This window comes from Paramormyrops kingsleyae, chromosome 11, assembly GCF_048594095.1.
Source record: "Paramormyrops kingsleyae isolate MSU_618 chromosome 11, PKINGS_0.4, whole genome shotgun sequence".
NCBI lineage: Eukaryota > Metazoa > Chordata > Actinopteri > Osteoglossiformes > Mormyridae > Paramormyrops > Paramormyrops kingsleyae.
This window is the reverse complement of record NC_132807.1, coordinates 11,255,994-11,400,172: the sequence shown is the minus strand read 5'-3', so window position 1 is coordinate 11,400,172 and position 144,179 is coordinate 11,255,994. Positions and strand designations below refer to the sequence as shown.

At 39.6% G+C, this 144,179-nt stretch overlaps 5 protein-coding genes and 4 long non-coding RNA genes across 11 annotated transcripts; 5 read left to right on the top strand and 4 right to left on the bottom strand.

Moving 5' to 3' along the window:
* Nucleotides 1-148: 148 nt before the first annotated feature.
* LOC111841325 (achaete-scute homolog 1b-like) lies at nucleotides 149-1,641 on the top strand. Its single transcript, XM_023807001.1, has 2 exons — nucleotides 149-954; nucleotides 1,091-1,641. The coding sequence occupies exon 1, from the start codon at nucleotides 348-350 to the stop codon at nucleotides 948-950; it is 603 nt and encodes a 200-aa protein (XP_023662769.1). The 5' UTR covers nucleotides 149-347; the 3' UTR covers nucleotides 951-954; nucleotides 1,091-1,641.
* Nucleotides 1,642-44,422: 42,781 nt separating this feature from the next.
* On the bottom strand, nucleotides 44,423-47,835 carry LOC140593438 (uncharacterized). Its single transcript, XR_011993785.1, has 3 exons — nucleotides 47,269-47,835; nucleotides 45,510-46,916; nucleotides 44,423-45,393 (listed from the first exon to the last, which is right to left on the bottom strand). It is a non-coding gene; the product is annotated as an uncharacterized lncRNA (long non-coding RNA).
* A 7,749-nt stretch (nucleotides 47,836-55,584) lies between these two features.
* Nucleotides 55,585-59,297, bottom strand: LOC140593437 (uncharacterized). Its single transcript, XR_011993784.1, has 3 exons — nucleotides 58,992-59,297; nucleotides 57,680-58,740; nucleotides 55,585-57,316 (listed from the first exon to the last, which is right to left on the bottom strand). It is a non-coding gene; the product is annotated as an uncharacterized lncRNA (long non-coding RNA).
* Nucleotides 59,298-81,613: 22,316 nt separating this feature from the next.
* LOC111841501 (excitatory amino acid transporter 2-like) lies at nucleotides 81,614-96,201 on the top strand. 2 transcript variants are annotated; one of them, XM_023807294.2, is made up of 11 exons: nucleotides 81,616-81,934; nucleotides 86,611-86,750; nucleotides 86,984-87,136; nucleotides 87,476-87,726; nucleotides 87,850-88,009; nucleotides 88,247-88,373; nucleotides 89,757-89,990; nucleotides 90,667-90,861; nucleotides 91,066-91,200; nucleotides 91,391-91,619; nucleotides 93,108-96,201. In XM_023807294.2, the coding sequence occupies exons 2-11, from the start codon at nucleotides 86,621-86,623 to the stop codon at nucleotides 93,129-93,131; spliced, it is 1,638 nt and encodes a 545-aa protein (XP_023663062.1). In that variant the 5' UTR covers nucleotides 81,616-81,934; nucleotides 86,611-86,620; the 3' UTR covers nucleotides 93,132-96,201. The 2 variants fall into 2 exon arrangements, with proteins under 2 accessions (XP_023663052.1, XP_023663062.1); XM_023807284.1 differs by lacking the exon at nucleotides 93,108-96,201 and having other exon boundaries at nucleotides 81,614-81,934; nucleotides 91,391-91,767.
* A 4,404-nt stretch (nucleotides 96,202-100,605) lies between these two features.
* On the bottom strand, nucleotides 100,606-101,684 carry LOC111841355 (uncharacterized). The gene is made up of 2 exons (XR_011993783.1): nucleotides 101,260-101,684; nucleotides 100,606-100,886 (listed from the first exon to the last, which is right to left on the bottom strand). It is a non-coding gene; the product is annotated as an uncharacterized lncRNA (long non-coding RNA).
* Nucleotides 101,685-103,106: 1,422 nt separating this feature from the next.
* On the bottom strand, nucleotides 103,107-106,434 carry apip (APAF1 interacting protein). 2 transcript variants are annotated; one of them, XM_023807034.2, is made up of 7 exons: nucleotides 106,182-106,434; nucleotides 105,759-105,859; nucleotides 105,296-105,344; nucleotides 104,799-104,916; nucleotides 104,566-104,701; nucleotides 104,278-104,445; nucleotides 103,107-103,589 (listed from the first exon to the last, which is right to left on the bottom strand). In XM_023807034.2, exons 1-7 carry the CDS (start codon nucleotides 106,236-106,238, stop codon nucleotides 103,490-103,492), a joined length of 729 nt encoding a protein of 242 aa, XP_023662802.1. In that variant the 5' UTR covers nucleotides 106,239-106,434; the 3' UTR covers nucleotides 103,107-103,489. The 2 variants fall into 2 exon arrangements, with proteins under 2 accessions (XP_023662802.1, XP_023662809.1); XM_023807041.2 differs by lacking the exon at nucleotides 106,182-106,434 and having other exon boundaries at nucleotides 104,799-104,912; nucleotides 105,759-105,844.
* Nucleotides 106,435-112,833: 6,399 nt separating this feature from the next.
* LOC111840301 (CD44 antigen) lies at nucleotides 112,834-122,828 on the top strand. The gene is made up of 5 exons (XM_023804964.1): nucleotides 112,834-113,204; nucleotides 116,339-116,504; nucleotides 120,778-120,917; nucleotides 121,252-121,338; nucleotides 122,566-122,828. Exons 1-5 carry the CDS (start codon nucleotides 113,087-113,089, stop codon nucleotides 122,826-122,828), a joined length of 774 nt encoding a protein of 257 aa, XP_023660732.1. The 5' UTR covers nucleotides 112,834-113,086.
* A 345-nt stretch (nucleotides 122,829-123,173) lies between these two features.
* On the top strand, nucleotides 123,174-124,798 carry LOC140593387 (uncharacterized). The gene is made up of 2 exons (XR_011993685.1): nucleotides 123,174-123,254; nucleotides 123,398-124,798. It is a non-coding gene; the product is annotated as an uncharacterized lncRNA (long non-coding RNA).
* A 17,143-nt stretch (nucleotides 124,799-141,941) lies between these two features.
* Nucleotides 141,942-143,702, top strand: LOC111840573 (nicotinamide N-methyltransferase-like). The gene is made up of 3 exons (XM_023805542.2): nucleotides 141,942-142,390; nucleotides 142,477-142,684; nucleotides 143,031-143,702. The coding sequence occupies exons 1-3, from the start codon at nucleotides 142,213-142,215 to the stop codon at nucleotides 143,452-143,454; spliced, it is 810 nt and encodes a 269-aa protein (XP_023661310.1). The 5' UTR covers nucleotides 141,942-142,212; the 3' UTR covers nucleotides 143,455-143,702.
* The last annotated feature ends 477 nt before the right edge of the window (nucleotides 143,703-144,179 follow it).

Here is a 144,179-nt window from a genome sequence, read left to right as displayed (position 1 = left end):
GCGCGTGGCCCAGCCGCTGCGAAGTTTCTGCATTGTTTGCATTGTTTATTATTAAGCGAACAGAGCCACGCGCCTGGCTCACGAAACCAATGAACTGAAGAGGCACACAGCGGGGCGGGGACTTTTAGAAAAGCTTGCTGTTCGAAAGGGGTGGGCTGTGGGACGCGTATAGAAAAGAGGAGTGCGGCTAAAGGCTGTCACACATCCCCTAGTGGGGTTGATACTATACAAATCTCGAATCTCACTTCTTTCTCTGGAGCAGGAACACGTCCAAACCGAAAGAAACGAAGGCAAAGCACTGTGTCTGTGCAACTATTATATTTAAGTAATTTAGATTTTAAAAAGAGATGGCAAGCACTACTGTCACAACAGCACAGATAATACATAGTGTATATTCTTTTGGACTTGGGCAACACTGCGCCAAAATCGCATTGCAATCCTCGGAAGAAACGTGCAGCGTCACCAACACTGGGGTCCATCAAAGCAAAAGCAAAGTGCTGAAAAGACAGCGTTCTAGTACGCCCGAGCTCCTCAGGTGCAAACGGAGGCTCAGCTTCAACGGACTGGGATACGACATCCCTCAACAGCAGCCGATGGCCGTGGCGCGGCGCAACGAGCGGGAGAGGAACCGGGTCAAACAGGTCAACATAGGCTTCCAGACCTTGCGCCAGCACGTGCCCAACGGGGCGACTAACAAGAAGATGAGCAAAGTGGAAACACTGAGGTCAGCTGTGGAGTATATCCGTGCGCTCCAGCAGCTCCTGGACGAACACGACGCGGTGTCAGCGGCTTTCCACTGCGGGGTGCCGTCTCCTACTCATTCGAACAGCTGTTCCGCTGAACCAGAATCGCCTCACTCCACTTATTCCTCAGACGAAGCAGGCTATGAGACTCTAAGCTACGAGGAGCAGGAGTTGTTAAATTTTACTACCTGGTTTGACAGATACTGATCAGGTAAATACCAATTAATAATCAGTCACACGTGCATTTGAATTTGCAAATGCAAGCGGGATATTTTACAAATGTATTAATGGATAAATTCGTTCATAATATGCAGAATCTAATCATAATGCAATTTTGCCCATTTAAGCTTTTCCAAGTGCAAAAAGTTGTAGCAGGAGAATAAACGACCAGAGTACCTCATTTCACTATCACCAAGACTCAGAAGATAAGGTTTAACGGACGGCCACTCTTCATAGCGAATCTAAGTGCAATTAAGTCAATCTAATTAAAGGCCTAAGAATGTCGAATTTTTACACCAGATGAATTTTGGAGTCCCAGGACTTCCAGTGATGCTAGGACTTAAAAGACTGTATCCAGGTTTTGCAGAAAACAATGCCAACCTCTTACATTAGCCTATATTTTAAATCGATGTAATTTTTTATGTTTGTGTTTGTATTATACATCACACTGAACGACAAGAAAACTTATTTTTGTATATGAAAATCTCTGTATTATTGACACTGCCACTTTTGAATGTGTGTGAAGTAATGTTAATTGACAAGGGGGATTGTCTTCCATTAGAAGACTTAAACTTTAATACTCATGTTTGAGTTACTTTCATGGAAAGCAAAAGCTTTCTGTGAAGGATCGAAGGGTTTTAGGCTGGTTTTTAGGTTTGTTTTATTTTGTGCACTTGTGTTCCACCTATTGTTATTATACATATACTTTTTAGGATAAGCTTAATGTAAATACCATTATAAATAAAATGAATATATTTATACTATATTTTGTGTTGTATATGGTAATTGTTAATATCAAATTAATAGACTAAAATAGTCAAAATGTTTCTACCTCCATTACAGTTTGCTTCACATAAGAAGCCACTATAGGCCTGTCATCACCACACCTGGGTGTCAGCAGGCAAATTAAATGAATGAAAATGAATGAGTTAATGAACAAATGAATGAATAAAAACAGCATCAAGAAACACTCAAAAAAAATCTTTTTGCAATAAATTGTATTATATGCAGTTACACGTATTACAGAAGAAGAACAGAATGCCTTTTGGGATTAGCCAATGATAATATTGCCACATTAACACAGCTGCTTAATTTCCACACAGCTGTAGAAAAAATAAGTGATCATTCTTTATTTTGAAATAAATCTGCATTTTTAAATCCTGGTTTAATCCTGCTGGCAGAAGGCTGTGCTGAGCAGCAGGTTGCTTCCAGGTTCAAAATTTCTAAGACAGCAGCACACAAGAACAAAGTAAAGCAGGAGACACTGGGAACGAGCAGAAGCCAGTCAGGTAAAGGGCGGATGCTTTTTAAGTTTTAAAGTTTTTCATGAATCGTAGGATGACATTAAGTGACCTTCAAAAGGAATGGGAAACATTAAGTGCAGGTGTGAAGTGCACTGCTAGGACAGTTAGTATCAGGCTTCTAGAAGAAGGACTGAAGTCCCATAAAGCAAGGAATGAGAAACAGAGAAGAATCAAATGAAAGTGCAGATGTCCTGAACTATTAGAACTAAAAATATGTTTTTCTGTATGTGTTTTTGTGTGTGTTGGTGTATGTATATATATATATATATATATATATATATATATATATATATATATATATATATATATATATATATATATATATAGATTAAGATTCACCTAAAATGCTTCAGAAAGTGAGAAGACACAAATGAAAAGTGCAGATGTCTCGAACAGCTAAAAATGTGTTTTTTCCTAACGCTCTGTACACTTTGTACAAAGGGAGATTCATCAAGTTTAATGCCAGGCATTGTTTCCTGCCATTCTTTTCCTCTTTTGCCAATGGCATATAAGAATAGGGCAGGGTTTTTCAGTGGCTTCACAGGGTAGTAAAACATTTCATTGTAAAATTTGAGGGCAATGCAGCAGAATAAGTCAAAACTCTTGATTCAGATTGAAATAAATCTGAATTTAACCCATATCTAAGACTAACTTGTATCCCCAACTGGGATCCTGGGATTCCTCAAATAAGCAAATCAAATTGCTTAAAAGGAAACCTCAGCAAACCAGGTTGAGGACCATTGTAAGCCTCGTTTTCCATCATTATTCATATTATGAGGCTCCTTTTTGTTGAAAATAAATGCTGCTCACAAAACCCATTGAGGCAGAAGATAAAAGCTGAATTTCATCCAGTCTTTGACACAACAGATATAATTTGTCAGTTTAGAATTCATAACCTTGTATAAATTTACTTAAACTTTATTTTCTATTAGAAGTAGATATACTGATCAAAATATACTTTTAAAGAACATATGTGATTGATAATTTGTCAAGTAACTAACAAAATGAAACACATCAAGTTCTTACTTAAAACCCAGTCATACAAAGAATTTTTGACCCATAAATGTTATGTTACTATTCACATAAATAACACTCTTCAGTGTTATTTAAAATGTTATGATCAGATAGTCTATAACAGTTGGGGTCATCTCTGACATTGGTGCCACAGATTACAAGCTCTACATCTGAAGGTTATATGAGCAATGGTCCTATTTTTTTTAAAGCCCAAACAAAAGAACGCCTGTATGAGTAAGCAAATACAAGGTAGTACGCTGTATCCTGCATTGTTCTGAATTGATACTTTAGATTATATCACTTGAATATCAAGAGACAGATATTTGAAAATTATGTTTTTCTGTAACCATACTTTGGGCTTCAGCTTCAGGTATGTTTAAAATGTGTCGAACTAATCATGTGTTGACATGATTCCATTCAGGAATACCTGATGTGTTTTCCTAATATTTGAGGCAAAACACTGAATCACATAATACTATTGGTCAAAGAAGACTGGAATTCCTTGCTGAAAAATCCTTTATGCTTATGTTTATATCACATTCATGAGTCTGTATGGTTATTTGGCCATTGTGAGCACTTTAATTTTTAAGAGAAGTTCTTCTTGAATCTGATGAAATTTGGATTTATCTAGATAATTGACAAAAAATTTAAAGCTTGTCTTGTGAAATTCTCTCCTTAGCACAATATAGCCAAATACCCTAAACTATACCAGAAACAAAATGATGTCAAATAAGCACATTAGTTCTTTTTCCACATGTGAGTAATTTGTGTCTGCAATAACCTGAATGGTATATGTTTTGTAAAGTTCCCTATTATTATTATTATTATTTTGCTACTTCCAAACTTTTGGATACCTTTACATGTAGAAGGTATTTTTTTACAGTGGCAAAGTTAGCTGGTGCATAGATTGAGACCTGTAGACAGATAGAACCATTAGTACAGTGTTTTTCAACCTTGGGGTCGCGACCCCAATTTACGGTGCAGGACGATGTAATTGATAAAAAAAATACTGATAAAAAATATTTTTATTTTTATTCTTTTAAAAATTATGATTAAAACACCACATACAATTAGAGGTGGGTGATACATTGATTTTATCGATTAATCTGAATTTACAGTTCAGGACGATGTGTTTTTTGAAAATCGATTTTATTACTTATTTTACACGCGAGCACCAAAAGCGGAACTAATGCGACGCACCGTTCTCCACGGGTAAATTAGCGCGCGCACCCAAACACTGTAGCAAATTGACAAACAACATGGCAACGACAGGGCAAAAGCTGAGAAGGGTCCAGCTGCAGACGCCTGTAGAGTGGAGCTCCACCGGAAATACGTCACCTCCACAGGAAACACGTGGCCTCAACTCTATGTCACAGCGAATAAACCCTAACCCTAAACCTAACCGGAGCTCCACTTTACGTCCTTAAAGATCACGTGTTTCCTGTGGAGGTGATGTATTTCGGGTGGAGCTCCACTCTACAGGCGTCTGCAGCTAGACCCTCTTGCAAAAGCTGGAGCTTGTGCCCAAGAAAGGTGTTGCTACATCTGTAATATGGAATTCGTTCCGTTTTGCGCCGTCGGACACAGACCAAACAAGTCGTCATTGCAAAGTCTGTTTAACCCTAAAGTAAAAAAAACGAAAACAAAATAAAGTTAGAACTTGTTTTGAACCATTTTTTTGTCATCTGTAGTTTGATTTTGAGTAGGGGAGGGGAAAATTGATTACTTTGAAATAATCTGAGATTTAATTTTTAGGCTATATCGCCCAGCTCTACATACAAACTTAAACAACTATATTCTTTCACGTTCATAAATATCAATAAATATAAATGAGTTCAAATGTATTTGCAACACGGTATAACAAACATGATCAATATCTCTAGAAAAAAGTCTAGAAAAAAATGTATATTGGGTCACCAGAAATTTGTGATGTTAAAATGGGGTCACAGGCCAAAAAAGGTTGGGAACCGCTGCATTAATAGGATGGTTAATGTTCATGAATCAACTGACAGGCTTTTGCATTATGTAGGGGCACAGAATGTTCTATAAATGTATTATAAAGGCATCATGGAGGTGGAGTTAATGTAAAGCGTTACCAAAATTATTATACTGTTACAATTAATTGTTATAGCAAATTTCAATATGACTAGCATAAAAATCATCAGCATTAAGAGAATTAGCATTTATTTTTCTTGGACACAAACAAATTAACACTAATCTAGTGATCACTTTACCATATAGGTGCATAAGGTAAGAAAAAAATATCATGCTTTTAACAGAATGACACCCCAACCCAATGGGTGATGTTGTTGAAAAACATGAAGTTAAAAAATGAGGATGCCTTTGGGGTTTGTATATTTTTAATTACAGAAGTGGTGTAACTTTGTTTCTTTTTGAACATTTATCAATACAGTTCCACAGATAGAGTGTGCCCTTTGATGTTTCCACTGAACACAGCCTACTTTAACATATTTGTTCAAGGATTTTACCACATGCATATATATGTGCGTGTTTTTGTGCAAAACCCGTTTTTTTCTGTTCAGTTGATTCTCCTCCTAGAACAGGCCTATACAGGTAACCCAAACCCTTTTTCTGTGGCTATAAAAGAGATAATAGAAACTGAATCAACTCTAGGTCTGAGAAAACCATACCTTTTCTCAAAATTTCTCCTGCCTGAACATGCTCCAAAATAACCTGTTTGCTGTAATGCTCTACTATCTAGGACTGTAGATATTGTTTTGAAAGTTGTTATCGATACTTGGTGTTTTCAGAAAATGGAAATGTCTCCACTTTATTCAGTAATGTGTTTAACATTGTCACAATGTCCTGTCATCATATATCTGCACGTTTGTGTCTTGTTTTTTGTGTGGTTTGTGTGTTGATGTTTATATCTGACCTATATTACCGTAATTGTCCATTATCTGCCAAACACTATGGGTAATTAGTGTCAACAGAAAAGTTAAAATTCCTCTGAGTGTTAAGTATACCTACAGTTCTTAAATAGTAAATCTCAATTGTTAGAACACTATTCGTTTAATTGATTAAAAGTCATATTTAATATTCTTTGCAATAATTTATTCATATAGCCAACCAATTGTCAGCTATTGGTCAAAGAGGGCAGAGTCCAGTGCTCATCTCAGGAAGCACAGAGCACAAGGCTTGTGAACAATCTGGACAGGATGGTCGGCCACGTCAGGGCAGCAACATAATAGGCATTCAGACATCCCAGGCCATCTACTCACGTGACTTTAGCCTGCAGGAGGAAAATCACACAACAAAAGGAGACCTCTGAAAGTTCACACACACAGAGGGCTGGATTTTAATCCCTAAATCTGGAAGCAACCTTGCCATAAGGCAGCAGTGCTACTCAGTGAACCACCCATCACATACAAAAAAAATATTTGTTTTTCACTACTTTATATTTACTGTTTTATTTCAAGGTTCCATTTAAGATGTTTCTTTCTTTATGCATTGTTTGCACTTTGTACAGTGAAATGACATGGGGTTTGCACATACAATTTTCCATTATTCGCAGTAATATGAAATTTCAAATTTAGGAAAATATGCTCTGCTTTTTGCAAATCCCAGCCTCCTATTACATAACACTATTGTGTGTTGCTGGCCTCATATAATAAATTACCTCTCACTGATTTAACAGGCATTTTTAAGGTGGGATCACTTACCTGGGTTGGGACACAATCCCCCTAACACCCCTAAGGGCCAGCTGCGGCTGGCACCCTTCCATAAATATAATCAACAGAAGCAGACAATTTATACCTGAAATAAAGCATCATGATCTGCAGCAAGGGAATCACACAGTTAGGTGGTAGTATTAACTAACAGCTTCAACAGCTAGTGATGGCCTGTATATTTATCAATATTATGCTGCATCTGAATCAGTGTTAATTTTGACAGCAGATTTCAATTTAGTTTTAGTCATAGTCTTTTGACTAAAATGCAATTTTAGTTTTAGTCATATTTTAGTCATCTGTTTTGTTTTAGTTTTAGTCTAGTTTTAGTCGACTAAAAAGCATAAGATTTTAGTCGACTAAATCTACTGTAGATTTAGTTGACTAAAATATATTGGGTTTAATTTAAATGTAATTTAGTTAAACCGTGGTAATATACAAAATATTCTAACTTAAAATTAAATAAAGCCAAGTCTCATTAAATATGTGGAATATCGTCTTTCCATAAAAACCAAAAATTAGATATGCATTGTTTAGAACTTGCATATGACATTCTTCATTCTGTAAAGCAAAAGTGCAACTCCAAATTATTTAAAAGAAAAACTGTATTTGGCAGTAATGCCATTGCAAATACTGCATGACCTGAAAAAATTACCTTGCAGATGTCGCTTTAGATTTGTTGTATTTTTACCAGCGATTTCCGCTCCACACGGTTTACACAAGGTCTTGTTTGTCTTGACATCAAACGTGAAATTATTCCATATATCTTCTCTTCTTTTTCTCCCAGCCATTGCCATGTCATTTTAGTTTAAGCCAGACAGACACCCACCAATGTATGCAAGATGTACTGTCGCATCTCGCGTCGCAAGGTGAATCAGTATCATAATTTTCAAATGTGCGTGTGCGTCTCAACGCGCCACGCACCAAGATTAATTCTGATTGGATCATTTCCAAAAACGTCCCTCACTCACATTTTCGTCTCGTTTTTATTAGTTAACGAAAATGTCAATATATTTTTATTATAGTTTTCGTCATCATCACTTAATTTTTATTTAGTTATCGTCTCGTTTTCGTCAGTGAAAATTTGTCGTTGACGAAAATTATAACGAAAATATTTCGTCAACGAAATTATCACTGATCTGAATGCAGAATCAAATGCCTTCTGTATAGACGTGTCTACTGTTCTTCCAATCTATAGCATGGGATCACTTGAGGCTATTATCTTTTTGCTAATTAAGGTGCTACTGGGACACCTTTATAGGAAAGAATATGACATAAATATCTCAAGAGTGTTATAGCCTAATTCTCAATGAGTCAACTAAACTTCTTACCTTTTTAAAGAGGGCCTGAAGCAGAGATACAGCTATACAAAATTTACTTTACAAGACAATCAAACCAACATTTTGGGATTTAATTTATCATAAAAGAATTACTTGCCATTTACAGCTGATAAAAAGCCTGATATTTTTCCATGATTTAATTTCATTTAAGGAAAGAAATTTGATATGCATACTGCATTGAATTGAATTCCATCAATGTCTTTCACAATAGCTAGTCTGATTTACTCTCCTTTTTTTCCTTATCAAAATCTTTCATGTTTTTCTTTTTCTCTGCACCTGGATGAATGCCTTAGGAATCTTCTCTTTGTTCATTATATTGCTGTTTGCGGAGGGATAGATTCCATTTACTCATGGATGTAAAGTGCTGTCAAGCACAAACACAGTAAAATCTCAGCATGTACAGGTGAGCTAATGCCTGACGTGGCATTTTTCAAATCCAATGGCTAAAATGAGACGACAAGTCTTTGCTTATTATTTATGCCTTTGTTTCCCCTGCCTGTGATTATTGGATTTAAATGGATGATTCAGGTTATACCAGAATTCCATTTTGTTCTCACAATGACAGTATGAGCTGGGTGCTCTCCAAGATCTGCTTCCAGCTTTTTGAGCAACTGCCTTTGGTTAGTACCCCCCACCCCCACCATTTAACCTTAAATTGCAGTCTATTATGGGGGCAGTGGGAAATAGTGGAGGACTAAGAGTCATGAAAATGTAAGCAGGTGCATGGAAAATTTGAGCTTGTAGATTAAAAAAGACCTTGGGATTTCTAGCCAATGGGTGATGTCACTCAGTCTTTCACAGTGAGATTGAGATGATGCTATAGCGGAGAAACCTGGATACATTAAAACATTTTGGGAAAGGCTCTCTCTACAGCGCAGAGAGAGAAACACTGTGTCTATAATTTATGATTTAATTATTACATTCCCTACCTTCATTAAATCTCATACTAAGGGTTCTTACCTGTGACTTCATTTATTTTTTTTATTTATTCAATTTCTTAATGTAGATTATTTTCCAACCAAAATTAGTTTTTTGCAGCCTAAGGGCACTTTGTCCCTGGAAATAAGTCCCTAAATCTCAGGGATTAATAATTATTAGGCCTGATGGCTTGGAGCTCAATCTTTTAAGTATATAATCATCTTGTCCTGCAAGTACACTGTATTTTAAATCCAAGCCCAAACTGGCAGGCCTTATTTTCCTCATCATTTTTGGAATATATAATAAGTAGTCTTTCTAAAAAATAATGAGCAGTATGAATCATTGCTTCTTAACGTTTCATTTTTTAAATTATAAAAGTAATTCGGCAACTTGAATTAATAACATTGTAATAAATTCGTGTTGTTCTGACACCTAAAAATGTAAAAGTAATTAAACTCAATCTTCATATAGGGCTGGGCAGTATATCAAGTTTTCACGGTAGATCGATATATTTTCAAAACGAGATATAGGATGACAACGTTTACCTTGATATACCTTTTACTGTATAAAAATTAATTGTATTCCTTCCTCAGTGTAAACAATGTGAGAGCTTCAGTGGTGACGGAATTTACAGCTAAAATCAAACCATTCAGTAAGCGTTTCACGGGGTGTTTGATGGAGGCAAAGAAATTTTGGTACATGTTTAATTTTGTTTTAAAACCTTGCCAAATAGTTCACAGGTTAAAAATATTGTGCTTTTTGTTGCATAGACAAGTTTACGGAAGAGGATTAGGGCCACCATGAAAATATTATTTGAATTCTGACTTTAATCTCAGAACATAAGAAAAAAAAGTCAGAATTCTGAGATTAAAGTCAGAATTCTGACTTTTTTCTCAGAATTCTGACTTTAATCTCAGAATAGCAATTAATAATTTAGGACACAGCAGAAAATTGTACATAATTTGCATGAATGTGCCAAAGCATTTGCAATTTGTCTAAAAGAATGAGAAATTGCTTTTATGATGTAGACAAGTGCCTCAAGGATGTGCTGGTCGGACAAGAAATTTTGAGAATATCAATTCTGATCTGAGAAATATACCAAAGCGAATAACAATATATGCATATATGGTTTGTACATGTAAGTCCTTTTATGCTCTTATTCATCCTGCTTCTATCGTGTCCATCATCTGTCCTGTTTTACTAAAAGTTTTTCAACGACATGTTACAGGAGATAAGAACATAAGAATATAAGAAATTTACAAACGAGAGGAGGTCATTCGGCCCATCGAGCTCGTTTGGGGAGAACTTAACTAATAGCTCAGAGTTGTTAAAATCTTGTCTAGCTCTGATTTTGTCATGGTTCCGGGCGGCTCGGGCACGGGAGCGAGGCATCAGGCACAAAAAGGGGCGGACGACCCACTGGCGGCTCCGAGAATTCAAAACATGGGGTTTATTAAACAAAACAGAAAACAGTACAAACACAACAAAACCAAAAAGACCACGAGGGCTCAAAAACTAAAAAGGGATTAATTAACAAAAACCTGATACACATCTAACATCTACTATGAAACACAATCAACAGCAGCACACACACACACAATGAACCACTGGGGAACTGAACAGAAGCAGGAACTAAAATACTAAGGGGTAACGAGACTAACACAGGACAGGTGAGGCTAATTAAGAAAGACCAGGGAAACGGGGTACAGGTGAAACTAATACTCAAAGGAACTAAACAGGGAAACTAAGAACTAACCAAGGAATCAGAACACTGGGGAATTACAGACAGGTAAAGACAAGCAGGGGCACAAGGAACAAAACCAAAAACCATATACAAAATCACCAAATACAATAACTAGACAAACTCAACTGAAACACTAGGGAGCAAAATACAAAAACAGGAGGTGGTATTCAAACACAGGACAGAAGGTACAAAGACAACCAGACGCTCAAGGTGTTGAGCCATGAGGCCAACAGAACAAGGGAAACTCAAAGACAAACATGAAGGACGGGATGACCAGCAATGCCTGCTGGCCAAACGGGGAAGGGACACAGAGTGACAACAGGGGCTGACCCTGACAGATTTAAAGGAACCCAGGGTTTTAGCTTGCACTACACTAGCAGGTAGACTAATAAGAACATAAGAAATCAACAGCATTCTTGTTCCCCTGTCTGTGGCATGTACAAAGCTCTCTGAGAAGAGTCCTGTACTTTAACTAAATAGTCTATTTTCCTAGCTATCTCGGTGACAGCTCTGAGTCTTGATGAGGTTCCAGGGTGTTGAGAAGCCAGGTTTCAAAGATCTCATCTCTGTGCATGTACATTTTCTATGGAGGCTGGGTGTAGAGGGATCAATTACACTGCACAACAATTTTTTTTTGAAAAGTTTTGCTTCCTGGAAAGTTTTTGCTGATTGTGACAGGTACCTGGTGGGTATGCACAAATATATCATGTTTACGATTCTCATTTGCTATTAAGTTCAACATAATTAGAAGCGTTTTGTTCTTGATTTTTGTTTGTATTCAATGTCAGGTGCATCACGTTGCAATGTCCAACAGTAGTCAGCAGAAATTTTCATACCTGGTGACAGCAAACACCATTCCTGCAGTCTCAAACCCAGCAATTCTCTATGACCAGATCATTTAATTCTGACTGTGTTATGAAATGTGGATCACCTGATGAGGGAGGAGGAGATAAGGAGCATGCACTGATTACAGCGCCTTGTCACACCCACCACACGACAAACCACGTCAGGGATGAGAACCTGAGTGCAGCCATATGGCGGATGATACCTCAGCACCACACAAGTCCGAATGGACGGTTCAAAACGGAGCACTGCCAGTTCCCTGCATTGCAGTTTCTTCATCTGGTTTATTTAAGGTCCATTCCTCTGGTGGTTTTGGAATTGGAAGACTGTCGTCATGTGGCACAGGTCTCAGGAAGATTAGGGTATTCAATTGACTTTTTGTTTTTGGGAGAGAAACCAGACACATTAGTCAAACAGAAGTACAGTAACAGTCCGTCACATGGTCTTTCTGTTCTCACCATATCATCAGAACAGCAAACGGAATTCTCTTTCGAGTGCCTCTGAGCTAGGCTCTCAAACATACAGCACATGTCGCACGACAAATGTGAGGAGCCCATTCCTTGTCTTGATCACCGATTTTACAGCCAAAGTACAGATGACATGCTTTCTTCACAAGAGCAGTCATTGAGCATCTCTGAGGCACAAGCACATGTTCACCACAAATATAGCGGAATGTATCGCGGCTGTTACAACATTGACAAGACATATCGACCAAAACCAATCGTCCTGGAAATGTCTATAGTATCTAGCTTACTTGTTATATTGCAACTGAGGCAATGCTACATTCTGAAACAATACATACACACTTTTAGCTCCATATTAACTAAATGAGCAACATCTGTGTATGCAGGCCACTTTTATAGCCTGTTGAGGCAGTGTCAAGCTGGCTCCGGCCTGTGCAGGCATGCCCAGGCTGCAAACTTCCACAGACCAGCTTCCAGCCTGGCCTGATTCCATGCCTGGACATTCCCAGACCGTACAAAACATTGTTGATAGGTCTCTTGCAGAAATGATTTTTTTTTTACATAAATATAAGAAAAAAACGACAAAACTGAAGATTTTGATGAAATGGTATGTGATGGGCAAATTTGGATGTGATTTTTGTGATCAGCAGCCAAAAATCTATGAGGAACACCCAACACTGTTCAAGAACCAAAAACTTTGTTGTGCAGTGTTACCAACCATTTCCCCTGAGGGTCAGTATCTGAAGGCCTGCAAGTGTGTGGAGTCTGAATTGTGCAAGCAAGAATTCCTAGTCCATTTCTGCCCAGCAGAACTGCATTGTGTACAGATTGTGTGACCTGAAGGTTCAGATTCCCCTGTTTGTAGGTTTTGCAGTTATCACGGCCTTGTATCCTCAGGAGAGCTGTAAGGGAGTGTACACTTTGTAACGGGTTTGTAAAGATTTTTCTGGCTCAAGAGGAGTCAAATTTGTGTTTCATAACCCACTTGAGACTAATGGTTTCATTGTAAAGCACATTACAATTATTTATTGTGAACTACAGCATATTAACAGGCATGGTTTAATGTTCCAGTGGCAATTGGGAATAACTCTGAATGACCAATCCAAAAAATGAAAAAACTGATCATTTTGGCATCTTATAGCTGCCAAGAATACCTGTCAGACATTATCAGCAATTAAACAGTTGCCTGACTCCTTGTCAATATGTCAGACTTTCTCCTGACTCCGAGACATAGGAATCTTAGGAATGCTAATATACTATGAAGGATTTTAACACCCGTAATACCCAAGGTGGCTTCTCCCCCGACCAGCACAAGTAGATGGATGGAATATCAGTGGTGGCTTTCATTCACTTCTGGGTTACTCCCCTTAAGTGCTTCACCATTTTCAATGCAAATTTACCACAGGGTATACTCTGTCACACTTGCCCCTGCTTACCTACTTAGGGGTTCAATTAGACCCCTACATGAGTACGAGGCTGATGTGTAACCTTGTCCAGAGGTCTGGTTTTTCTGTCAGTGTGGTGGCTTTATGATCATAGGTGGCTGTCCTTCTGCAGCTGGTGTGCGGTGCTGCAGACATCCTGCCTCTGGGGTTTTAATGTCTTGGGTTTTGTTCTTCCCCCTTTGAGGTTCCTTGTTTGGGGTTACACGGACTTCTGCAAACGAGTCAGCCTTCTGTTTTACTTCATCCTTGGACGTTCATCCAGTCAGGCGCCCAAGTTCCCCAGTTTCATTTCCAGCAGTGTTGGGGATGGCTGGTCTCAGAGGCCAGGGGGCAGAAGACCTGGCATGATGGATGGGTGGCCCAGGTAGAGGTTCTGTCATAGACTTGGTTTTATGAAGGGTGCTACAGTGTTTTTCAATTGCTTTAGAGCATTTTTTTCTTAAATGATGATTAACATTTGCAGAACATCAAGTGTAATCCCCACACCATAATGTCACTTCTGCACAGCAGAACATAATTTCTCATTGCTTCACATAATTTCCAAATGTTTTAGTTCATATATGCAAATGGTTTAGTAAAATTGTCATCATTTGGCACAATTTTCAGTTGCTTTAATCTTGTTGATCAAAATAGATTATGTAGTTTCCCATTGTAACAATTTTACATGCAAAACCTGCATGTGATCATCGTGTTAGCCACCCCATGAAAAACAGATAACCAAGCTTTTAAAATGATTTAAAAATATATGCCGTAAATTGCAGTGACACAGCATTGTTCTGTTTTTGCTTCTCACAGTGCATGATTTTGTTGTGCTTGTATTGCCATTTTGCTGTTTTTGTGTTATACAGTGCTGTGTGACTTTTTTGTTTGCTATTGTACTGTGTCTTGAGATCTGAAGAACTTACATATGTATGTGAATGATTTCTGTTGTCAGTGAACTTTGCATACTGTCATGTAGAGCCTTGCAATGTTGAAACTGATGTCTTTGAGATGAGTGAGTATATTTGCTAATGAAAAATGATCAGTCAATGACAACAAGAAAATCGGGAACCAACTATTATATATATTATATAATTTTGTAGCTCAGGAGCATGCTAAGACTGAAATTTTGGCAATATATCTTAGAATTTGAACAATGTTGATTGTACTTGCACTTATTAATTCATTGATCGAATTATTTCACTTTCGCAATTTCATTGTCAAGTGGCAATATCTTATCTTATTTGCTTTTGAACCATAAATTTTGAGACATTTTTCAGTCCCAGGGAAACTCGGTTTAATAAAAAATCTGTGAGTGCGATGAAAAAACTAAAAATGCCACATGTGTTGTATTTTGGTTGGGTACTTACGGTTAAGGTTAGGGCTAGGTAGTGGTTAAGGTTGTTGTTGGGATTAGGGTTTTTTCCCATATAAATGAATGGAGAGTCCCCACAAAGATATGGATTCCTAATTTGTGTGTGTGAGTGTTTGTGGGGCGGGGGGTTTGCATAGATAACATGTAGGAACTAAAATGTCCCCAGAGTGTGGTATAACCTTTTGGGGACATTTTTCTCTTCCCCATTTGAATTACATCAATTTTACAAAAATCTGTGAATGCAATCAAATACTAAAAATACCAAAAGTCTTGTATTTTGTTTGGGTACTTATGTTTAAGGTTAGGGCTGGGTAGGGGATAAAGGTGACGTGATTGAAATTAGAAATGAATGGAAGGTCCCAGTTTAGATAGGTACGCAAACATGTACAGTATGTGTGTGTGTGTGTGGTCCAGGTACTGTATACCTTACCCTATGGGGACCAAATGTTCCCACAATGTGATGATTTTTTTTTTTTTTACCAGTTTCCTGGTCCCCATAAGTGAAAACTCTATTTTATAAAAATCTGTGACTGCAATGAAAAAACTAAAAATGCAAAAACTCTTGTATATTGTCATAATTAGCATTATCATTTTTCCCATAGAAATGAATGAGCGGTCCCCAAAAAGATATGATTACACGACTGTGTGTGTGTGTGTGTCTGTGTCTGTGTGTGTGCGCGCACGCTCATGGCCTGTGATAGACTAGTGTCCCATCAATGGTCTACCCCTGTCCTGTAACAGTGCTGAGTCTTACTTTAGTATATAGTCATTACAGAAGCACAGATATACTAATATTTAAATATAGACCTTGCTCATTATAGTAAGTATTTTCCACATAGAGCTGGCTGGGCACTATTGGCGTTTTATATCTATTTATATTTCCAGAATACAATCAGGTCCAGGAGTGTGAATGTTTTAGGCAGAATTACATGTCAAGTGTATTTGAAAAGCTGGGGGAGTGGGAGGTAACACAACAGCTGAATGTGTGAAGATACAATCAATAAGTTAAAAAGGTATGTACAGTATAGATAGATAGATAGATAGATAGATAGATAGATAGATAGATAGATAGATAGAGAGCAGCTGGAAATTATTCTGCTATTTTTTCAATAAGCCTTTTTTTCCTTTGAACTCAAACATTTTCCGATGAGGAAAAAAAAAGAAACCCTGATTTTCATTTGATTCATGTTGTGCTTAACTGGATGATATGAGTAAAAAATAATCTCTCTTTTTTCTGTACTTCTAGAATGTTGGATGGATTTCTCAACATGTTAAAAAAGCTCAATTTTTCTGCATATAACATGTGGAAACATGAGGAAACAAGTTATATAGGTTATTGCCTCAAACTCACATGGCACTTACTGTACTTGTAGTTACTCGTCATATTCCCTACAGTTCAAATTCATCTCAGATATGTAGAAAAATATGTTTATCTTTAGGTTTCTTTCCAGTAGTTAGACAAACCATCCCTTATGACTTACTAAGTAGTTGGTCATTGTTTGCCTACCCAGGAAGCACAACGCAGAACCTGCACATGATGCAAGTTAAAAACAAGGCATACACAAATAGCAAACAGTTTCAGACATTCAGCTAAATCCCTTTGGATTGTGGGAATATACCCCATCGGTATATTCATATTCGAAATGTACAACTGATGGTTTGTATAACAAAATAAATTATACTTGAAAGTATATATATATATATATATATATATATATATATATATATATAATTTACATATATATATATAATTTACATATATATATATAAATTAACAAATACATATATAGATTACACAAAGCAAATCAATACTGCATTATAAGCAAATCCATAATAAATGAACAATGGTCTAAGGCCATTTTACACAAAACCAGTCATCACTGCATTCCACTCCACTTTAGTTTCATAATTCTTGTGTATACTTATGAAACATCATACTATAGTAGAGAAAGAAAGCAAGAATGAAAAAGAAAGAAAAGTACATTATGATAAACTATAAAACTGACAGGTATAACATGTAACTTACTTTATGGCTAATATGTATGACCAGAGAAACAGTTTTCAATTTTTCAATTAAAACTAAAAAAGAAATAATAATCACCAAATAATACATTAATAAGCAAATTAAATAAGCAAGTAAGCAAACAAATAACCCCAATAAATACATTTATGTAGGTAAGACACATTGATGAATTAAATTTGTCAGATAGTTTGATATTGCTTTGTGTAAGGGCTAATTTAAAGCATATTAACATTCCATCCTTTCACCTTCTGTATATTTTTTGCTAAACAAATGGGGAAATGTTTTGTTGCGAGAAGAGGCTGGTAGCTGGGAATTCATTAATGCTGACTGCTTCTGGACCATCTGACAGGAGTGGTGAAAAGGCAACATCTGTTCTGTGCGACAGTAATAAAGGGAGGAGATTCCGAGCCATATGCTTTCTCTCATTAATTACAGCAGGATTCTGGCAGGCGAGCCCATCCACAGGTTCCACAACCTGCCTTTAGATAGCTTTGCATGCAGACAGTTCAGATTCCAACACACAATGCATATCAAAGCAGGCAAAAAATGAATAACCTACTTTACCTCTTAGTATAAGTATACTAAAAAATACTGGCAGGACATATTGGTGTAATATTAGTGAACATAATAAAAATATACATATAATATTTAGAGATTATATTGTGTTAATGGGGAACTTCTGATATTGTAATAGCAAATAATATACCTGCTTCCTTAGCACACGGAGAGCCCTCAAGCTATACAGCAACATTCATGCTAGATTTTTCTTTCGACTTAGTGCTTTTTTTCTTGTTGAAAACCAACAATGGAGCCCAAGCTTGAGTTGGAAACTGTTTACATTACAAGGAAGGTGGTGAGTCATTTCCCCAGCTGTGTTCTTAGAAGCATTGTTGTTTGTCATCACTAGGAAGGCTGTCCTGTGACTATGTGCCACATACCCTTGGTGTTACTCAGAATTATTCAGCCCATGAAACCATCTGCTGCAGTACAGTATCAATACTTCACTTACTAACTGATGTCTTCCATCAGTTTCCCAGTTGTTCTTGAACTCCATAGAGTACCACAAAAATTGAGCTTGCTGAAAAATGTATTGTTTTGGTATTGATAATGCAAGTTTAGTTGAATTTTTGTTGTAATTGGCAGTTATAAATCGAGGTGAGCACCCACTAATTGAGGAGTCCCATAAGGGCCCTGTAATTCAACCTAAATAACAATGTGGCTTATCAAAGTCAGTGGATGACATACAGATCTACCTATCTAGTTTGGCCCCATCGATTCCTTATGTCAGTGCCTTGAGCAAGGTAATTGCTGGATGTGACACAATTAGATTAGTGCCTACTATCTAAGGCCATAAAGACTAAGGACCTTGTCAGAAATACAGACATCCTATTTGAGGAAGATCTCAGTTTCATTAACCATATTAAGGCTATAGCTAAGTCTTTCTTTTATCACCCTTGCAACAACTGTAAAATTAGAGGCCTAATGTCCAAGCATGACCTTCAAAAACTGCATCATGCCTTCATCTCCAGTTGTTTTGATTAGTGGTGTCCTGTATGGCCTTCCCAAAAAAATCCACGAGACAGCTCCAGCTTATCTAAGAAGAGCAAACACATTACTCAGTCCTTCACTGCTTACACTGGCTTGCCTTTAGAATTCTCTTCAAGTAACTGCTATTTGTTTGTTACAATCCCCTGTCTAGGGGGGGTAGAAGGGTAACAGAATGAATTGACTGACAACATAAATGGGTGCGCACAAACTTCAGGAATGCCCCAGGCCAAAGCAACAACCAAGACAAACTAGAGGGTGATCTAATACTTACTTGGGGGCTCCTCTGTGATTTGAACCCAGGACTTCTCAAACCCAAGACTACAAGAATCACACCCCTAGACCAAACCTCAGATACCAGCTCATCCACCCCTAACATTGTGGCTTTCATAACATCATAATCCATTCTCTGTTCAAGAGACAAGGTGGAGCACACTTGTTAAGTAAGTTACTCGGTGGTCTCAGTTTACATTGCAAACCTTCTGAATGAATATGGACCTAAGAGGCCGCTGAGATAATTAAGAGCTGGTCAGCTAATAGTGCCAAGAGTGAAGTCAGCAAAGCCAAATGGCGTTCAGTTGCTTTGCCACTCTGAAACCATAACTCTGGGGCTTTAGAAATGCACCAAGTGCAGCCACCTTTAAAATCAGCCCAAACCATTATTATTTCACAGTGTCTTTGATTAGCACTACTTTTTCGTTTACTTATTATAGTATTTTACTTGTAGTTTTTAATGAATTTAAAAAGTACATTTTAAATGTGTTTTACTTGTAGATTTTAATTTTCCATTTAATGATTACTATTTCTTGATTTTATTTTATGCAAAACACTTTGAATGACCTATTCCATATGAGGTGGTTAGCAGTTAGCACTATTGCTTCACAGCTCTGTGACCAGGGTTCAAATCTTGCTATGGCTTCGTGTGTGTGGAGTTTGCTTGTTGTCCCCCTGTCATTGTGGGATTTCCTTTGGCTTCTCCCCACAGTCCAAAACCTATAGCATAATCACAGCCCTTTCCACTTCAGTATGATTTCTAAATTAGTAGCTATAATTCATTAAGCAAAAGCTCCTACTACTAGCAGCTAATAGTGATAATGCAGCAATCTATTGATATGGAGCATCTGCATGTAATTTATGTACATTATGCACAGTACATTGCTCCTGCTATTACTTTTAGATGTAGTAATAATGTAGTAGTTGAACTATGATGTATTAAACATGTTATTATATTTATTCAAAGAAACAAGCATGTGCTACAATGTGTAATCACATATATATAAACTAGCTAGCTACAAATATGACAATAATTTATTTAAATATTTAAATAATATTATACTTATACTTATCTACCTTTTGAAAATATGAAATTACTTTTTGTTCAATATTACGTTGTAGTTGTATAAGCACAGACAGTGGAGAAATAGTTGTACAATAAAAGTTAATTGGAAAAGCTCACACTGGAAAAAGTGGGCTGCTATGGTTCCTGTGCACATTCACACTCAACCGTGTTCGTCAGTTTATTCTATACAAGAAAACCGCCCTTCCATTTTGATGAGGCCCTGCTGCAAAAAAGGGAATGGAAACTTTCTAAAGGAGAAGGTTTCAAAGAGCTTTTCAGTGTTTGTTTGTGGTAAGACAGAGAGAGATAGAGAAACAGAGAGGGGGGCCTTGTTTCGAAGTTCCTTTATTCCTTCATATATGGCTTTATGCTCCTTTATTTAATCCATACACATTTAAAGGATTCCAACTACTGTATTTTAATGCATGTTTTGAAATATTCATTCCGATTCTTATATTTTTAAGCAATCTAGCAGAATCTGATTTTTTTTTTATTTATTAAAAATATATTTCCATGATAGACTTAAACCAAGCAGCAAAAACATAGGTTTACGGTTCCAGGTTGTACCTAATTCCACAGCTTATTCCTTCAGAAATGGGGGGTGTTTTTGTCATGACATAAATAGAACATTCCTGAAAGACTCAGAACACTAGATACTGTAAATTGCAGAGCAGCCTTAACTGTAACATCTAAGGCATGTTATTGTAATAAGAAAGAGCTCATTACATTGCTGGTGGATACATACATTTAAACAGAAAATAAATAATAATTAATGATTATTATGACTAATCAAAATTGTGATACCATTCTACTGAAAAGAGATGTCTGTAAGGTGTGGGAAGTCTCCATTGGAATAACCTCAGCAATAAAGAACAACAATTAACAACAAAAAGAAGGCAATTTTATAAACATATAAGGGAATATAAGGGCAGTCCATGATAACACTCAAGTGCCATTCTCCCAGAATCAAGGCACCAGTCCATCTCTGTATCACCAGCATAGCAAGGATTCTCAGTGAACCTACTAGGATCATTATAATATTGAAATCCTCACTAGTAAAATGGGCTACAAAGTGATATTGTAGTAATACCAGTTTTAATCTCTGATTAACATTTCTCTCCAAAAGAAGGTTAAAAATGTACACTATGTTTTATGCATCAATGGCTAAAAAGATAACATCCAAAGATTTTCTCCTTTTATATAAATGAAACAAGTTGAAACAGTCCAGCTTAAAAAGAATAAGGACACAGAATTTAAAGGGAAATATTTTCACCACCGTTTCTGATTTGTAACACATAACTATTTGTCTCCTCAATGATTGCTGTCAGTTAATGGTTAGTAGGTCACTGTGGTAGTCTGCAGTTTTGTCTAGCAACAACAACAATGAATCACATCATCATTATTATTATTATTAAGGGTCCAAAGCACGTAGTGCTATGGAACCTTATTGTTTTTGTTAGGATTATTATTATTATTAAGGTAATGTGTGTCAAAGTAAAGCTGAAGGATGGTTCACCATGCACCTCTCATGCCGTGATCTCCTTCGGCTCCAGTCTGAACTCTTTCTTTCTTGCTTGTGAGAGAAAGTAATTAATGCTGTCAGGTGCAGGTCTTCTCCTGCTGTGTTTATTACCCTTCAAGAGGGAGTGGTATGAAAAAAAAACCCAGTTAAACTATCTAGTTTCTTCTGCTTAACTGTATAAATCACGTCTTATCTATATCATGAAAGTATTTAATAATCTCACAATATAGATAAGCTGATAGCAGGTAAAGCAATGGGAAACAGTCACTGATACCATCATTCAATTAATCTGACCCCTTCTTCATAATGATGTGTAAAATAAAATAAACCAAATCAACACATACATGCAATTTATGAGCCACCAAAAAGCTTCCAGGGATAATATTGAGTAATAAACCCTTGAGCCACTTAGAAAGATCTAAATCCTAATAGCAATGAAAATGCTGTAAAGCAGTTCAGTAATAATAAAGATTCTTAAGTGAGGTTTTCACAGTAATTGCCATACCTGGTAGGATGGTAACATGAACGGAACATATTTCAAAGTATGACACGTGCGATGCTAGGCCGTCATAAGCGAGGTGAAGGAAAGGAATGCAGTGATTGACAATAAACCTTGAGGCAGAGGGAGCAGGTCGACACTGCATCATCTACAAATGTGTGAACATTTGAAATTTTCTGACAGCCCACCTACCAGAATTATCGGTGAATCATAAAAATTGTGAGGGCGAATGAGGACACAGAGGGGACGCCAATTAGCAGGGTGGGACAGCGACAATGCCTCAGTGACACCTAGCTGGCAGTCAGGTATTACTGCCAGCAATCAGATACTACTGCCAGCCAAAGACGATCTACTCTGCACTTCCAGAGTCTTTAAAGAGCACTCCTACACCAAGCTAGGCAAGAAGGACTCTGCTTGAACTGGTCGCTTGAATATTTCCTTGCAAACCATATTCAGATTGGCAGCTGCTGGATTGGATACCAGAAACCTGACGGATAGCAGACCCCCATGGGAAGTACAGCAGGATACCAGAGACTTCAGCTTTCCTCCTACCAACCTCACTGCCCTACCCACACTGTAAACAAACAGACCCCTCTAACAACTAGATGGCTTCCTCCCGCTCCAGGGGGGTATTCCATGAAGCAGGATTAAGGGAAAGTCTGACTTATTTTGACAAGTCTGGCTCATTTAATTGGGAGTTCCACTACATCAACGTGTCTTAAATAAATCCCCGCTGAGTTACCATGGTAACTTACACGAATGAATAAGTCTGCTCCGGACCAGGTTAACTGTCTCGCTTAGTTAAGCATTAAAAATCCAGGATCTTGCCAAATCATCAACAATTACATCCGGCTAAACGAGTAATCCACATACGAAAAATACCGCCCAGGTGCCTTTGATTGACAACAGAAAACAAAAAACAAGACAACACTCTTACTGTAATCAACTTCTGAATATACAGAAATATGGCACTGGCATTAATTACTCCTTAAGGTTGGCACTGGAATAAAATTACTGCAGTCTTCTAGCTCACATGATAAAACATGATGTTTTACTCACTGATTTGTACCTTAATACCCCATGCGCTAAACATGCTATTTATGTGATTAATGGGTTATTAATTATGCTCATAAAGAAATCACATTTTTATCACCTATATAGAAAATAGTTTAAAGAGTCTTCCAGATATTGATATACACATTGTTTCTGGCACTTTATCCAAAGACTTTATCCGCTTTTGTGGGGAAATATGCTCAAACAATGTATTCAGATGCTCAGTTATCAAATTATTAAATGCTGCTGTCTAGCAAGTTAAGTTGCTTTTTGAGCCACTATGTCTTGCCAGCAATTTTCTCTGTTACTGTCGGGAAGTTCTCATTCTTTCCTTATATCTTCATATTTAGCTCATTCATATGGCCAAAAATGTTAGCTAAGACAGCAATTTTAGCGCAGCACAATTAATCATTTGGAAGGCAGTATTTGCTGTCCTGTGTGTGTAGCATGCAGTGGTTTACTGCGGCATTTTCTCAGCGTTTTTTACAAAGCCTTTTGCCCTCCTGATTATAAAGGCAGTTTCATCGCTGCATATACCGACACATATATCCATCCTAGGTAGACATAGTCATCTATGACATAAAATCACGTAATACTTAATACACTCTTAACATATTGCACATTGGCAATGAGCTAAAAGTGGCCACTGATGTGAAGTGAATCACTGGTTTGCAGCAAATTTGCCACTTAACTCTAGTTTTTTTTTCTCTCTGAGGAAAAACCAGTTTCACCAAAAACTAGCCTATTGTGCTTTCTTAGACACATACTGTTCAATGCATGCATTCAGTCTGTTTTTAGGCTTATAATGTCAATCTATGTCATTATTTGGCACCATTGCTGCACTTGCTAACTTCTCCCTTACAGGTCAGATATACCAATATGGGGCACATAGCATTCCTGCTCCAATGATGCTTTTCCACTGCAACCAGGAACCAACCCTTACCTGACCTGTACCACTAACTAACAGTTTTCCATTGTAAAGTACACAAGCCGTACCCAATACGTACCCATGCTGATATGGCCCTACTTACAATCAGTGATGAAAGCATGTCTAAACTGAGGTGGTCGTGTAACCACCATTGGATTGATTCAAATACACAGGCAAAAGAATCAACCAGTGATCTGAGTTGATATTAGGGCTGGGCAAAACGATTATTTTCCTAATCGATGAATCTAGCGATTAATTTTTCGATGCATCGATGAATCTAACGATTAATTTTTTCAATCCGATTCGATTTCGATTTGATTCGATTATCAATTATTTCCCCATTATTTGACTTGTATAGCAATTTCACATTTACTAATTTATGTATATCAATGAAAAACACAAATTTCTTAATTTGAAGACCTTTTAATGAACAAAATTGCAAAATAAAGTTGTAGTAGTCGTACCATCTTATATTAGAGATAGCATTTAACAAGAAATAAAATGTGCAAACATATATAAAATTAAGGAAAAGTTAACAAAACATTTAAAATAAATAGCAACAATTGTGTCCTTAAACAAAATGTAACATTCACTTTGCTGTAGAACTGCGTGTTCGGGTGGAGTGGTTTGGGTCGACCGCGACTGCCTCACTCATGTTGCCGCTACTCGCTGCCGCCATGTCTGTTTTGAAAATGACGACGCATCGACGCAGATTTTTTTACGTCGACGTATTTTACGCGTCGACGTAATCGATTACGTCGACGCGTTGTCCCAACCCTAGTTGATATGCAGAGATTATGTGAAGGGAATAAGGGCTCTATATATTATTCATTATTGGTAGTATCACTCATCATGATATATTTATGCACTCCCGATAAATCGGAACTTGTGAATTTCCAACCTCCTACTTTTGCAAAGTTTCGCAAGATGATGCTAATTCCACTACCATTCGATGCTAACATAACATGGCGATGCTTACAGATGTGCTAGCAGAAATTAGCACATAATAAATCGCGACAGTAAACAGTCTTTCTAGTGTCTCATTGGTTTTCCATCACTTTCACTCTCCAACCTGGCTACATCTTCATTGTACGGGTCGGTATGGCTCATTTCCTGTATGCCAATGGAAAAGCGCAATAAATGACACTATATGAGATGCAACTATTGTGGCCTGCTGTCTGGGTCAGCAAGAACCCGCATAAGGCAACAGTTATCACTGTATTGTCTAATTTCTGGTTTGTTTGACACGGCTGCTCAGATTTTTTTGGTGATGTCAATGGCTGAATAGTAACTATAGCTATTTGATTTTTTTAACAAAGCTGTTAGTTTTCACTGTTTTAAAGCAAACAGCTCAGTGGAGGGAAGTACTCTCTGTTACCCCTGACTGCTATGCAAGTCACGAAAAGTTTTAGGTGCAGTTTCTGACAATAAGCACTGAAAAACACTTCTGGTATTGTGCAAGGCGGGTTATGGAGCTACATGGAACATTGTACAATGCTATTAGTAACCTTGAGAACAACATAACTCAAATCAAAGATATGGTTTTAGAATAAAAAAAAGGAAGTAGACATTTATAGAATGGTAGTTATCGTGCTTATTCATCCTGCTGAGTAATCATTGTTCTCTACATTCAAATTTCCACTGCAAAAGCACCTTACAAAAATGTATATCCTAAAATTAGCAAGACATAGCACTCAGGGATTGATAAAGATGGAATTGTTAATGCACTGAAAAAACAATTCAGGAGAAAACAGGTCACATTACTTCAAAGGAAACATGACACAGCAAGGATTTTCTTTCTCCGAATAGTCATTGATTTTCTGTGGTCTCTCTTAGCAGATAGCCAACATGCTGGTTTGGCAAGAGGGAAATAATCTCCCTTACATGGCCTCAAATTCAATTCACTGTATGTAATTAAATATCAATTAAATGTCACGGGCAGTCAGGATTCCATGCACCATGTAGTTCTTTTGCAACCAAAAAAACAGCATATGTACGAAGTGCACATTTATCAATAAACAATACAACAGAGTAGTAACAAGGACGCTATCTCTTCTACATGTTTAACCTATGTTATTGCATTTGGTTCTATATTCTCTACTGAAGAGCAACGACCTTTGTTACTGTTAATACATAATATTCAATGATATTCCATTCACATTTTAATATGCCCATGCTGGTGTGGGTATATTTGGTTTCAGCTAGAACGAGTGTACAAAGTCTCCAGGTCATTAACATAAATTCCCTTTACATAACAAAACATAACATACATAATCAACATACCTGTTAAACTGCAGAGTCTTTCAGAAGGTGATAAAATCCACATGACACAGGGATTAGGGGGTTAAACAGGACAATTTTATTAGTGCACTCAACAAAGCAACATACTGTACAAACAACTGTTTTGCTGTTTAACTTAAATGAGAAAAACCATAAACTCATGAGAGGCAGACTATTGCTTCTGGACACTCCCTTGAAACATCCATCCATCCATCCATCCATCCATCACTGTAGCTGCTTAATCCCAAGTGGGGTTGTGGGGGGGACTGGACCCTATCCTGTAAACAATGGGTGCAGGCAGGAACCAACCCTGGGCAGTTGCCAACACCACCACAGGGTGCACACACTCACACTATTATGGGGCCAACTTAGATTTGCCAATTAACCTACCATGCACACTTTTGGACCGTGGTAGGAAACCAGAGGCCCTGACCCACACGAACATGGGGAGAGCATGTGAACTCCACACAGAAAGGTCCTTCACCCGCCCCAGGACCTTCTTGCTGTGAGGCAGCAGCGCTAACCACTGCACCACTGCGCCACCCCCTTGAAACATATACAGCAAAAAGTCTTTATACTTTTAACCTGTTAATTAGGGGATTAGAGGACCTTTTCCCTTGACCTTGCCTATCCCCGAAAACATCTGTGCCCACTGACATTTTACCTTAGCTATAAAGCAATAAAGTGATACCTGATACTGCTTAAATAAAACATTAAAATTTATGACATAAGCTGGAGCAACAGGCGTAGGAAATTAAAAATTTATGTTGCTTTATATGTAATGGACTTTTAAGCAAAGTGTTCAGATTTTACCTGTTCGGAGAGGACTAGGTGAAGACGGGGAAAGTGCAGTTTCAGAAACAAAGGTCCACTTCACGCATTCACTATGCCATTTAGAACCACTAAAAACTGACTTTTTTTTCTCAATGGGTCAATCTCCAAAGCCTCTTCTTTCCCCCTCTCCATTCATGCTGTAATTATCCACAGAAAAAAGTCAACCAGGCACATTCTGACCCTTTCAGGGAGCCAGGAAATCCCATTCTGTCAGAATGACACAAAGGATGAAATCTTTATGCTGACAACTAATGGAAAACCTTGCAAACATATATCTACTCTTTAACCTTGTGAAGAAGAATAAACAGATACATTTTTCACAGTAGGTGAATGTAAATAGGTTACAGGCTACATTATATTTATTTACCAGACACTTTTGTACAAAGGGACACTGAGCTGAGGAAAGCTTGTGAACAGAAACGAGTGTCAGCCAGCAAGCAGCACCCTAGGAGCATTTGGGGATAAGGGTCTTGCTCCTAGGATTCAAATCCACAACCTCCAGACATAGCCACAGTTCCCTAATTGGCTGAGTTGTATACTAGCCCAACTAACATAATTTTAGATTGGAAAGTATTTGTAGGACATTTGTACATTATGGGTATATGCAGCATTCACTCTTTTGGAGGAGGGTGATGCTTGTTGCTTTTAAGGACATAAATAATGAAGAAAGGAAATTAACTCTTTATTAACAGTGTGGGTACAAGCTTCTCACCAGCTCCATCAAATTACAGTGCTCTGAGTTATTATTCAATTTTCCAGTGACATTTTGAATGATGGGGCAACAAGTTCCCAGAGATATTCATCACACAGCTTCATTGCTTCCCTGTGATGTAGCCTGTTTTATATATACTCTTATTCTTTCAGTGTGGCCTAGACATCATGCAGTCTGGAAACTACCCACACTTCCTTCATTCTGAAGCCTCACAAGGACCTGTGGGGTAATCACTATTGTGCAGTCCCATTGATCCTTGGCTGGCCATATTGTGCCTCTGCTGGATATCTGAGGGACAAAGAGCACTCACAGCATTGTCTCACATGCCAAATGAAGAAGTCTTTCCTCTTGCAGTGAGCCAAATAAGTAGCTGTACTGATTAATGCAGTGCCGTAAATACCTGCAGTTTTCTTCCTTATTACAAGCAAGATCATTAATAATTCTTGGAAGCAAAATGTTATGCTGAAAACATATTTTAAGGTAATTAATTTTAAAAAATAATTTAAGGTATGTTTTGATAGCCAAAGAATTGTTTAATTTACTACAGCATTCTGCATCAACAATGCAATCCTCTTTCTGAAATATATGCCATAATGTTACAAGCTTGAAAGTTATTTGGTAAAACTTTACTTGAAGCCACCATTTATAATGCGTGGTAAAAATACTAGGTAAAAGCATTAATAATAAGTAAGAATGCCTTTTTGTAAGTATTTGGTTATAATGATTTATGAAAGCATTATAATTTGTTATAAATATGCTCATATATTCTTATACACATGGTATTCATATAAAGTATTACCAGTTATTTATTGACAACTGAGTACAATACACACATACATTTTTACTTTATTTTATACTGCGTATATGTATATGTGTGTATTTATTTTATTTTTGTGTTATGTATTTATCCTTTTGTCTCAGTTTTCTTATAAAAGAGGTTACACGTTCTGGTGCGCAATCTTCACAGTCAAGTCATGCACGAAAATGTTTGTTCACAATAAAACAGTTTGGACAGGGTGCATCAGAGAGGTACTGAACCAATGTAAATTCGACCTCAATATTAATGACTCAAGTATAATCCCATCCCCCAGTTTATTTCATCATAAGGCTAACTGTTGTCTGAACTAATCTCTCTATTCAACTGGAGGGTTATTCAAACCCAAAGCACCTTTAGATCTCTGTAGAATCCAATTAAACACCCCTGGGCCACTACACCTGGCCTCCTGAACATTATGACCAAAACAAAGTGTCTCCTTTGGGTTATGACAAGTCATATAGAGTAGAAAGCAATATTATTTTTTGTTATATTTCTTAACTTTTTTTTTAACGATTTCACTGGTTTTGTCTTTGCTTGATTTTTCAAGTAATCTGACTGTGAACATTATAAGAGGTCATTGAAGGTAAAAAAATAAACAATGCTTCATGTGACCAGCTCTATACTCTCGGCAGGGTCCTGGAGGGTGCGTGGGAGTTTGCCCAACCAGTCTACATGTGCTTTGTGGACTTGGAGAAGGCATTCGACCGCGTCCCTCGGGGAGTCCTGTGGGGAGTGCTCCGGGAGTATGGGGTGCCGGGCTGCCTTATAAGGGCTGTTCGGTCCCTGTACGACCGGTGTCAGAGCTTGGTCCGCATTGCCGGCAGTAAGTCGGACTCGTTCCCGGTGAGGGTTGGACTCCGCCAGGGCTACCCTTTATCACCGATTCTGTTCATAACCTTTATGGACAGAATTTCTAGGCGCAGCCAGGGCGTTGACGGTGTCCGGTTTGGTGACCTCAGGATTAGGTCTCTGCTTTTTGCAGATGATGTGGTTCTCTTGGCCTCATCAGACCGTGACCTTCGGCTCTCACTGGAGCAGTTCGCAGTCGAGTGTGAAGCGGCTGGAATGAAAATCAGCACCTCCAAATCCGAGACCATGGTCCTCAGCCGGAAAAGGGTGGAGTGCTCTCTCCAGGTCGGGGAGGAGGTCCTTCCCCAAGTGGAGGAGTTTAAGTATCTCGGAGTCTTGTTCACGAGTGAGGGAAGGATGGAGCGGGAGATCGACAGGCGGATCGGTGAGGCGTCAGCAGTGATGCAGGCGCTGCATTGGTCTGTCGTGGTGAAGAAGGAGCTGAGTCAAAAGGCAAAGCTCTCGATTTACCGGTTGATCTACGTTCCTACCCTCACCTATGGTCATGAGCTGTGGGTAGTGACCGAAAGAACGAGATCGCGAGTGCAAGCGGCCGAAATGAGTTTTCTTCGCAGAGTGGCTGGGCTCTCCCTTAGAGATAGGGTGAGGAGCTCGGTCATTCGGGAGAGACTCAGAGTAGAGTCGCTGCTCCTCCGCATCGAGGGGAGCCAGATGAGGTGGCTCGGGCATCTGCTTAGTATGCCTCCTGGACGCCTCCCTGGTGAGGTGTTCCGGGCATGTCCCACTGGGAGGAGGCCCCGTGGAAGACCCAGGACACGCTGGAGGGACTATGTCTCTCGGCTGGCCTGGGAACGCCTCGGGATCCACCCAGAGGAGCTGGAGGAAGTGGCCGGGGAGAGGGAAGTCTGGGTTTCCCTGCTGAGACTGCTGCCCCTGCGACCCGACCTCGGATAAGCAGAAGTAAATGGATGGATGGATGGATGGATGGATGCTTCATGTAATTTCAGTGAATGTGCTTTTTTATTCTTTTAACACCACAGTGCTATGGAAGATAGATGCTTTCTGTTATAATTTCTCCAAAATTTATTAAATTCTTGTTTAGAGTCTTTATTACAGTTATTTACGTTTCTTTCTTTTGCGTGTGCTTTTATTATTGCAAACTGTATAAACTGGAGCCGTGTCGTCTCGTCTCACTGTATACCTGAACATAGTTGAGATGACAATAGAGTTTACTTTGACTTTGAATGGTGCAATATGATGTTACTTATACAACCATGGTAGAAGTAGTATAGTATACCATATTGTTTCCCGATACTAGCAATTTAATATAGAAATAATGAATGCCTAGCTACAATGATATTTCTAAGGGGTTTTAGAAGTATTTACAGGTGAAAAATATTCTAATGAAATGATTTGTATGTGCTTCTTGGAGCCTTTATATTGACACTGGATGCCAGAGGACATCAGCATAAGACTTCTAAGATACACCTTAACGTCACTGGGGTTTTTCAGGTGAAGTTGTGGAAAAAGAAGAATAACCTTATAAAATCTTTCTTCCATTTAAATTGCAAGACTAACAAATTCAAACCTCTGGTAAACTCTATGCCACCTGATTTGAATTGAACAAACCCATGTTTTGTAGTGATTACAAAGAAGTCCTAAAACAGGCTATCTACGAATCTCAGCAGATATTCTCTATTTTGAGGATTTCCCTTATCTTGGCTTGTCAGTAGTGGTCCACAAAAAAGGCATGGTCTTCATTTTGTGTTCATATAGTACTGTTGCTATTTGACTGTGTTTTCTTCAGGTCACTTGATTTTCCCCTTACTTTGTTTGGCTCCCTATTATTGGATAACTAGATTCAGCATGTATGTTTTGGCAGGTGAATTGTAATGCTGAGGACATTTGGCCCTTGGCCTGCCATTGATAAGGCTGGATCAGCCAGACGAGTTGGATACCACATGGAGAAGACCTACAATCAAATTACCTATTTCTCTGCTCCACTTTCTTCACAAACATGGTCTTTTGAATTGGGATGTTTGGGAAGGTCGGGGGAGGTCAGAAACAGGGCCAAATGTTCTAATGAAATGAAATAATAGGATGGTCTTTGTTGATCCATCAATGATTTCTGTAGACATTTCACAGAAGGCGAAAGCTTCATTCAACAGTATGTCCCAGGGTTATTTTTCTCTTTTAAGTTCCTAGTTCTACCCTTATTTAAAAAAAAAGAATAAAAGCATTTTAATTCAATTTTAATTTTGTTTCTGGCAATCAATCCAAAATAATTATTCAAAATTTCTCCCAGTTAGCCAGGAACTATTGGGGGAACCTCTATGAATGCCTCATAGTAACAGTAACAATTTTTAGCCTCAACAAAATTTTAAATGCCAAACAGCCACAGAAAGAGAAAAGAATATGCTGTTATGAGAATATGCCTCATTGTCAATTCAGCACCCGGGCAGCCAGTCAGAGGAGGGGAGAAAGTTCCAAATGTGCTGATAAAGGCAGAGAAAGTTCAACCTCCCTTTCTTTCACTGTCAGTCCATCAACTCAAAGCACTTGGGACCCTCCCTCTAAAACCCATATGGAATACAAATTTAGTATTTAGAACCTAAGCTGATTTCAGAAGTAATTTTTATTTGTGACATAGATTGTGGTCGTTTGTATATTTTCCAGGTGTGTTTTTACTTAATTGGATTATCCACATTCTCCACCTTTCCTCAGCTTAGCCTATTTAATGACTGCAAGATTCACTTTTTAAAAATTTCCTCCGACCAACCTGCCCATTCCTAAAACTAAAAGTGGGATCCCTGCATTACCATTCTTTCAGTATCCCATTACAGCAATTACATTTCTCGTACTGGATTTACCTGGTATCCATGGGTTCTTAATGAAATCTTTCCAGTCATTTCCTGCAGGCTGTTTGTCGAACCAAGAAAGGTTCTGGTGGAGTGTTTTAAACATCTGAAGTCAACTTAAAACATCTGAACTGCAATCAGTTACCTGACATGACAGTCCAATGCTGAAATGGGACAGAATGCAATGCAGTCTGATGAGAATGCCACATCTTGTCATCCAGGGTACAGAAGCTAGGCGATATGTGTGAGAGGTGAGTAAAACTGCAGACTACATGCTAAGAGGAGATAATTAATAAAGCAGCCTGCTTTGGAGCCTTTGCTAGTAAGGGGAGTATAAAGAGGCACACCAATACTCATTAACGATCTGTGTCTCATAAACTCTGTAAACCAGAAACCCAAAACATTTTTGTACTTTTAAAAATAGGTAAGTCTAGCTGTTGAAAGAAACTGGTACAACTTTAAGCAATTGGTTTCATGCTCAGGCTGACCAGCAAACTATGGCAGTCACACCAATGAATCGGGAGCAATGTAGACTCTTCAGTTCACGTAACCATATGTTTTTCGATTGGCAGGCGAAACCCAGAGAACCTGCAAGGAAGCCACACAACAAAAGGCAGGCATGCAAGCTCCAGACGCATGGAAAAGGGGCAATCAAAATCCCAAGGGGCAATCAAAATCCCAAGCCTGCAAGAGTGAGGGAACAATGCTGCCCACTGGGCCACCTTGCTGTTCCAGGATTGTTGAGTCCTGCTCTAAATAAATACTTAAAGACCTTCACACAGAGATGTGTCCCACATAAGTAAACTCTAAAAAAAATCCTGTTAAATGTAAATTTTATCTAAAGTGACTTCTGTAAATGTACCTATTTAAAAATCATGATCGTTTAGCTACAACAGAATCAATCCTGTGACTCAAAAATATGTGGATGACCCTTTAAACACTAAGCTACCCTCTGCTCAGACACATGACACATATTTTGATCATAAAGGCATATACAATCATATGTAAAACAACACATTCCAAATTCTATATTCTTAATATAGTACTGTGCAAAAATCACAGGAAAAAACTCACCCCTCCTCCCTCAAAACATGTCACATTGACTGAGACATGGGAAGGGAGAGACACCTTACATTTATTTAGAAGATGCTTTTGTCTAAAGTAATGCGCAATTGGAAAAGCAGGGATCAGCCACTTCCTGGAGCAATTGGAATTGAGGCCCTTACTCAAGGGCCAAAGGTGAAAACCACCGGGCATGAAACAATGAGCTTCCGATCACAGATACAGCGTCTGAGCCCAATAAGCCATACACCGCCGCTCTTTATATAAAGAAACAAGGCCTGTACTCATTTCAGGATGCATCAGCAAGATCATCGGCACCTCCCTGCCCCCCCTCACGGACACTTTCCATACCCTCCTCACCCGCAGAGCCATCAGCATTGCTGGAGACTCCTCCCACCCCTTACACTCCCACCCCTTACACTCCCACTTCAGCCTCCTGCCTTCAGGGAGAAGGTACCGGACCCTCCGGGCTCCACAAGGCTCTTAAACAGCTTTATCCACCAGGCTGTCAGGAGGCTGAACTCTGTCCATTACCTCCCCACTCTGCCTCCTGCCCCTGGACAGTAATTTATTCACTGACTACCTCAAGAACTGTTTACACTCATACCTTTCCGCTGCTAATTTGAATTTGACTTGTACTGTATGATTGCTGCCATTTGCACTCTATTGTTCACCATTTGCATTATTTCCTTATCTATGTTTACCATTTGCACAACTACCTTAATATTATTACCCTTTGCACAACCGCCTGTTCTACTTTTACCATTTCCATAACTACCTTTTAAACTGTTATCATTTGCACAACTGACTATATTGTTACCATTTGCATTCTGTACCATCTGCACTTGTCGATATGTCTCTGGCCTTGTCAGTTTGTCCTGTGTCTTGTTATCTGTCTTTTTGTATAGAATGTCTATAATTTTGTAGGGTCTGCACACCAGTGAGCGAGAAATGGCATTTTCAGTTCTCATGTATGTCTTGCACATAAAATGTGAATTGACAATAAAAATATCTTTGATCTTTTGATTTGATCTTTGATCTCCATGTACAGTATACTCCTGCTATTCATTTTTGTTGTCTGTTAAAGATGTTATGTTATGTTTTTGCTCAAATCTCTCATAATATATGTGCCACTCAGTTCAGTCCTGTTGAAGAGGACAGTTAGGGCTTTAAGATGACATGTTAGGTGTGACCTTGCCATGTTCCTCTTTCTGTCAAATCAAAATTTAAATCAATATTAAAAAAACTTTTTTCCCTGGATATCGGGAGGATATGATAACAATGACTTTCTCTCATTATATTTTGGGTTTGTTGTATCAAAATTTGTCACAAGAGTTGTCACTTAATAGCTGAAAGTTAAATTTCTAAATTAGTTAATAATTCAACTAACAACTAAAACCTTATGTTTTCTGGGAACAATTGAATTACAAAATTCAAACACTCTTTTAATGTAACTCGTACTGCAATGGGTATTTACAGTTGGCTTATTTTTCCTATACATTTTTTATCCTTCTTTTTGCTAATAGTATGTTTAGTAAAGCAATTCATTTTCAATATATCATCCGTCAGCCTTCAGGGAGGGCAGCTTAGAAAATCATCCATAACAGACAATTTAATTTTTATGGCACTTTCCATTATACTCTTGCAATGGTTTCCTGAGGAGCAGGCCGTTAAGGCCATAGTATGAATAAAGGGTTTAAGGCTTTGGGAATCAGTGCTTTAAAATATTGTCTGAACGGGGTGACCCTCTCCATTCATAAAAATGGTCCGCCTTGAATCCTGAGTGCAGACGAGCTGCTTCTTTACTCGCCTAGGACTATATCTCAGAGATTAAGGGGCTGAAGCCTGTGGTTCTTGATCCTTGTTATTATTGTCTGCCGGAAAAAGAGGTCCTGATTTTGCCAAAGAGGTCTTTTCTTCAGGAGCAAGGCAGACATCACAGTCAGAGCTGAAGTTTTGGAGGAAGAGACCCATTGAGCTTCCTGAATCACACTGACCAGCCCTCAGCCTGACTCTTGCATAACAGAGAAGTAATTAGTGTACTGCCATAATTCAGCAACATTGCCAGTGGTTCTAAAGGGCAGGAGTTCACAGGATGACCCAGGCATGCAGCTACATTGACCTCCCACAATATAAGACTTTTGTTTGCTGCTGATTTACTGCCTGGGTTTCTTATTCTGCTCTTTGTTTCCAGGATGAGATGGTGCAGTGTCATGCCCACCATGGGTATTTGTGGTCAGCACCTTCAGGTGTGGGTCACTGCCAGTCACCAAGATAGAGCGAGGAATGTGTCCCCTGTAACCTTGTCATAAACCCAAACTTGGGAATGACAGCCTTAGTTTCACGAGTAAGAGAGAAGCTCAGAACAGCAAGTGTCAGAAATCATTGGAAAAAGATGGGCTTATTTATTTTGTTTCCAAATTAGACTGGAATCCATGGAGTCTGTTATTAAAAATAAATTGTAAAAATATATTGTAAACATATTTTCGCCTGATCTTATTGAGAGTGTTTGTGTAGTCATTATATATTACATTGTGGGGACCAAATGTCCTCAAAAACAACTTATTTTGACCCTCACAAGGGGACACTCAATCTTAAAAAAAAAAATCTGTGACTGCAATCTAAAAACTAAAAATGCCAAAATCTTTTATTTTGTTTGGTTACTTATGGTTAAGATTAGGGCTGGGTAGGGGATAAGGTTGTCATAATCAGGATTAGGGTTATCCCCATAGAAATGAATGGAGGATGTCCATAAAGATATGAACACATGGACTATATGTTTGTATGTGTGTGTGTGTACCCTGCAATGGACTCGCTTCGAGTAGCTCAGTAGCTCAGCCTTGTTTCCTGTGCCCATATCAATGTAAAGAAGGTGCACGCGGAACTTCAAAAATTAGCCCGTCTGCTTCCACACCTTTACCTTAGCTTATAGAAAATTGAGATATTGCTGTTTTTATCTCCTTAAAGAAGCTGGTGGCATAGTAATTGATTACTTGACTGAGAAAGCACTTACTCTGCATGCTTTCCTACATAGAATTTTACAGAATACTTTATTCAGCAGAATAAAGGTTCGTGATTTTGAGAAGCGGTGATCAACATTTCCATCCAGTTGCAGGTGCTTATTTTACATTTTTTTGTCTAGTGGCTGAAAATAAAAAGTTTTCATCTTATCAAACAACGTTGAATTACCCTCATGATAATTTCATGCCTAGCAGCCTCCACTTCTGTCATTCCTCCCAAGAATGAAAGAAGCCTGTAATTAATATTCAAGTAAAATAATACAAACCCATTACACTATAAGTGAATGGAAGAAATTTCGGTAACATTTTCCATGAATGCCATGTCCGTATAAATCTATGAACACATTCATAACACACTATAATGCATTCATAATGCATTATAAACATGGCTATACATATTTAATAAAAGGAATAACACATTATAAACAAGTGTATTTTGTTTCTCATAACGCCTTCCCGCTTATTTTTAGGGGTCCAATTAAGGTTTGAATAAAAAAAACCTCAGAGAAATTTTGGGACCCATAAGGGTCCCAGATGGCCCAGGCTCCCAGTGACAGAACAGCTCATTTATTACCATCAGGGGTCGTGGGTCCCTCTGCTTTGTCTCTCCCATCTCCAACTGTGTTCCTGCATTCTGCCTAGCAACCTGCTGTCAGCGGGGCATTCCACATCACTGAGCACCTCTCTAAGGCGCATGTACCGACTCCGACCTCATTCAGCACTATCCTGAAAAAACCCCCCAAAGATACCCACCTACAGTTAGTCCCCAGTTCGCTGCCTACCTCACATGTATGACGGAATTCACTCACACCAATCACTCACTCCTTTGAATGGCACAATGGTTCAACATGGAAAGGGAGAGAGAACTTGTTTTTGCTCACCATTTATACGTCAGCTATTATACTTCATTTTTCACGTTGGTCATTTCTGTCATTTCTCTCGATGAAAATCTTGTCTTACAACCAAAGAGTTCAAAACAAGACAATCTTCATCTCTACTCCCATACGGTGAACTTGAGTGATTGTTCCTTTTTAGATAGATTTCTCTGTTGCAGAGGGAGCAAGCATATCGAATTATTTGAACTGTTTTGTTCCTTTTGAGATGCACAATATGGCACGTTTCGCCAGGGAAAACTGTAATCTGTGAAATGGGGCCCTCGTTTCCCCCTGCTTTTAGACTGACTTGTTTTTTGAAGGCAAACGCTAACCCCCCCCCATGACACCATTGTCTCTCCTCGCTGAAAGGAGCCCCAGCAGTCACCTCCTTTCTGCTTCAGGGAGGGTGGACTCAATTAATTTGCCCCCTCTCAAAAGAGATATGACTGATCCGAGTTTGAGCCAAAGAGCAAATATTTGTGAGGAAGACGTTGGGAGAGACTGAGAAATGACCAGAGAGGGGACCAGAGAGCCAGGGACGGGCAGGAAAATGATATGATGACCAGAGTGTCCCAGGTCTCAGTAATGTCACCTAATGAGAGGCGTCATACTCAGTCCTGGTGAAGAATATGGGCTTTTCATGATGGCGCCCATCATCCCAGCAGCCCCCACTTTGGCCTATAAAGGCTGCATTTTAAGTGTGGAGCCTGTCCGCTTTTCCTCCAGAGGGCAGCTGCAGCCAGATAAGACAGCCATGGCGAATTCTGAAGAGCGCTCAATCAACTCACTTGTGAAAGAGACCAAATGAGATTTTCCCACCAGCCAATCAAACTCTCCCCCTCAGGCCACTGCACAAAAAAAGATCAGTCATTGTTGCCTCCTAATATGTATAGGGATACTTTTCTTTTCTCATCTCACCTGCACGGGGCACTTGTATGAGGGGAGAGGAGGCGACCCCTTTGGGAGCTTGCCGGGATGAAAGAAAGCAAGCCATAATATGAAGGTCAGGTCCTTTTTCGATGAGAGGAACAAGCCCTTGCGGACCCCGGGTGAAGGTACCTCTGAGCACAGAAGGCTGCTCCTCACTTCAAGAGGCCGGGGTCCCTCTCAACGGGGGCTGCATTCGTACGGAATGAGTCTTATTGCGACATGAAAGCTTCCATTCATGAGGTGGCAAATGAATGCTAATCATGCACAAATACAAGCGACGCACAAATGAAAGTGAATATGCAAGTCCAAACAAGGAGACCTAATGGATGCAAGCGTGTCCAATCACATCGATCCAGGTTTAATACAAAGAGTAAGTCTAACCCACTTCTTTGCCGTTACAGCTATTTGGTTCACCGGCCTCCTCCCCTCCACCACCTTCGGCTCCCCGTCCTGCTCCGGGGTTTGGCTCCTTCGCCTCCTGCCTGGTCGCCCAGCCAGATCTTTCAGCTTCAGAGTCGATGGAAGCAATGACCAAGAGACAGGCTTCGCCAAATCACTGTTCACATACTCATTTAAATTATTTAGTCAAATAAACACTCGTGTCGAAACTATCTTTTGAGGTCTCCTTGGTTGAACCGGCAAGTTTACACAGCTGATTTCATGTTATCCTTCATGCACAAACAATAGTGTGTATCAGCAGTATCACTGAATACAGCGAATCAATGACAAACATGGGGTTATCTTTTGGTAGACATTTGGCCGAGTAGATCTTGTTCTGCAACAATGCCAGAAACCATATTTGTCTCAGATTGTCTTCCTTCCTACCACTTAATTCATGTGTTAAATGTGTTTTTCGATTTGTACTTTATCAACACACTGACACTGACAAAGAATTGTCAGATTGTCAGAACCTCTGAGATAGCTAAACATTGCACATAAAGAGGTTGAATGTATGTGACAGCAAGTTGTGTTGATCTAAGTTTTGCTATTTCACATGTATCATCATTAATAATGTTTAAGGGGCTGGTTCCTGTGCATCTTCCGTTTCTACTAATGTGGTTAGGGGTTGATAATCAGGAACTGTCTTCAACACAGCAAAGTTAGCAGTATGTGTAGTCTATTTTAGGGGAGCCAGTGACATGAATTGTAGGACAGCGTACGCCCACTGACAGGTGAACAGAGACACTGCTGGTGACCAGTTCATTGAGGGGCCTGGGAGGGCCGAACCGCTGCCTGAACACTACTCCCACTTACAATAGAGGAGAGAAAGCAAAAAAAAGGAGAGAAACAAGGGACATAAAGCATCTTGGTTTCCAAGCATCGCCGCTGTAGCCTGGATTTAGTGAGCATGCCTCTCATCCCACTGGCATTGTGAGTGTGTGATGGGGGGAGTAGGGATGACGAATGGACTATGGTTCTCTGCTTCTATTCTGGACAGCTGCGTGCTCCCAGCTCTCTTCCCCAAGGCAGGCCATTGTAATGTCCTGACAGGGGACCTCCAGCCTAGCAGTAGGGAGGCGGGGGAGCTCTGCACGAGACCAACCCACAATGAGAGGACCTTTCCAAGCCTGAGTTGAACTCACACTATACGTAGCTCCCTGCAATGGGAAACAAAGCCTTGATCATCATGAAAGAGTCAAGCAACATAGCCTCTACTAACCCCGAGTCTCTAGCTAATTGGATTGATCCAAGCAATTACCTTAAAGAACACAGGGGAAGCCAGGATATTGAGAAATGGGAAAGGCAGCGCAGACCTTAAAAGCAATTTCAAGCAAGAATGTTCAAACAGTAAACTGCATGAAAGTGAAAGGACGATATGCACTATATGGACAAAAGTCCTGGGACACCTGGCCATTACACCTGCAGGAACCTTTATGAGGTCCCATTCTAAATCCATAGGAGTAAATATGGAGTTGGTCTCCCTTTTGCAGCTATAACAGCTGAGAAGGCCTTCCACAAGATTTTGGAGTATGTCTGTGGGAATTTTTGCCCATCCATTCAGAAAAGCATTTCTGTGGTTAGGCACAGAAGAAGGACTGGCTGAAATCATGTATTGTTACACATGGCGAAATATCACATACAATACTTTCAGACAATCACGGACAAAAATTTAGTATTGTGGGATGTGGAGGTGGAGGCAAAAATGTACAGTGACCCTGTGGGAAGTGCACAGATTCCTTTCCTTTTCCCTCAGAAAATTAAAGTCAGATATTATGAATCTATGTCACAGATTGTGTCTGAAATCAATGTAATATAACTGGTCAACAAAAATACTGGATCAAATTTAAATGTACTCTGGCCTACATGCTGGGCTTTGAGTCAGGTCAGGGGTATAATGTAGGTACCATGCCTACCTCACCCTACCCCGCCGACATTCATGCGGGATTCTATAATATGTATGTCTACTCTAACATCGTGGAACCACAGCACGTGGGGGAATTTGTAGTGCTGCTCCTCAGAACCATTAACATAGGGTAGGTTTGGTGATGTACAGTAGTCACTTTACCTTTCACAAGCTGCACTATGTACTGGTGAACAAGCAGAGCATCCAGAATCTGAATATTGAGATAAAGAACGATCAGAATACAGTCAAACCTCGGATTGCGAGTAACTTAGTTTGCGAGTTTTTTGCAAGACAAGCAAAATTTAAAAAAAAATTTTTACTTGATAAACGAGTGAGGTCTTGCAATACAAGTATTACGTATATGCTTTGTCTGCCTAGCATCACGTGATCACAACTGAGCCGATGGTTCTTCTCTCTCTCTCTCGCTGTGGGATTGTGAGTAATCATTTCCGAAGCTCGGTCTCGGTCGGCGTGCCTCACTCGTATAGTCAAAATTTAGTAGAAAAGCACCACCCGAATAAGGGTGTATCAGTGTGAGTGATGAATCTGTTTAACGACAATGCAATTTCCACATTTCCGCTAAATCGAAAAGGAGGCAAAAGTGGCTCTCACTGGATAGGTTCCTTTTTAAAGTCGCACAAAAGGAAAAAGATTCCAGCGAACCAACAGATAGCAGTGATTCCGTTAGTTATAGTGAAAGTCGTCCTACAAAATAATTTACCTGGGATACAGTGGGACATAGTCTCCGGCTCTTCTGTAAATGAACTTGAGATAGTGGAATTAGTACAGGATTTTTTTTTTTTTTTAACTCAGTTTGTTAATACCCCTACCAGGGGAGAAGCCCTTCTTGATTTTGTTTTCTCTAATAACCAGGATAGGATTGGAAAATTAGAGATTTTAGAACCACTGGATGGTAGTGATCATAACATGGTTAAATTTGAGGTTAATTTTAGTGTCCAAAGTCCAAAACAAAAGTATACAATGTTAGGAAGGCTAACTTTAATGGTATGAGACTGAAACTAGAAACTGTAAACTGAATGGAGTTAAACAGCAAAACGGTTGAAGAGACATGGGAATTTTTTAAAAGCACATTGTTGCAAGTACAAGAGGACTTCATACCAGTTTCCAGCAAAACTAAATCTATGAAACTGCAACCAAGGTGGTTTACTAAGGAAATTAAGAATAATTAAATTTAAAAAATGACTTTTTTCAGGAGGAAAATGGCTCTGTTCCACAAATGGAAAGTAATTAATGATTTCAAAATTAAGCAGGAGTATCTAAGTCTGCAGGTTCAGTTAAAAAATAACATTAGACTTGCTAAGAGGAATGTAGAAAGAAAGATTGCATTGGAGGCTAAGTATGACAATAAAAATATTTTAACTCCAAAAGAGCTCTAAAAGCTGAAATCACTAATTTGCAGGATAGTAAGGGCCTTATAATTGAAAATGTAATTGTTATAGTAAATGAGTTTAATGATTATTTTACATAGGTGTTCACAGTAGAGGACACGAGTAACTTACTACCATTTAGTGCGAATATAGCGTTGTCTTTGACCAGTATATGTATAACTGAGGCTGATGTGGTACAAAGCCTAGCTAAGCTAAAAATAAATAAATCGCAGGGCCCTAGCTAGGCTAGAGGGATATTATTAGCCAACCTTTAACTTTTCTATTCCAGAAATCGTTATCTGCTGGTGTGGTACCTTCTGATTGGAAGCATGCTAATATACTATTGTTCCTAATTTACATTAATGATACTGACACCAATACATATAGTAAACTGGAGAAATTTGCAGACGACACCAAGGTGGGTGGTGTAGCAGATACTGATCTAGCAGCACAGAGGCTACTACAGGATCTTGATTGAATTAGTGACTTGGCTGATACCTGGCAGATGAAATTTAATGTAAGGTAATCCATGCAGGGAGCAGAAATATAAAGTAGATACTTAATGGGTTCCACTGAAAGGTAGCTGATTATGAGAAAGACTTCGGTGTGTATGTTGATGCTTCCGTGTCCCACTCTCGCCAGTGTGGGGAAGCAATAAAAAAAGGCCAATGGGATGTTGAGTCACATCTCTAGGTGTGTGGAGTTTAAGTCAAGGGAGGTGATGCTACGATTATATAATTCCTTGATAAGACCCCACCTAGAATATGGTGTGCAGGTTTGGTCACTATACCTTAAGAAGGACATTGCTGCCTTGGAAAGGGTGCAACGTAGGGCTACGGGAATGATTCCTGGTCTTAGAGGAATGTCTTATGAGGAGAGGTTAGCTGAGCTGAATATGTTTAGCCTTGAGCAAAGGAGACTAAGAGGGTCCAGGTATATACGATTCTAACAGGTCTTGATGCTGTTCAAATGGGTATTTCAATATTAGTTTAAATACTAGAACTTGTGGCCATACAGATCTGTCCATTAAAAATGCGTCTATTTTCACGCGGCAGCCTGCAATTCGTCACGCATGATCACGGGTCTCCCTGCAAGCGCTTTTTCAGATTTTTTTAAAACGTTGTTGCGCTTCATATAATATCCACCAGGTGGTGCAAGGAACAACATTCTGTAGCCAAACACCATGGCCAGCTCTAGGGGGCGTTGGTCACAAATACCATTGTTAACAATGATTCCATCTTTCCTGAAAGTATGGTTCAAACGGACATTCACAAATAGCATTGCAAACTTACGTGGTTGGAACTACAGCTCTCGACAGCTATATAACATATAAAAGCAAAAATTATGGCATAAATCATAACTCATTGTTCAATAAAAAATTAACAGAGGCAATGGAACTTTTATTATTTTTGTGATTGTGTAATCAAATAACTTAAGGAAAAGTCCCTCCTCCCCACCGTCGTGATTGTGACCATGCAGAGCCAGTTCATTGACTGCAAGGAACTGAACGGCCTCCCCAATGCTTTTCACATAATATCTATTCTTTTCTATCTGGGTTGTACGGTTGTACCCAGTAGTTTGAACTATGCTTTCACCCGTCTCTGCCCGGCGCCGATACTCTTGCCATGCAGACACGGCTCTGACGTGCGGGATACTAGACACGTGTTTGTGGAAGCCGCTGTCTTTTTCTAGAGCTTTTTTCCAATTAGTGTAGCCATGTTTGGTGAATATGTCCTCGCGGTCCGAATTGGAAACACTAAATTTGCGGCAGGCAAAGCAAAAGCTGGCATCACGGACAACAGAACATTAAGCCATGGTCGAGACTGATACCAGCTTGCACTAAAACATCGGAGTGTCTTTCCGAATGCGCGCTTGGGATAATGAATTAAAATTGGCTGGGATGGGCTATCCATATTTAAATCAGGCAGACCGGACTGTATATTTTGTTGAAGGCAGAGGTTTGGAGTTGCCGACACGGGCGCAGAGCTGGAGGATTGTGTAGGAGTTAGTTCCCGACGTGGGTGCGCTATGCTCCGTGTTGGTAGCAGCGGTGCTGGGCTCAACCGTGGAGCCAGCAGCTTGCGGAGGGACAGAGGTTGACGGTACGGACTTTATAATAAGCCACCTATGCATAGCTTTTGCTATTACCAACCACAAGATAAAAGAATGGAGCGTATACGCTGTTTTAATTAAAGATTGCGGCTAACAGTTTCAAAACGTGCTGCAAAATGCGTAGCGAAGTGAAATGTGAGCAGCACGTGCATGTCTAGTGAAGGAGGCATTGACGGATACGCCCCTAATTCAAACGGGCCAATTGGAAAGCAACCCAGTTTTGAAAATCAAATGTTTTCATTGGACAGAGAGTATTTCGCAGGGTGAGCACGACTTGTCTCTGGGGGGGCAGTGCCCATCACAGGGCACACTCGCACACCATTCACTCACTCAATTTAGTATCCCCTGTAGCCTAATATTGAAAATAATTTAGACAAATAAACAGAAGGCTCACTTTTCAAAACAATAAAGTTTTTATTATATGACTGACAACGAATACAACTGTTAAGTATCAAAAGTGCTCCAGTGAGTTCTGCAAGTTTTTTTTTTTTTTTTAAAAAGTGGAAAAGTTGTTCTATTTCGGAGAAGTCTCTTATCAGCTTCCAGTCACGAACTGCGGGGTTGAATCTCCGACCAACAGTATCTGAAACTGCTTGACGAAGGTTGTTGGGTAGTGCATTTTTCCCCCTGGAGCCGTCAAAGTTAACAGAACCTGCCCAGTTCTGATAAAGGTTGAGAGGAATTAACCTTTTAAACAAAAGAACAGCGAAACGATCTGCCCTTGGTTTCCCGTCTGGTCCTGTTGAGTCCAGATACAGTTTATTCTCGGTCTCTACTGAAACATGATTTAAAAGTACATCTGGAAGGATTACCCCCTGCATGAGAGACCGGCGAATATGGTGATGAGAAAGGGAGGTGTTTCTTGGTGTTTCAGGCAATCTCAAATGGAATGATGTCATGACGGAAGGATGAGAAAATGCTGAATAATCTTGATTCGGCGAATTTTCACTATGGAGCATCGAATTCGTCACCACTGGGTTGTTGGTTAATCCTACAGATGCTGAGCCCGCTAACGAATGATCTGGACTGGTTTGTAGGTTGAGAGTCCGGACAGTTAATGGTGTAGAGGCTGCAGAAGGAACACCAAAATCAGCATTACCCAGGTGCGCTGACAGCGAATGGTCTTCGTGATCACATCTGAAAAGACTGTTGGCAGTCCATCTGAGTATCCACAGACGTTGAAGGAACGACGGATGGATCTGTGGATGTGGATTGATCCACTGTCGGAGGATGAGTTTTCTCACTGAAATGCGCCTCCAACAAACCAATCCTTGCCTCTAAATTCAGAAGCCTTCTTGTGAATTCTGATATCTGTTCCTTGGAAACAGTGACTTAAGCAGGACATCTACGTTCAATTAGAACAGCCTGTAGACGGTAACATTAAAATTTGTTGTGAATATGATGTGCACACCGCAGACAGGCATATGAAGCTATACTGCACATGGCGCTGCTTGCGTAATAATAAATTAGCAAATACCCACCGATTTCTTTTTTACAAGCCGGGTAGTCCCTGTTTTATTTTTGGTCTGTGGGCTCTGCTTGTTCTCTTTGCCAGAATTCTATTGAGACAATATGTATGATGGTTAGCACACAACAAACAGCTGAATGTACAAAAAAATTTAAGGAAGCGTTAGGCAAAAAATATAGCCAAATACATCGTAAATTATAGCCTACGTACCTTTCGCTTGCTGCTCCAAGTGGAAGCGCTCTTCTTTGAATAAAATGCTGTAGCCTCCATTTCTTTCTCGCACAGTTAATACAAATGCATGCAGTGACAATTTCATAATAGGTTTATTTTATCAGCTGCTCACTCGCATTTAAAAGACCGTAAAACGGCATGGGCGGCGCTATAGGGAGGGGCTATCAGGTGCTATATGGAGTGAAATGTTTATGAATAGCAAAATGGGGGTGGGGGGGCTGAATGCTGTCTGTTGCCTTGTAATCAACATATTATTGGAGACTCTTTTGCGGGGGGGGGGGATTCCGACTGTCTAGCATTCAGTTTGATTTCAGATTCAGCATTCAAATGCATGCCAGGGAAAAGGGGAAAGCTTTCCTCTTGCACAGTTAATACAAATGCATGTGTAACACTTGTGTGCTTGAAATTCACAGCACATATACTACAGGGCCAGATCTAGGCTCGCAGGGAGTGGTCAACGTAAAGAATTAGGCCAAAAACTCAGACACACAAAGACAACACTTCAATAGAAAACAAAACTCGAAAACCAATATCACAGAGAATGAAAATACATGTACGACTCAGGATTCCTTTGTGTATGAAGGCAATTAGTCAACACACTTTAGTTATTCCCGTATAAAGGTAGATGAGATTAAAACTATTTAGTTCCAATTAGTTAACCACCTTAAATCTAATTAAGTTTAGCTAATACTAGTTTCTACATCAGTAACGAATCCTATTTAAACCCTAATCTAAGTACTAATTGGTTTAACTTCAACCTCTTTGCTTTAGGCAATTGCTTTAAATATCAATCCCAAATTGAACACCTTCTCGTTTTAGTAAAACACATACAAAAACTTCTCAGTTAACATAATTCACACTTTGTACACCATAACATGACAATTAGGGAGATACAGGAATAAATAACTCCATATAACGATCCATGTCCAATTAAAAGAAGAAAATATATTTCAGTTCCGTCCTTGGTATGTAATAAACGGAGGTCCTACCGCACTGGTGGTGAGGTGGTACCAATAAAGTCTGACCATGGAGCAATTCTGTTCCTCACTAGGAAGAAAAGGGGCTGACGCAAATCCAGGTGCGTAGACTGTGGGGTTGGCTCGCCATCTTGTTTCTGCACGCCGTGTGTAATGAATGCCGATCCAAAACGGTGGACACCCTAATACATCCCATCAAAAAAAAACCTGACCTGTGCAACAGGTCGTACAAAGCAAATAACTCCATCAATCATACCTCAAATAATCACACTTTATAAAATAATTTAATACTTAAGACAAAATGTGCAGCCATATATTCTGTGCTGCAACTTAAAATGGCGTGGATAAAGCTCCTTCGCTACCTTTACGCAGTCCGTACATCCAACTCAATTATATAAACTTAACTAAATTAATTCGAAAAATGCGATTTCATCCTGGTCCCTAATAATTATGTCATGAATTATAAACCGATTATATTTATACTACTTTTTACATGCTTAATTTTCTCCTTTTTCCACACTCGATCTGTGGGTTCAACAAACTAAAATAAGAAACATAACTTACCACAATCAGGTAAGTTAACTATTTCTAGCAACCCTTTGGTTTGCAAAGTCAATTTCCGTGAATTTTACTTCGCTTTTCCAGAGTTCAGCCCTAACTGTGCTGAACTGACCGCTCCGTCTTTCCACTTCAGCAGCTCTCCCCGCTCTGCGCGCTTCTTACGCACTACCCAGCGTCTTAAAGGAGAAGTCACTTTTTTCTTATTTGGATATGTGGGTTACACCCTCCCCTCCTTTCCTAATGTACGTCCCTGTACATTAGGGTGACCACCTAATCCATGTCAGGAGGGACACTATGAGCTACAACAGGATTTGTAAACTACCATTTCATACATTTCAATTAAAAGGACCAGGATTTCACTTAAGCACTGGGTTCTTGCCGTATGCTGATTGGTCAGTCTCCTATAATCATGCATATGTGTCAGTAATGTTAATGCGAAACAGCTGGATGAGTCTTTCAATCTAGGAACTAACCAAACATTTTAGCAGAGCACAGAATCCTTTCAGCTTTAAAGTAGTTCGTAAAAGCTGAAGTAGCTCATAGTGTCCCTCCTGACATGGATTAGGTGGTCACCCTACTGTACATTGTGTCAAAATTTATACTGTCATTACTTCATGGGATTCTGCAGCACTAAAGTCTGCGAGCGAGTTGGTGATCGCTGTACTCAAACTCTGGAAAACAGTTTGGACTACAGTAACTAATGGGCTCCCTAACTCAGGGTATGTCAGTCGTTTAGCAGCTTTTCTATCTCTAACAGATCTCCTTAAATTATCACTCTCACTCCCAGTTGAATTACTATCATCTTCATTCCTCATGCTCTCTCCGTCTAATGGCACAGAAGGGGCATTCGGTGGACTTGGTTCAGATAAGTCATCAGATCCTTCTCTGATAGGCATAGTGATATTAGCAGGTTGTTCTCCAGCAGGTAAGTGTTTATCTCCAGTTGGTTCTCCAGCAGGTAAGTGTTTATCTCCAGTTGGTTCTCCAGCAGGTAAGTGTTTATCTCCAGTTTGTTCTTCAGCAGGTAAGTGTGCATCATACAGGTTAATATCAATAGACCTCATTGGAGTATCATCAAAAAACATTTCTGTTGGATCTTGAGGATCTTGCGCAACAGTAGTTGGCATCACATACAATTCCCTTCCCGTGCTCTCAAAGGAAGATCTGCTTTCCTCAGAATCTTGGTTGATTCCTGGGGTTACTAACCTTATGTCCTTATAACCTGAAAGATAGCTGGAATCATACTCATCAGCATCATCAGCATCAAGCTGCTCAGATTCTTCCAAGCTATCACTTCCTCGATGTTGACATCTTCTAGGTCGTCTGGGGAACGTTCTGGTATTGGGTTCCTCTCCAGAAGTCATAGGAAGGAAACTGCACGGCAGTAAAAGGTCACGATGAAGAACTCATTGGGGTCTGCCCTTGGCTTCAGGTTCCACAACATACACCGGAAGATTTCCAGATTGCCCTACCACAACATATACATCAGTTTCCCACCTGTCAGCTAATTTGTGTTTCCCTCTAAGGCGAACATTTCTAACTAAGACTCTGTCGCCCTCCTTCAAGGTGGAGTCGACAACAACATGTTTATCAAATCTCGCTTTATTGCGATCAGCTGTCTTCTTGGCATTCTCTGCTGCAAGTTGATAGCTCACTTCAAGATGGGACTTCAAATTTTTTACATACTGGGAATGGGAAACTGGCTGTCGGTGTACAGGCAACCCAAATGCTAAGTCTACTGGTAATCTAGGTTGTCTCCCGAACATTAGTTCATAGGGAGTAAAACCAGTGACCTCATTCTTGGTACAATTGTAAGAATGGACCAATGGTCTGACATGATCACGCCAGTGGCTCTTCTTTTGACCGTTTAATGAGTGTGTAATGAATGCCGATCCTTCTAATGAGGTCCAATGTCCGCTCCACACCCATGTGGCCCATATCATCATGAAGGCTGCTCAAGACTCAGCTTTTCTGGCAGCACAAGTTGGTGAGAGATATGTGCAGCGTCCTGACATCTCCGATACAAGACACCATCTAGTAGTTCCAGTCGGTTCCACTCCTTTAGCATTAGGTAAAGTTCAGGGAGTTCCCTCCTCATGGATGGTGGTTTTTTTTCTCCCGACTCCATCTGGCTGATCACTGCACAGATACATGCATCAGCCCTTTGCTTCTCTCTCAGCTCTGCAGGCGTCAGATGGGGAATAACAGGTAATCCATCAAGTTGGTCCTCATCTTCAAAGCTCTGGGGTATTGCTCTGGAATAATGTGCAAGTGACACAACTAAGGTGGTACCTAGTAAAGCTCCTGTAGACTGGTCCACCATATGATGGACGAGATGCTTCTCACAAATAGCCTTGACTGTGCTCTCCGTCATCCATCCTGAGTGGTCAGGTTCCACTAGGTGTCGCTGAGTGAACTGTTTTATCCTCTCCATCTCTTTCTGTGATGTAACATCATTACTTAATCTACGCTGAGGTCGTCGGGATAACCCGTCCGCATCCTGATTTTGTTTTCTTGCTCTATATTGTAGTTGAAAGTCAAATGTGGACAAGGCAGCTAACCACCTATAGCTGGTCGCGTCAAGCCTTGCCGACGTGAGAATATAGGTTAATGGGTTACTATCGGTGAGAACAAGAAATTGGTTCCCATACAAATAGTCCTGGAATTTCTCCGTCACCACCCACTTTAGGGCGAGAAATTCTAACTTATGTGCAGGGTATCTGGCTTCACATCTGGATAGAGCACGACTTGCATAAGCAATGACACACCGCTGTCCTTGTTGCTCTTGATAGAGCACAGCTCCTAACCCAGTAGTGCTTGCATCAGTATGTAAAATGTAAGGTAACTTTGGGTTAGCGAATCCAAGGATAGGAGCAGTTGTTAGTTTATCAACTATGGTATCAAATCGTCGTCCACCAATCACCAAAAGAGTCCTTAGGGTTGTAGTACTTCCCTTTTTCCACCTTGATGCTATTGCCCTTCCGTAGTGGGGGGTATCCTGCAGTAAGTTCGTTTAGGGGTCTCACAATCCTTGAATAGTCTTTTATGAACCGTCGGTAATAACCGCAGAAACCTAAGAAAGTTCTTAGCTCTTTCTTCGGCCGAGGCCAAGTCCTGAGGGCGGCAATCTTCTCAGGGTTTGTCTCAATGCCTCTTTCAGACACTATATGCCCAAGATACTTCACTGAAGTCGGAAAGAACTTACATTTTCCAGGTGACAATTTCAAACCATACTCTTTTAGTCTGTTAAGCACCTGCAATAGTCTTTCTTCATGTTCTTCAAGCGTTTGTGAAAAAATAATCAAGTCATCAAGGAAAACTAGGACCTGCTTCAAGTTCAGCTCTCCCATGCAACGTTCCATAAGTCTCTGGAACGTGCTGGGGGCGTTTGTGATGCCCTGCGGCATCCGGTTGAATTCAAAGAATCCTAGTGGACAGATGAAGGCGGTCTTGTGCTTGTCAGCCTCCTCCATCTCAATCTGATAATAACCAGATTTGAGATCAAGTACTGAGAACCACTTGCATCCATTTAATGCTGAAAAACCCTCTTCCAAGTTAGGTAAGGCGTATGAGTCCTTTACTGTTTGAAGGTTGAGCTTCCGGTAATCTACACAAAGCCTAATGTCGCCATTCTTTTTCTTCACAACTACTATGGGTGAAGAAAAAGGTGATTCGGACTCACGAATAATCTCAGCATCAAACAGTTCTTGAAGATGCTTGCGTACGGCTCTGTGTTTGAATGAGGTTTCATTACAGAGCTTAATGCGGTGCTTAGTCTTAGCAGTACGTCCAAAATCCAGATCGTGTTGCGCGAAGACCTCTGGTATACCATTCAGTTTCTCAATAATCCTTCTTTTCCACTCAGTGGGTACTGGGGAATCTCCAAAGTCAAAATCAAGTTGCGGGGTTTGGTCAGGTTTACACAGAACATCTGAAGCTTGAGAATTAAGGGTCTGGACACTATGAATAGCATTTACCTGTGATCACACTCTTGGGAGGGACAATAATGTCATGTTCTGATTCATTTTTAAGAATCACCGGTATGCAGTATGGAGATTTAGTCGGCAGACTTGCAATGCATTTGTTGACAAATATGCCACCAGGCAGGAAACGGGACTTTGGTGACTCAATGACTACCCACTCCCCTGCATTTAATACCCTGCAGCTTACCGATCCTTTTAGAACTTTTGTTCAACCAGCGTTAATTACCTCAGGCTCTCTGCTGTTCAATGTTACAAGCCCAAGATTGGAACTGGCCATTTGCTTCTGTCTGCTGTTGAGAATTCTAAGAATAATTCTATAACCATAAGGTAAGGTCTGAGAACTTCCAGACGCATTGTTCAAATACTATTCATACAGAACATCCAAAGTGTTTGTTCCTATTAGAACTAAAGGTTGGGTTGATTGCATGTCAGGCACAATTAAAGCTAAAGTGGGGATTTCAATCTCTAACCCACAGAAATTCTTGGGAAATTTAATGTTGACCTCAACATAACCTAAGTAAGGGACATCTTGCCCATTCGCACCCTCTACTTCAAGCAAGTTACTCAAAGACTTTACAGGTAAGTGTGCCAAGTTCTCTTTATAAAATGAGTTTGGAATCGTTGTTACTTGAGAACCTGTATCCAACAGGCAATTACAAACTAGCCCTGCTATAGTCACTCGGGCAGTGCATTTGGCTCCGATGAGTCCTTGTGGTAAAGTGAGAACCGGTCTCGTATGCGAGCAGGCCATCAATGGCCTACGTTTCCTTCTGGGACGCTTCGTCAATGTTCCAGTCCCCATTTTTCTCTCAACAGTTACTGAATCTAGTTTAAATTAGTAGGTCTTGAAGATGCAACTCTTTTTTCCCACGCTAACTGTTTTTGACAGATTCCTTTTAGTGGCCACTAGGGATAGATTGGGTTCACTTTCACATTGCGGCTTGATGTGGCCATCTTCTCCACAGCGAAAACAATACCATGGTTTTGGCTTATTCTTTTCTCTATCAACTTTAACAGCTGTCTCAGGATGAGTTGTTTTCGAAATGGGAATCTCAGCTAGGGGCTTACTGGTAGCTGGTTTAGGGACTGCTTCCTTTAAATTCTTTTTGCTGTCCCTTTGTGACATTCTCAGAAGCTGGTAGATCCCGTAGTTCGGACGCTGACTCTTTCTGTGTTGGTGAACTGCTTCCACCACACTGGGTATGTATGCCTTGGAAGTGCGATGCCGCTCTCTGCTTTGCAATACCAAGGTACTGTCTCATGTGACAAGCCTTGGAATCTTGTTTGTCTTCCTCTGTTCGAAGTAGTAGAAGGAGTTCTGCAAAGGTAGGTGGGTTCCGTTTCCGTTGCTCAAGATCTAGTCTAGCTATCAGGGCGTTATCCCAACAACCTCTGCAAAATTGTTTCAAAAGCTGAGAATCCAAATCACCTGCTGTTACACCGCCTCTCTTGGCGGCTGCACTCAACTTCACCTGCAACCGTTGAAGGTAAGCTGAAGGTTTTTCACCAAGATTTTGCATTATGTTAAGAAACATGGCAAAAAGGTCATCACCATCCTCTACTACGGCAAAAGCTGAATCAAGTACTGTCAGATAGGCTGACAAAGGAGAACTAAGTGGCAAATGTTTTACTATATCCATGGCAGGGGGTTGAAGACTCTCGAGCAGCCTCCGGGATTTGTGAAGGTTTGACTGGTGTGGATCGTCCAAGAGCACTTCCACACTAGAACGCCATGTGTCATAATCCACCTCATTGTTAGGACAGGGATTACGTCCAGAGAAGGGTCGAAGTCTTAGTAATGCGGGAAGTGTCATGGTGCTATCACTCCTTACTATGTGTTCAACCACCACCTTCTGTAATCCCGGTGGGTTAAGATCATTAAAACCAAGACGAGGCTGAGTTTCCGGAAAACGTCCACACTCAGGTGGCTCAACATGTTCTGGGGAAATGTGGTGCTGCGGAGTCAACTTCGCTGCAGTCTCAAGCACATGTGGCTCGCATTCCTCACGCGCGTCGTCACCTTCACTTTGAGTTTCTGCGTCAGTTGCGTCAACAATTTCACCAATGTGACTAAGCTCCTCTTGCAGCACAGCTGAGAAATCTCTACCACTTTGTTTCGCAATTTCTTTCAATTCAGCTAGGTAGGACTGTGTAGCAGTTTGACTCACCACTGGTGTGTATATGCTGGATAAAGATCTAATATGGTAAACTATATCCGCTTGTGTCTTACTAGTTAGCATCAATGGCAATGAGGGTAACAGCGTCTGCAGGGCTGCGGCAAATTCATACTCTACAATAGCTTGCTTACTTGACTCTAAGTTGGGAAAAGTAACTGGTATTATTCTATGGATACAGCCATACTGTTTCAACGAATCAGCAATTTCCTCATCAATCTCTGTATCTGTTAATCCAGTAATTAGAAGGGAATTTGGTATCTTAATATTAAACTTTTGAACTACCTCCATTTCAGTCTATAAGTCCTCGGTGGCCAATCCTTTACCTATCCGTACCACTCCTGGCTGGCTCGCCAAGTTTTGTATGTAACACTTGTGTGCTTGAATTTCACAGCACATATACTACAGGGCCAGATCTAGGCTCGCAGGGAGTGGTCAACGTAAAGAATTAGGCCAAAAACTCATAGGCACACAAAGACAACACTTTAATAGAAAACAAAACTCGAAAACCAATATCACAGAGAATGAAAATACATGTACGACTCAGGATTCCTTTGTGTATGAAGGCAATTAGTCAACACACTTTAGTTATTCCCGTATAAAGGTAGATGAGATTATAACTATTTAGTTCCAATTAGTTAACCACCTTAAATCTAATTAAGTTTAGCTAATACTAGTTTCTACATCAGTAACGAATCCTATTTAAACCCTAATCTAAGTACTAATTGGTTTAACTTCACCCTCTTTGCTTTAGGCAATTGCTTTAAATATCAATCCCAAATTGAACACCTTCTCGTTTTAGTAAAACACATACAAAAACTTCTCAGTTAACATAATTCACACTTTGTACACCATAACATGACAATTAGGGAGATACAGGAATCAATAACTCCATATAACGATCCATGTCCAATTAAAAGAAGAAAATATATTTCAGTTCCGTCCTTGGTATGTAATAAACGGAGGTCCTACCGCACTGGTGGTGAGGTGGTACCAATAAAGTCCGACCATGGAGCAATTCTGTTCCTCACTAGGAAGAAAAGGGGCTGACGCAAATCCAAGTGCGTGTGGTGCGTTCGATTATTTCTCTCCAAGTCGGAACTCGGATGAAAACGTCACGATACGTCACGAAAAACATCACTTCCCGTCGGAAACACGCCCCTTTTATGACGTTGAAGTCAGATAGAATTTTCTTCTCCGAGTTGCCTCTGTGTCGTCATTTCAATATGGCGTCTTACACAGTCAACAGTAAGTGTCCCACTACTTCTGTACTTTATAAACATTTCAAAATGTTTATTTCATGAAATGTATCAATAGTCATAAATGTAATCGCAAGCAGTCTTTTTATAGTATATTGTGTCATGAGCGTAAACATTATCCTAGCGTGCAATATCGGTATTTTTTTAACAAACTTGTGTCGTTTGTGATTTGCTTGCCTCACGAAACAAGCACGTCGCCATGAATCTGCCAGCATATTATAAAGCTTTTACTGGGATTTCATTAGTTAGTGTGCCTTGTTTGTTTATGCCAGGAAAAAGAATCTCGCCCCAAATCTGCTACAGTAATATGAAGCTTTTGATGGTGTTTAATCTACGTAGTGCTTGTCTCTCAAAAGAGGTATATCGCTTCGAAACTAGTTTTTTTTTTAATGTAGTCATTTAATAATGGTTTCCTCTAAGTTTATGTATCGTGTCTTGCAGTTTTCACGGACAGCAACATGGATTTGTTTGTCGATCCGGAGAGGACAAAGCCTTTGTCGGCCCCCGTTTCAGGTGGCGTGGGACCCGACCACATTTTATCTGGATGAAGCATTGACCGTGCGAGTTAGCATTGTCCCTGCAAGTAAGCTATGGTTTATATGTATGTTCACTGTACTGTTGTTTATCACTATAACAGGTTGTATTAATGTTTGTTGTTCTCTTCCAGAGACAGAGGCAGCTAAAGAAAATATAGTGGGGGATTGTTTGGAGCCACAGCCCTCCACCTCCTCATCCTACTCCCCGAACATGTTCTTCACAAAGGAACAGACACTATTCCTGATTGATCTTATGCGGGACTATCCAGATTTCAACGGTGAAGGTCCACCCAAGACCTTCCAGGAACTGAATCACCGCATGAGGGACGGCAAGAACAGGAAGAGGCAGATGTGGACAGAAATGGCCTCAAAACTGTCCATGCATTTTAAACAGCACTTCAGCCATGAGAAGGTATCCCGAAAGTGGCATACATTAGAAGAGGCGTATAAACGGGTAAAGGACAATAATAGGATGACTGGCCAAGGAAGAGTTAAGTTTCAGTTTTACGCCGAGATGGACGACTTGCTGGGCAAACGTCACGATGTGGACTTCCCAGTTGTCGGGACAGCTGGGGGAGTGGAGGTACGTAATGCAGAAGTCCTGGGCAGCCAGACAGAGGCATTATGTACTCCACCCCCCAGCACACCAACAGGAAGGCCGCCAACAACCCAGCCACCAACCAAGCGAAGAAGGCAGGAAAATAGCTTTGCCGCTGTTCTGGACTTCTTGAAAGACTCAGAGACAGCAAGCCAGAGGCGTCACGAGGACACGATGCAGCTGCTTAGGTCCTCACAAGAGGAATTTGTTTCGTTGATGAAACTGCTCATTGACCGGCAGCGGGTTGATCACCCATGATCTACAGTCATGGACTCCTTATGTACAAAGTTGTTGTTTGCGCACTTTTTTATTGAACACACTTATTTTGCACATTGTGGAAGCACATTTGCAAATGTATAGCACTGTGAAATTCAAAACTGTTGCACTACTTTTGTAAAACAATAAATGTTCTATGTAAAATCCATGCTCTCATTGTGAACACTTAAACATAGGACAAATTTATTCAATTATCAACATCAAATGCACATTCATGATAAGAGAAGTATAATCAAGCTTGATTGACATTTAGGCATCAACATCTGCCTCCTCCGGACAGCCTCCTGGGTGCTCCTCACATACCTCAGTTACACCAGCACACATGTTGTGCAGAAAACATGCAGCCATTATTATCATCACTACAAAGTCCATGCGAGTGTTCTGCAGGTGTCTCACACGCCTCCACTTGCACTTCATTCTTCCAAATGCGTGCTCTATAATCACTCTTCCACGGCTGACCCTGGTGTTTCGCTCCTGGTCCTCTACAGTAAGGGCTCCATTATCCCGTTTTGGTGTCACAATAAAGGGACATGCTTGTCCTATATATGCGCTGTCTCCCAACAATTTGTAGTCCCCCATTTTTTCTTGCCAGTCCAAGTAAAAATGAGAGGCCCTCAGCATTCTCACATCATGCACCCTTCCAGGTGGACCTACAAAAATGTCTGTGAAACGCCCTCTCACATCGCATATCCCCTGGAGCAGAACAGAGTAATATGACTTCCTGTTCATATAGTCACCTCCTCTGATCTTTGGCCTCTGCACTCTTATGTGACATCCATCAATGGCTCCAATAATCCCATTGGTGCCGCACAGCCTGTGGAAAGCAGCTGATGAGGCTTTCTTCTCGCATGAAGTTGGCCAGGAGATAAAGAGGTGCCCAAGAGTAGCGAATAGCTGAAGTACTTCAGTCACAGCTTTGTGTGCAGTTGACTGTGAAATGTTAAACTTATCAGAAATCTCTCTGAAACTGTTTTGGTTTGCCATGTACCACAAGAACATCAAGACCTTCTGTCTGACAGGAACAGGTGGAAGCCCTCTGGTCGGTTCCTCTGTTAGCCCCTGTTCCTGTAGCTTCAGCAGAAGATAGTCACACTAAATTTTGGTCACTCTAAGATGGCGGAAAAACGTGTTGTCGTCCATGCTCATCATTCGTTCCCATTCTATGCCCGTCTTCACAACCACCACCCGATGAGTTAAATGGGGGGTAGCACAGGCTACTGCAATCCTGGAAAAAAAACGATAAATTTAGTTGTCGTTATTCTCAGTCGACTATTTCACGCGCGAGTTTAAAGAACTGGATTTTCAGTTATACACGAGGTATTTTCGCCGTTTTCCGTAAACAGTAAAACCGTGGCGATCAACCGTCACCATAGAATTTTGCACAATTTGTCTTCAAAAATAAGTATCAACAGTAATTCCAAGCTGGGACCTTTTTTTACTATTACACAAATTTAAAAAGCGTTACAGATGAGTCGTAGTTCGTCTGTTTCTCGCTGGTTATATCACAATAGCTGTAAATTGTGGCCGGAATCATACAAAATTTGCTTATTCCTCTCTTTTTTGTGGGGGTACACAAAGTAACACATACCTTTTTCTCCGTTCTTCCTCTTCGGTTTGTTCTTTGATGTTAAGTACTCTTTGCGAGAGTTTTTTGTGCTCAGACAACAGCAAAAACACCGTGTTCATGGAGGCTGCCATGTTTGTTCCGAGATGTGGTAGCTCTAACGGGAGATGGTCGGACCTGACGTCACTCAACTCGGAATTTCCGAGTTCCGAGAGAAAAACGAACGCACCAGTAGTAGTGATGGGATTTATGGCTCTTTGAGGGGATCCGGATCTTGGCGATCCGTTCCTTTCAAAGAGCCGTTCAAAAGAACGGCTCTTTTGGCTCTTTTTAAATATTTAGTCAGTTTTAAGAAGCCAGCTTGGGGGCATCTCAGTTTATCCTGGAAATAATCACTGGGAGGAATGATGAGGTGAGATTTGTAGTCAAATAATTAAAACTCAGATATCACACACCAATATCTGAGTTTGAATTATTCTGAAATATTGATTATTACCTCATTTGTCATGTGTGGACTATATTCCATATGGTTGCACAACATCCCTCTGCTTAGACAGTGACATCACTATTTTGGATTTACCTTTAGTACAAAGTGTATGTGTAAAGCTACGTTGACTTATGTTATTCATACAATACCTACTCACAAATAAACATCAAAAACAAAGCCGGCTGCAATGAATTTCTGTGCAAAACAGCTTTTACTACAAACACTTCCACACAATGTGGAAGTGAAGGATGCGTGCACAACTATCATCATGCTGTTAGGCAGTAGCACCCCTGCGCTGGGTGCGCCCCTCCCCCTATAACTGTTCTGTCTCGCGGAGGAGCTAATTTGTGTGCATCTGTGTGAAACACGCATAGGAAAAAAAGAACGACAGAAAGAACGGCTCCCCTCCAGCCGCGACTCGGCTCCCATCGTTCATGTTTATGAGCCGTTCAAAAGAATCGGTTCGTTCGCGAACGTCACAACTCTAACCAGTAGACTGTGGGGTTGGCTCGCCATCTTGTTTCTGCACGCCGTGTGTAATGAATGCCGATCCAAAACGGTGGACACCCTAATACATCCCATCAAAAAAAAACCTGACCTGTGCAACAGGTCGTACAAAGCAAATAACTCCATCAATCATACCTCAAATAATCACACTTTATAAAATAATTTAATACTTAAGACAAAATGTGCAGCCATATATTCTGTGCTGCAACTTAAAATGGCGTGGGTAAAGCTCCTTCGCTACCTTTACGCAGTACATCCAACTCAATTATATAAACTTAACTAAATTAATTAGAAAAACTCGATCTGTGGGTTCAACAAGCTAAAATAAGAAACATAACTTACCACAATCAGGGTAAACTATTTCTAGCAACCCTTTGGTTTGCAAAGTCAATTTCCGTGAATTTTACTTCGCTTTTCCAGAGTTCAGCCCTAACTGTGCTGAACTGACCGCTCCGTCTTTCCACTTCAGCAGCTCTCCCCGCTCTGCGCGCTTCTTACGCACTACGTACCCAGCGTTTTAAAGGAGAAGTCACTTTTTTCTTATTTGGATATGTAGGTTACACATGCAGTGACAATTTGATAATAGGTTTATTTTATCAGTTGCTCACTCGCATTTAAAAGACCGTAAAACGGCATGGGTGGCGCTACTGCCAGGGAAAAGGGGAAAGCTTTCCTCACACGCTCCACCTACAGTATGACGCACCCTCTTTTCACAAAAGTGTCCACACCCCTGCCACACTGTACGGATAAATACAGTCCATCCACGTGTAAAGTCGTCTCACAATGACCAAAATCAGCAAGCTGCATTCCCAAGACATCAGGGTGATGAGGTCTGCTGGAAGTTCTACTCAAGAAATATCCCGACATCTGAAATCCATTGGTGTACACGCTACATTGAGCACTATCAGAAGACATTACAAAGAACGATCATCACACAAACGTAATCCTCGCAAAATAACTGAGTAAGTTACCCACTGCATGACGCGAACACAAACACTAGCCTAAATACTGGTTAATGCTAAGTGGTGGTTATGCATAAACGGTCAAATGTTTAACTATTTTCTGTTTTGCCCATGATTTTAGGGACATTGTCCTATACGTAGAGAATATCACTCGTCTGAATGATGAACTGGTGTCGTGTTCCGTGAAAAAACAGCTATGGCGTGACAGAGGAGTGGAAATAAGCGAGCGATCCATTCGGAGGATAAGGCAAAAGCTTGGGTGGAAGTATGGGAAAACTCAACATTGTCCCATGATCAGAAACAAAAATAAAGAGTTACGTCTCCAACAAGCCCACAAATGGATTGCTGAGAAGGAGTCATTTCACGATGTCATTTTCACTGATGAAACAACAGTGGCTTTGGACCGCTTTGCCACCATGTCATTTCGTAAGAGTGGGAGACACGTGTCTAAACCAAAGCCAAAGCACCCGCTAAAAGTTCATGTTTGGGGAGCAATATCCAGACTGGGTCCGGGACCGATTGCAATCTTCGAAGGCACAATGGACCGGTCTTTCTTTGAAAATGCTATTATAACAGAAACTGCTGCCCCATACATTAGGGAAAACTTCGGAGCACATCACCGCTTTTTCCAGGACAATGACCCGAAGCACACTGCTGCAAGCAGACTCATTGCTGAACAGGGTATAAACTGGGTTAAGACTCCCGCCGAATCCCCAGACATGAATCCCATTGAAATGGTGTGGCATGCTCTGAAAGATTATATTCGAAAGGTAGCAAAACCAACTACAAAGTCTGACTTAATTGCTGCCATAAATAAATTCTGGTTCGAGGAACTTACAGCAATGGCATGCAACAAGTACATAAACAGATTGTTTAAAGTTCTTCCGGCTGTGGTGGAGCGTCAGGGTGAACATACTGGAATGTAACAATGTCTAAAGTTGTTTAAAAATGTCTAAGCATTGGCAAAACTGTAAAATGAAAATATACTGTACATTTCTGATCACTTGAATAAATAAGTTTTTTTGGCATTGTTGTTGTTGAGAATCTGCTGTTATCTAAAACATAAAAATAAAAATAATGTGTCCCGTTGTAAAGTTGTTGCTGTATTGTTGTGTACAAAGTTGTAGCAATATGAGATCCTAATAGTCTATTTTGAGAATAAAGGCATAGCATTATGTGTGTTTGAGTGGCATATTAAAACAAAAATCTAAGAAAAAATAATTGAGAAAACGGTGGTCTATGCTGGTGTATGACAATTGAGATCGCAAAATGGCCTTCAGAAGTTAAATTAAAAACTGCAGAGCATTGTATTTTGCAATTGCATGTTGGCCTATTCTTGTGATTCATAAAATATTACTGCGCAACTAACGAGTAACACAGCACAGATATTCCTTGCTTTTTGGACTTTGCACCCTAGCAATACCTTATGGCTTTCACAACCCTTCAAATTACAAGATTTAACCTCACAAATGTTAATGAGAGGGGGTCGTTCCTGTCACTTTTAAACGTGCCAATTCACCTTTCACCTTCCCCCACCCTATGAATAAAGGTGAGAAGAGCAGGCTTGGCTCTGGGGGGTTAAAATGTAATTCAAGAAATTTTAAATTACTGCTGGTTAAAAATACTACTTACAGGCCTAATCACAGTGAGGTGGTGCTCATGCTGAATGGCACAGACTGTATGGACTATTTAAATTGAGCAGTGCAATGTTTTATATGTTCCTTTAACTATATTTGATTTTGATAATGAACAGGTTGTCAAGTTAGCAAAATATATTGCGTGTACCAGAGCCTGCCTGATCACTGCATTTTTTAGCCTTCTATGAGAAGAGACGGTTACTCTGTAATTTATGGTCATACAGACAGAAGCTAAACATAATTCAAAACTGTAAAGTATTTTGCGAAATATATATTTTTCTGTTTTATACCATTTCATTGATTGGTTCGTTGTAAAATAATGCTTACATTGTCCTTGAAATAGGCTATAGGAATTAAAAGAATCCATAAAGGCTTGCTTTATGTTACGTTTGTTTATTAACCCGTGTTTTTTTTTCATCTACAGAAAAAAATAAACAATGTTTGATGGTTAAGCTCCAGCTTATAGCGAATGTTTTAACAGGTTTTCAGCTTTTAAAATGTATGTTTTCTGTAAGTGGAAATTAGCCGGGAGAACATTTTAAAATGAATTTGAGGAAGCACTTCTTTACACAGCACGTAGTCAGAGTATGGAATAGTCTTCCTGTTCAAGTAGTGCAGGCTAAAACCCTGGGTTCTTTTAAATCAGAGCTAGATCTTACACTGTGTGATTTGCCACTTAGCTATCTCTTCGATTTGACTTTTCCTTGCTCAGTGCTGGCCCCAGAAGAATGGCCTCTGGCTTACTAGGCACAAAAAGACAGGTTACGGATTTAGTCGGCGTTTTTTTCATGATTCTACATAAAGATTTCATGTAGATATAAACTGAAATAGACGCGAAAAATACGTTGCATCGTCGACGATGCACTCGACCCCAGAGGGTTAACACGGCTGAAATTGACATGTTAACAAGCACATTTTGTACGTTTTAACATGCATAACCTGAAAGCGTTTATACATTATGTGTTAACATGTACCAAATGTGCACATTAACAGGCCAATTATGAATATGTTAAAGCGAAAAAATTAACACGTTTTCACTCTTTTGGCCTTCCATAATATAACTCCTCATACTGTACAGGCGACATTTTGCAACGTGTCTTGATGTCAACAAAGTGATCCTTTAAATTAAAGCACAATCGAACATGTAAGAGGACATGTAAAAAGGTACTGAGTTATCTTTACTTTCCTCACCATGCGAGCAGTGTATACTGAAGTTGCATCTTCACTCGAAACTGATGCATGCCTTAATCCAATTAGAAAATTCCTTGCAAGGAGAGGACAGATCAAATATATGTATTCAGACTAAGTTCTGGGCAGCTGACAGTGAGATGAAGAAATTGATAAGTGGGTGGAATACCAGTATGATTGAAAAACACTTGCAACAGAAAGGTGTCCAGTGGCACTTCAATCATCCAACAGGATCTCACCATGGAGAAAAAGAAAGTGACTCAGACCAAGCCATATAACACTGTTCCAGCCAATCAGTGTCACGGGGCTTTCATGCTTGTGCAGAGGACAGGGGGAGGGGAGATGGGGGAGGGTACACTGGGGCAGTGGAAAGGACAATGGAGACCAGGGAAGGTAAATTATACTCATTATCACATAAAAGTTATGGAAGCTCTAACATGCAAAATAACGTATTATACAATGTCCAATCCAAAATGCGCTTTAGTCATTGTGTCAATGATGGTAGCAGAAAAAAACACCAGACAGATAGGTGGGTATTTCAGCAGTTTCGTTGGCAAGCATTATGTATGAAGTGTGCTTAAAATTCTAAATAAACTTCAAACAAACTTTGGCTGTGTAGTTTCACTAACCTTGAAGTTTTTTTTGCTTTGCCAAATATATATAACCTTACCGCAGCCAGCAATAAGTTACTGCTGCAAAAATTTCCCAATACTAACATGCTAGCTCGACAGCTGTGAGTTCTAGGCACATACTCTGGCACGTACAATGTTTGCAAGTTTGTCTTTAAAAATGCTTTCTCATGATAAGTGGCAAGCCTTGGGTTAATGATAATGAGAACGACTCGTCACTGTTGATATTCTGTGGACTAGACTGATATAGCCTGTGCCCACTGTTCCCGGGATAGGCTCCGGTCCCGCTCACGACCCCAGTTGTGATTAAGCGGTTTCAGAAAATGGATGGATGAATGGATGGATAGACTGTTATAGTGAATATTTTTTATTTATTTATTTATTTATTTATTTATTTTAAAAAGGTGGGGAATTACATGGATGCAACAGTGATTATGACTTTTTTTGCTATTAAAGCCCAACATGTATCACAGAAAAACACAGATCATTAGCTGCATTCAAGCTATTTTTGTTCTTTACTGCAACAAATAGCCTTTTCCCCCAGCGCTCCAGGCTCTCGACCTCTTCCCTGTACGCTGACTCGTTACTGTTCGAGATCAGACCTATCACAGTTGTATCGTCTGAAAACTCAATGATGATGTTAGAATCATGGGTGGGTTTGCAGTCCTGTCTTTCAGGGGAGTTTGTGACTGAGGCCTTGAACCCCCAGCACCGTCACTGGGGAGAGGGAGACCAGTCCCACTCCCCCCCGTCCATCACTGGGTAGTGTCCTGCCGGGGGAACCGCCTGTGGGTTGGGTGCCATCACCTGTGGGTTGGGTGCCTGCACTTGGACTCTAGGAGGTCCTCCCCTGCCGCGTACACTGCTAGGAGCGGGTGCTGGACAATCCCTTGCCCAGTGGTCTTCTGCCCCGCACCTGTAACAGACACCTGACGGCGGTCCCCTTTGCGGGCTGCCCCTTCCCCAGCCCCTGTATCCCCGACCCCAACCGCCTTGGCCCCTTCCCCACTGTTGGCCCCACCCTCCCTGTTGGTAGGTGGGTGTCCCATTCCAGGGACCCGGTGGTTGAGGTGGTGGTCCCTCTGGGGAGACCCCTGCCACCATCTGCTTTCCCTGCCCTGTCTTTTTGTTTTCATTAGCCTTTTTTCTCGCTTCACCCACCTGCAGCTTCAGCAGCTGCGTCTGCAGTTCCTTAAGGTCGCCTTCCTCTTTCTGTGTTTCCTCTTTTGCCCTCTGCAAATGATGGACAACATGTCTGTCCCACATATGAGAGTCTGCTCCTTGGAGATCTGGGTTGTCTAATATAGCCCCCTTCACTCCCGCTGGGACTCCCTCCATTACTGCCCGCCTGAACCCTTCCCGCTGTGCCCCATCCTGCCCTGGATGGCACCCGGTGCAACGGGTCCAATCCTCTTTACATTTATCCAAATATTCTCTGGGGTGGAGCTTAGGATCCCATGTAAACTTTGGGATCACTGCTCCGCTCGGGGCGGGGAATATCTCTCGCATGGCATCACCCAGATCCATTATCACCCCTGTCAGACGCACGCTATCTGCCACCGTAGTAACCCCTGCTCTGGCCTCTAGATCCTGTAAAGCATGCTTAGTAATACATCGGGCTGCCACTGCCCGGAAGTCCCCCAGGGCCAACATCAGACTCTGAGTGAGTTGATCCAACTTGTCCAGCCACTGTCCTCCCCCCTCTGCCGGGGGAGGCAGCTTATCTGCCAAAGCCTGCACATCCCCTATAGAGAAAGGTTTGTATCTTTCCCTACCGCCTCCTGCTCCTCGCAATAAAGGTGCGATTATCTTTGTCCCTTTGGAGCGCAAGCCGTATACATTTCCGGACGGCCCTTGCGCTCCCTCTATGTACTCTGAACTAAGTCCTTCTGTCTGGATTTCCCCTAAATGCTCGCCCTCACAGTCCTCGAACAGTGGGTCCCCTTCCGTCTCCTCACACGTCCCCACTAGTTGTCCCACCACCTCTACTTGCTTTCGCTTCTGACCACTGAACCTTAGCCCTCTTCCTGGGGTGGTGGGTTTAAACATGCCATTCTCCCCGAAATCCTCTGCTTGCTCCCGCACTGCTCTGTTACGGAACGCTGGCTGGTCTGGTGTCCGTGCACAGCGCTGCGAGTCTGACCTGTCTCTCTTCCCTTGACAGGAGGACTCAGTCTCAGCGTCTGAGCCCCCGTCTGACTCCTCCTCCACCTTCTCAGACCGCGTACAGGCTGAGACTTCCCGAGTCCCCTGTGTGCGAATGTGGAGGGTTCCCCCTGTGACATTAATCATTGGGCACATGTGGGCTGGGGGCGCTGTTGGAAACGTTCCCTGGCCTGTATATGCCGGAGGAGGATCCTCACTGCCTGTCTGTGTGCCTTTTGCAGGAGAGGGTGACTTACACTCCTCTGTTTCCTCTCTGTGGAGGTGATCTGTCCCCTGCCATAATAGCGCCAACCTCGACCACTCTCTCCTTCCGCTCTCATGCATCTCTACCTCTCTCCTCAACTTCCCCTTTCTCAGCAGACTAGCGCTCGCTCTTTTACGTGTCGCTTCGTCCCTGAGACTAGCCTGCTCTCTCTCCTTTTTCCACAATAGTACTCCTAATGAGCACTTGTCCTCCGCTCGACATCCAGCACTCCGAATCGCCTCACACATGCGCTGCCATGCCTCCGTGACGTCTTTCTCCTTATTTTTCTCCCTGCTTGCCCCTGCCACTGCTTCCTTCACCACCTGAATCTGCCTTAACAGGGGCTTCCACACAGGTGCCCATCCTCCGTCATCTAACTCTCGGTCAAACTCGTGATTTTAATCGGGCCAGCTATATTAAGGTTATTTTATTATTATTATTCTTAGTATTTATTATTATGGTATATTATTCAATATTTTTACTGCTTTATTTTATTTATTTCTTTTTATTATTATTTTTTATTATTATGTTATCTCCTAGGAGTGTTTTTGCCTCTGGGCGTGGGTTCACCCAACCACACTTACTACACCACTTTATTGTAGTGGAATGTCCTACTATTAAACACCACCAATACATGAAACAACTTTACAAACAATAACTCTGCATTCACACTTACTGCTGCGTTTCCCTTGAGTAGGGCGCGCCTCACACTCTCAATCCCAGCCAAATCAGCACAATCATACACCACGTAGACTCAAAACCCTTTTAGAGAGGGACCTTATTCCCTCTTACCACTTTTTATTTGGGGGGTCTTAAATTCCCCGGGTTTCACACCCAGCTTCTCTACCGCTCGTCAGCTAATAGTGGGGCTGCCACACCAAAGACAACGCAGGGGTCCCGGACCCTCCACTCCTTCAAATCCCTTTTTTTTTTTCTTAAAATCCTATTTTTCGGCAGGGTCCCGGTCCCTCCGTTCCTTAAAATCCTTTTTTTTTTTCTTCTTCTTAAAATCCTATTTTTCTAGACTCACACACTGGGCATACTCACTCCTTATACACAATGCATAAACAACACAAGACGCAGTACATAAACCCCATATACGCCTGATACCCACAGCCTCCTCTTTGTGCTAATTTACAGACGGGCCACTGGACACTTCAAACTGCTCAATTTGACATAACCAATACGCAGATTTTGATATAACAGGCTCTGCTCACCTCTTCTAGTCGGGCCTCGCAGTTCTCTGTGTCCAAGTAGGCAGCGTCACACTTAGCCAAATCTTACGAATCTCCTGCTCATCCCGGACGAGCCCCCAAATTGTTGGAGTCTGAGCTCCGCCGGGTCCGTTGATGAGAAGAGATTCACTGCACAGTCGAGGAGTAGTTGCAAGTCACCAGTTTATTCTCTATTCAGATTGCAATCTGGGAGCAACCATCTGACATACATTCAGCATGTACAGGAAGAAGCTCGAACCATAGGTGTCGGCTCTGCGTCTTTATAGGCCTTTTGGGGTGTGGCCCCCCTTTTCTGTACTTTTCCATCTACGTGACTACAACATATTTTGACATTTGCTCTAGTTAGCCAGTGAGTACATGTCCCCCCCCCTTTTCCTATGTTGTACAAGAATTAGAAAAAGTATTAGTTCGACCTGTTCTCTGGCGCGAGGTCATCTTGACCTATTCTCTAGCTATCAATTCCTGATTCCTCCCAACTTCATGAAGTGAGATCACCCCATCCTGCAGGCCCAGTATCAGTTCCCCTGTCCAGTGTCTGCATTATATTTGACACTGTGTTATTAGACATTAGTAAATTATAGTATTTGGATTATTTGTAAAATCACCCCTCATTATTGTATGATTAACCCCTCACTCTCCTCCCCCTACGAGTCCACATAATACCGCCGTTGTGCTGGATGACACCTCAGCTGGATACCTGTCTGCCCGATCCCTGGCTCTGCCGTTCAGCACCAAGCGCCCAGAGACTGACTTCCCCTAGTCTGTCCCAGAAGTGCTTGCCCAGTGCCTGTTGTGGATCTTGCCTGAGTCTTACCAGTCTTCTACAGGTCCCGACCCATTTTCCGAGGCACCTGAACTCTGCCTGTCCCCTGAGATGTTCCAGTTTCCTGTCTCCAAAGATTTCTGCTGTTCGGCTTGTCACCCAAGGAGTCTGAATGCTGCCTACACCCTGAGGTGTCTCCAGAGGTGTGCCTGCCCAGCTCTGCCAGCCCTGGTGAAGCCTCTGCCGTCCCGCAAGGTCTTTACTTTGGTAGGACCTTCACCTTCCCACAAGTGCTCTGCTTTGTTGGTTCTCGCAAGCTCCAGTTCTGCTCCGCACTCTGCCTGGTTCCCTGCCTACAATCGTCACTTTACCAGCCCCTGCCTGCGGCCCACTTTCCTCCTGTAGCCTTCAGCTCATTGGCCCCTATACCCACACGCCATCCTATGGCCTCTGCCCCATTGGTCCATGCACCAGTGTGCTCTCAAGGGAAATTGTCTTTGGACCGAGAACGAGAGCTGCTCCTCTTCAAAATGAGTAAGTTGGCAACATACTGTCCTGTTGGATTTGGGAAGAACAGTTTTGAGATAGAACAAAGTGATATCTGATACTGCATCACACTAATTCAATTTCAATTAATTTTTTTTTTATAGCGCGTTCCCTCAACATTACATTGTCTCAAAGTGCTTCGCAGCATCCGCACCCAAAGCCCCCAGTGAGCAAGCTAGAGGCGACATTGGCAAGGAACTCCATAGAAGGAGGAACCAGACTCAGAGGGAGAGCCCATCCTCCTGGGCCTGGCAGGGAAAGTCAAAGTCCCAATTCACATTTTCCCGGTCGTAACATTTCAGACATTTCTTTCGGCTTGCAGGCATTATAGGGGTTTGTTTATAGTCCGGCAGCTCGATCGGCGGGGAAGGAGGAAACCTACAGTCCAAGGCTACTTGCTGGATCATTATCCCAGCGCCCCATTCTTCCACACCTCTTCCGTGAAGTTTGGATCTTCGGGAGGGGAAATCCTTTCTAGGATCTCCCTTGACTGGTAAGCAATGGCTCAAGCCGCGGGGTCCTCCTTAACCTCGGGCTGTCCGAGTCAGTAGATCACCTCATACACCATATCGAGGCATTCGTCCTCAGTCAGGAGAGGCATCCTCTTTTGGAGTTCAGTCATTCTGTCAGGGTGTGCGGGGTGACAGAGTGGGGAAGCAGGCATGAGAGTCCAGGGAATCAGATGAACACAGGGACCGAAGAGATGAAACCGGTGACACCGCTCAGGGCACGAGTGGACAGCACATGGGAAAACAAAAGCACAAGACAAAAACAAACCAAAGGGAACAGCAACGGCACAAGGGACAAGCAAGACAAGAATCAGGACAGCAACTGGACAAATGCAAACACAAACAGGGACACCAAGGATGGGGACGACAAAGGAACAACACCAGGGGGCACCAAACCGACAGGGGAGTCACCGACCAAAGGAGGACAGGGAAGGGAACAAGGGAGAACCAAATGGACAGGGAGCAAACACAGGGGAACCACCCACAGGGGGAACCCAACAAATAGGCATTTTGAACAGTGATAGATGTGAGGGTGTCCTAACTTTTTCCTCTGTGGAAATAGGCATCATAGTTAATTTCTTCTGTTAAATAAGTGAATTTGTTTCATGCTTTTGCATAGGTGATACAATTACATTATCTTTATCTACAGATATGATTTGAAAGAAGATTTAATATTGATATGTTGATATTTCTTAGTAAAGAACTAAATATTTAATGGGGTGACATTTAATTTTTTCACATGACTGTATATGCAACACATATACACATGTATATTGCACATACTTGGAAATATGTATGACATCAGAATTTCTGTAGGCTACTGGTTACTTTTTGAGAGAAAAATGTAGCTTGTCATATTCATTTGAGGTGGAAGGTTCAGCTAAGTGCCCACTAGATGTCAGTATTAGAGCACAAATGGCAACCTTAAGCCGTAAGCCATTGATATTGATGTAAATCGGTTAAGATTTTTTCTGTTAATAGTGAGAAGTTTTATTGCAGCCAAGAGGTATTTTTAATGTAATGGTGTTGTGAATTATGTTTTGCATTGTGACTGATTTCTTAGATGATTAGAAAGAAAGAAAGAAAGAAAGAAAGAGAAAGAAAAAGAAAGAAAGAAAGCACATGCGGAGAAATTAGATGGCTATATGCAGATAACTTTAAACCGTAAAAACAAAATAAAAATATATACAGTGGTACCTCAGTACTCGAACTCATTAGAACTCAAATTTCTTAAAAGTCGAACCAACCAGTTTGAAAAAAAAATACCTAGAGCTCGATTTGAATCTCAAAACTGAAACCGTGACGCCGACCTAAGATAACTTGTACTGGCAGGGAAATGAGTCACACGGCACGTCTCTCAGCGCAAACAAAGGGTAACGCTTCAGTCTCAGCCTCGCATTCGTGTGATAGCGCCGTGCATGTTTACACTAGCTGAATATATATATTTAGACAGTAAAAATACATTTACATATTTGATCAGAACTCTAACTTTTTAGGATTCGATCCGGAGTTCTAAACGGATTAAGTTTGAGTTCTGAGGTACCACTGTATTTACAAAGAACACTAAGATTAAGATGAGTTTAATGCCAAAACAAATATATAAGAAATAATTTATTTGCCGTGAATTAAATTTATGATATTGTATGAAATGTGTGACCATGCCCCAGTCAGTGAAAGTGTGTTCCCTACCCCAAGTTCCCAGTGGGTTAATGGACTTGGTCTCCTTTTAGAGTTGCCCCCATGTTGTAACCTATTCTTCAATTTTCTAATTAGAATCACCAGTTTCTTCTATTTTCTGATGTTTTTATCCTTATTAATTTCATTAATTTATTTTTCTGTGTAATAATTGAAATACACAAAATGGTAAATCTGAGACTGAGTGTGCATAGTGAAAGTGTGAAATTTGTGCTTAGTAACAAAAAGTATTGGTTTTTGTGTACAGGTAGGCTCCCTTTCCCAGGGTAAGACCCAGGTGGTGAAAATAGGGAGGGAAAAGCCGTCTAATCCACGTTTGCCTTGCCTGTGACTTTGATCCGCAGGGAAGGTTCTATTCTGATCTTTCTCTGCAAAGGTTCACATATGTGTACATGAATTTTTAAAAAAGAAAGTGGATTTTATAAAGAAAAGCAAAGGCCTTGAATCCAACACTGACATAATTTTGGGATCATCATTTACAAAACCCAAAAGAATTGAGGGGGGGGGGGGGAATGCTAGTAATTGAGGGAAATTCCTAAGTATTCTTTCTAGTGTGATTGTTCAGCAAGGAGCTGCACAGATTACAGAAACAACAATCCTTTTTTTCCAGTGTTCATGCTTGACAGTATTTGGGATGCATTAAGGAAGGATCTGAAGATCTTTATTGTACTCGAAAAAAGACTTGAATGGATAAGACATGGTTAAACTGAACCAAAAAAAAAATACTGATGCAAATAAAGGTGAGTGTTAGCTAATTTATCTAAGTGCTTTCATTTTAGCAGTCTAGAATTTGGCATTGATTCTATTTGAAACAACACCATCATGTTTACTTGGGAATCTTATATGTTGTGCTTCAGCGGGCACAGAGTGAGGAAGCAGCACAGGAGCCCGAGGAAATTGGGTAAACGAGGGATTTGACTGGAGAACAGTAAGGAACACGATGCAGTACAAAGGACAGACATCAATGACCGCGGGCTTAAATATCCCAGACTAATTAACAACAACAAGAAACAGCCGGTAACATGGGGATTCCACACATGGTAGATGAGGGGGCGTGGCACACAGGAGGATTGGACGAGCAGGGCATGACATTATACTTAGGTGTGTTGCTTACATGTTAAGTGTTATGGATCCGGGTGGGTTTGGAGCAGGGATGAGGCATTGTGCAGGCAGAAATGTGGACGACCTACTTGTGGCTCATTAGACAGGGGTTTATTTAACAAAACAGAAAACACTAAGAACACAAAACCAAAAGGACCACGAGGGGTAAAAAACAAAAGGGTCAAGACAGGCAGGCTACAAACAGAATATTCAAAACTACACTAACATCCAACTATCGCAAACATCACAAGCAATGGACCACTAGGGACTAAAACTCAGGCAGGAACTTAAATACAAACACTGAACAACATAATGACAAGCAGCAGTGAAACAGACAATTAACCAATAGGGGAATGAGCAATCAGGAAAACACACAAGGGCAGGCACAAGAACGGGCAACAGGTGAAACAAATTAACTCAGGGAACTGAACAGGAAAGCTAAGAACTTGACCAAGGAACAGGTAAACAGAATCTAACACTGGGGAATAACAGACAGTTAGAAACACAAGCACGGGCATAAAGAATTTAACCAAAACCAAATACAAATCAGAAGACGGAGGAACAAGAAAAACTCATAGAATGAAAACACTAGGAACAGATACAAAACCAAAGGAGGTGGGATTCAAACACAGGACAGAAGGGATCACAGACAGGGAGCAAGGGAAAACACAAAGACTGATAACACGAGGGACGGGATGACCAGCAACACCTGCTGGCCAAACGGGGAAGGGACACAGAGTGGGATATCAGGGGCTGACCCTGACAGTCAAGTATAAAATGGTGTTCAATCTTTCAGTGTTTGTTTTTGCTTTTAAAAGTTATAAAAAATGCCATAGGTATTATACATTATCACTTGTGTATAAAATGCCTAATAATAATTTTAATAAATAGGTTGGATAGCCAAATGCTAATATGATTTCTTGTTGAATGATAACTGGTAAAAAATATCCACAGTGATGATGATGATGTTTTAAATTGACTGTGGCATGTTTAAAATATATAGCAATCTTTGCCTGCATAACTTTGTGCTAAATTATATTGTGACTTTTAAATCCAGCCTCTGTTCTACCTGTGAGGAACTTGCAAAACTTAGCTTCTATCAGTTCTCTTGTTAGTCATTCATTGTAAAGACTCATTAAGTACTTGGTGTCTCGAAGTTGCTGTTACTTTATTGTCCCTCAATGGATTGGCATCCTTGCACCGTACACTGTCTGAATTTGGCTTCTGATAGCTGTAGCCCAGATTTGATTAATTAGTACCTGGACAGACTGGGACTATATAATTAATTACAGCTGCATTTGTCTATGTCTGAGTGCACATGATTTACATGATTAATTACCATGAAGACATTAAGTAATTACTGCCAACCTATCACTTTAGTTGTGCTTTCTGTCTGAAAATGGGAAGTGTCTTTGCTACCCTATTTAAAAGTCAACGCTGTGGTTATTTAAAGCATCGAAAGTGCAGGTATATTTGTATTGCATCTGCTCGAACAGAAAAAGTAATTATGAAGCAATAAGGTTGTGAAATACCCATGGATCTAGGGGCTCTGTTACCAGGATAGAAAAGATCAATTGCAGCAATGCTGTATCTAAATATCTATATACAAAGTAGTTATAATGCGTAACTACAGATCAAGCCAGATTCTGCACATTTGCACTGACTGCTCAAACAACATGACTGCTTTAGAAACATGAGTCTGCCATAGAGCCAGAATTAAGCCATTATGGTGCCTCAGCAATCGAATAGCTTATTACCAATAATAAACCAGTTTGAAGTTCAGCCTAACTATAGACACAATTATGCAGGAGATCAAATGCAGATGGCTAGTTATTTAACATGATTATTTGTTTAACAGAGACGCCGGGAGTGCTGGTTTATATTTTATAAACTGATTTGTGGGAACTACCACAGGAGGCACAATTAAACGTGATGCATTCCACTTATTGAGTGGGTTAATGAAGTAATTCACTTTTAACCCAGTTCCAGTAGGATAATTCTCCAGCATGCACATTCAGTCTTTTGGGTGAGAGAGTAAGAGTGACCCTGTGAGAGAAATTTTCTGGCAGAGAGAGAAAAAAACTCAATAGTTTTATAACTATAAGGAAACAAAACAAAACATAACAAAAGATGAGTGGTAATCACTTTGTGAAGAGTAAGGATGACATGGAGAAAGGAAGAAGGGAAAAGAAAGCAGCATGAAAGGGACACTGTATGTTCTGTATGTCTCTGTGTCTGTTCACTGAGTCCCCTAACTCTCTGAGGACTCTGGCATCCACCACTTGAGTAATCCTCCTGGGAACACTCTGGCACTGTGAAGTGTTATCCAACTCCTTTTTTTTGCTCTCATACAACCCTCTCATTCTTTTTCTCGGTCCTTGCTTCCTCCATTTTACCAGATGAGACATAAATAGGATGTTATGTTCCTCCATTTACCCTAAATGTATCTGTACCTTAAGTACTGTACTTTATGCAAAGCTAGGAAATTGTCAATAGTCAGTAATCATTTTATCAAATTCAGGTTAGGCTGGGGATATCAAAGAGAAATCCTTGTGGGAAAGGGGATGGCCTTTCTGCTCACTGTTCTGGGACTGGAAGGGATATTAACAATATCAAGGATATATTGCAGTGCATTTAAACATCATTCTTATTTCCCAGGTCATTCCAAGTTGTGTTGAACTAGTTGGCACCAAGCTAGGCTTCTGTGTTATGCAAGCCTTTTAGAAATTGTCCAAGTATGTGTGAAAACTCTATAAGATTTGAACACCAATGTCAGAGGGTGTATGCTGGCAAGAACATCAGCCTAAGGAGAAAAACTTGGACAAATTAAGTGCAGTCAGACTTGTTTAGTTGTAGATCAAACCCCTTCTTTCTCTTTGTGGGATTAATATAGTTCACCATCTTATTTGCAAATTGAATTTATATCAAACTTTATAAAAAAAAAAATACAGAAAAGTAATATTTTTGTATTAATAAGGAATGTAAAGGTCACAAAATAATTGGTAAAAATACTGGATTTAGGTAATTTGATTCTACATGATAATGATTCTCTGTTTCAATAGATATTTTCGGCAATGTAAATTCATCCATTTTCCGTCAGTGCTTATCTAGTACAGGGTTGCAATGTATGCGTCAATATGCATATATATTTTAAATAATTGCTATAGTTATTTCATAATCAAGATGTTGTCTTGATTATTAACTTTGCTGCTCACCTACTAATTAACACTGACATGGTGTTGTTCATGTGATTTACCTTCTGAGTAATTCAATTAATTTAGAAACGACATCTTTTGATATGGACAGCTGTACCTATCCCTCACCTTCGACAGACATGACCAGCAACAAAAGCATGGCACATATGTTATGTTTAAAGAATTACTTTGGTTTATGTGCAATTTCTGCATTTCTTCTATTTATGCTTGGATTTCCTCTATGTCTTCCAGTTTCTTTTCACAGTCCAAAAAGAAGTGGTTACATAAACTGGCATCTCTGAATTGCTTGCATGTATAACTGTGTGTGGCCAGCAATGAACTGGCATCCCATCCAGGCTGTTCCCCGGCTCATGCTTCCTTTGCTGTGTGCCTGCATTGGATGAATAATTAAGGAACATGAATGGTCAGTCAATACATTTCCTGAATCATGTGGATGCGATTTACTGTTTTATCCTTCAACCAAAACTTTTATCCAGAGCAACATAAAATGATACCCTTTTGCAAAGCTGGGTACTTTAAAAACGTACCTCACTTAGGGCAATAACAGCCCTCTGAAGGGGTTTGTACTGATTTTCTTCACCCTTGTGATTTTGAGAGTAAATAGTACATTAGGTGCAAACATGAACATGCAGTAAAAAACAATTAAATAAAAACAAATAATACTGTGACATTTTAGGAAAATAAGCTCAACTACCGACACTGTAAGCTTTCTTTTTATGAAATGCTGTTTTTATGTCATAATTTACGAGTCTGTTTTTTTAACTTCCTGCTACTTGCTTTCAGTTCCACCCATCCTTTGTTTTTTTACAATTACATCCAATAGCAATATGTGGAAGGGGTTTTTCAACAATATTTATCTGTTCCACCCATCCTTATATTTTCTTCGTTTTCAGTTACATTCAGTAGCAATATGTGGAAGGGGTTTTTCAACATCTGTTAATGAAATATTATGTAGATACAATACTGGAATAGGGTGAATGAATTAGATTTACATAATCACGTGTTATCATATAAGCAAGTGAAAGGAGTCATGACACCTCATATCTAACCTTTTTTCAATTGACCAATTCTGATGGGCTGTAACAGTATACCATGTTTGCATCACTAATATTTCATTCCAGTCCATCTCTCAGATCATTTTGCAATGCCAGATGTGTGTACCACATGTTGTATATCACATTCTTTTTCATTATATACATCACAGGTCTTACTGCAATGTGAATACTGGATGAATGTATCACCTCATTTTATTTTTGATAGATACACAATGAAGTTGAGATTAGTCCTGTATTAAATTTTGACGTTACACTGATATTATTTTTCGGTATTGCTTTAGGCCTACATTAAGTGCACCTTCATAATGCATTCATTGTGCATTTATAGAACGTTCAGTGCACCTTCATAATGCATTCATAGAACATTCATAAGCAGCATGCAAGTACACCTTAACATCCTAACATCCCTTAACAGCTGTAAAATACATTAATAACAAACATTACATGATTATACAATTATAATGTTTGTAATTATTATATAATGTTTGTTATTAATTTATAGTACAGCTGTTAAGGGATGTTAGGATGTTAAGGTATACAAACATGATGTTTATGAATGTTTTATGAATACTTAATGAATACATTATGAAGGTGCACTGAACATTTTATGAATGCAATATAAAAACATTATGAATGTACAGTTACCTGTTTTTCTTAAAGGAGTCTCTCCTGGGACTGTTTTCAAGATTTTCTATTATTCTTATTTCACTCATTTTCTTTTAAAGCAAGACATAATAATCTCTGTCTCCATATGACAGTTTTTATTTAAATGCCTGCTTTTAGGAGCAATGTGAATCAGGTTTGTGTCCTGAGATTATTTCTGTATGTAAATTATGTGTGCCCTAGGAGAATAACCTGAACATGTGGGTATAGTGGGTGCTGGCACAGATTAACATTCAGCTTGATACCAAAGTTTTCTCTGATTAGGTAGCTGGACCTCCAGAGACACCACTCCTCTTCCATCTCCTGCCATCGTGTGCAATCCTGTCTGTTTACTACTGGGTTTGTTCAATGGGACCCTCAACAAGCCTTTTCATAGCCCATTTGTCATCCTCATTTGAAAATATGTGCAAGAACAATTAAGATCCCTCCTGAGCTCTGTGCAGCAGTTTCCCAGCTCTGGAGCCTGTGAATAAACTTGGACCCATTTAAACTGGCCTTTATTCCAGAGAGCAATTCATTCCAAGTGTAGCTTGCCTCAATGCCTGCTTAATAAAAGCTTTTTTGTTTAGGTTTTGGTGCACAACATCATGTGGTAGATAATTTGAATGTGGTTTACCTAGCCTTTATTACTTGATTGCATATTTTCATTTATCGTATTTCCACTTATCGTTAATTTCATACTATAATCTATGATGCTTTGGATGCCTGGATGTTAATGGAGATTTTTTTTCTGTTTGTAGTGCTTGTGATCATGGATTATCACTTTAATTGTAACTAGGCCATTTAGTCTTTAGTGCTTCTCATATAAATCATGTGTATAGAGATGTCATTTTTACACATTACGCTTTTAAAATATCTGTAAATTTCAATATCAAGTGTGGGGGTGTAACAGACAGAACACTCGCACACATGCTGAGAGGTCTTGGCTATTTACTGGACACCCTCCGCAGAAAAACAGTAAGGGAGCAAGCAAAGTCGAAGTCGAGAGCCTGTAATCAAAAAGGTCCGTAACCGGGGAGATCAATCTGGAGACACAGACTTTACACACGAAGAGGAAGTTGGAGGAGGGGACGGGCCGGGTGGAGGCAGGGCGGGACTAGCGGGCAGGTCGGGCAGGGCAAGCAAGGCGGACCGAAGCTGGAAGGGAGACGCAGCAGAATGCTTAGTGCACCTCAAAGAACACTTGGTAATACCTTGCACTGATCGCAGGACTGGGCAGGGCTTAAATCAGGTGCTGGTGATTATTTTCAGAAATAATGTGCAAGAGAGGCAAACAATCTAAATGGCAACAGTACAGTATATTACAATGATAAATATGAATACACAGGATTACCAAACTGCTGATGCAGCTTGAAGTTTAGCCTCATTATGTTCATTAGATCTGTGCCATGTATCTAAATGCACTACTTTCATTTTCACCAAATATCCTCTGTTTTTTAAAAAAATGTCAGTATTTATGGTGATAAATTGTGGGGGGAATAAAGAAAATATGACAAAATAATGTATGTACGAAGTGGTATATATCACAGAAGTATATCAGCTATACTGATATATGTGTGGTAGGTTGGCTGAAGGGTGACCCGGACAATAACCAGAATTTTTATGAGGCTGGCTAGTTTATGACAAGCCCTGATTCAGAAAAACATCTAAATTCGAGATCAAGATCAAGGAAAAAGGGAAGCATCAAAGGTACCATGCAGAGCAGGGTTGTTGCTTTGAATTTCAGGGTGACGGCTCTCCATGCTCTCCTATGACTGTCCCCGGACCCTTGCCGTGCCTCTTGGGCATTTGTTCTCAAGTGTCATTTGCCTGTCTCTCTCTCTATCTGCATCACACCAATGGCCCTATTTTGCATCAGGTGCAAAGCAATGCCAGGTGTAACGCAAGTGTATTTGTCAGCATGAATCTGATGCAGTTGTCATTTTCCCATCCAACGCCTACATCATCCATCCATCCATCCATCCATCCATCCATCCATCTATCGAAGCTTTTTGGGGGGTGGGGCTTTTATTTTGAACCATTAATTTTGGCAGGAATTTCACTGAATATATATCAGAATAGTGTTAAATTTATCTACATATTACATTTTTATTGTTGCATCGATATATTAATATTTAAACGGTATTTTTAAAAATTGGCATTGGTGTGCTTTCTGGATGTATTACAGATAGATACCCTGAGAAGAACACTGCACTGGATGAGCAGCTATGTGAAATAAATGGATGGATTAGCATTCATGCTAGAACAGATATCATTACCTCTGTAATAATATAATGATATAACTTTCTCATTGATGCTCAGGTATATGTAACATATGGGGTGTCTTACACTCAGGATATTTCAGTTGACTGGATTTACAATCTGTTAAGCGGTCAACATGTACATACACTAATAGCATCATAATTAACGTGCAGTTGAATGCACAGGTGGTTTTATTTTACATTACCAGGTCAGGTTGGGGAGCATGACCATCCATCTGCCGCAGCCAGGTGTTACGTGGGCGTCCCCTTGGCCTGGTCCAGCTGCTTGGGTCCTCAGCATTGAGGATCCTGAGAGCCGGATCACCCTCAGGGAAACGCGCCACATGGCCGTAGTGCCGTAACTGACGCTCCCTCACAATGCAGGTAATGTGCCACTTACTGGACTCTTCTAGCAACCGCTTGTTCGACACAAAGTCAAACCAGCAATACCCAAGGATTCTCTGAAGAGACACAGTACCAGAGGAGTCCAGTCTTTGTCTCAGCTCACTGGATAGCGTCCATGTCTCACAGCCATACAGCAAGACAGGGAGCACCAGGACTCTAAAGACTTGGACCTTCATCCTTCTGCAAAGATATCGGGATTATCAGTATACATTATCAGACTAGTGCAATATTCTTGTGAAGAGCATTTAGTTCCTGCAATCAAAAAGCCCTCAAGGATGCTTACATCTAGCAAACACCAGCATGATTATTTCATTAATGTGAGCTAGAACATATAAGATTTATTTACAGGACAACACTTAGATGAAGACTTTTTAGACAGAGACAATGAATATTATAGGTTATTAAAAGCAGGGGATAGTCTCTGTATACATTTCAATAATATTTAAATCAAACTGTAACAATCATATTGCAGTAATGGAGGCATACGTTGTAGATATAAGAGCTAGTTGTGATGCTTCAAATCCCAGGGTTCACTCATAAACTGTAATCCCACTACTGTAAGTAGCTTTAGATAAAAGTGTCAGATGTGACCTAAATGTGCACAAAACGTTTACAAAGCATATACATTTCAATGTTAAAGAATGATCATAACTCTGTAGAAGCTGCAATATAAACATCAATGCCTTTTATACAAGTTGTTTGGAATGATTCTGTAATTTCACAGCAGCAAAAATATCTGCTTTTTTACACAATGTCCATGGTTAACATGATAGTAATGCATAAAGGCAGGGCTTCTGGTAACAAACACAGCTAAAGCACCTTTCTGATGCTACTTAACAGGTGTAAAACCTTAGGCAGGGAGGCCATAAAGGTTGTCACGTGGCTGTCTACCAGGTAAGATTCACAACACACCGGTGTGTGGGTGTTTGTGTAGGATTAGTGGAGCTCAGGACAGATTTGTTAATTATAGACACTTGCAGGCTAATCATGGTTAGTGGTCAGGTGGAATCATGCAGAACTTTCTTGTGTACAGCAGGAGAGTGAGCAGAGGGCAACAAAACCCAGCAGCAGATGTGCATCCATGTGCTTCAGCAAGCACATATTACGATGCTACATGAAACTCATGCAGAGCTAAGAACCAAATCTTCAGATGTTTATCTAACTGTTTCTGCCAACACAAAGGGGTGGTGTCATATACATGACCTGGCCCATTAATTCTGGAGGGTCACATGCTCAAAAATCACATTCTATGCCATTTTCATATGAGTTGAAAAGTGTGAATTTAATGAGTGAAGAGGGAGTGTATATCGTGTTTCTTTAGCCTTGAGAATCACCTTGTGGAAATCTATTTTGAATACCCTGATGGCTCCATTTCCTATTGAGTAAAAATCCATGGTATCAACCAATTTCTTTACCACAGATTGTTTTTTTTTTCATTCATTCTCTCCCTGTTTTGTTTAAGCAGCCTTGTTGCTATGACAACCTCCCTGGGTTTACTGTGACCCTCTCAAAGGCTTCACTTAGAGAAATTCTGAGATCTGGGAAGGCAGCATAAAATAGGATAATCGCCCTCGATTAAAGGACACTAGGCACCATTTTTTAGGAGTTATTTATCCCGGAAAGGGCTTTGGACTAGAAGAAAAGGGAGCTTGAGTCTCTTTCTCCTACAGTGGGCATGACATCACAAGTCTGAATGGAGTGGTATTCTGGACATGCATGCCACCCCCCCACCCTTGGTTCCGTGGCTGCCAGCTTGGACTCAGCCACTGGCCACAGTAGCCGGAGCCACCATCACAGTTTGAGTGTGAAACAAAGGTCCCTCAGTGTAAACAGGGAAGTGGAGAGCCTCACATGGTGCCAGCCAGAAGCATGGACGGATGCCTTGTCCTTCCTTTCACAGGCTCCTTTTGACTAAATTATATGACCCCTCCTCACAAACACACACACGGACTCTCCAGCAACAACCCCCCCAATGTCTGCTTCCTCCAGTACTTCCTGGATATGTAGATTTCTTCACATACTTTAAGATGACCCTTTCCTCATCATCAGTGGTGCATAATTTACTTTTGTCCTGTAATTATATAACTGGGTGTTACATCTTTATTACTCTCGCAAAGAAGAAACACAAATCTTCATCTTTGCAATTGAAATTAGCCTTATTTATAAACATCAACTTTAAAAACATGAACTTGATATCTTAATATCTACATTCGTTTGTGGAACAATGTTGGTCAAAATATCCAAGAGGGAATGCAGTTTCGTCTTCTATAACACCATTACGTAACATGCTTATCCCAAACTGTATTAATGGATAATGGGTTTAAACACCGGACCAATGAATGGAAGACACTTGCACTGTCCCTCAGACCAATGTTGTTGGTTCAGCTTTGTTTTTTTGATATCTTAGCGTGGGCACAGGTGATAGGCCCAGCATTTAAACAACATAGTCTTGGAATTAATACATCTCCTAATAATCGCTGCCTGTACATGGTTCAATCGACATGTTTTATTATTTTACTTTATTTCTCCCTGGCACTGGGCTTTATTCTGAATTTCTGCAACACACAGTTAACATTTCATACCAAACTTGAGACTGCACAACACAAAGAAAAAGGGGAAAGGGAACTATTTTGTTTCTTATGACTAAACTGGGAAGTTGACTCCTCCCTCCCAATCCTGTTGCCGCCCCTCTCTGAGAGCCTATAGTAAACTTGGAGATCGGTCCTTTCTTTGGCATGTTTGCTTGGGCCAGGCTGCTGGAGCAGTGGCAGATGTGAGTGGGGCTTTTTCTTGGCATTTGCAGAACATTCTGTGTGGATGCAAAGGGCACCTTGCCTTCCCAGGACTCTATCTACTGGTCCTCCCACAGCGCGGACTACCCACACTTCAGAAATCCAGACGGAAATGCCAGATGGATAAACAGTGATCTTCCCGGTCACTCCACGGCTTCATATGCACGGCTTCATATGCGCAGCTCTTTGCTGAAGTGTAATCCCTGTCCCTGGCCAACTTCACAGATAACACAGTACCAGGTAGGAGGAACTCAAAGAGAATCACCTGCAGGAGTAGCTGCTCTGCCTACAGAATTCCTCAGACAAGTCGGGTGCTGTCCAACTCTAAGAACTTTGTGCTGGCATAGTGATTTTAATTAAATGTTTCCAATATTATTATTAAATTGTTTTATGGTAACTTTTTGTGAGGTATGAAACAAGTATCAAGCACGGATTCACGACTGACATTTTATTCTTGCTTGTGGAATTAGCAAATTGTAATGTTATGACTGGTTATGTGCATAGTAAATATTCACAGGTGGCAGGATTCCTTTTCTTTATTGATATCACACACCTATTGACATGCATTATAAGCTTGACAGCCTTAGTGAATAAAAAAAAAAAAATCTAACAGAAAAATTTCTACTGCCATAAACACAACAATCTGGACATAAAGAAAGAACATATACAACTACTGCCAGAGAGAGTTGATTATGTGTGTAAACAGCATTTATTGATTCGTGGCAAATTCTGAACTGGCCTGTGAACTTACTGATCCAGATAGGCAACTCTGTGGTAGTACATGATTAGCATAAGATGACATAATAAGAACTAATTATGTAATTATTGTTTTAGTCAGGATTTTCGGCAACATTTATATTTCCATTTTGAGTGAATTCCAATACAGGCTTTTGTGTAGCAGCCACTGTCTTGCTGGATTATATTAAAACTCTGAAGCACAATTACGATAATTGCAGCAGAATAGTGTGGGCAGCATTCAGTAGCTGGTATTCTCACCACATACTCATAGCACCGGGGTCACACGTTTGATTCCAGCCCCTGGTGTGTTTTTGTGTGGGCTTTTTCTGAGTACACCAGTTTCCTTCTGCAATCCAAGAGGTTACACTGAATGGTATGTAATGACCTGGGCCCTGCATAGGCAAGTATTAAAAGTGACTGGATAATTTTGATTGCATTTGTATGCAAAATACCGTGCCCTCAACAATTATTGTCACCCCTTGTAAAGATTTGTAAAAAAGTGTTAGAAAATATCCACCTTTTGGCGAAGTAGCTTCATGTCACATTGAAAAAATGAGAAAAATCCAACCTATCACTTAAATAAATTTAATTAAAGAAAACAAAAACTGTCATCAAGAAATAGTTATTTTTAAACAAAAACAATTATTGGCACCCTTGGAAATTACAGTAACTGAAACGTGTTTCCCATGTAAATTGTACATCTTTGAGTTGATTGGAGTGTGTAGGAACAATCAAGCTGTAATCCATGAATACCTGATTAACTGGGGTACAAACGTAAGGTGAGACAGAGGCCAAATTCCCTTAGTCACCCATCAACATGGGAAACACACAAGACAAATGAATTGTGTTGACCTTCATAAGTCAGGGAATCAGTACAAAATTAGCTACTCACCTGAAAATGTCCAATTCAACTGTTTCAGCAATAATAAAACAGTGGACATCAACTGGAACTGTTACAAACCTGCCTGGAAGAGGACCCAAGTTTATTTTCCCCCCCACATACACTGAGGATGATAGTAAGAGAGGCAAAAAAAATCCCCAAGGATCACTGTTGGTGAATTACAAGACAAGGTACAATCTTGGGCTTACCATGTCTCCAAAACCACCATCCGATGCCACCTTCATGCTAATATTATTTGGAAGGTATTCAAGAAAGAAGCCTTGTCTGTCAGATAACCACAAACGTGTATGAAACAACTTTGATTGGAACCATGTTCTATGGTCTGATGAAACAAAAATGGAGCTTTCTGGCAATGAACATTCAAAGTGGGTTTGGCGTAAAAAGGAGGATGGCTATAATGAGAAGAACGTCATCCCAACTGTAAAATAGAACATGGGCGTTCTATGATGTTGTGGGGCTGTTTTTCCTACAAAGGCCCTGGAAACCTTGTTAGGGTACATGGCATTATGGACTCCATGAAATACCAGGACATTTACAGTAAAATCTAAATTTAGCTGACCTTGCCAGGAAACTCAAACTGGGCCATCAGTAGATCTTCAAGCAGGACAGTGATCCTAAGCACATGTCCAAATCAACATATCTGACTGCACAATCAAGCCTCTGCCCCTGACCTGACCCCCACTGAAAACCTGTGGGCTGAGGTGAAGAGGAGAGTGCACAAGAGAGGGCCGAGGACCCTGGATGATGTGGAGAGATTCTGTAAAGAGGAACAGTCTCAGATGCCCTGCTCTGTATTCTCCAACCTGATATAATGTTACAGGAGAAGACTCAGTGCTGTTATACTGGCACTTAATATATTTACTTAATACTGTACAAAGTATTAAATGCTGGGGTGCCAATAATTGTGACACATGCGTTTTGTTGAAAATAATTATTTCTTGATGAAGGATTTGTTTTCCTTTGATTAAATTTATTTCAAAGAAAGGTTGGATTTTTCTCATTTTTCAGTGTGACATGAAGCTACTTCACCAAAATGTGGATTTATTCTTACCCTTTCTACAAATCTTTACAAGGGGTGCCAATAATTGTGGAGGGCACTGTTTGTGCATGTGCAGTACCAATCAAATGCTTGGAAAGGCCTACCCAGAAAAGATTTATTTGTACTATTCTCTGCATTTTAGAATAATTATAAAGCCATCACTGTATTTACCAAAAAAAAAAATTATTAGGGGAGGCAGCTCTGTGAGTTGGGACTCAGAAGGTTGCTGGTTCAAATCCCATTGTCTACGGAGTCATCCCATGATTGGGCCCTTGATCAAGGCACTTAACCCTAATTCATCCAGGGACTGGCTGACCCTACCGTTTCCTCTATGCCAATTTCATGAGGTGGCCTCCTGAGATGCTTTTCCAGCTGTCCTGTAGGAGGTCCCACATATGCTGGGCACTCATTGGCCACTTTTCCTTCATTCTCTGGTCAAAGCCATTTCTACTGTGTTTAGGTCAGATGGCCAAATCATGTGATGCGACACTATTACTCTCCTTCGTAGCTGACTTGGCATGTCAAAACTTTTGACTGGTGCTATATATTGAGGTGTGCAGACAATAATGTATCATTAATACTTTCACTATTGACAGTTTTTCTTGATTTGGCAATATCTCAACATTACCCATATGTTAACCTGTAATAATACAATTATGATATTACATAACAAAGTTAACATTCACTTTATTAACACAATAAAGTGAAGTCAGCTGAGTACCTGAATCTACTGAATGGCCAGGTTACACCTCCATCCATCATGAATGGATTTTTTCTTCTCTGTTGGCATGGGCATATTCCAGGACAAGAATGCCAAGATTCATTGGGTTCGAATTGTCAAAGAGTGTTTCGGGGAGCATGAGGAATCATTTTCACGTATGACTTGGTCACCACAGAGCTTTTGATTTGCCATAATCAAAGCTAAAGGAGGTCCAACGGAAAATTGAAATGGGGACTATTTTTTGGCCGGACAGTGTATATTTTAATCATGTATAGCAATATCCTTTTCTTTGTAAAAATAGTAAAAATTGTATGTGGTAACATGACATTCTACATGTTTTTGAGTGAATGCTCCTCCAATTTTTAAAAATATGATAGGTAAGGCTGTCTATAAAACACTGACATCATCCAATGTTATTTTGACATGTAGTCCTGCCCTGCTTGGAATAAAATGACAAGAACTCTGCATGTATCATAAACTATGCCAGTATATGTTGTGTGAGAGAAATAAGAGAATGGATAAAGGTGCATTTTATATGGTCTGCCTTTTTTGTAATTTCTCAAGACTTCTCAGCCCTGTTTATCCCATCTGCCATCCCATCAGTATTATGACTGTCATTATTAGGGGTGTAACGGTACACAAAAATCACGATTTGGTACGTACCTCAGTTTTGAAGTCACGGTTTGGTACATTTTTGATACGGAGGTAAAAGATAACACAAATTGCTTATTTTTTTATTTATTAGACAGTGGTTTACTGAACAAAGATTGGCTGTCTTCCTTAAATAAAAAGTCTGTCAATACTGCTGCAACCTACTAATAAAAAACTAACATTTACTTAAAAGTAAATCAAAATAAATATTCTCTCAAGTAAATAAAAAAGAAATATCCATTTAGGTGCACATTTAGAAAATTAACTGTACCTGATTTGTACTGTATTTACATTAGCAGCTTTCAGCTTCATATTAGAACTATGCAACACAAATACTGTCTCATGAAATACATTATGGTGCAGCATTTTAAGAAAATACCTGCGCTGTACTTGTGTTCATATTAACAACTTCCAGCTTCACATTAGGATGTATGGAGGCATGTGTAGTAACATGGTTTCATCCACCCCTTTCCAAATGTTGCTCAGGGGAAACATACAAACAAACGTATGTGTACCAAGCCGAAAGATCCATACCGAAAAATTTCAGTATGAATATGTGTACCGTTACACTCCTAGTCCTTATGTATGAAAATATACTTGCACATTTTTTTGTTTAATTATAATAAATATTGACACGTCACATTGAAAAACTTTAAATTATATATAAAGGGTCAGCAAGGAGGTAAGCAGGACACCTCGGAATGTTCTACGAAGTATACAACTGTTGAAGCCTCAAGCAAGTTGTCTAACCTGAAATATTTCACTAAATTTCCATCCCTAAAAATAGTAAAACCTTATCTGAATGTAATAGTATAAATCTACTATTAACCTGAAGTCGCCCTTTGTTCTGTCTCTCCTCTTTTCAGTACCAACACAATGCCTAAACAAGTAGAAGTAAGGATGCATGAGAGTCACTTGGAGCCTGTAAACCCGCCCTCTAAACCTATGAGTAAGGGCATCTGCCAGAAGATGTGCAGGAACATGCTGCTTACGCTTACTATACTCGGTCAGTGTAGCACACTTCCTATTCCTGATGTCAGAGTATGTGTTGTGCAGTACAATTAATATTTTCTAAGACCTTCTGAAATAATTTTATTTAAATAATAATGATCAAAAATTAGATATGGTAATACATTACTGTAATCAGTTGCATAGGATTTATTTAATATTTGGTATTTGCTAATTGACTCTGGAGTTGAGAGTGGATCATTGGTCATTAATGGTCTCTCTGTACTGTAGGTGTGATTCTTGGGTCTGTAGCAGGGATGCTCCTGCGTTACGTTTCACCCCTGCCACCTGATGTCATCATGGTCATCGCCTTCCCTGGGGACATCCTTATGAGGATGCTGAAAATGCTTATCTTGCCACTTATCATTTCTAGCTTAATCACAGGTTCGTCATCCTCAATAACAACCAAATTCGGAAAATAGAAACCTCCTTATATCTTAGTAAGAGCTCAGAATCCCAGTTCTTATTTTATTTTGATGCCCATACTACATTATTTATAATATATTTGCTTTGTGATAATTTAATAAGCAGTAACAATTCTAGTGCAGAATGTTCCTACTGTAAATCTGTGATATTCTATTCAGCTACATGCTTGAACTTCTAGTCAGACAAGAAATGCCACTGAAATATCACTGACATCCTCTTTTAGTAGTGTACAGTATAATAGAGGTAGAATGGCCACATACAATATTATTCTACAAAATGTGTTGTACTTTTCTGAAGGTCTGGCAGGATTGGATGCAAAGTCCAGTGGGCGTCTGGGTACCAGGGCTATGGTGTACTACATGTCCACCACTATCATCGCCGCTGTACTTGGCGTTATCTTGGTTTTGATCATACATCCGGGAAACCCAAAGCTAAAAGCCGGGCTTGGGGAAGGAGACAAGAATGATGAGGTGTCCAGTTTGGATGCCTTTTTTGACCTGATTAGGAACCTTTTCCCTGAGAATCTGGTTCAGGCCTGTTTCCAGCAGGTAAGTCACCTCTCTTTACAAAAATAGCCACGAGAGCATATGGGGAAGAATTTAGGTTTTATTTTTGCTAAAACCATATGTTTTGTATTTATTGGAACAAAAAAAAATCTACTTTCCCTACAGATCCAAACTGTCACAAAGAAAGTGGAGCAGGTTCCTGATTATATAGAGGAGGGGAACGTTACCTTGGGCGACTTCCTCCTGAACAGCACCATGGCTCCACCAGAACCTGTTTATGTTATTAAAAAATCCTTGCAGTTCAAAAGTGGAATGAATGTATTAGGTACTCAGTCAGGCCTCTGTTGCATTTTATAGTCCTATTGTTATTTTAAAGTCGTATAAGGGTAGGAGAACTGTTATGGTGGGTGCATGTAAGAAGAATTGTTGCTTTCCTTGTGGATTTAACACATTCTCATAAGTCATACAATGAAATTTCACATTTTTATGAAAAATTGGCTATTTGAAAAATTATATGTTTTAATTAATTAAAGTTGGTTGTTTTGTGTTGCTTGGTTTTCAGGCGTCATTGGCTTCTTCATCGCCTTTGGTATCTGCATGGGAAAGATGGGAGAAAAGGCGAGGTTGATGATTGACTTCTTCAATATTCTGAATGAAATTGTCATGAGACTTGTCATTATGATCATGTGGTAAGTGATTTTTCCCAAAGGCCATAGCTAAAACGGTTTGAAATCATACAGTACAGGTTTATACTCTACATATATTTTCTATATAGCTTATATTCTTCACCCTCATATATCCTGATCCCGCTGTGCTCAGTGAAACAAGAGAAATCCGGGGCCTCGTTTATAAAAAAGTTGTGTAGAAACCATCCTACTGTATATTTAGTGTAAGATCATTTATGAAAAGTGCTTAAGTGTGATTCTGAGGAAAAATATGCCACTCTCCCAGAGGTGCAATGTATAAATCAAAAATTGTGTAAAGTTGAATTTTTGAAGACCTCCACCTTGGAAACATCCTGTAAGTAATATCATAACCATATAAATGAGCTCGAACCAAAGCTGTTTGGGTGCCTTTCCAGTAGTGTTACTACTAGGGATGTCATGATACCAGAAATTCAGTAGTCAATACCAATACCAGTGAAATTCCACGATTCTAAAAAACCCAATTCAAGATTTAAGATATTAAGCAAGAAATGGAAGCAGAACAAAACAGAACAATTAAACACAGGTAAGGCATTTATTTATACATCCATTTACAGTTTTCAAGATGGGCCGTGGGAAAATTAAAGGCAACAAAGCGATCGCGTCACCATTCATGACAAGCTTACAAACAAATGTACTGTAGGTCACCAACTATGGAAACAACTTTATAGTAAAAGTATTTTTTTATTCATATACGTAACATTTTAGAAATTGATTTGTGATAACAATTGTCAGGATGTGAACCAGACCAAGTTTATAAATGTAGCACTTTTATTTTAAGATATGTCCTATTTTTTATATTTTATTGGGGGGGGGGGGGCATTTCAGAGGGGGACTAGAACACTTGTAGGCATGTATGCTGCTCCTGTCCAGTACAGAAGAATTTCACCCTTGGTATCATATTAGTATTGTTGAAAACATATCTTCAGAATTTTTCCATTGACTTAGTACCAAACTTAGTGATATCCGTACTTTGTAAAATCAGGGCCGTCTGGCCACAAAGTTCTAATAGCATAGCTCTCTGCAATTATTAGCATTATTATTGTTGTTATTAGTATTATTATTCAGATTCAATTAAGCAACAGATGATGATGCTCTTAAATTTCTCACTTCCTGCACTACTCCAACATTGCCACAAGGAAAATTGCATGCCGAGCTTGAACCTGACGTTGGTCTAATTGTACTTTTCAATGTCAATGTCTGTTTTATGAATCTCAGCTTTGCCAAGGATTTGACCGTAATGACAATATAAAATCAAATCTCTGTTTAAGAAGACTTTATATATGAGGTTCCTGGACTCCTTGAGATTAACAGATGTCCACTGTATTTCCACAATTATGAACTTAAAACCAGTGCTTCTTCTTATAGGTATTCCCCTTTGGGTATCGCGTGTCTGATTTGTGGGAAGATAATTTCAATCAAGGACCTGGAAGTGGTGGCACGTCAGCTGGGAATGTACATGGTCACAGTCATTGTGGGCCTGATTATCCATGGTGCCATCTTCCTGCCTCTCATTTATTTCACCATCGTCCGAAAAAACCCTTTCACCTTCTTCATGGGCATCTTCCAGGCTTGGATCACAGCCCTGGGAACAGCATCTAGGTACAAGAGGTTCCTTCCACTAGATAAAAGCCTCCGTGGGCTACTTGTCAGGTGTACGTAGGGTTACAAAATTCTGGGAATTTTCTCGTAAATTCCCATATATTTCCATTATTTCCCCAGGAAAGTTGTCAACTGGAATATTTCCAAAATTCCTCAGCTTAACTTCTCATGGAATGGAAAGTTTCTGGAAAGATTCCCAAAATTTTCTGCCCCTTTGCGACCCTAGGTGTACCACATCTTCGATATCCCCCATTATTAACAGGAATCTCACCACCAAATGGCTAATTTGCTCATCACCAGATTATATTCTGTCAAGTACAAACATATGCTGCTACTTTGTTTTATGCAAAACAATATTCTGGTGTTGGCATTAGAACCTTTTAGCATTTTTTTTCCTCGAGAAAGACACATGCTGCCTATTCTTCTAATGAACTGTGTTTTAAAACTACATTTCTATTTTACTTATGACAGATGTCCCTCATGTACCACAAAAAATATGCATAAATGCTCATCAGATATACACATATTTGGGGTATAGAATGAATGGGTGATCTGATATCTACAAAATGTTCCTTAACAATGCATTGTTACTAAACTGAGTTACGGAAGGTTATCAGTGAGTAACACATACTATGACATTTAGCTTGATACTATCGAATATGTATTTGCCTCCCAGTGCTGGTACACTGCCTGTCACTTTCCGGTGCCTCGAGGACAACCTAGGCATCGATAAGAGGGTGACGCGGTTCGTGCTCCCCGTTGGCGCAACCATCAACATGGATGGGACGGCTCTTTATGAGGCTGTGGCAGCCATTTTCATCGCCCAAATGAATGGGATAGTTCTTGATGGGGGTCAGATTATCACTGTCAGGTGGGTTTCAGAAAATCCTCAAGAAAAGATTTGACACAACTCAAGTCTTCAAAAAAAATTGAAGTGGTTGTTGTATTAATGTGAATTAGGAGTTCATATAACCAATAGCACTGGATAACCAACAGACACAAGTACTTTAAATCATAGTACTCAAGCCCCATACTTCTCCATATATAGTCTCTAACTCCATACTTCTGTACCCAGTCTGACTGCCACCCTGGCCAGCATAGGGGCAGCGAGTATTCCCAGTGCTGGACTTGTGACTATGCTTCTTATCTTGACTGCTGTGGGCCTCCCTACTCAGGACATCAGTCTGCTGGTGGCTGTTGATTGGCTTCTGTGAGTACTTGCACTTTACATGCTGAAAAAACACAGCTTGTGTCGCTACTGTTATTGATTAAAATTCATTATTCCATCGTATTAATCTAATGTTAAATAAAAACAATATATATATAGTGTGTGACACTTTCTAGAAGTTATCCTGTTGGGGTGTCTTTCTTTTTGTCTTCAAATCTGCCTTCTATGACAGCGATCGGTTTCGAACATCAGTCAACGTGGTGGGTGATTCCTACGGGGCGGGCATCGTGTACCACCTCTCCAAAGCAGAGTTGGATACCTTGGACGCCCATGTGCAGTCAGATGACATTGAAATGGTCAAAACCCAATCCTATTATGATGACATCAAGAACCATCGTGAAAACAGCTCCAACCAGTGCATTTATGCTGGTCACAACTCAGTTCGAGTAGATGAATGCAAGGTAGATTTTACACTTACAGATATAGAGACATGTATATAGCCATATTTGTGATCTGCATTTTCGTGTTAACCTCTACTTGTATATATGAATTTACATTTACTACAAATGCGAAATGTATATATGTATATTTATTAAATTAATGCACTTATTTATTTATTTGTTTGTTTGTTGGGTATTCGAATGGAATAGCGGTGTTTGTGCTACCCATATATAATGATGGTGTATATTTACTGAAAATCTCAGGAGAATAAATCTTTATTAGTATATTTTTTTCTATGGCAGTTTTCAAGAACTATTAAAAATAACTTTTTAATAACACATTATGAATCTTCACATCATAAAAACACTGTGTGACTCAAAACTCAAACCCCATATGTATGAATAAATGGCATAAATAGCACAGGACATCCCTTATAGGGACATCCCTTATCCATGAATTTACTACTAATTGCCTTTATGGAAAAAATCAGTAAAAATACCAAAAAAAGAGAGATTAAAAGATAATGAAGAGCCACAACCTCTTTTCCATTTTGGCTGTCTTTTCGTTTAATAATTTTGAATTTGCCTAGTATAACAGGTAAACAACTCAGACTAGTCCCCCAAGTGAACCCATCTTCATTTATTTGAATAGGGGAGTTTAATTTCTTTTCAGTAGTATTAATTAGGCCTAAACTTTTAATAAACTTTTTTTTTTTCAAGAATACGATAATACATTGCTTAATTAGCTCATGCTTTGGCATTGTATAATACATTTTATTTTATTTATAAATACATACAGTATTTATGATTTCTAAGAAAATGTACTCTTGTATAAGAAAAAAAGCCAATGCTTTACAATTTCAATATTGCAGCTCCTTAAACTTTTATATGTATCTTATTCAGGAAACAAAATATAAGGTAAGCACTGTCCAACAGCCTTTCCTCTTCTGAATTGGAATTAGTCAAAGGTATGGTAAAATGTAAAGTAACTTTCTGCCTCCTCAGTGTAATTGACTGGATTATATCTAATAAATATTATCGTTTCAGTCTTTTTTTATTGCCCGAAATATAACTTCCAGAAAAATTATGTTCAATCTTCCATACAACCTAATGTAATGCACCGTGGAAGACATAATGGCTGCTATTTCATGAAATCTTCCTGATTTTACCTCATGATATATTTATTTATTTATAAATACATATATATCATATATATATGCTCTTGTAAAAAATGTCATGTAAGGTAATCTTTCAATGGATATTCTATTATTTTCAATGTACTTGCTGTTATGTGTGTGTTCCATTGTACTTCATGCTTGGTTTGATCATTCAATTAATTTTTTTAAATATCTATGAAGATAATAGTAAGTTAGTAAGTTTCTTTTACTCTCTCCTTCTCTCTGTCTCCTTTTATATGAGTTTTTTTCAGTTTCAAGAGCTAGATCAGTAAAGACATGCACTTTACCATGTTTGGTCCTACAGTTAGATGTTGTTGATAATTGCTTGCAGGTAACCTTGGCCACAAATGACTGAATTGAGGAGTACACAGTTGTTGGGGAGGGACCCTGGCAATGTGATTCATAGCCCCAAGCTTCCACAACTGGTGAAATAAAACCATAAGATCAATAATAACTAAAATTAAATAAACTAGTTTTTAGGTGGTAGCTTTTATTTTTCATGATAATAACTAATCAGCTCTTAGTTTTTAATTAATCTGATCTTAATGAATAACAAACTAATTTTTTACCAGATAAAATACTAATGTGGCTGTTACTGTGTAGACTTAGAGTGCTGTAGATAGCAACAAGTGCAACCCAAGCATTCCTGCATTCGACTCCTGTGAATTGAATGTTGAATATTTTAATTGTCCATGCTCACAAACACGTCTGTGATGAAAATGCCCAGACACATGGTGGTGATAGTCTGGTGCTGCTGTAATAGCTATCCCCATCTGGAGATGCCTTCTGCTGTGTTTGAAAGCCTTTTCCTCCCATCAACCTAAATGTGGACCCTGGTTAAAGATGTAGCAGCAAAATGAGAGGGTAGAGATCAAGCACGGTGAAATCTAACCAGAGGCCAATTGATGTCCTAGTCTTTCTGCAAGTTAAAGCACAGTGTGTCTGATGACTGAGCATCCCCATCATTAGATTACTTTGAGGAAATTCTCCAGATTTACTGTTAGGGTTTGAATGTTGTGTTTAGTCATGCACATGGATGAGAGCCATTTTGTCATCTCACAACTCTCAGAACTTTCTGAAATGTCATCTCAATACTTTAGATAACCACCCACTGTATGATGGATGACCGGGACAAAAAGACAAGACCTCATATTGACAAATCTGTATGAAAAATTAAATAATTTGTGAGTGGAATACTGTAGAATTACAATGTATAGAACATATATGCACTATGTATAGTTTCCCTAAATATTGCATTATTAAATTGCACATTTAAGGGCACTGAACACTGAAATTACACAATTTGGGGACTTCATTCATTTCACTGTGACCCATTTTTAAATTAAAGCTATTTCTTTAGAGTGTATCTTAAATGAAGGACAGAATTTCTCTTCGATTTCTCAACTTTTAAAATGTTTTATGTCTCTTTTATGACTCGCAGTGTTGAGAAGACTAACCAATAAATAAAATGCAAAGTGGCAAACACATACCAACACACACACACACACACACACACACACACACATGTTTGTAATTATATCTCTGTGGGGACTCTCCACTCATTTCTATGGGGAAAATTCTAATCACATCATGATGACCTTAACCCCTACCCAGCCCTAACCTTAACCATTAGTACCCAAACAAAATACTAGACTTTTGGCATTTTTAGTTTGTCGATTGCATTCACAGATCTCTGTGGGCACCTGAAAAACAGGTTTTTATTACAATGTGGGGGACATTTGGTCCCCACAATGTAATACAAACATAATCCACACACACACAAACAAACAAGCAAAAACCAAGCACAGAAAGCATTTCAAATGCCATCAGCAGTACAAAAGGTGAAAAGAGTTGTTCTGGGTTGTTTCATGCTACTCACAAGGATTAACTCCAACTATCATCGCACAAAATCAGCCTTCTTCTAGATGAGGAGAAGGAGAGTTGTCATGCAAACATCACAAACTGGTATTTTCTAAAGCAAATTATACATTATATTTCCAAAATATGGCATATTTGATCATTCATCATGCATTAAGGTTTCGATCTCTTTCAATGAGCCAAAAATAGAAAATAAATATTCTTTGAGCCCTTCCTTACATGCAAGTGACCTATGTCGGCATTTTATTTAGTTTTTACTGTTCTTAATTTACTGTTACTATTTTGCTTTTAACTGCAAGCTGTGCAGCCAGTGTTCATGACAATACTGATAATAACAAATGCAAAAAAAGCAAGTTGTCTCTTCCCATGGTACCCTCCAGAAAGGTTGCCAATGCCACTAATGCTGTTTGTTCTGCACTGTTCAATTGTGTTGGATATTTTTAACTGGTTCAATTGCTGGATATGGATAATGTAAAATATATTAACTACATAATTAATTGCAACCAGCTTGCAGCTGATCACAGGACGGATGAACTGTATCCCGCCATTCATTGAGTCCTTTGTTTTGTAGTTGTACTATTATAATAATCAGCAGAAAGGTTAGAATGATAATCATATATCAGGGTATCTCCAAAGGGAAATGAGCACTAAACTGATTATCTGCATCAATTTATAGTTATAAGAGCAGCACATAAAAATACATTTTTATTTCATGTTTTGAATGCATTTCATTAAAGTGCCTACTTGCACTTTGTGTACATATTGTAGTTGACCTGCATTTTAATGATTTGCATGGGGAAATGCTGTTGGATTACATTTTGTTGTTTTAGAGCATTATTTTCTCAGTTCATAAAATGAGATTTCAAAAGGAGGATAAAAAGCTGCCATGTCATTATAATTAACTGGTCACCAGCTGCCTCATGCTGTTGTTGCAATACATTATGCGACTTTGTTCTATACAATCTTTATGTCAGAATGTTCTTTAACTATGGAATCATGTTACTTGGGCTTGTGAATATTCTGATATGTGCTGGATGTAGTAATTAGCAATTAAATATTACTTGTGATCTTCAAGGATAGAAACTTCACACTCAAGACAGATATAAGTTTTTTTGCACCATTAACATATACTACCTTTAGAAAATTTAATTTGGGTTAGGATAACCTTTACAACATTCGCTTGTCGTGCTTCACTTGTTGTTCATAGGTTTTATAGGGTAGCCATTAAATTTCATGACATCACGAGTGTATAATTCACTCCAACACTGTTCTGGGTGTCATTCTGAAACTTTACTTTGAAAGCAGTAGGTATATCTTTATGGGTATGGCAAAAACAACTCAGCCTGCTTCTTCCTAATGGATCATGAAACTAATACAACTATGTATCAGCATGTTTGTAACATATCCTGGCTGTTTTTAGGTGTAATTTCTTTATATTTAAATATGTTGTTGTACATTTATGGGAGCGAGAGTGAGGAAAATTTAAGAATGGCTTCTATGTTTTTTTCTCTTATTCTGTAAACTAATAAATGTAAATTCATAACAAATACTGAGGTTTTTTTTCAGTCTGACTAAAAAGCTCTTATCTTAAATAAATCTTTTCGTTGAGGAATTCATTCCATTACTACATAATATACATGAACAGTATTCTTATCCCATGGTGGCTAAATAAACTTTTTTATTTAACAATCAAGAATCAAAATAGTCAAACCTCGGATTGCGAGTAACTTGGTTTGCGAGTGTTTTTCAAGACAAGCAAAAATTTTAAATAAATTTTAACTTGATAAACAAGCGAGGTCTTGCAATATGAGTATTATGTATACGCTTTGTCTGCCTAGTGTCACGTAATCACAACTGAGTCTGAGGTTCTTCTCTCTCTCTCTCTGTCTCTCTCGCTGCAGGATTGTGGGTAATCATCTCCTATGCGCAGTCTCAGTCGGCGTCCCTCACTCGTATAGTCAAAATATAGTAGAAATTAAAGCACCAGCCGAATAAGGCCGTAGCAGTGCGAGCGATTAATCTGTTTAACGACAATGCAATGTCCACATTTCTACGAAATCGAAAAGGAGGCAAAAGAGGCTGTCATTGGATAGGTTCCTTGTTAAAGTCGCACAAAAAGAAAAAGATTCCTGTAAGCCAACAGATAGCAGTGATTCCATTAGTTATAGTAAAAGTCATCCTACAAAATAACCCTCCTCTTCTCCTCTCTCTCGTCTCCCTCACACCATCCACGATTCTTTTCAAAGGTAAATTGCAGGTTAATTTGTTTTATGCATTTTTACTTTATATTTTGTATTAATAATTTTTAATTATTATTTTTGGGTTATGGAACGAATCATCTGAGTTTCCATTATTACTAATGTGAAAATTCGCTTTGATATACGAGTGCTTTGAATTACGAGCACGTTTCCGGAACAAATTATGCTTGCAATCCGAGGTTTTACTGTACCTATTTTGTAACTTGCAAGACACCAGTGATAGTCAGATCAATTCTGAGGTGCAATAGAGGATGTAAATCAATAATTCTGTGACATGTTGTAAAACTGGATGGATTCTAAATGGATGAAAGTTTGTATCACTTACAAACTACCATAATAATAATTTGTTTTGAGAAGGACACGGGAGCAGGTGTGATAAACAAAAGGGGTCTTGTTAAATTAAAAAGTACAAAACTGAAAACAAGATCTCGGGGGATCTAAACGAGAGTAATGAAGGAAGACAAGACATAGGCAACACTGGGGAACAATGTCAATGACAGAGCCAACGAGGGAGCAAACTGTCACAGCGCGGTATGGCGCAAGTGGGAAAAAGGTGACAATCCACTGAAGGCTTTGAGACAAAGGGGATTTATTAAGGGGACTAACAATAGTGGGCAATGCACAAGGGACCACAAGAGGTCAGAACAAAATTAGGGAATTAAACTTGAAAGAAACCACAAAGCAAATACACCGGGGAACTGAGCAACACAGTAAACAGGACTGAGCAACAGAACAAAGCAACAAACATGTAGTAACTAAACACAATAACTGACTAATGAACAGAAATTGGGTACTTAAATACACAAACAAAAACCAGGCCAAACAAAGGCCAGGTAACTCATAATCAAATGAATCAATCACTAAAGGAGAGGACAATGACCAGCAGGTGGAAGAATTAACCAAAACAGAACCAGGGAATTCTACAAACACTGTAGCTAAGAAATACTAACCACAGTTTATGCAAAACTAAATTTATACTAAATTTTGGGTGTCATAAAATGCCTCATTAATATTTCAGGTGTACTACTAATCTGCTTAATAAATTGTGGGCATAAATAAATGTCCATATAGTACCGAAAAACTAGCATCTGACCAAATGTTTCATCCATCATCTGTAGCCCTGGTGATTATTGCGCATATATCAATATCAATATGATATCGTCCAGCCCTACTGGCCATTGACCAGCCTCAAACCCATGATCAGAGGGTTAGAAGTCGCAGAGCAACATGCTCAACCCACTGAGCTATGAAGTGGTTCGGGGAGCAGGGAGAGTACACTATGGCTGAACGGCTATAAGAGAGGGAGTGGAAAAGTGCAATAACCAGCAACACCTGCTGGCTAAACACAAGCAATAATATTTTGAAATCAATCCTATAATGCACAGGAAACCAGTGAAGTGATTTAAGGACTGGTGTGATATTCTCTACTTTCTTGGTTTAGTGAATTTAAGCCTTTTGCCAAGATCTGTGAAGACACCCTTATAATAGCCTAGCCTGTTAAAATAAATGCATGAACTAGCTTTTCTGTATCTTGTTTCAACAGAAATCCTTTCTTGCTATGTTTTTAAGGTGGTTGTAGGATGATTTTGTAATTGTCTTTATGCAGCTGTTGAAGGTGAGCAACGACTTTCAATCTTTCTTTTTTGGGGGCCAAATACAATCATTTTAATTTTTATATGTTCAATTGTAGAAAATTCTGGCACATGCATTCCTTGATTTGTTCATTGCATGTATTTAGTGAATCTAAGGGACTATTCACCTGATGACAATGTAATGTACAGTTGTGTGTCCTCTGAATAATTATGGTAATAGATGTTTTAGTGATCCAAAACATCCAAAACAAAAGGGGGACCACGAAGATTTTGAACAGAATATTTTTGTTCGCTCAGATTTATAATTATTCATTGACACTAAGTAGTCCCTATCTTGTATAAATGATTCAAGCCAATTTAACATGTTGCCAAAAAGTTCCACCCACTTTTCAAGTCTGTCTAGCACAGGGGTGGGCAATCTTATCTGCAAAGGGCCAGTGTGTACCCAAACAGTCCTCTAACTAGCAATCTAATTCGGGAGTTGCAGCAAAAACCCACATACACAATGGCCCTTTCTGGATAAGATTGCCCATCCCTGGTCTAGAAGTGTCTTATGGTCAACCATGTTGAATGCAGCACTGAGATTCAATAATACCAAAATTGAGATTTTTTGTTAACAATTGTTTTTGTCAATACAATAAGAAAAAACTAACATAGATAAACAAGAATAGATAAACAAACAAACTATTTTTATACCCACCTCCCCAAACAAAAACAAACCCTCTGGTAAACATCTGCTCAGTATACAAAAATATGTAACATGTACAAACATAGAGAAAACTAAATAGAAAAAATAAATACATTCATACATCCTAATATCACACTTTATCCAGTGAATAAATATCCAGTGAAGAAATAAAATGGGACATTTCCAGTTAAAAACTTATAGTTATTAAAAAGAGGGGAGTGATGATGCCATTTAACCAAGTGGATATCAGGTGGGATATTATAGGGCCAAAATTGAGCCTACACTGCTTAATGGGAATGCCACAGAAAACTAGCTCTTTTAAATCAAAAGGGGCCACAATTGATTCTTCAATAGCCCTCCATTACACTCTGGCATCTGAACTAATCCATTTAGATAAGGAATGTAAAACAAAAGACTGGGCGTATATGTAGCACACTTGAATGATGACTCAGGTGCACTTTATATTTTGTTCTTTTACTGCAAACATACAGGCATATTGGTACATTGTTGTGAGCACGTCTCTGTCTTGCATCTCGTCTCAGTGCTACATTACAATGTCTGTACATGACTGTATAAATGTTAAAACAATAGTTTCACTTTGGCACAAAACATAACTATACAAAATAAAACATTAATCTTACTCCAGTACTCTAACGTGACACTTTCAATATATGCATGGCAATTTAAGCAAAGACTACTCAAATGTGCAGTCACAGGGTCTCAATACTAATGGCCAGAGGTTAGTTTTGGCTTTAGCTCATGCCAAACACACTTATAGGGGCTAAACAGCCAACTTTTCCCCTTTGCACGTGACTCTCTGTCCTATGCCACACATGTTCACTCAATATTATGCCTCCTTACCTGCAAGCATACAGGCATAGCGGTACATTGTTGTTACCACGTCTCTGTCTTGCATCTCATCTCAGCGCTACGTTACAATGTGTATCCACTGCATTTACACTGTTGACAGAGGCGCTCACTTAAGGGTACACTCCATCTTGTGGTGAAAATTGGTAACAACACCTTAACGTCTACCTAAAAAAATACTCTGCTGTTGCCTGTGTGCAAGAAACTGGAGCACAGATGTGTGAAAATAAACCAAAACATAAAATGTAAGATGTGCCAAAGAAACAATGCACAAGAGATGACATGAACTATACACACCCGTAACCCAAAAATGTGAACTTATGGACAAAAGTGACACATTGGCATATTAGTTTGTGAATTCGAACAATGAGAACTGCATACACGAGGTCAACCGATATGGGTTTTTCAATAACCGATGCCGATATTTAGGAGTCAGGGTCAGCCGATGGCCAATATATGCTGCCGATTGTTTTTGCCCGATAATTGGATGTCTTCCCCTCTTTTTGCATGGTAAAATATCACACTAATAACAAACGATACACAAAATTTCTCAACTTAGCATTTATTGAATACTGACTTGTGTGAATTTAAATATAAACTTAACAAAAACGCAATACAACTTGTAAACAATAACAAACTTATAAACAATAAAAATAGGAGCATCAGAATCTCTTTTAGTGCACAATATAGCAGCAAACTCCTCTTTGCTGAGGGAAGGAAAATTCACCAGTCTGCTGCAGATATTGCACCTGGCTTTTCCTGGTGTTGGCTTGGTGAAATGCTGCCAAACAGGATTAGATTTTTGTTCATCCGTCAGACAGCAATTACTGAAACAGAAGTAAAAATGCAAGGTTAGCATTTTTATTATAGTGCCTTCAACAATTCATTCTACATTCCAATATTTCATGCACATTGAAACAATTACACTCTAATAATACATTTTGAAAGGAAAAAAAAACACTAGTAACTAAGTGCATCATCATGGTATGATGAGAGTGTACAAGGCCCAAAACATTTCACAAACATGTTGTTAGCAGACAGATAGCTTACAAGCCAAATTCACAATCAGAATCTAGCGATCGCAGAAAATAAAATAATTTTGTTGTATTACACAGCCTTGTATGCAACGACAACGTAAGCCCCTAGTGATTGTGACGTTGTCGACGGATAAGCCCGTATAAATTCAATGAGGAAACTAACTGCGCAAAGTCAGGCACTTTTTATCTAGACGTCTGACAGATGTTCGAATCTCCGCTCTCAAATGCAAACAAGTTGCACAGAAGGACCACTGTCAGCGTCAGCTCAAGAGAAAGGTAACCACGCTTTCGAACAAACAGTTTTCTCCGCCTTGCATTGTTCTTAGCAGCTCTGTGTCTGAGGACGGTGCTGTCTGTGATCCGGGGAGAATAACGCAACTCACACACGCTGCAGTATTTGAGAGAGCTGCCAGCTCCGCCCCACACACACACAGTGAAATTCTCCGGCACAAGAAAAAAAAACAGAACTGGTAATATCGGGCTGATATGGTAATAATTAAAATTTTAACAATTTAAATGATTTTTAACGACTAAAAAACGTCTGTGAGCCCACCAACAAGTGCACAAAACTAACTGTCAGAATCAATTATCCTTAACGTTACCTGTAAGCTAGTTGGCTGAAGGCTCATTATCATTACGCCAGTTCCCGACAGCGTAGCTCGCGTTTTCTTTTAAAGCAACATTTCATAGTAAGCCAGTTAAATAAATAGGTGTTTGAAAGATCCGAATGTAAGCTTTACCGTTTTCTCCCAGGACTCTTCCAGAACTTCTGGGTGGGGTCCTGCACAAGGCAGCATGGGTCACGTGTTCCACCGCAGCAATAACACTGGGGTGCCCGCAGACCTGCCTGTCTGTAAATCGGTATATTACACTCGGATATCGGCCGATGCCGATACATTAAAAATTGCCAAATATCGGCAGGATATTTCAGTCGACCTCTACTCTGGACGTTATCAAATTTTAAGACGACCTGCACAAAATGTTCAAAACTGAAGTAACAACACTTAGTGTCAGCAAAGAGAAGGGTAAGTTAGATTAGAGGTTTAACCTTCTGAACAGGTTAACTTTATTTGACATTTGAAAGATCTGGAAATTTTCCCCATAAAAAACCCCTAATCAACCCAAAATTGGATCAGCAATGACAGTGCAGCAGAGGGCGCCATCTTGTGAACACAGTTATCTGTCATGTAAATATATTCTATGGATCTCTTTTTTTTTGCAAACTTCCCAGGAACATTGCACAAAGTCAGTGACTCTTAAGCTGTGAGGTGCAGTTTGGTAGCTGGTTGGAGAAATGTATGCTTTTTGGAGGGGTGGAGCAGGTGTGTAAGGTAGGCTTCTAATACATTTTTTCTCATACTGCAGTATTTTCATTTGGCTAACCCCACTTGGCTGAATTTGTGGTGTTACATGAAAGAACATGCACTGACCTGATAACTAGATTACATTAGAGAAGTCACACAATGTGCTCCTGTGGTGCTGGATAAATGGTCAGACCTTGCACTCAAAATGCATGCATGCATGGGCTGTCACTATCAATTTTATCAATAATTGAGTAATCCTACCAATTAATCTAACAATTCATTGAGTAATTGTTTATATATACATAATATGATATTATGTAATATAATATATAACAATTGAAACACTGAAACTGACACAGGCCAGGAACCAACCAGCCATTGCAGGGTACGCAGTCAGTCACACATATGGTCAGTTTAGACACTCCAGTTCAGTTAAGTTGCATGCTTTTGGACAGTGCAAGGAAACCAGACGATTTGCTAAAAAGCTACAGACAAATAGGGTGAACCTGCAAACTTTGCACACAAAGTGTGATGACAACAATACCCACTATTCCACTGCCGCCCTCAGCTTGCACAATTTGCGATGTTAATATTGGCATGACATCTAATGAGCATGATATTGTCAGATCGCAAGGACTGCAATAGTCTACTGAGTTCAGACAATCAGTAAGTTACGCTAAAACATTTTTACTCAAAGAAAACAAAATTGTGCCAGCTTTGCAATTTTAATGATGGTTTCTTTTCAACATTTAATACAAGTTAAAAAAAATAAGTCTAAAGATTATTGCGCTTTCAGTAGTACATGCGCATTCCAAGACAATCATAATCCTTCCCGTCCTTGCTGTTGGACACACTCAGTCACTGTGGCGCATTTATGAGGAAGTAATGATGCACACTTCATGAATTTAAGCAAAAGTGCATTTCTCACTATGCAATTCAGATTTCAAAGAATACCATGAAAAAATTTAACTATCCCTGTGTATTTGGTTAGGACTTTTAAACTTTTTGAAGAAGTTAATCCTCATTTCCTGCTGTATTTATAAAAACATTTCACTTTAAAGTGTTAAAGTTTGAGCCTTCTCTTGCAGGTCAGCATGTGTCGTTCTGTGCTTGTGGGAGCACAGAAGGGTCAAGACCACACATCTTCATCTGTAGTGCAATATCAAACAAGTAGTCATAGCACTCACACCTGGAAAGAAATTAGCTCTTATGAGAAAAAGGCCTTGCAACCTTCAAACCTCTAAGAAACCCAAATAAAAGTCAATGTCTCAATAAGGAACTTTAAATTCTTTTTTTAATTACTAATAATGGCATTAATATTTGTAATCATTTTCCTCCCATTAGTAATACATCATAATGAAATTGGTTGGGCAACACGATATCTCACGATTTAATTAAATTTATTTAATACAGTTAGTTATTAAATTTGGTTAGCAAAACATGCCACATAACTACTTTTTGGTATATCAAGGAAGCAACAAGCCCTGAAGTAAGGGACAGGTTAACAGACATCATCTTTTGAAAAAGGAGATATTGTGGATAAACATGGTAAAAAAAGACGTTGATGGTGTGGCAGTACTTTTTGCAGTTTAAAGTTTGACACATTTATTTAACTTAAGTATATGCCAAATTTATACAGATTACTAAATTTTGGTCATCTCAATGTCTCATTAATATTTTAGGTGTACTACTAATCTTCATATGAAATTATGGATGTAAACACGCATATAGTACCAAAAAGCCAGGATATTGACACCCGTCCTCTAAAGCCCCGGTGATTATAGCACATGCACCATATAATCGCAATGTGATATTGTGCAGCCCTAGTTGTGGAATGTAAAAGCATTTAGATTTGGGTAATACTGATATGGACTCACATAGTTTTTGCTTTTTCCCAGGATTCACCCCAGACATAAACCCCGTGACGCCGCACAAGGATGGCACAAGTGTCTGGGTATTTCTCCATAGCCTGAGCCATTCGCTCCTTCAGGTCCACCTCCTCTGGGGTATTTTCTATGATGGGCACCACCAGGGTCTCATCATACCTGCTCAAGAACAAAGGGACCTAGATCTATCAGAGTAAAAGGCATTTGAGGTACATCACATAACACAACACCCAGCGCTGCATACAGGAGGGGTACCATTAGCAAATTCATGGACCCCACCTGTAGTTTGTGCCAGTGTTCCCCTTCCGGATCCCCTTAATCATTTCTTGGTGAGTGATGTGGAATTCATTGCCAGGAAACAGCAAAGTTGCCATCACTGCAGCCTTTGAATGCGTATGTATCACTGCTCGAGCATCTGAAGTTACAGGAAGAATACAGGATGGACTATAGGAAACACACCCAATATTACAGTATTCATACTACAATTACAGCAGTGAGGTGATCAAACATACCTCTCATGGTGTATGCGTTCATAAACAGAGGTGTGCACTGACTTTTCTTCAATTTCTTTGATGGTGATGGGCAACGCAGGTCCCTCTCCTCTAAGTCACATACAAACAGGTCGTCTGACTGAACAAAACATAAAGTGACTAAGTATATGGCTCTGAAGGCAGCACTGTTGACCCATATCTCAAGGCCTCAATCCTATCCCAGTCCCCTGTGTAGAGTATGCATGTCACATGGTTTTTTTCCAGGTACTCCCGAGTCCAAAAGCCTGTGGTTAGTGAAGTGGAATATCTATATTGCCTGACGTATGGGGATGTGTGTGTCTATATGGCCTGTGATGGAGTAGTATCCTGTCTTGGGTATTTACCTGGCTTGCTGTCTACGATTGGCTCCAGGCATACCCATGACACCGACTGGAATAGGCAGTTGGATGGTAGTGAAACTAGTTTTCTCTCTAATGTTTAATATAAAAAAAGAAAGAGAATATGCAATACTAACTGACCTGTATCCTCTCCTTCTGGACTCCAGAGGGGGCAATATATATCTCGTTTCTAGGCAACATTAAGAAAAACAGATCACAACTAAAAAAAAGTATATTTAACTCTACACATTAGCTTCTATCATTATTACTACTATTTTTTCCACAAGACTATGGATCATGGAAAAAAAACTACACATACTACAGTAAGGGTATTTATAAAAGAACTGGAAAGGAGATTATACTCCATAGGGCAGTATATTATCCAGGAGAGTGTAAACTTCATTGCCATGACTCAACTTTTCCGTGAGCTTTGTTTGCAGGGTAACATTTTGATTCTGAAATTTCTGGATAACCCCTGTTCTTGCACTGACATGAATATATTAAATTTCCCAAGCCCATTTCAACCCCTAAAATAACACTTATGAACTTAATCGACTGTACCAAATTTAAATTCAGAAAGATAAATTAACTTTTGCTGACGAACCCATGTCGAAGGCTTATTCCTCCCCCGGTACCAGTCACCCATCCTAGGTGGTAGAAAAGTCTGCAGAGCTCAGGAATCAAAATCCTAGGATGCTCCTTATCCTGTTAAAAAGACATCAAATGCACTGCAAATATCACAGCCCTGGAATAAGGCAACACTAACATTCTAATCTTATGTGAATTATAAAACTCTGTCCATATGATATTTTACTATATATATTTATAGACATTGTTTATAAATTTGGCGCGCACGCGCGCACACACACACACACATCGTTCACATACTGTCATACTCTCTTACGGACAATCATACGTCTCACAGATCTAACAGGGGGGAGTACATCAGAGTGTGATTTGTAAGTCATATACGACCTCCCTTAAGAAATACTTTCCCATTACTTAGGCTACATACAACAAAGCTTACCTGGGAGGATTCCGAAGTGTTTTTTCTTTCATGTACTTGGCAACACACGTCCGACATTCTACACGCCCTCGATACGGCTGTGCAAACTGAAAATGCTTAGTGTCTAAAAAATATATATATATATACACACAATACTTGTTACAATGTCAACTATATCCAATTAATTATCTGAAACAAATATTACAACCCGCAAGCGTATACCATCGTTTTAACATGTCTTCTACTAGGAACAACAAGGACCTCCTAGCTGCGTATCTTGGACAACATATGGTGCCTAAGCAAAAATGATTAACTTGTGGTGAAATTTTAAAAAATAGTTATTGTGATTTTAAATTTAGAGTTAATCTGTATTATGTGAAGTTCAAATAGACTCATATTTGTGGACAAAAGTGTAATATTAATTTCAGGCAGTATACAAAGGACCACGTTAAATCGTGAGCCAAAAAAATGGCGTTGGTATGTTGCAGGCGTAATAATGAAACTTTTTTTTTTTTTAATTCAGCATTTTATTTAAATTGAATGTGTATGTCGGTAAGTTTATTTGGTTAAAATACAGTAGGTGGCCATTTTCCAAATTTATGTTTTAAATATACCTGTATATTGCAACTTAGTTCTTTATAAATCGATCATTGTGGCGAAATGTAGCTTTCTCAGTCCGCGAATTCTGAACGATACCATAATGTGTGTTAGCGTAGATGGGTTTTTACCAGTACAGTCGGCCTCTTTTAAGATCAAACGTGATTTAACTTTAATCACGAGTTCTGCGCGATTATCCATGGTAAACTGTACTCTGATAAAAGGCGTGTGTCCTGCCTGACGTTGGGCATTCCAGGTCCAGAATCTACAAATCCAGACCAAGATTTTGTTTCTACCCACCAGTTCAGTACTCTGTGACTTTGACTCCTTATGCTCAGCTGGCTGGTAGAAATAAATTCTTGGTCTGGATTTGTAGCCTCTGGACCTGAAATGCCCAACACAGTGTGAGTGTGTGTGTGGTCCAGGTATACATTTCATCGTGGGGACCAAATGTCCCCACAGTCCCACAATGTGATAATAATCTTGGGTTTTCATCACATTAAACCTTGGGTACTTGGATTAGCAGTTCCAAGATTATACTCTTGTTATTGAAAAATATATTTTAAAAATATTACTTGCCAACAGAGTTTTTTTCAGAGTAATAGTATGCTTAGTCGGTTCTACTGAACCAGTATCAGAATGTATTCACTGATGAGACTTCAATGTACAGCGGTATCTCACACCTTGAATTTCGTTCAGAACTCAGGTTTGAATCCTAAAAAGTTCGAGTTCTGATCGAATTTTTCCCATAAGAAATAATGGAAAACCAATTAATTGGTTCCCGGCCCCAAAAAAATTACACTTAAATATGTTTTTTTTTCCAGCATTTAAACACAAAATGAACAGGATAAAACAAGAAGAGCATATACTGTACTAAACACATCTAAGCACATTTATCAAAACAGTAATTTGTAAAGTAAGAAAGTAAATGTATTCAAACAATGTGTAAAGTTAAAAACACTGCGCGCCAACACTGTACGCCATGTGTAACATTTTTTTCTTAATGGCTTCCAAAACGATAAAGAATGTACCCCAACAAACGATGCTATCACAGCGAATGCGAGGCTGAGACTGAAGCGTTACCCTTTGTTTGTTCCCGACCACTTAAGTTTGTAACACTCATCATTAAACCCATAAAGTCTGTCTGCTACCTTAAAATCTCCTTTGATTAAGTGTTTGAGAAAATGTTTAGGTTAGAATCTGGGCTTAGTCTATGTTGATTGATGGTGCCAATGTTTGTGTTCATGCACTGGGCTTGTTGGGACCAGTGTTATTACCTTAAATGAAAACTGAAACGAAAAAACCTAACATTCATTTACCTAAAATACGTATAGGACTTTAAACATAAAAATGTACCGCCACATCACCAATGTCTATTTCACTTTGTTTAACCACAGTATCTCCTCTTTTAAAATATGTTACAGCTGCTGAGCTGTTCCTTTCTCCACCGCAACTTCAGTGCTTATCGCTTCCAAGGTATACCAAAACAGTAGCATGTGCCATGTCTTGGTAATGGAATTTTAAAAGCGTGAGGATACATTGAATTTGTACAGATTGCTAACTTTTGGGCATCACAGTATAGCTCAGATTAATAGTTTAGGCTTATGAAATTGTGGGCATAAGTAAAAACATCCGTATTGTACTGAAAATCTGGTGTCTGTTATCTAAAGCCCTACATACAATATGACATACAGCCCCCCCCCCCCTTGAACCAGCATTCATCACCATTATGTTATAAATACTTTGACACCAACAAAAAAATTGTGAAATGTAAACAATTTTTTTTCAAAGTTTACTTTTACTACTATTTTCAAAAATATAAATATTAAGAACAATAAAACAGAACAATTAAAACATAAATAATGATTAAATAACTTTAAATAAAAGAACAAACAACCCTGAAAATTGTGCTCATCTAACAAGCAGCCAGTGTTCACAGTATAATGTAATAATGTGACACAATATAAACAATAAAAATATCAAATAACTTTTAAAATATTAATATACTACAAAATACAGTATCTTAACATCAGAAAGTTCCCTTATGAAACTAAATCCACATTATAAACTCAATGCCCATCAACACCCTTTGAGCACTGATTCTACCAATTCTGCTTATGGGCGTGTTCAAATGCTGTTATGATGTCCTCCAGATCTAAAGACACATCACACTTTACTGAAATAAAAGCTAGCCTTAAGACTGTAGCATCAACTTCACCCTTTATGCTGGTTACATTGCATATTCGCATCCAGTCACCACATCTTAACCCTAGATAGGTGTGGCCGTTAGTTTGTTGTAATCCCAATTTCAATTAAACATCTGGAAATGACATATTATGGTTGGTGTGGCTCGTTCCAATGATCTGCTCTCCAGGTTTGATAATATAGACATTGAGTCAGTCTTTTAACACAGAATAGTAGAAGACAAAGAAGTGCTGAGCTGACAGCACAAACATCAGATAAAGGCCGACAATGCTACCAAATGCTTAGAAAATGTATGTAAACTTTTGACTTTGAAGAAAGTAATAAAAAATTCTCTAAATTTCTCTGATTATTCTGACATTTAGTAAATAGAAATTATTTTGGTAATCCTAACTGACCTAATACAGGAAAGGTTTGTCTGATAATGTCAGACAGTAAGAAAATAAAGGTTATGTCTTTTTATTCTATGCTGTGTTTATTCTATGGTGTTTAGTAAGAATCGACCAATATTGGTTTTTCAGGGCCAATGCCAATACTGATTAATTCTAGTTAATGATTACCGATAGCCGATATTTGGAACCGATATATATATATATATATATATTTACAGTAAAAATGAAAATCTCTGAAAACTCCAACACAAAATATTACTTTTCTTTTTTACATGAAATTTAAATAAAATATAAATAGCAAAAGTACTAACAAATAAATAAAAACAATAATTATAAACCAGAAGGGCCAAAACATGGGAACTTGCACCTATACAAAAATAGATTAACTTGGATTTTAATGTTAAAACAAAATTAGCAGCATGACTTTGTAATGAAAGTAACAAAATGTAATGAAAGTAATGAAAATGTATATTTTAGTACTCATAATTAAGCAGCAGCAGGTTGTGGTGGAGGAAGCAGAGCTGCTCAGCGTGCTCTCCACTTAACCTATATCTCCTCTCAAAAATACTTGAGATTTCGCTGAATACTCGCTCACTTGGAACAGTCGAGGGTGGTGAGCCAAGACGCTTAAAGCATGCTTCATTCTGTCTCCACAATTGCAATGGATCCCCCTTACACCGGCCAATCACTGGCTCCTTTAGGTACAAATGTAATTCATCCTCACGGCAGATATAACAGGTTTCGCTGTTATTCCTCCTCCTGAAGTCCACCCTACCTGGGCAGGTCTGTACCATGTTTAGGCTGCTAGACAGGGAACGACTTGTTCATATGGCTTGAACATGGAGGTTTTAGGCACTGGGTGTGGGGGACTCAGTCCTCCCCAGGCTTAACCCCACCTAACCCCTATAAGGCGGAGGTAGAGCCCCGTCCGCTACTTATGGAGCGCTTCATCTTTGAACGTGACTGTTTCACGGTGTTTCGTGTGTATGCAGCTGATTAATAAGGGCAATTTTTTGCATGTTGGTGAAAGTAGGGGTGGACAAGTATTTTGAAAAATTTCATAAGCCCTGGTAGTTCTATTGTTGACACTTGGTTATTACAGGTACTAACAATGCATGCACATCCCACTGCATGCTCACATTATCACTTCAACAAGGTTTGTTATTCTGACATTTCAGCGCTATAACTGGGAAGGCTTTTCATTATGGAAACGTTTGTTCCTCAGGCACAGAAGAAGAGACTGTAGCAGAGTTGCATTAGCACACTTTGTAATAATATCGGTTATCGATAAAATAAAACGCAGGTATCAATAATCGGCAAAATCCTAATATCGGCCACTTAGTTAATTTAGTTATTTAGTTAAGTCTTTGTGGTTTTTCTTCCTCTGTTGATTTTCTGCTCCCTTGTGGTCCTTTTGTCTTGTAGTTTTACCCAGTGTGTTCAGTTTCCCCAGTAAACCCCTGTTGTCTCTTGGAACCGCAAGTGGATCGTCAAATTTTCCCCATCTGCACCATGCCCCGAGTCTGTAACAATGTTGTGTATGCATGCGTGGAGGTGGTGCACATGCGTAGTACCGGGAGTAACATTTTCAGTAGGTGACAAATGTTTGATAGTGACAGGGACTCCTACCTGCAGCAGATACATGCTATGAGCAGTTTGTGATGGGTAGCACAGTTTGAGTTCAAACATCGTGGTACCCAACCCTAATTAGGGATGCTACTTATCAAAGTATAGTTATTATTTTTCCCCTCAAAAGTGGGAGTGATGATTAGGACCTCTATACAACTGTGAGCGATATGCCCCCCCCCTTGCGATCCCTGGCTGTGGTTCCCTTTTACAGCCCTATTGCGCTACCATTTACCTGATGAATACTGATGCTGCTGTACTTGTTTTGTACACTTTCCAAAAAAAACAAAAAAAAACATTACTTGACAATCACAGTTAAACGCTAATGAAACACACGCATTCCACAGCAAACATTACCAGTTATGACATTTACAAGTAACATAATTATACGCCATTTAACAGTGGGTGGGATCACCGCTCATACAACGTTGTATTGCTGAAACGACATTGATTACGTTTGAGGTATGTGGCTGCCTTTAGCGAAGAGGCTGATAATTTGCGCCATCTGCTGTTGGATAACATTTAAATTTTACCTCTCGAAAATAAGATGACCCCAGTTTTTTTAATTTATTTGACCCATAGACATCAGAAAAGGGTGCGGCCAAAACAACAAGCAGAACCCCAAAACCTAAATGAAAGAAAATAAGCAGCTAACTAACCTATTTCCAAAATAAACATGGAAAGAAAAGAAAACAGACCTACTACTACCTCCCTAACTAACCAAAACACAGCCACAAAAATCACACCCTTTTTATAAACAAAAAAGACCCCCTTTTCCTACAGGGTCTATCCCTGGAACATATAACTGTGTGCTAATCATAACAAAGTTCTTCTACCTTAGAGCTTAACACAATATAAACAACCAAGTAGGAGTACGAACAGCAACAGTATGTCCACTAGGGCCAAAGACCAACAAACAGCATCACACAGGTCAAACACAGAGCCCTCCCCCACTCCCCTCCGAGATCTTCACTTCCTCTTCCTTATATCTTCTGGCACCCCCCCTACAGGCCAATTGGACAATAGCACCATCCACAGGCCCTGGGGTAGAGAGAGAGACAGCATAAAAGGTGCATACACAGAGGCTGTCACATATGTGTTGAGACTATATAAACCATTTGAAATCTGGGGAGTAAAGTTTCCCTTATATGACTTGGATTGAGCAGGTTATGAAATATATCCGAACATGGAAAGGAAACAAGAAAGGGATACATACTAATTAATACTTATGATTTTTAGAAATTTTATTTTCTTCTTATTGGATAAAGGAATGGCCTGGTTGTGTCCTTTCATCCTGTCATTCATTGGCATGTTAGTACTGAACTGAACTGAGGACTGAAGGTTCCTTCACTTATTTGCATCAAAATTTAGGTTGGTGACAAATGAGTTCTCAGCCTATTCTCACATTAATATTATATTAGTAATAAGATTCTGTGATTCAGTTTACACATTCCTTTCTGATCAATACTGAACCCCACCCATGTAATCCATCCCTCTGTCTGAATTTTCTGGGAACAGTAGTTACAGTTATCAACTGAAAACCATATTTTTGCAGTGAAATTAAACAAAAGTGAACATTAAAACAATAATATTTAGTTTACTACAGATGAATCACTGATTTCCAGTACGGCGCTGTCCAACTGGTTTATGTCTTCAGGTTTATGTTTCCAGTAGAATATTTGACAGTCAGTGGCTCAAAATCCAAACATCTAATTTCCCATCACCCAAGGCAAATGGAGAATGCTTCTATTATAGTTAGGTTAATCCTTCTAGACCTTCTTTGTGGGTTGTTGTGTCTGAAAGAGAGACACGGGATCAAACTGCAAACTAGCTCACATTATTATAGATTTTGTTCTCTTATCATTTGTGACATGCATATATATAAGAACAAGAAAAAATATTACATATTTTCCAAACTAGTGTTATGTGTTTATAAATGGAAAGCTATCCAGAGGAAGTAGGGGGTGCATTTCAGTAACGGAGAGGGAGGGAGATGTGGGAAGTATTCAACAACTGCTTCTACAGTAAGTCTGTAACAAGCCACTACTGTGTGTGCACTCTCCAACACACAAACAAGAAGTTGAACCCATTGAGAAAGGAGCAAGCTCCATGTTTCCATATCACCGATCCCCCTCCCCACAACCTGTTGGAAGAATAAGGATGTGGACTCTTGCATTTGCTGTCACATTTGAGTTTTTGGCATTCTCCAAGTCAGACCCAGTTCCCGGTGAGTGACCATACCTGTGCGTAGATCTCCATTTGATCTTCTCAACCTTAAAAGAATTTCATTGTTCACATATATTGTTTTGCAAGTGTGTGTCTTTGCTGGAATTGGTCGGTGTTGTTGGGAGGTAGAGTATTGTCTACGTGATGGATGAAAGCTAGTAAAGCTAGTAACGTGTTTATGAAGACTGTCTGTGCTTTCGTAGATGAGATGATGGGGTGGTTTAGGCATCTATAGCAGAATACACTGTAATCTCCCTTTACAGAGAAGTGAAAAACAGAAGATATTCATATGAACAAAATTTATAGAGGGGACAACAAAATTTTAAATGAAGTACTTTCCAGTAATTCTTCAGAACTGTTAATGAGCTTTTTATGGTCTAGCAAAGATTAAAAGATCTGCCTATGGATTTTGGAGCAAGCAAAATTCTTGCAAACTTTGGCATCTAGTGCTTTGCAACTTTTGCTGGAATAAACAGGTTTGGATTTGCCTTATTGTGTTGACATGTGCTGCAACTCATTGACAGATTTAGTGGTCATTTTATGAAATCTTCCTGCGTCCAGTGGGTGTGACATTCTATTCATGCCTGAAAACGGATGGGTAGTACCCAGAGTGAGATACTGTGTGACCTGTAGACTCTGTTGACTGGTAAGATATGTGTGGCATTCACTGCTCATTTGAGCTTTTCGCTTTAAAATCCTACAGCTTATGCTTAGTGAAAGAACATTAATTGCATTCCAATGCCAAGAGATTTTGATATTTGGACCACATTAAAAACATGGTCTCTTCAACAGACCAGAAATATTGTTTTCGAAGTGAACATTCTTTTGTTTGTGGCTCATGTACACCTGTCTAGTAGAGGCTAAGATCTCCATTTGACTATAGAACAGCTTTAATTCTTAAAGACATGTATTCCACAAGGTGCTGGAAGCTTTCCATTTGAAGTTTGGTTGCATCCTGCTTAATAAGTGTGGTCATTCGCCTCTGATTGCTATCTTTAAGAAGATGTTTCTATCCGCAGAACTGACTGGATTGGCACAAACAACCATAACAAATTAAAAATCACATAGATCACATATATTTTGAGCAGCCTAAAGCTCTGTTGAGCTTTGTTGAGTAACTGAACCTCTTGACCCTGTCTGCTGGCTTTATGCACTGAATAACTGCCACATGATTCATTGTTTGTAGGAGCAGGCCGTCGGCACTAACAAGCTCCTGTAATTAACAAAGTATTTATTGAACTACTAATTTTAATTAGCTTATTAATTTTATTTTAATTTTATTGAAATATACAACAATTGCTATTAACATGCAGGTAAATGAAAAGTTTTTAAATCCAACCTCGGATTTTCAGTCTTCTTGTTACAAATACAATTCTCTGACCATTCCTCAAGCATTTTCTATTTATTCCTTAACCATGGGTATTTGGGGAATGTACGAGACATAAAGCAACCATTTTCGAATTTAGATAGCAATTAAAATGTGAATGGTGTCATATTTTATTTTTTCTCTGTGACAGTACATGGATCATGGCCATGGAACTCAACTGAAATAACACATAAAAACAAAAAGTTATAAGACTGGGTTTTATGACAAAAACAGGGTCAGTGATATAATGCTTATGTTTATAAAATAAGTGTAAAGGACTGTGTCGTGGGTTGAAGGACAAAGGACTGGACTGGAGAACACAGGACTGGGAAGCACTTAAATACATAACTAACAAGGGTGCAAACAAGAGGCAGCTGAGCATGATTAAGGCGAGGGTTGAGAATGGGAGGAAAGACAGTAAGTAACAGGCGTGGCTCATTAGTGTCATGCTACATTGTAAAAAAAATCTGTAAAAAAAAAAATGGATCACGTCCTGCCAGAAAATTGCCACTACCTTTTCTGTTAAATTTACAGACATTTCCTTTAATCCTAAAATGGAAATTTCCATAGGTTCATAGTATATCCTCTGTACCATTCATGGACAGTTCTGTTAATCAAAGACAAATGATTTTGTTGATTCACAGTTTATCCTATGTACCATTCATGGACATTTCCTTTCATTCCAAATTGGAGAATTACATAGACTCACACTATATCCTCTGTACAACTGACCCATTTGTCAATCCTAAAGCGGAAATGTCTGTAAAATTACACTATATCCTCAGTAGTGGCCAAGAATTTCTTCACTACTGACAATTGTAATCAACTACAAAGCAACATGCACACCAAATTCAGATGTAAAAATACTAAATAATAAACTCATAAGATTTTGAGTCTGAGCATATTTTGTAACAGTACTGAATTTACTTCAAAGGATCTGAATACTCATCTCACCATTTTAGCAGTTAGAGGGGAACAGTAGAGTTTGGCTGGAAATTGCAGATCAAAAGTTAAAATAGCCTGGGACCGGAAGGTTAATGCCAAAGTAATCTATTGAAGATCACAGTTATATAAACTTTAGATTATACATATTTATGTGTAATACATAAACAACTACAGTCTACTACAACTACAAAAAGGTCAAGCTGCCCATTCCTCTCATTTTGGTTGAACATAGGTCAATCACATGATGCTGATCAAACTTCAGCTGGATTTAAATATGCTTGAGGCAATTAAGGCAAGATGTGTTTTTGTGGATTTTGTGCCTTCCTTCATTCAAATAAATGAAGGCTTAAGCTTTTTTCATGTTGGTGCATCTGCAGCTTTACTCTGTCAGTTATACAGACATGATGTAGGACATGAGAAACAGGGACGTGCACAAGGCAGGGCTAAGGTTGCCCGGGCAACTGCCCGCCTGCTCTATTTGACTCAAGCTGCCCCTCCTAGAAAAAAATATTATATATATTCTGTTGCGAGCTTTCGCCACGCAAAGAGGAAGAAAGAACTGTGGTAGACTGTCGTGCCCTGTGATAGACTGTGATGGACTGATCCAAACTTTTCCTAGCTTTGTGACCTGTGATTCCTGTATTAGATATGCAGTTATGGAGATGAATGGATTATTTTTTTAATGGTTCTGTAAAGTGCCTATGTGATCTAATCCTGTTTGAATTAAATTCAAAGCTAAAGACAGGAAAATAAGCACAAAACTAAAAATAGGAAGCAATTAGTATGGATGGAAGTGAATGTTCATTCTTATGCTGTCTCTACAGAACTGTCTCGGGGATGCAGCTTCATGGGGGTGTTCCACGTGGAAGGGAGGGACCGCTACTCGTTGACTTTCGAACAGGCCGAGCAGCTGTGTCTTCACCTCAGCGCGACATTGCCTGACAAGGAGCAGGTCATTAAGGCTTATAAAGCAGGCATGGAGACGTGCAGGTGAGCCTGGGAGGCTCTGACTTTGTACAATTACCATAGTAGGACTGTATGGAAGCTTATGAGATATCACTGTGCTTTCATGTGTCCGGAGTTGGGGGTTAAAATCTCTCTACCATTCGTGTGCATGTGTGTGTGAGAGAGTTTACATGTTCTATGTTCATTTTCTTAGGGTTTCCACCTACAGTCTAAAACAGGGTTCTTCAACTCTGGACCTCGATTCCAAATCCAGGCCGTGTTTTCAGTTCTCCCAGGTAGTTGTTTAATAATTACTGCTTCTGATTGGTCAGAGGCTTCACACCTGACTGACAGGTAAAGGAAGGCTGGAAAACCAGCAGTGCTCGGACCTCGAGGACCGTGAGTTGAATAACCCTGGTCTAAAAGCATGCAGTTAATCTAATTGGCACTTCTAAATTGCCCACAGTGCCTGTATGAGCGTTTGCCCTGTGGCAGACCTTCATCCCATCCTGCGTGTGCCCCTGCCTAACACCCTAACCAAGACGTTGTAGTAATTATGCGGTAATGATGTACGAATATAAAGCATTTATGTTGTCTGAGAACACCATAACTAAGACAGGAGGTTAGCGTATCAGCAGGACACATTGCAGAAGATTTAGAATGAGAGGAAGGATTAAAACAAAGCACATGTACTGAAACACATAATTTGGGGGCCAAGCACCATAGGTGCGTAGTTAAATCTTGTTTCTGTCTTGCCAATCTGGTTTTGTTTTTATCTAGGGCAAATCACATGGCACAAATGAAGAAGTCATCTGTGAGCAAACTTTAAATGTCTGAACTAACCATATTAGTTATTATGACAAAAAAACTATTACTAGGAAGATCTAGTTGTTGTGTAATGCATTTTCATAAAAGAGGAATGCATCTATTGCATTACTGGATCAGATGTGATGGTAATACTTTACGTTAACTGTACCTTCATAATGTATTTATAATGCATTCATACAACATCAGCAGCATAAGTAAACTTTAACATCCTAACATATCATAACAGCTTTGATATACATTAATAACAAACTTAATAATTATCAGGGCTGCAATTAAAGATTATTTTGGTAGTCTACTAATCTGTCAGTTGTTTTTTTATTTATTTTTTGATAAGTGGATTAGTGAACAATTTTCTGTCACGCCCTCCATCTCTGCTGCCTGTGGGCGTGGCTCCTTTTCTAGGCTCCAATGCATATTTTACCTGACCTGCTGAAGTCTGCACACCTGTGAATGTCACCCTGTCCAATCTCTGCCTTAACACAACATGACATGATATGACATGACATGATATAACATAACATGTTCCCACAGCAAATTAAAATAATGACCCATGAAATTTGTGAATTTGAAACATAAGCTTGATAGCTTATTGAAATGTATTTGTAACATGTGATCAGAATAAAAATTAAACAAAATGAAATTAATTAAATTTTACAGATTAAAGTGCAAGTAGTCTTTTGAACAAAAAGTGTCATGGATCCGGGCAGCTCAGGTACGGCAACTAGGCATAGTGCAGGAAAAGGGTGGGCGACCCGCTAGGGCTCCAGGAACCAAAAGGGGTTTATTAAATAAAACAGAAAAACACAACAAAAGCAAAAAGGACCACGAGGGGTCAAAAACTAAAGGGAATAAACTAAGACTACAAATCACAAATAAACAAACTGGGCAGGTAAACATAAGACAGATCTAACTTCAAACTACCAAAGCTTAGACAAGCAACAATACACACAATGAACCACTGGGGAACTGAACAGAAGCAGAAACTAAAATACTAAGGGGTAACGAGACTAACACAGGACAGGTGAGGCTAATTAACAAAACCAAGGAAACAGGGCACAGGTGAATCTAATGAACTCAAAGGAACTAAAAATAGGGAATCTAAGAACTTACCAAGGACACAGGGAAACAGAAACCAACACTAGGGACTTAAACAGGTAAAGACACAAGCAGGGGCACAAGGAACAAAATCAAACCCAACTACAAAATCAGACACAAGAACTAAAGAAACTAAAATGAAACACTAGGGAGCAAAATACAAAAACAGGAGGCAGGATTCAAACACAGAACAGAAGGGTACTCAGGCCAGAAGGGCACACAGACAACCACATGCTCAACACATTGAGCCACATGACCAGACAGGTAACAGAGGAGAACAAAGACTAACATGAAGGACGGGATGACCAGCGACACCTGCTGGTCAAACGGGGAAGGGACACGGTAGGACCACAGTAGGGGCTGACCCTGACAAAAAGAGTATATGTAAATAAGTAACTAAAATAGCAGCCTGTAAACCTGCCTTGCAGGTTGTGCAAGTTATGACTCTGTGGGACCTAAACAAACTAAAGAATAACTTTGCTTAAAGTGACATTTAAGTCCATAAAAGTAAAAAAAAAAATCCACCCTATTTGAAATCGTGTTGGGTGTGGAAGTCCTAAAGTTCAAATAAGGCTTCAAATGTACATAAAAAGAATTGACTATTAACAGTAGTTTGCAATCATTTTAAATTGCAGTGTAGGAATGTGAGGCTGGCTCTCTTCTTTGAGGTGATGTTCCTAGCTGCTTAAAAGAGACACTCAAAGGGAGTAGAAGTAGCAGGAATATACGAAAATGATTTGGCTAATGATGCAACAGTTAGAAACTTTACCTCAATCAACCTCCACCAAGACAGGGGACTTTCTCATTGAGATGGGCTGCTCTCCGAAGAACATCAGCACCTGACATGGAATAACAGATAGAAAATGCCTGCTGGCTAAATCTGGCATGTTCAGTTTGATTTTAAATGTTTATTAATATGCACTGTTCCTATTTACATAAGTAAATCTTAGTTCATTAGTGATCACTTGGTTGTGCACATCCTGTTCATTGCTTACAGCATCCTGTCATTGTCTGTTGAGTCACATCGAAACAGTGAATCTACAGCTGAAACAGAGCTGTTTGGAGTTCTTCATTCCCGCCGCAGCGCTGGTTATTCACAGTAGTACTCCCATCCATGGACTGTAAGGCCAGAGCTTGTACTTTATTCTGAACACTGAACCTCTCCTCTGGTGTCAGGAATTTCAGTTTTTCAAAATCATGGATCTAGTACAGCTTCAAAGATCTGTTTGCTTGGGTTATCATGTGTGACGGTGACCCCTCTTGACCAGCATGCAGTGATCCCCTCTGAAGCAGCTATCTGGAGGGCCTGCTTAGGAACACTCTGACCAGAGGAGCCAGGGCAGAGACTGTCACATAACTTTCACCACTCAAGTGGACAGTGGGACATTCAAAGGCCTGGAGAGCTTTTGCCAGTTCTAATAGGCTCCACTGATCAGCTTTGAAATCTAGGCATTGCTTGCTTCTCTGTGTTACTATTGGATCAGACAGAGCTGCAGTCATAGTGTTTGCTTAGCAATCATCATCCATGACGAGACCTTGTTTTCTGACAGGTAAACTAACAAACATTACAATACTCTAAAATTATTTTTTATTTATTTTTATTTATTTTCGATTAAATGCTCCCATACTTTTGAAGGTTTCAGTCTTGCCCTTTTGCTTCTTCTTCACCCTGACTTTCTCTCCATTTTGCCGTTATTCTTATGTTCTTCTTCATTAGTACTGAATGTTGACATGACAAACAATGGAAGCGATACTGCCCCCAGAATGTCCTGTATTGCATTGCAGTTACAAATGAATTACGTGGTTTTATAATACAAAGCATATACACTAAAATTCCACGTCAACAAATTTTTATAATCAACATTGTCTATTATGTCAACTAATTGTTGCAGCCCTACTTTATATTATTATAATGTTTGATCATATCATATCATGTTTGTTATTAATGTATGTTAAGCTGTTATGGTATGTTAGCTATACTTAATGCTGCTTATGAATGTTCCAAGAATGCATTATGAAGGTGACATGTTCTACAAATGCATTATAAATGCACTATGATGGTGCAGTTAATGTAAAGCAATACTGACATGATCATATGATCAGTTTGTTTAGGTTGTTCATAGATCTTGCCAAATAAATAAACTTATATGCAGGTGACGGAGAAAGTATAATAACGAAAATGCTAAAGATAAATTAACCTAATTGAATTTGTAGTTAATGTTGACAACAAAAGTATATCCATCCATCTTGTTTATCCTGTAAATGGTTTTACAGGGGGATGCACTGGCTAGGATGCCAGTCTATTGCAGGGCAGGCACACGGACACGCTGCTGTGCCCTATGGACAATTCATGCCATCCAGGAATATACCTCACCTGTATACCATTCTTTCACAGATATGGCTGGATAGACAACAGGACTGTCGTGATCCTTAGACACACATCGCATTCAAACTGTGCATCCAATCTGACTGGAGCCATTTTTTATGATGAAGTATCAGATATGCAGTATGATGCGTATTGCTATAACAAGTCAGGTATGAGAGCTTTCTATCTCACTACAAAGTGGAATTTGGTACCACAATATCTACTGTAATTTTAGAGCCAGGGAAGTGTAATGGATTTAGCTAATAATTAAAGTGCAATAATAATCAGAGAAAAAATGTTCTCTTGTATTTGTACTCCACATTCAGGTGTGGAAATCTTCCTACATCGATATGGGCTGATAGAATACATTCAGCACACTGCCTATATGCTGTATATTTACTGTATGATTCCATTGTTTCCTCAAGTATAGAGCTTTGTGTTTTATGTACATTTATTATAAATCTTTCTCTAGCACAAACAATGACTCTCTGATTTTTCTGGCAGATTTGTTAAAGAAAAATTGTGATTTGGTGGTTCGTCCCTTAAAACCAGAGAGCAGCTCTACAATTCCAGATCACAGTTTAACCACAGGTCAGTAGATGTATAAATCACAATTATGTTTACTTGTTAATTTCAATAAGATTGTGTTTAAGTCTTTTATTGCAATATGTGGATATATTATTTTGGCTACTATGCAGTACTATTCCAAGAGCAAATCTTTATATAACACAATCTCTGTGAAAAATCAACACATTTTTGCAAACAAAAAAAAAACTTCTTTGCCCAAAATGTTTTTGTTTACTTGTGTGCAGCTTTCTCGGCCCTGTTTCCTGACATACATGGGACAGATCACCTCATAAAGAGCGACAGTGCTGTACCAGAAGGGTACCGCAGGGTTCAATTTTAGCACCACTATTGTTCCTAATTTACATTAATGATATTGACACCAATGCATACAGTAAACTGGTTAAATTTGCAGATACCGAACTAGCAGCACAGATGCTACAACAGGATCTTGACTTAATTAGCAACTGGGCTGATACCTAGCAGATGAAATTTTACGTACATAAATGTAAGGTAATCCATGAAGGGAGCAGAAACAGTACAGATATTTTATGGGTTCCACTGAAATAAAGGTAGCTGATTATGAGAAAGACCTCTGTGTGTATGTTGATGCTTCAAAGTCTCACTCTCACCAGTGTGGGGAAGCAATTAAAAAGGCCAATAGGATGTTGGGTTACATCTCTAGGTATATGGAGTCAAGGGAGGTCATGGTAAGATTATACAATTCCTTGGTAAGACCCGACCTAGAATACTGTGTGCAGGTTTGGTCACCTTACCTTAAAAAGAACATTTCTGCCTTTGAAAGGGTTCAACGTAGGGGTACAAGAATGATTCCTGGTCTTAGAGGAATGTCTTATGAAGAGAGGTTAGCTGAGCTGAATCTATTCAGCCTCAAGCAAAGGAGACTAAGGGGGGACATGATCCAGGTATATAAGTTTCTAACAGGTCTGGATGCTGTTCAGCCAAGTGGCTACTTCAATATTAGTTTAAATACTAGAACTCTTGGCCATAGGTGGAAATTAGTGGGAGAACATTTTAAAATGGATATGAGAGCACTTGTTTACACAGCATGTAGTTAGAGTATGGAATAGTCTTCCTGTTAGTGTAGTGCAAGCTAAAACCCTGGGTTCTTTTAAATCAGAGCTAGATAAAATTTTAACAACTCTGACCTATTAGCCGAGTTCTCGGCAAACGAGCTTGATGGGCCGAATGGCTCCTCTCGTTTGTAAATTTCTTATGTTCTTATGTTCATAGATATTCCTGGAGGCTTGTTCACGTTGGATCAGAATCCTGCCATTGTTTATCCTAGAGGCACTTCAGATCCCAGGCCTGTCAGCTCTGTCACAACAGCCGCTGGGCAGACCATGGAAACCACACCAGGGATCATAGAACCCACAACCCAGTCAAATTCTGGTGAAGCTCCTGACAGACACAAAAAACAGAATTATCCAATCAAAGGCATGACACCTATCTCTCTTCAATTGTTTCTGTATCAATTGACCATAGTGTATTTGTGATTTGAATAAAAATATCTAGTATGTATTTATCGTGTAGTGTAAGGAAAATTACTGTAAAAATAGATAAAAACTATATGGAATGCATCAGTGAAATTTATTGTTCATTGTTTTCATAGTAATCTTGAAATAATGCTAAGATATAGTAGCTGTGCCTGTAGTTTGTTAAATAATGTATAGAATGTCATGTAATAAATATATTGAATATTTAATTGTTTGAGATAAAAGCTACTTTATGGTTTTAAATGGGAGGTATAAATATTTAGCATTTTAAGGGTTCGAGTAGTTTTCTCCTCTTACTTAGAACCAGATTGTCACACTCATAGTTACATTCTTGTATGTTCCAACAGAGTGGGTTATCATCTTGATTGTAATTCTTGCTGTGGCTCTCATCCTCCTTGTGTGTTTCGCTGTCTCGTTTAGGAAGAGGTAGGTGTTCCTCTGCTTCCCATGGTTAACCTACCATTCCCATGGACCGGTGTCACAGTTGTGTAATATTGAAGGCTGCTATGATTAAAAGCTCAGCATCCTGTTAGCAGATCGTGTGATAACTGATTCATGTGATCTTGCAGCTTGTGTGGTAAGCATGCAGTACTGACAATCGCCTCTGAGGAGACGTCTGAGAGCAAGGCTGCCGCGGCAAAAGGTCAGGAGATGGTGACGCTAATAAATGAGGAAGGGGTTCAGAAGAACTGCTCTGCGAAAGAAAGCAAATTCATAACGACCTCCACAAAGAAAGAGCGTGTAGCCTGAGACATGGCAGTAGGATCATGAAGTCCTGTTGTCACCTGGTGTTCATCCGCTACATCAAGACAGCCAAGAGTAATAAACAATCAAATAACCAATTATGTTTGTAAATAGTTAGTAAAAAAAAAAGCTAAAACTTTATGTAATCATTAAGATCTGAAATTAAATATTATATATATAATAACTAGAATATTAGAAGAAATATGTTGGACAACAACTTTTGCAAAGAGTTGTCTTTGTAATATGTCAGATTTATAAATTACACAACTATCCATTTTAAAATGTAATGACTATTGACTATGAATGTACCTGTGCTTGCAAACTACATGTCCTGTGTAAAATACACTGTATTGCCAAACGTATTGGGACACATGCCTTGAACATGCCACACATATGAACTTTAATGACATCCCCTTAATACGTAGGCTTTAATATGGAGTTGGCCACCCTTTGCCACTATAACGGTTTCAACTCTTCTGGGAATGCTGTCCACAAGGTTTAGGAGTGTGTTTATGTGACCATTCTAACAGGAGAGCATTTTGTGAGGTCAGACACTAATGTTGGACGAGAACAACAATGTTGGATGATTCCCTCAAAGTGCAGCAATCCCAGCAATCTCTACAGCAATCGCAGCAGCCTCAGCTCAGACTGGGCAGATGAGGAAGGAACATGTGCTGCTCTGTGATTTTATGTGGCCTACCACTATGTGGATGAGTTGCTGTTGTTCCCAGTTGCTTCCACTTTGTTATAATACCACTAACAGTTGACCGTGGAATATTTACTAGCAAGGAAATTTCATGACATATTGTACAGGTGGCATTCTATCACAGTACCATGCTTGAATTCACTGAGCTCCTGAGAGTGACCTATTCTTTCGCAATGGTTTGTAGAAGCAGTCTGCATGCCTAGGTGCTTGATTTGATATACATCTGTGGCTATGGAAGTGATTGGAACACATGAATTCAATGATTTGGAGGGGTGTCCCAATACTTTTGGCAATATAGTGTACATTTTCATGTGGCACTCATGTGATCTCATGTGTGCCTTCTGTACAAAGCAGAGGACAATATGACCACAGACTACATGATATACTGTATATATTACAGTAAGTATATGTTGAAATGATGATATTCTTTAAAGTTTTGGTAATCAGAAAAATGCTTAATACCCTTCAGAATCTGAAGTTTTAGCATTGGGGTTTTTAATAAAAGATAAATCGTAAAATATGCACCATTTCTATGCATCGTTTTTTTTAAAGGAACCAAATAGCTTTGCAAGGAATGTAACAGGTACAGTACATTTGCACATGGATGGAGTAAGTAACCAGAAGGTTCCATAATGATCTACCTAGTGCTTTTATGTTCATTAAAAATCAATTTGTGAAAATTATGAAAAAGCTCTACTGATGTACACTATATGGACAAAAGTATTGGGGCACCTGACCATTACACCTACAGGAACTTTTATGACACCCCATTCTAAATCCAAAGGCTTCAATATGGAGTTGGTCCCCTCTCTTTAGCTATAACAGTGGCCACTGTTCTGGGAAGGCTTTCCGCAAGATTTTGGAGTGTGCTTGTGGGAATTCTTGCGTTTTCATCAAGAAAAGCGAAGAGCATTTGTGAGGTCAAGCACTGATATTGGATGTGAAGGTCTGGCTCACAATCTCCGTTTTAGTTCATCCTAAAGGCATTTGGTGGGGTTCAAGTCAGAGCTCTGTGCAGGCCACAGCTCATTTCTTTATGGACCTTGCACTGGGGCACAATCATACTGGAACAGAAAATTCAAGTAAATTCGATTCAATTTATTTTTATATAGCGCCTTTCACAACCGAGTCATCCCAAGGCACTTTACATCAATGTGTTGTAATACATCACATCATTAGAGAGAGTAATGCGAAACAGGGAAAAAGAAGGAAAGAAATTAAACAAATAAAACCAGATGACAATGGAGCAGAGGAACCAAAAACTCCGAAGTAAGGAGAAATAAAAACCTCTGGGAGTCCAACATCAACTGGCTGCCCCACCCCCCTGGGCATGGTAACATTAAAGCTAGGTGTACGCTGTGATTAAGGATGAAGACAAAGTCTATCAATGAGTCCGTTGTCCACGTTGGCCTATGTAGGGTAGCCAAAGTGCATAAATAAGTCTGCAATCATTGTTCAATGATGGGAACCCCTGCCGCTAATCCCCTCGGCAGTAGAACAGCTCCGTGAAGCCACCATATTCACCAAGCTGGATCTCCGTAGTGCCTATAACTTGGTGAGAATTCGTAAGGGGTTGAAGACTTCTTTCATCACCAACACAAGCTAATATGAATACAAGGTGATGCCGTATGGGTTGGCTAACAGCCCCTCTATAATCCAAGCCTTCATGTACACTGTTTTCCGGGACATGGTCAACTGGTTCATGGTGGTGTACATTGATGATCTTGATCTTGATTTACTCCCCGTCCTTCTCTCAACATGTCAACCATGTATGATAGGTTCTCCATAGACTCCGAGAGTATCACCTCTTTTCAAAAGGGGAGAAATGTGAGTTCCACCATATCCAAGTGCAGTTCCTGGGTTACATCATTCAGCCTGGAGAGGTTTCTATGGACAAGAGAAAGGTGGCAGCCATTCAACAATGGCCACCTCCCCGCACCATCAAGGAGCTACAACGATTTTTGCGGTTTGCTAACTTCTACTAACGTTTCATCCGCAATTTTAGTCAAGTCGCTGCACCCCTCACATCGTTCACTCGAGGATCTGGATCCCGCCTAGTATGGACTCCAGAGGCTGACTGAGCCTTCTGCTCTGTCCCCGTGCTCCAACAACCTTGCCCTGAGAACCCCTTTGAGGTCGGGGTGGATGCCTCAGAGGCCAGAGTCGGAGCCAAACTCCTCCAGCGGAACCAGGTAACCGGTCACCGACATCTGTGCGCTTTCTTTTCAAAAAAATTGTCCCCGACAGAACGCAAGGGTTAAAGGTTATCCCAAAAACCTGCATACACACCGGCCCTTTACGGATAAGATTGCCCAAATTCTACTCAATTTTACAATTTTACAACAGCAGATGGCGTAGTTGTTTCCTATAATCTGAACCTTTTTGAAATATGTTACACTTGCAGTGGTTATTTCTTTTCAGGATCAAGATACCTGGCAGATATTTCATATATACCTATTGACTCCGTCCATATTTTTGTTCTGTCACAATGAAATTTGAATGCATAGGAAGATTCAATACTACAGTCAATACTTTGTACAGACCTTATTGAGAAACTCTTTGACATGTTTGTATGTATTTTTCATTTCAAAATTTTGGAATTAGTCAATTCTTACATATTATTTGGCCTGGCTGTTGCAGTGAGAGCAACAGTAGATGGCAATATTCAGGTTACATGACAGATTTTTCCCAATATTTTGAAGTTCCATGGGCAGCTTACCTCACTTGACATTATGATCTGATGTACTGTTTTACAAAACCTCAGCAAAATATATTCATTCCTGCACTGGAACATAGGTGGTGAACATTTTGTGTATGTTGTACCATAAATTTCCCTGGCCCAGTCTGGACCACTAGTGATGCATTCCGAAGGGACTTGTGAATGGTTTCTTAGGTTTAAAGTTATTGTATTTAATTTTTTATATAGTGTTTCAATATGTCTATTATATTCCATGAAAATGGTTTATAAATGGTTAATATTATTCTTTGTATATCCACCATGTGTTGCGTGTAAAATTGAATCTAACTGGTGTTTAGAAAGACCTGATTAGGCTTTTACAAGAATAAACAGGATTACCTTTACACAAGAAGAAAACATACTAAAGAACAGATATCAGTGAATAATGTAACTGCAGTAAAATATTAACCGACAGGGATCAAAACCTGATGTTAACAATTCAAAGGAACATGATGAAAAAATGTATTCTGTTAATATTTTGTTAAATATTAATTGTATGTAAGTGCTTATTTTAATATTAGTCAGATACTCATATATTAATCTGGTACTTAAGAATTCCATGCTATATTCTGTTTGTTTTCTGTGGCAGTTTTTATGGCAGTTTTTGTGGCAGTGTTTACTACCATTCAAATAATGCATTTTTGTGGGGCCCTTGAGTCTTGGGGACCCCCTGCTGGCTCCATGCAAGGGTCTTTTTGAATAGAGGTTCAGAAACAACAAACCCACCGCTAACTGTAGGGTTTATATGCATTCAAATAAATGATTATTAAATGCATTATGTACAACATATGGTTCATGACAAATTATACATTAAAGATCAACATATTTTTTTTCTAACTTTCTCTTTTGTCCCATACGTGCCAAGTACAAATAAAACAGAAAGAAGCCCCACCCTACATGAATATAGGGTTATCTGCTCTTTCACTTGACTGGAGTGATTTTCATACATTCATTTTCATTCACCCTCTACTATGCTATTCAGCCACATACATACATTGGAGCATTTCCATCTGTAGGGGACACTGTTGTTCTGTGAATCATAGGGAGGCTCTGCATTTCTTTAAAGTGTGCGGCGCATTAGGCGCGCACTGAGGACAGAAATGAAAACACTGTGTCACTATACCTTTTCTCAATTCAGTGCTGCTCAGTGGAGATATGTATGTAGGACATAGAATGTCAGAACGCGTTTGTGTATGTGCTTCTTCAGCTGGAAATATTTTTTTTATACAAAATATAACAACTCTGTCAGGCTGGAATTGGAATTACAGCTTGGCCAAATGATAAGCTGAACTTTCTAAACCAAATTTGAAATGACTGGATCCATTACCTCCTACTACTTCAAACCTGAGGGCCATTTCTCTTGACAGTCAAATGACAAGGCCAAAATATGCCTAGGAAGATGCATGTTTGAGTGGGTGTGTTTCATGGTACAGAATGCTGTACCTGGCCTCTCATCCACAAATTAAAAACAGCACCACTTTAGTCCTGATTCATACTGTCGTGCTATACTGTGCTCACTTCCTGGCTGAAAATGATGGACAAATGAAACTTTTAAACTGGAAACATGTTGTTGAGTCTTCAAATTATCCTGTTATTCCCGTCTGCCAAGAATTGAATTTAGGCAATATATTATTTCTTCAAGGTCTGCGAAGACAGAACAAATAGAATTCAGTCTGAATTCAATGCAGAAATTCATGAATAACCTGAAAGGATCAATAGAACTGCTGAACACTGTATACAATTATTACTGATGGCACAATTGATGTCATAATGCATGTTTGTATTGAAACAAACAAGTCATCTGTTGTGTTTAGTTTGGACTGAGATGGATGGTTAACACCTCAGCAGGAAACATTCTGACTGGCTGACATAAAGGGCATTTTCCCAACACACCTGCCAGAGGTCATCTGTCAATCCAGCTTTGGCTAAGATCTCTTCCCTTTGAATATGTTGGCAGTACTGAAACTAACAAATAGCTATATAGAAGAATTCAGAGGTCTGGCCAGGATGAGAAAATGGCAGTCTGCCTCATCCCAGCAATACGGGGTTTAATAAAGGCAATTTACTCCACCAGGCACTCATTGAGAGCATCTGTTCACATGAAGCTGAGACAAAGCTAATCATTATCTGAGCTTTATTCAAGGCAGTGACTCATTCATGCTAATTCATTGCTCTCTAGGTCATGCGGGAGACAGATTTACATTTTCGAATTAGATCCCTGGTGAATCCAAACATTTACCTAAAAAATAAATAGATATATCTCGCTACTATGACATCAGCAGGGCACAAAGGATGAATAGAAGTGTGCGCAAAAAAATCTGCCTGGAGTTTGGCAATGCATTTGGAAAAGGTAAACAGCACACCTCCTTTGTTCTTCTCAGATTTAGCCACAACAGAAACGGCAAGCTATTGTGGCGCGATTCAGATGACAACTGAGCTTGGCTTGAGTGGAAGCGGAGTATGTGTCTAGAATAGTAATGTTAGGCTCCTGATTAGAGATTAATTTATTAAAGGGCTCCAGTGATGATCTGCGCCTATGTGCTTTTGTGGTTCATAGACAGAATTCAAAAATCAAAGTATATCAAAAGAGTAATTTAAGGATATGCACACACACATATATATATATATATATATAAAATCCATATTGATTATTGAATACTAATGAGGCTTTTTTCCATTAGTCTAATGCATGTGGTCTTTATGTGTCACATACGCTCACCTAAAGGATTATTAGGAACACCATACTAATACGGTGTTTGACCCCCTTTCGCCTTCAGAACTGCCTTAATTCTACGTGGCATTGATTCAACAAGGTGTGAAAACATTCTTTAGAAATGTTGGCCCATATTGATAGGATAGCATCTTGCAGTTGATGGAGATTTGTGGGATGCACATCCAGGGCACGAAGCTCCCGTTCCACCACATCCCAAAGATGCTCTATTGGGTTGAGATCTGGTGACTGTGGGGGCCATTTTAGTACAGTGAACTCATTGTCATGTTCAAGAAACCAATTTGAAATGATTCGAGCTTTGTGACATGGTGCATTATCCTGCTGGAAGTAGCCATCAGAGGATGGGTACATGGTGGTCATAAAGGGATGGACATGGTCAGAAACAATGCTCAGGTAGGCCGTGGCATTTAAACGATGCCCAATTGGCACTAAGGGGCCTAAAGTGTGCCAAGAAAACATCCCCCACACCATTACACCACCACCACCAGCCTGCACAGTGGTAACAAGGCATGATGGATCCATGTTCTCATTCTGTTTACACCAAATTCTGACTCTACCATTTGAATGTCTCAACAGAAATCGAGACTCATCAGACCAGGCAACATTTTTCCAGTCTTCAACTGTCCAATGTTGGTGAGCTCGTGCAAATTGTAGCCTCTTTTTCCTATTTGTAGTGGAGATGAGTGGTACCCGGTGGGGTCTCCTGCTGTTGTAGCCCATCCGCCTCAAGGTTGTGCGTGTTGTGGCTTCACAAATGCTTTGCTGCATACCTCTGTTGTAACGAGTGGTTATTTCAGTCAAAGTTGCTCTTCTATCAGCTTGAATCAGTCGGCCCATTCTCCTCTGACCTCTAGCATCAACAACGCATTTTTGCCCACAGGACTGCCGCATACTGGATGTTTTTCCCTTTGCACACCATTCTTTCTAAACCCTAGAAATGGTTGTGCGTGAAAATCCCAGTAACTGAGCAGATTGTGAAATACTCAGACCGGTCCGTCTGGCACCAACAACCATGCCACGCTTAAATCACCTTTCTTTCCCATTCTGACATTCAGTTTGGAGTTCAGGAGATTGTCTTGACCAGGACCACACCCCTAAATGCATTGAAGCAACTGCCATGTGATTGGTTGATTAGATAATTGCATTAATGAGAAATTGAACAGGTGTTCCTAATAATCCTTTAGGTGAGTGTATATATGATTAGAAATGTCTTGCATGCTATTATCTGTTGATTTTAAGATAAAAGAACCATGTTTTTTCTTTATGGACAGGGCTGGTATTATATGATATTTTGTGTGTCTGTTGTTCATTCCCCAAATAATTCACATCGAGAATAGTCCAACGGCAGGAGAGATCACCGAGCTCTCAGTGCGATTTGTTACTCAAGGAGAGGTGGGTGCAATTCAAAGCACTGCAGTTATTCAACCACCTGTCTCTCCCTGGGTGATGCCTCAGCTGAATGTCCCTTCAGCTGATTTAATATTTTATCTCTTCCTCACACACCACATTATCTCAGGCAGCCATCACGCACTGTTTGACAGTAAATACATTTTAAAAAATAAATCAGAAAAAACGCAACTGGCCTTTTTTTGTTGATTGGGCAAATGAATGAAGTGCTTTTTTGTGAAGAAATATGATCTGAAGGAGATAAGTGTTAGTGCTTCCTTGCATCCTTCCAGCACATTCTGTTTCTTGCTATTCTCCCAGATGACATAAAAATCATACAGCGAGTCAGGGGCCTGTGCACCCTCATATGCAGACTAATGCTCTCTCATTCACTCGTATTTCAGCGTGGGCGTTCATCTTCTAAGATTTAGTCAGACTGCTCTGCTTCATCTCATTGCATCACAAGGCAGAAGAGAGGGGGAAAAAAACATGCTGTCATTAAAATGATCACCCTAAAGCAGCCTTGTAGTTTATGACCTTCAGAGAGACACTGCAGTCTAGTCTTATTCCCGTCATGCGTGATGTTAAACACTGTCATAAATCTGCCTCTGCAAAACATCTATCAGCTATAATAAACAATCCTAAGTGGAACATTCATTGAAGGGATCATTTTTTTTTCTCGAAATATTTTTCTATGTGACTGAACCACACATTCATTTTAATTACAGTGTGCTTTTTGATGTATGTTTGATTTACTGCCTGACACTTACACGTACAATAAAAGATGTATATAACTGTTCATTCATTGAATAGTCTCTTAGCTTCTCAGCTCAAATATGGCATGACAATAATTGGCATATAGGCTCTGTATATATGGTAACGCTTTCAGCTCAATGGCACGCCCATTGATTTTCTAACCCGGGACGCTCCTTCAGGCATTAGATGAGCACCTCTGTGGTGCTGATTTACAGCATGACACATAAAGCTCTGTCTAGTGCTGCACCCCAGAGAAAAATGTTCAGGAAGTGAGTTTAAAACCATCATAATCAAACCGGTGCTTTGGATCTCTCCTCTCCCTCTTGACAAGGAAATGGGAAGAGTAACAGGTTTTCACTGGGAAGGGGTAAGCAAAGGCAGAGATGACAGGTGGCTTTATGGTCAGGGTGTGGGCAGAAGGAATTAAACAGAAGACCTTACTTCTTCTCTGTGGCTTTTCCTGTTACCCGAGAGCTGTTACATAGGAAATCAGTGTCACAAGTGGGCAGAGCAGATTCACTCTCCCTCCGGTCACTGATTGTGCAGGCAACAAACCAAAACATGTTACTCAATCTACATTGTTTTCAGATGTTTTGTGAAATCCAAGCTCTTCATAGAAGCACTGCGTGGAATAAAGATCCCAGATGATATATCAACCGTCATACAGGTTCCCTCGCCCAACTAATGTTTTATATTATTCATCCTGTTGATAAAAGCAATAATCATCAGGGGGAGGTTCCATTCACTGCTACATTCAGGTTAAACATGACAAGCACTACTCTACCTGTTAGGCCAGGGACCGTACATCAGGGATTAAGTCCCAACTGAATCAGAGTATTTCTCTTAACAATCTATTCTGGTCTATTTGAAAAACAGAACTTAAACAATAGCCATAAGCACCAGTTTCCCTACTGCACAGTACATAATGTATCCCAGGTGTAGACAACAACGATTTTTGAACTTTCAAGTGGAATTATTCATTGAGTCAGGAGATGTCTCTGGAATGAAAGGCAAGGTGAAATGCATAAAAATGCAAGCAGGAAAGTCTGATTATCATAGGGTGCCATTTTGTTCCCTTCTTTTAAAAATATTTTAAATATTGTTTGCAGTGAAAAGGCACCAGGATAATAAAATGGCTTAGAATCACATCAAAAACAAAAACCATTTCTGTCTGACTGCATATTTCACAAGGTACTTTCAGGGTTATACAATCCATTGCATCATGGCGATAAATATTTAATAAAATTACTTAATCATAGAATGGTTTGCTTAAGTGAATATTACCCTTAGCAGATATAAGAAAATTAACTTACCAATGTTTTGACAACCCCGGAGGTCTTCTCTGTGTATTGCCAAGTCAGAGATCAGCATTAATGGTTTCATTTAACAATAAAAATCATTTTTAAGAACTTTTTTTCAAAATTGTAAGGTATCTAATGCTATTTCCACGACACTGAATTTCATGACATGTCCACACACATAAATAAAAACATGGGCTACATGTTGAATTAATTATCAACTGTTACAAACACCATATAAAACTTGTATGTTCTATTTTGCACGTCCCAGTAGCTCAAATGCTAAAGATACCCTTGCTATTCCTGGAGAATAACCTGCATTTGAGCTGCGTTATCCACCAGCTGTGTCCTTGAGTGCTGGAGCAAACAGACTGACTGTAATTGCCACTGTTCTGCCAATTCGTCTAGAGTATCTTGGCCCCCCTCAGTCTATTCAAGCGTTTGCAAGTTGTTTGGTGCCATCAGTGAAAAACGGCTCCTGCTCAACTAGGCACTATTTATCCTTTATCATACTGTGTAACCTGCAACACATAAAGAAATTGGAATAGTGAGTTCCAAACATGCACCTTTGAGGCGCTGTGTTCAGTTAAGGCCAACAGAAATTTGAAAACAAAACTGAAACTGGGATGAAAATGCAGGAGAAAGTGGCATTTTTACATGGTCAAAATTTTGCACACCCCAAAATGTTTTTTTTTGCTGGATTTGGCAAAGCATAAAGATATAGTCACTGAATACTAAGATTCCATATATTCCATACTTTTTCAACTATAAAACCTTACAACAGTTTTCAGAATCTTTAGAATACATTATTTTAAAGCAAAGAAATTATTTGTATAATGAGATAAATCAAATAAGAAACAGAAGTATGGCCTCACATCTTTAGGGTTAGGGGGTTTGAATGCCGCGCCTGCCCTGTGGATAAGGAGTGTGTCTGCTCTCTCTGTGTTTCTGTGGGTTTCCTTAGGCTACTCAAATATCCTGATGCAATCCGAAGACAAGTGGTTAGGTGAATCAGTGTCTCTACGTTGCTGAGTGTGTGTGTGTTATGTTTATATTACATTGTGGGGACTGAATGCCCCCCATGATGGAATAAAAACCTGTTATTTTGATGTTTTGGGGGTCCCCACAAAGATCTATGAATGCAATCAAAAAAGTAAAAACGTCAAAAGTCTCGTATTTTGTTTGGTTACTTATGGTTAAGGTTAGTGTTGGGTAGTGGTTAAGGTCGTCATTTTGGGATTAGAGTTTTTCCCATAGAAATGAATGGAGAGTCCCCACAAAGATATGATTACAAGCCTGTGTGGGTGTGCACCCTGCAATGGACTAACATCTGGTTTGGGGTGTATCCTTGCTTTCTAGAAGTACTTCTCCATGCGACCCTGTGCTGGATGAGAGGTTAGCAGATGAAAGGGTGGGTAATGCCCAAAGTTGTTGACTGTGGGTTTCCCACTGCTTCTAACAATATTCTATTCATCATTTAAACCACTTCTGTAGACCATTTAAAAGCACCTTATAAATCTTTCAGTAAAAACAATCAAGAAAAAGAACCAAGCCCACACTGTATTTTTAGTAATTTTATGTAACAACGTAATTTATTAACCTGTGATTCAGTTATTTTTTTCTATGTGACAAACTGTTCATCATATTCCTCAGATACCTCATACTTTTATGTTTATTACATATGACAAGTACATATGACTTCCAAACTATGGTTGTCTTACACAGTCATGTTATGAAAACACTTGTTTGTAGCCAAGTGCCAGCTATGCATGTACAGTATGATTAAAAAGTAACAATTTGCACTCAGTTCCACTGAAGTGGAACATTAGTCCAGAGGACCAAACAAAAGAGATTAACCAAACATCTGATAAAATGTAAGTTGTTATGTGTCTGCACATTCATCATATATGATAAAGTTTAGCCACAAAAAATCCTACCTGGAATGACACCAATAGTCCATGTTGAAAACCCATCAGCTGACTGAAGAAATGATGGAGCATGATATATTTTAATCTGTTGACCTCTCTTGGTTTAATTTTTGGGCAAGCACTGGATGGTTCTTGTCATCATTCATTTGGCATATCTATTTAGCACAAGAGAAATATGGCTTAATTTATTTCTCCACTCTATGTGATATATGTTCTGATATTTATTCCTGACATGCAATTAGCTTCTCAATCAAATGTTTAGGGAATTAGTTAAAAAGGAACGCCATTTAACAACCCATGTTGTTGCTAGGGGTTCTCCTGCATACTTTTGGCAGTCAGTCTTGGTTTAGTTATTTGAAGAACTGTATAAACTGGAAACTCAATATAAAATGAATGTAATAATTTGTTATTAGCTGGTATATGTTCATATAGCATCTTAGGATACCAACATTCTGCTCCTGAAGATCCAGCACATTATATTCTACTTGCTGGCCACTCTGTTGTATTGATTTACAGTAATCTGTATGTGCATAACAAATATAATCTTTTCTTCTTTTATTTGTTTCAGGAGAATAAGCAAGACTTCTCTGAAGAAAATATCGATCTGAAACTTTGTCCTGAAAGGATTGACTGAATTGGCTGACTACCAATGCTCAGTTTTTACTACATGCCAGACGGCAGAAGCTGCCTTGGGAAAACTATATTGAATTGGTTGGCATCATAGGTCATGTAAAAAAATGACCAGTTGAACATACACCGATCAGCCATAGCATCAAAACAACTGACAGGTGAAGTGAATAACGGTACCTGTCAAGGCTGGCATTGTATATTCCACAAGTGAACAGAGAGTTCTTGAAGTTGTGCTGGAAGCCGGAAAAATGGGCAAGTGTAAGGATCTGCGCAACTTTGAAAAGGGCCAAATTGTGATGGCTAGACAACAGGGTTAGAACATCTCTAAAATGGTTTTCCTGGTATGCAATGGTCAGTATCAGGGGTGTTTCTAGCTATTGAAAAAATTAGGGGCTAATTCAAGTTTACCTGGGGCTTGACTTTTTTTGAAAGAAGATTGGCATTGTGGGTAAAATAACAACCCCAGTGATCGGATCTAACAACACCCATGGTCAGTACTAGGCCTGTCGCGATAAACGATAAATCAATTAATTGCACGATAATTAAAATGAGGTCGATAATTTTTCCGGCCGCAATCATTTTCATTTGCATGATTGTTTGTTTTCCTCGTGTCTCTCTCTACCAAATGGGAATATCGGCTCTTTTTAGCAAACCGGCTCTTTCGGCTCCTAAACGGCTCTTTTTAAAAAACCCGCCCCTGTCTTCGTTTAACCTGATGCTGATTAGCGTGACCTGATTTGAGCTTCTTAAAAATAAGACGCGGGCTTTTTCGGAAGACAACGTGTTCCGGCCACTGTCATCCTTAATGTTTAGGCAGCTCAAAAACCCAGACAATTCTATAAACATTAATAAAACGGCTCTTGAACAGGAGCGGGCTCAAAGAGCCGTCTTGTTCACGAACGACACATCACTAGTACTGAGGCATGAACTCTCATGTCAGTGGACTCTTTGCACATCAGCTTCCGTGTTCATGGAAATGCTGCTCGCTCATTTCCGGTCTGTGAAAAATGGCATTGGTTTATACATGTCGTTTACAGGACTTCCCCAAACTTATGATCAACAACGTACATCGCTTTTGTAAATCCTTCTCCAAAATACCAACGAGTAAATTAGAAGAAGGGCTTTAAGATGTTTACCTTGTCTTACATCCACGGATGCGAAGGGGAGTCTTATTCGTTCCACTTTGTGGCTGGTGTTAGCTATAGACATTGAGGGGGTTACTCCCGGACAGTGATAGTGTATGCATGTGGCAATGAAGTAACTATGAACATCCCCAGTCATTCTAGCGGAGAATGTTTAACTTAGTATATTCTATATGTGCTTAAGTACACATTGCGTTAATCTGTTTTTGCTATTCTTAGTGTCAAGCAGAAACACGGGAACAGGAGAGGTTGCTGCTTCAGATCCATGAAGAAGCACGACAAACATCATAGTGTAAAAGTATGGCAGCACTGGTAATTTGTCAGAGTTCTAATTAAAGCTGTTCAATATTCAGATTTGTGTTATATAGACTCATCAAAGCTTATGATAAACCGCCATAAAACGAGCCACGGAGATGCTGCAGCGAATGCTTTCAGACAATGTTGTGAAAATACGCTGTATAAATAAAATTGAATATTTAGGTACAGTATTATACTGTATTATATAGCTTATTTTAATTATACACAGTTCAGTAATTTAATTTGTACAGTACTGTAATTTGAAAAGCGTTTCAAACGGTTGTACTGTATTTTGCAATCAAAATTAGTTATGTTGTCCGTTTTATTACCTATTATTCATGTAAGAAATATACATGTGTCAGTTAGACTGAGACATGAAGAAAAAATCGGTTATGATGATCATCCGAGTATAATTATCAATTTCACCTAGGCAGACGTGTTTACTATACATTCATATAAATTATATGAAATGTGAATATAAATATGTTGGATTTGCCGAATTTCCCAGAGGTGTGCATGGAAACTCGATTGTATTTTGAGGATGTGGTGCACTTAGGAAATTATTATTGTTGTTTTTTTAGCTTCTGAAACACAAGTTTATCCTTTCTGGCGCTCATAGTTACTCAAACCGGAAGCAAGTGAGCCGTATTTCGCACTGGCGGACATGACGTCACTGCGATATTATTGTTTATCGCAATAATTCCTGGGACAATTTATCGTCCAGCAAAATTTGTTATCGTGAAAGGCCTAGTCAGTGCCTAGCAAAAGTGGTCCAAGGAAGGCAAACCAGTGAACTGGCAACAGGATCATGGGCACCCAAGGCTCATTAATGTGCATGGGGAGCGAAAGCTAGCCCGTCTGCTCTGATCCCACAGGAGTGCTACTGTAGTACAAATTGCTGAAAAAGCTAATGCTGGCTATGACTAAAAGGTATCAGAACAATGCATCACAGATTGAGTTGTTTTTCTGGAGAAGAGATGGCACCAGGATGCACAATGGGAAGAAGAGAAGCCTGCAGAGGCAATGTGATGCTCCGGGCAATGTTCTGCTGGGAAACCTTGGGTCCTAGCATCCATGTGGATATTACTTTGACACATAGCACCTACCTAAAGATGTTGCAGACCAAGTACACGCTTTCATAGCAACAGTATTCCCCGATGGCAGTGGTCTCTTTCAGCAGGACAGTGCACCCTTATTGTTTTGTAAGCATAGCTGGCAGGGTGTGGATTTCAGTAAAAGCTTTGCACTGCTGAACCCCAGGAGCTTAAAGTCTCAGAGCCCTCAAACAGTTGAAAGAGATTGCAGTCAGTCTCTTAGGGTAGCACACGCATGAACTGCACACATTATTCTGTTGTCATGAGTAGTTCTAGAACTTGACGTGAGGGGCAGCATTTCAACCCTTTTTATGAGATCAGCACCTGAAGCTTGACCCTGTAATATACTATTCCAGAGAGCTTACAAAGACCCTCCTGGATAGGTGAGAGTTTCAGGTACAAACCTTATTCTGCTTTGGACTGTAGATCCAGACTCCCAGGGCTACAGGTGAGTCTCTGCTACTGCTGCTCCTAAAATCTTTCTTAATATATGTCTGCATGATCAATCTCTGTCCTACAACAAATCCTAAATTCTAAAGGTCTTCTTGCTGAGGTGTGGTGGGGATTTCCTTACTGCACTGAAAAACCCCTGCTAGTTGAGTCAACTATTTATGCCATGACACTTGAATGTCTTGGTGTTCGTTATCAGAGGATTGTCTGCCTATCAGATAAAGGGCACCTCTGTTGTCACTATGGCTACACTGTAACATGGCTACACTGTTGTCTCCAGTGGATGGTTCAGTAGGCAGTCACTTTTGGCTATAGTCTGTCGTGCATTTATCAAGCCAGAGTGGGAATGAATTGGGACTGTACCCCCCTAGGGAAATTAATTCTTTGGATGGGGAGGTACAAAATTGCCTGTAGGCTCGGAACCCAATGCCCTCTGACTGGGGCCAAGCAAAAGCAGTGCATGAAGGAGACATCTGTCCAGGATTGTTGCATTTGTCACTGTGCATAGGCTGAGAATGGTTGGATCCCAGTTCTCTGACAGATGAGAGAAGGCCCCAGGGTGCAGCAATGGAATGGAGAGGATTGTGTTCACTAAGGCCTTAGAAGTTTGCTCCTTCGAGTAACATAAAAGGAGAAACCCAGGGTTCCTGCTGATCTATGCCTCAAAGCTGTCCTGTTCCCATTTCCCTGCACCTGGGGCAAGCCAAGGGTTACCTTAGTCATGCCACCTGTCCTTTCTATCCAGAGCATTTTTCACATTTTTTCCTGTTATCTGACTTTGCCTTCTCTTTTCAGTTCTTAATTGAAAAGGTATGTTAGCAAGCATACAACTTTCTTTCTGCAGTTTTTTTGAATATCTTCCTGCAGGGTAAGTAGTGTTGCTCATTAAACTTAGCTGTGGAAATCATCTGAAGTAAAATACTGGAGAAAAGTCAACTCAGCCTGAGCTTCTTCTTGAATTTAGGGGCAGCTGCAGAGCAGGTTATTATTGATTGTAAAATGTTAAAGTTCCCAGACATTGATCCTGGCAATACAAAAGACAGACTAGTCTCTTTTTCCAGATCTTGGCACTTTCTTCAACCTCTTAGTATTTGTTTAGTATGTAGTCATATTCCTCCATGGAGAGGTTGCAGAGCATAATTTTTTAGCCAATCCTTGTTGGAACTCCTCTTTGTATCAGGTAAACAACTGTGGAACTGTGCTTGGTAGATTTCCAAGTACAGTAGCTGGTTTTATCCAAACCTGATGTTATCACAAGAGCTACTTGGGTTTGGGCTTGGTTACAGCATATTCAGTAAGCAACATTACTAAACCCACTATAAAGCTGAATAGGCTCCAGCATAACCTCCAACTTTTATGTTTAAAGCCTAAGGTTTCGTTTAATGAGTATCTCCAAAATGTAAGGCTGGCAGCGGAGGACAACAAGGTCTTCTGAGATAGGGCTCGCATAGTTTTTCATTGCTTCCACTACTGAAGGCCTTGGATCTATTGTTCTCATCTTCATTGAGTCAGTCTTTGCTATATTGATCCTGCCCTCTGATAATAAAGGACATTCCTCATAGGAAAATTATTTTTATGAAAGTCTTAAAGTTAATTATATATTGTATCTTTAACAGTTCTAAAACTACCAAATTTCAGTAGTCAGAATGTTTTTTTTCCTTCTGGATGAATTAGGGGTGGGGGGAATGAGATTCACTATTTTTGGATAATATTTCAGTTTCATGGGAAACTGACATGCTGGAATGAACAGTTCGCCATATTCTACACTAGCAAATGAATATATGCAATATGGATTTGATTTTATTTGATGAATGAGGTTCCAGTTAACTTCTCCTGAAATATTCTGTGCCCAAAATGGCAACAAACAAATCATGCATCATGTTGATTCATCTAAAAACTCCCAAAAAATCTCTTAGCCACTGCTATCTTTGGTTTTGGGTGAATGAAAGCTTCCCCATTTGGCGGAAATTCCAGTAAAAATGCTAGACACGACCAAAGCTGTTAGCTGAGGGGTTGCATCCTCCACAAACACTGTGTGCTGTAACACCAATTAGCCTCCTTCCTCATATTGTCTTTCTGTTTCAGCCGTTGCTCCAACAGTTTGATTCTCTAACCATCACAAATAGATGTACAAATCCTGGGAGGGCTTACGGCGTATACTGGTTAGTTTTGTTTACTTGATTGGTTCTTTTGGGAGAAACCATTACTGTGTAGGGTACCCATTTCTGGGAAACTCTGCACCCTGATCTGGATAAGCATTATAGAAGATGGATGGATGAATGCGCAATCTAAAACAGAGATGTGGTTTCAATAAATGTGCACATTTTTGGGGATTTGTAAATGTTGGGATGAGGGTGTTCCCAGATAATACTTTACTTAATAGCTGCCCTTCATAACTTGAAGGGGTTTTAGTGGAGTAAATCTTGAATGAATGTTAGAAGGATTTTGTAAAACATCATAAGATGCGTAGTCATGATACTTGTAATACAGTAAGTCATTCAAATAGAAACAGCTGTTGAGTTGAGGTCAGTAAATAAAAGGCAAATTACATTATGGAGACTATCAATGATGTTTTAATAACAACCGTTTTACTGTTATCATTTGCAGGTTCCGATTTTTGCCACCGAATCTCAGAGACAGAATTTAAAAAAAGATATGTGACCACAGGATGGTGATTGTGAGAACTGATCCGGTGTGTTGCACTATTATATTGCATCTCCAGAGGTGGGTGATTCCTCTAATGATCCAGATTTTCCCCACCATCAAAAGGTATGTTGTTAGGCTAAATAGTGTCTCAGAATTGCCTGTTGTGTGTGCATGTATATTTCCTGTGATTGATTATTATCCCATATAGGGTGAACCTCTAACCTGTGCCCTGTGCTGACTCGGATAGGCTCTAAGCCCCCATGTGATTCTTGCATCACCAGATTTGCTTTTGAGGCTGGCAAGGAAACCAGTAGTGAAACCATATAAGCTCATAAAAAGTGATGCACTTATATTTCAGGTGCAGTGGATCTGTACTTCCACAGTTCAGGATGTTAGATGTTGCTTCATCATCTTCACAGCTCACATATCAACAAGTGTAGGCCATTGGGAAAGGTGTGTCCCCTTAAACCACCATACAACTGGTTTGTCCTGTTAAACCACAAAAACCAGTATGTGTGTGTGTGTGTGTGTGTGTTATATTCAGTTAATTCTTAAATACAAGAGCAACCTCGGAGAGCCACCTGCAATCTGTAGTCTTTTTTCAGTATAAGCAGATGATCCACAGTGATTACACTCATCAGTGAATCTAGCTGCATAAAACAACAGATGACTGCGCTGTTTTTTTTAAAGTTGGAGATCAGTGCTGTGCACTTTGGCACGCTGGATTGCGTGACCTCGGAAGGCATTTCGACACCATAAAAAGTACAGGAACTGACATGTGACACTGCCTGCCATCAGAGTCATAGAAACAGACACGTCGGTCTTTCGTACAAGCGAGCATGCAGATGGCAGCCATGGAGGGCTCAGGCCAAACAACGTTCACAGAGGGAGAATCCTACCAGGACCACTTTGACCCCAGGGCATACTTAAACAGCTTTTACTCTTGCCCCCACGGCAATTCTGATGAAAACTGCCTGAAGTATGAGCTGCGACAATTGAGCAAGTCGTTTGGAGCAGGTGCGTTGAAAATCAAAACTTATGATTGTTGACTTGTTGACATTTCGCTTTTTTCTGGTCTCTGATGTAATCTTGCTGTACTCTAGGGAAATACAAGGGCCGAAGACTAATTGAGATAGGAAGTGGTCCATCAATACATGGTCTGATAAGTGCTTGCGAGCACTTTGAAGAGATCATTATGTCCGACTTTGCTGATTGCAACCGCCAGGAGATTGAGAGATGGCTGAGAGCAGATGCGGATTGTTTTGACTGGGATCCTGTCATCCAGTTTGTCTGTGAGGTGGAGGGAAATAGGTGAAGTTTATTGTCCTTCATGAGTGGAATCAGGGAGCCTGATATAGTATTGGAAAACCTAAGTTGAAATCCTTGATTGATAATTGTCTTCTTGCTCTCTCATAATGGTTAGGGTTCAGGTTTATGGACAAAACTAAGCCAAATGACAGAATTTGGTACTTATGTAAGTCTCGCTGTATAATAATCATGCGATCTCAAGTTATGCAGAGACCTTTTATTTTGCTGAATCTTGGTTGATAGTACAGATTTCAGTTTGTCTTTATTTCCATTCAGTAAGCCATCTTGACTTGAGCTTCCCATTCTTTGCCTGTTGCTTTTTGCATGTTCTGTCTGGTACATCCTATAGGAGGACACCTGGGGAGAAGAAAGTGAGGCTCCAGCAGACTGTGAAGCAGGTGCTGAAATGTGATGTCCGCTTGGAGAACCCTTTCGGGCCCCTCGTTGTGGGGCCCGCTGACTGTTTGCTGAGCTGCCTCTGCCTGGAAGCTGCCTGCCGGGATCTGGAGACCTATCAGCGTGTGTTGGGGAACCTGAAGATGCTGCTGAAGCCTGGGGCAGTTCTGGTGATGGTGGGCGTCCTCAATGAAACCTTCTACATGGTGGGGGGTAAGAGGTTCTCCTGCCTCCCCCTCAGAGAGAGTTTCATCCAGGAAACACTTAAGAATCTGGGCTTTTCCATTGAGGAGTTCAATGTCATGCCCGTGAGGAGCAACAACATAGTGTCCGATTTCACTGGGATTTTTCATGTCGTTGCTCATAATTGTTTTTAAATGTAATGCAAGCCAAATTCTCCCATCTGCATATCTATCCATTTTCCATAAGCACTGATCCAGTGCAGGGCCAGATTAATTTCAGAAAGCACAAGTCAAGAAGCTGGAAAAGCTCTGGATTGGATGCTAGTGTGGTTTATTTATGTAAACGAACTAGTTCGTGTAATTCGTATTGTGATCGCTAACAACTTCCTTGTTATTATTTCCTCATAATAATAATAAAATAAGTAAAGATGTGGAAATTGAAAGCATGCATTTAATTTGGCTATATAGTGTGATTAAGTGTGTGTTTTTCGTGAGCTGGTTGCTGCTGCGGCGGGGGTGGGGCGGAGGATCGCAATGTCGACTCAGCATCGTGATGTCTATCGGCCATCGGCGATGGACGATGGCATCGTCTATCGACCCAACCCTATTGTCCAACTCTTAATATTGATCTATCCCCACTCCTAGTCCTAGTCCAACAGCAATATCCTTGGCTACTGTCATTACTCACCCTGTGGTCTAGTTTCAGATTCTATCCTGGAAGGCAACCTACTCAAAACTACTCAAGCACTTAAGAGATGGCATCTTCATAACTAGTTAGTATTAGCTGTATACATGTTAAGGATTGGCTGCTGCTGGTATCGACTGTTGATGTGTTCTTCATCCAAGAATGAAGTTTTCAGAGAAGACACTGGCTAACAAATGCCAGTGTCATTCAGTGGAGAAACAGAATTTGGCTCATA

Excerpts from the sequence above, each read along its gene's own strand:
- LOC111841325 (XM_023807001.1), top strand. The coding sequence starts at position 348 with ATGGCAAGCACTACTGTCACAACAGCACAGATAATACATAGTGTATAT.
- LOC111840301 (XM_023804964.1), top strand. The coding sequence starts at position 113,087 with ATGTTTCCATATCACCGATCCCCCTCCCCACAACCTGTTGGAAGAATA. Across the intron at positions 113,205-116,338 it reads CAAGTCAGACCCAGTTCCCG|AACTGTCTCGGGGATGCAGC; the intron begins GTGAGTGACCAT and ends CTGTCTCTACAG. Across the intron at positions 116,505-120,777 it reads GCAGGCATGGAGACGTGCAG|ATATGGCTGGATAGACAACA; the intron begins GTGAGCCTGGGA and ends ATTCTTTCACAG.
- apip (XM_023807034.2), bottom strand. The coding sequence starts at position 106,238 with ATGTCGGACGTGTGTTGCCAAGTACATGAAAGAAAAAACACTTCGGAA. Across the intron at positions 104,917-105,295 it reads TCCAGAAGGAGAGGATACAG|TCAGACGACCTGTTTGTATG; the intron begins GTCAGTTAGTAT and ends TGTTTTGTTCAG. Across the intron at positions 103,590-104,277 it reads TGGGAAAAAGCAAAAACTAT|GTGTGAGTGCTATGACTACT; the intron begins GTGAGTCCATAT and ends ATTTCTTTCCAG.
- LOC111841501 (XM_023807284.1), top strand. The coding sequence starts at position 86,621 with ATGCCTAAACAAGTAGAAGTAAGGATGCATGAGAGTCACTTGGAGCCT. Across the intron at positions 87,727-87,849 it reads TTCAGGCCTGTTTCCAGCAG|ATCCAAACTGTCACAAAGAA; the intron begins GTAAGTCACCTC and ends CTTTCCCTACAG. Across the intron at positions 88,010-88,246 it reads AAGTGGAATGAATGTATTAG|GCGTCATTGGCTTCTTCATC; the intron begins GTACTCAGTCAG and ends CTTGGTTTTCAG.
- LOC111840573 (XM_023805542.2), top strand. The coding sequence starts at position 142,213 with ATGCAGATGGCAGCCATGGAGGGCTCAGGCCAAACAACGTTCACAGAG. Across the intron at positions 142,391-142,476 it reads GAGCAAGTCGTTTGGAGCAG|GGAAATACAAGGGCCGAAGA; the intron begins GTGCGTTGAAAA and ends GCTGTACTCTAG. Across the intron at positions 142,685-143,030 it reads TGTGAGGTGGAGGGAAATAG|GAGGACACCTGGGGAGAAGA; the intron begins GTGAAGTTTATT and ends TACATCCTATAG.